Source organism: Phocoena phocoena, chromosome 19 (assembly GCF_963924675.1).
Source record: "Phocoena phocoena chromosome 19, mPhoPho1.1, whole genome shotgun sequence".
NCBI classification, from domain to species: domain Eukaryota; kingdom Metazoa; phylum Chordata; class Mammalia; order Artiodactyla; family Phocoenidae; genus Phocoena; species Phocoena phocoena.
In genome coordinates this window covers 6913406-7016852 of record NC_089237.1, presented here as the reverse complement: position 1 = coordinate 7016852, position 103447 = coordinate 6913406, and the positions used below count along the sequence as shown (strand labels likewise).

The 103447-nt window shown below is 47.7% G+C and overlaps 6 protein-coding genes across 11 annotated transcripts; 4 read left to right on the top strand and 2 right to left on the bottom strand.

Annotated features, from left to right (window-relative positions):
- The first annotated feature begins 6061 nt into the window (after nucleotides 1-6061).
- Nucleotides 6062-22473, top strand: SLC25A19 (solute carrier family 25 member 19). The gene is made up of 7 exons (XM_065897373.1): nucleotides 6062-6103; nucleotides 10122-10291; nucleotides 10466-10621; nucleotides 12292-12462; nucleotides 17010-17193; nucleotides 18530-18660; nucleotides 22111-22473. The coding sequence occupies exons 2-7, from the start codon at nucleotides 10160-10162 to the stop codon at nucleotides 22291-22293; spliced, it is 957 nt and encodes a 318-aa protein (XP_065753445.1). The 5' UTR covers nucleotides 6062-6103; nucleotides 10122-10159; the 3' UTR covers nucleotides 22294-22473.
- A 2337-nt stretch (nucleotides 22474-24810) lies between these two features.
- MIF4GD (MIF4G domain containing) lies at nucleotides 24811-28772 on the top strand. 3 transcript variants are annotated; one of them, XM_065896620.1, is made up of 6 exons: nucleotides 24811-24876; nucleotides 25763-25894; nucleotides 26774-26883; nucleotides 27085-27240; nucleotides 27332-27424; nucleotides 27989-28772. In XM_065896620.1, the coding sequence occupies exons 2-6, from the start codon at nucleotides 25807-25809 to the stop codon at nucleotides 28214-28216; spliced, it is 675 nt and encodes a 224-aa protein (XP_065752692.1). In that variant the 5' UTR covers nucleotides 24811-24876; nucleotides 25763-25806; the 3' UTR covers nucleotides 28217-28772. The 3 variants fall into 3 exon arrangements, with proteins under 3 accessions (XP_065752692.1, XP_065752691.1, XP_065752693.1); XM_065896619.1 differs by lacking the exon at nucleotides 24811-24876 and adding an exon at nucleotides 26261-26322 and having other exon boundaries at nucleotides 25813-25916; nucleotides 26750-26883; nucleotides 27989-28216; XM_065896621.1 differs by lacking the exons at nucleotides 24811-24876; nucleotides 27085-27240 and having other exon boundaries at nucleotides 25813-25894; nucleotides 27989-28216.
- MRPS7 (mitochondrial ribosomal protein S7) lies at nucleotides 28677-31921 on the bottom strand. Its single transcript, XM_065896622.1, has 5 exons — nucleotides 31618-31921; nucleotides 30872-31063; nucleotides 30693-30756; nucleotides 30157-30324; nucleotides 28677-29292 (listed from the first exon to the last, which is right to left on the bottom strand). Exons 1-5 carry the CDS (start codon nucleotides 31698-31700, stop codon nucleotides 29071-29073), a joined length of 729 nt encoding a protein of 242 aa, XP_065752694.1. The 5' UTR covers nucleotides 31701-31921; the 3' UTR covers nucleotides 28677-29070.
- Nucleotides 31922-32017: 96 nt separating this feature from the next.
- GGA3 (golgi associated, gamma adaptin ear containing, ARF binding protein 3) lies at nucleotides 32018-45576 on the top strand. Of its 2 annotated transcripts, XM_065896631.1 has the most exons (17): nucleotides 32018-32057; nucleotides 37910-37994; nucleotides 38124-38199; nucleotides 39565-39663; nucleotides 40364-40487; nucleotides 40707-40810; nucleotides 40945-41025; nucleotides 41514-41651; nucleotides 42194-42275; nucleotides 42373-42489; nucleotides 42798-43037; nucleotides 43422-43492; nucleotides 43781-44076; nucleotides 44289-44512; nucleotides 44809-44978; nucleotides 45115-45225; nucleotides 45466-45576. In XM_065896631.1, exons 1-17 carry the CDS (start codon nucleotides 32018-32020, stop codon nucleotides 45574-45576), a joined length of 2169 nt encoding a protein of 722 aa, XP_065752703.1. The 2 variants fall into 2 exon arrangements, with proteins under 2 accessions (XP_065752703.1, XP_065752704.1); XM_065896632.1 differs by lacking the exon at nucleotides 39565-39663.
- Nucleotides 45577-47641: 2065 nt separating this feature from the next.
- Nucleotides 47642-75265, bottom strand: NUP85 (nucleoporin 85). Of its 2 annotated transcripts, XM_065896380.1 has the most exons (19): nucleotides 75155-75265; nucleotides 72647-72740; nucleotides 70567-70729; nucleotides 66233-66303; nucleotides 65650-65693; nucleotides 64460-64529; nucleotides 63155-63276; nucleotides 59645-59779; nucleotides 59418-59540; nucleotides 59076-59207; nucleotides 58721-58827; nucleotides 51782-51865; nucleotides 51560-51625; nucleotides 51220-51371; nucleotides 50357-50474; nucleotides 50152-50252; nucleotides 48646-48797; nucleotides 48214-48315; nucleotides 47642-47823 (listed from the first exon to the last, which is right to left on the bottom strand). In XM_065896380.1, the coding sequence occupies exons 1-19, from the start codon at nucleotides 75185-75187 to the stop codon at nucleotides 47722-47724; spliced, it is 1971 nt and encodes a 656-aa protein (XP_065752452.1). In that variant the 5' UTR covers nucleotides 75188-75265; the 3' UTR covers nucleotides 47642-47721. The 2 variants fall into 2 exon arrangements, with proteins under 2 accessions (XP_065752452.1, XP_065752453.1); XM_065896381.1 differs by lacking the exon at nucleotides 59645-59779 and having other exon boundaries at nucleotides 75155-75187.
- An 8586-nt stretch (nucleotides 75266-83851) lies between these two features.
- SUMO2 (small ubiquitin like modifier 2) lies at nucleotides 83852-94854 on the top strand. 2 transcript variants are annotated; one of them, XM_065896591.1, is made up of 4 exons: nucleotides 83852-84038; nucleotides 85664-85795; nucleotides 91295-91366; nucleotides 94193-94854. In XM_065896591.1, exons 1-4 carry the CDS (start codon nucleotides 84018-84020, stop codon nucleotides 94253-94255), a joined length of 288 nt encoding a protein of 95 aa, XP_065752663.1. In that variant the 5' UTR covers nucleotides 83852-84017; the 3' UTR covers nucleotides 94256-94854. The 2 variants fall into 2 exon arrangements, with proteins under 2 accessions (XP_065752663.1, XP_065752664.1); XM_065896592.1 differs by lacking the exon at nucleotides 91295-91366 and having other exon boundaries at nucleotides 84018-84038; nucleotides 94193-94255.
- Nucleotides 94855-103447: the final 8593 nt, after the last annotated feature.

Sequence of the window (103447 nt, the reverse complement as noted above, 5' to 3'; positions counted from 1 at the left end):
GACTTCGCTGGTAGTCCAGTGGGTAAGACTCCATGCTCCCAATGCAGGGTGCCTGGGTTCGATCCCTCGTCGGGGAACTAAATCCTGCATGCATGCCACAACTAAGAAGAAGTCCAGTGTCGCAACTGAAAGTCCGCATGCCGCAACTACAGATCCCGCATGCCGCCACTAAGACCTGGCACAGCCAAAAAAGTAAATCAATATTAAAAATGGGCAAAATATTTGAACAGATACTTCACTGAGAAGATAAATGGATAGCAAGTAAGCACTTGAAAAGACACTCAACGTTAGTCATCAAGGACATGCAAGTTAAAACCATAATGAGATACCACTATGTATTTATTAAAATGGCTAAATTTATTAAAAATTACCTTACCAAGGATGTGGAGGAACTAGAACGGTCATACTGCTGGTGGGGAAGTAAAGTAGTACAACCACTTTGGAAAACAGTTTGGCAGTATCTTAAAAAGTTAAATGTACACTGACTATATGCTCCAGATATTCCACTCCTAGGTCCGTACCCAAGAGAAATGAACACAGGTGTCCGTACAAAGACATATATGAATATTTGTAGTGAAACTGCACTCCTTTGGACGGAACTCAAACCCAGTCAGACCTCAGATTGGGACTGCAATCCACAATCCCTGACTTAGGGGTGGACTTGAACCCACTGTCTTTTTTTTTACTATGAATTTATTTATTTATTTATGGCTGCTTTGGGTCTTCATTGCTGCGTGCAGGCTTTCTCTAGTTGCGGTGAGCGGGGGCTACTCTTCGTTGCGGTGTGCGGGCTTCTCATTTTGGTGGCTTCTCTTGTTGTGGAGCACGGACTCTAGGCACGCGGGCTTCAGTAGTTGCAGCGCGTGGGCTCATCCGCTCCGTGGCATGTGGGATCTTCCCCGACCAGGGCTCGAACCCGTGTCCCCTGCATTGGCAGGCAGATTCTTAACCACTGCGCCACCAGGGAAGTCCCAAACCCACTGTCTTTTAATTGAAACTGCACACCTGGTCTCAGGACTTACTGAAGCTCAGGTTCTTTTGTCTCAGTGCAGAAAGAATCCAGCGAGAGGCCAGAGGTGAAGTGGCAGGCAAAGAGTGAGTTTATTAGCATAGGATGCTTGTGAGAGATACAAGTAGGCAGACCAGGGAGCACAGCCCCCAGAACAAACTGGGCTACATTTTTATAATCAAAGAAAAGGTTGGCGGGGGAGAAGACCAACTTCTTCCTCATTTTGGGTACATCATTAGTTCCTCCTTTAACCCTATATGGTCTAACCAGGACTGTCATGGCTCTATTGAAATCATATGTATATTAGCAAAAGGGTGGTAACCTATACTAAAATATGGTAATTCATCTCAGGTTCTGGTATCATGTCCTCTTTCACCTAGTTTCTTTCCCCTTTCTCCTCTATTCTTGTCTTGACTATATGCAGAAATGCTACTCTTCAAGGACCGTTAATTCCCTGACTTCATGTAACAAGATGTAGACCCCATATCTATTGTCTTGTGTTTTAACTATCAGGACTTGTGGCTTGAGTGTGCCTGGGGCTTGAATGCGCCTGGTCTTCCTTCAAGGTAGAGTAGATTGTTGCTAGGTTGCTGAATTCTTTTCTTGAGTAGTTATTCGCTTACAACAGTCTCCCAAACTCCCTTAAAATTCCCTTTCTGTCTTTAATCCTCTAGTGGGATTTCTAAAATAAGTATTTATTTATCCTCCTCTATCCCTATCAATAGCAGCTTTATTTATAACAGCCAAAAAGTGGAAGCAGCCCGAATGTCCATCAACAGGTGAATAGATTTAAAAATTATTGTATATCTGTACAATAGAATATCACTCAGCAATAAAAAGGGATCGATTAATAATACATACAACGTGGATGAATCTCAAGATAATTATGCTGAGGGAAAGAAGCCAGAGAAAAAGAATGTCATGTTTGATTCCATTCATATAAAATTCTATAAAATGCAAACTAACCCATTATGACAGAAAGCAGATCAGAGACTGCTTGGGGAAGAGGGAGGGAGAAGAGAGGGCAAGAGGGAGGGATAGTAAAGGGGCATGAGGAATCCTTTAAGGTCATGGATATATATGTTCACTATCTTGTTCACACATAAAATTGTTCACTTTGGAAATATGTAGTCAACTGTATGTCAGTTACACCTCAATAAAGCTGTGTGGAAAATTGTGATGAGCCCAGAACACTCTGTCATACCAGAAAACAAGGAAACGAGTCATTTTGTTTAAAGGATTCGGGTGCCAACCTGTTGGGCAACGACGGAAAAATATGAGTATCGAATCGGGATAATAATTACAGTGGATTGAAAAAGAACAAATATAATGTTCATAATGATAGATACAAATCCATGCGTTCATAATGATAGATATAAAATATGTGTTCATAATGGTAATAATAAAAAACCTCATTGATCGATATCCTGTGGAAGATACTAGGGAATCAATTAATTATTTTGAAAACTGCTAAAGGTAAAGAATCAGGTATGTAACCTGACTTTTTTGTACTAAGTGTACCTCATGTAATCAATTAGCCGATGAGGCGCTATTCCTCTTCATCTGTCTTCCAGCTAATAAATGCCGAAATGATATCACCATTTATAACCCCTAAGCAATGCAATGGTCAATGGCTGCAAACATCAAAAAATGAGAGACAAGCAGGAATAATAATTCTCCTCATGGAAATACACAATAATAGACAATCAGTCTTGTAAAAAAAAAAAAAATCAAACCTGATCTGATCAAACCTTTTAGATCTAACTAACCAATATGTAGAGAACACAAGAGGCGGAGGAAGATGTTAAAACACCACGGGGATGCCACCAGCAAGATCCATCCCGACTGGAGAAAACTCGACGGGACAAACCACCTAGTTTCTAAAAAAACAAATAAAGAGAGAAAGAAAGAAAAAGAAACGAAACCAGGGACTTCCTTGGTGGCACAGTGGTTAAGAATCTGCCTGCCAGTGCAGGGGACACGGGTTCGATCCCTAGTCCGAGAAGATTCCCACATGCCACGGAACAACTACGCCTGTGTGCCACAACTACTGAAGCCCGAGCTCCTAGAGCCCGTGGTCCGCAACAAGAGAAGCCCCCACTTCCTGTAACTAGAGAAAGCCCGCACGCAGCAACAAAGACCAAACGCCAAAGATAAAATAAATAAATTTTTAAAAAATGAAACAAAAAGGAAATGAAAGAAATTGCAAGCAAAAAAGAGAGGAAGAGGGAAACCATAGCTTTTTTTTTTTTTTTAAAGACTTAAGAGATATATTAACCAGTTGCAATGTATGGTCTGGATCTCAATTCAGACAAACTGTATTTGAAAAATGACATTTATAGGTCAATCAGGTAAATGTAAACACTAATTTGATGCTTGATAATATTAGGAAATTATTGTTTTGGAGGTGGGTGATAGTCTGGGGGATATGTTTTAAAAGGGGAATGCTTGTCTTTTAAAAATACACTGTGGGGCTTCCCTGGTGGCGCAGTGTTTGGGAGTCCGCCTGCCGATGCAGGGCACACGGGTTCGTGCCCCAGTCTGGGAAGATCCCACATGCCGCGGAGCGGCTGGGCCCGTGAGCCATGGCTGCTGAGCCTGCGTGTCTGGAGCCTGTGCTCCGCAACGGGAGAGGCCACAACAGTGAGAGGCCTGCGTACCGCAAAATAAATAAATAAATAAAAATAAAAATACACTGTGAAATGCTTACTGGTGAAATCACGTCTGGTATTTATTTCAAAATAATGTTGGGGGGGCGCTGTAATAGGGAAGAACAAATCTGACTCCATATTAGATCTGTTTCTTTCACTTTAACCTTTATATTCTATTGCTTTTGCTACAAGTTAATCACTAAAGAGATGTTGCCTATAAGCTTAAATTATACATAATGGCCCACCTCTGGGAACCCTGCCTCCCAGGTAATAAGCTTTAAGCTAAAATACCTTTGTTTAGCTCACAGGAAACATCCTGACCAGGCCCACCTGTGAATGACTACAGGAAGGAAGAAATCAACACATCCCCTCTGGAGGCTGACTGGAACCAGGAATGTTTGACTTTACCCCCTCCCCTTTTAGTATAAAAGAAGCCTGAATTCTAACTGAGGCAAGATTGTTCTTTGGGACACGAGTCCACCATCTCCTCAGTCTGCTGGCTTTCCTAATAAAGTTGCTATTCTTTGCCCCAACAACTGTTCTCTCAATTTATTGGCCTGTCCTGTGGCAAGCAGGACCAGGATGAGCTTGGACTCAGTAAAAGTGCCACTTAGGTGCGGGTATGGAGAAAAACAAGACTGACCAGGAGTTGGTTAATTGTTGAAGTTGAGTAATGACTATATGGTGGTTCATCAGGCTATTCTCTCTACTTTTGTATAGTATGAAACGTTTTATTTATTTATTTACTTCTTTACTTATTTATGTGCCGCATCACATGGACCTTAGTTCCCCAGCCAGAGACCAAACCCACGTCCCTTGAAGTAGACGTACGGAGTCTTAACCACTGGACTGCCAGAGAAGTCCATGAAACGTTTTTAAAATGTCTAATAAAAATGTCGGGTTTTTTTGCGGTACGCGGGCCTCTCACTGTTGTGGCCTCTCCCGCTGCGGAGCACAGGGTCCGGACGCGCAGGCTCAGTGGCCATGGCTCATGGGCCCAGCCGCTCCGCGGCATGTGGGATCTTCGCGGACCGGGGCACGAATCCGCGTCCCCTGCATCGGCAGGTGGACTCTCAGCCACTGCGCCACCAGGGAAGCCTAATAAAATGTTTTTAAATTGTGCATCAAAATGATTGCAGTAATATGAAAAATGCAGTTTAAAAATCGGGAAGACTGTCCTGCAAAACGCTGATACTACTTGCGTGAGAGCGGTAGGATGAGTCATTTCCCCCTTCATTTCTACATTTTCTGTAATGTGTCTATATATTTTTATATTATCTTATAATGAGAGTTATGCATAGTAAACCCTAGGGGGAAACAAAACCTCTGTATTTTTGCCGTCGTCGTTCTGGTCTTAAAAATTCATCTATTCTTTCCCCCACGCCCTCCAGGATTTTGCTAAACTTCCCGCCATCTTTTCCAAGTTTAGGTGATCCGGGTACTGGAACTATGAAAGTTTTGAGGAAAGAGGGTCACGTTCAGCGCGCCCTAAACTTCCGCCCGCCCGCAATCTGATCCGAGGCACACGCCACTCAGCGCGGCTACTTCCAACGGCGCAGCCTGGCTTCGGGACCCTCCTCCTTTCAACGCGTGGGTAACACGCGCGCATACGCGCGCCGAGGGACTACATCTTCCAGGAGGCCCTGCGCCTCGTAAAGGGGAAGGCCTCGGTAGCGGAGGACTACATTACCCAGCAACCCCTTGCAATAGGCGTTGGTCGGGTGACTACTGTACAACCGTTGGTCCAGCGTCTGTCGGAAGCTGCGCGGTGATTGGCCCACAAGCCCGTCAGTTACTGCCAAGCGCAGTGAAGTTTTGCCGTTAGACTGCGTGAGGAGGGAGGGAGAGAAGAGTTCGGGGAACCGGGCCGCGCCTTTGGAGCCGGGTGAGTGACCTCTTCCTCCGCCCTCCTGGCACTCAGCTCGGGGAGCTGCACTCCCACTGCCCGGGGGCGCCTACACGCGCAGGTACTTACGCGGGGGCGGGGACTGTACCCACACGTGTCGCGTCTGATCTGAGAAGCATCTTCAGGGACGCAGGAAGCAAAACCCTGGACACAGCCGGGGCACCTGTACATGCGGGTGCCCACCTTGTGGGCGTTTTCTCGGACTCGGGGAGAAAAAACACGCCCTGGAGCACACGTGGACACTTGTGTCCACACGCGGAGACATCTGCAGAGACCCTCAGCTGAGCACGTGGGCTCACGGGCACACACGCTCACCGCGGGGCACCGGCATGCCTGAACCCCAGGGACTTACGCAGTAAAAACAGGGGTGGCACGGCAGACTCATATACACACACCCCAGCCGCCCTGCCACTCACACCAGCGGCCCCTGTCTTCTGGGTACTTTATTATATCATGCATATAATCATATTTCATGTTTATTTTGTCTCTTTAGATGGTGTTTTGGTAGAAGAAGGAAATTTTGAACAAGCAGAAAAAGTAAGGCCACTACTGAATTATATTTAACAAGACCTTTCACGTGTATAAGGACTTTTACTTTTTTTTTTTTTTTTTTTTTTTTTGCGGTACGCGGGCCTCTCACTGCTGTGGCCTCTCTCGTTGCGGAGCACAGGCTCCGGACGCGCAGGCTCAGCGGCCATGGCTCACGGGCCTAGCCGCTCCGCGGCATGTGGGATCTTCCCGGACCGGGGCACGAACCCGCGTCCCCTGCATCGGCAGGCGGACTCTCAACCACTGCCCCACCAGGGAAGCCCGGACTTTTACTTTTTTGACAGAGCTTATCACATATAGTAGTATCTCGTGTGATCCTCCCAGGAATCCGGCTAGGCAGGGCCACCATCATTCCCACTTTCCAGAAGAAAAAGCTGCCAAGGTACATGAGAGAGACAGACAGGATTTTTTTTTTTTTGTGGTACGCGGACCTCTCACTGTTGTGGCCTCTCCCGTTGCGGGCCACAGGATCCGGACACGCAGGCTCAGCGGCCATGGCTCACGGGCCTAGGTGCTTGGCGGCATGTGGGATCCTCCCGGACCGGGTCACGAACACGCGTCCCCTGCATTGGCAGGCGGACTCTCAACCACTGCGCCACCTGGGAAGCCCGAGAGAGACAGAATTTTGACTCGGGCTTCTTGATCTGAGGTTTAAGGTTATGTCCAGCTCTGCAGAGCTGCTTATTTGTAGAAATGCCTCCTTCCCTCCCTGACAGTAGGGATCTGACACTGCTCAGTGTGACCTGAGCAGTCTCTGGGCAACCTCCGGAGAGGCTTTGCCTCTCAGTCACCTGCCTCACGTTTAAACTGCTCCTCACAGGTGCCTGGGGAGTAGCAGCTTGAGTTAATGTCACAGAGTAGTTGATGGGAAAGTCGAGATCTCCTCCTTTGAGGGTCTGGGGAGAAGTTACTGGGGAGAAGTCTGGGGAGAATGGGCAAATTCCTGGCGGGAGTCGGGAGATTTCGTACCATTAGACTTTTTTCTCTCTCTTTTTTATGGCTGTGCTGTGTGGTTTGCGGGATCTTAGTTCCCTGACCAGTGATCGAACCTAGGCCCCAGCAGTGAAAGTGCCGAGTCTAACCACTGGACCGCCAGGGAATTCCCCCATTAGACGTTCAATAAATGTTATTTTACAATACTTTGCTGATCGAGCCCCATGGAAATGTTAATTTTAAGGATGGATTGGAGTGCTATTTTGGTAGTTTCAGAAAAGTGAGGGCTTGGGGCTGAGGGATTGGTGTGGACAGAGTTCCAGGGAAGGTGAGAGGAGAAAAAGAAACAATGGGGTGAAGGTGTCACTGTGTGGGCCCTGATTTCCCTGTTACTAAAGGTATTCAAGAACTAGGTTAATTCTGAGGTCTCTTCTAAAATCATTTTATGTTTACTTTTAATTGGGGTTTGGGGGGGCCATAATGAATTCAAGCAACGTAGAATTGTGTAAAGAAAAAGGGAGGGAATTTCCTGGTGGTCTGGTGGTTAGGACGCGGTGCTTCCACTGCAGGGGGCCCGGGTTCTATCCCTGGTTGGGGAGCTAAGATCCCACATGCCACGAGGCGTGGAAAAAAAATAAATAAAGTAGCGGGGAGGAGATCTGCCTTCCCTCTTCCCTTGCCAGCCCTACCCCCAAAGGTAACCTTACCAACCTGTTGATGTGTGTGTCCTTATAGACTTCCCTGCTATGCTTTATACGACTGTTGAGGGTGTATGTAGGTCTTGCTGTTTTTCTTTTGCAGAAGTTGGGTTACACTAGACATACAGTTCTGAAACCTGCTTTTTTCATGTTTTAGTCAATTGTGGACGTCTTTTCCAGTGTGTGTTTAGCTCTGGCTCATTCTTTTTTTTTTTAATCTTTTTTTATTTTTGACTGTGTTGGGTCTTCGTTGCTGCACGCGGGCTTTCTCTGTTGTGGCAAGTGGGGGCTACTCTTCGTCACGGTGCGCAGGCTTCTCATTGCTGTGTCTTTTCTTGTTGTGGAGCACGGGCTTTAGGTGCGCAGGCTTCAGTAGTCGCAGCATGTGGGCTCAGTAGTTATGGCACGTGGGCTCTAGGGCACACAGGCTTCAGTAGTTGTGGCTTGAGGACTCTAGAGCTCAGGCTCAGTAGTTGTGGCGCATGGGCTCCGCATCATGTGAGATCTTCCCCACCCAGGGGTCAAACCTGTGTCCCCTGCATTGGCAGGTGGATTCTTAACCACTGCGCCACCAGGGAAGTCCGCTCATTCTTTTAATGGCTGCATGGTGTCCTATTGCACGGAGGTGACTTAGTGTCTATCCCTCTATTTATAATCATTTGCATTATATCCAGTTTTATAAATAGTGATGCAATGCATGACATTTTACACACACATTCTAGTATTTCTCTAGAACAGTGGTTCTCCATCAGGGGCAGTTTTGAACCCCAGGAGGCATTTGTCAATGTCTGGAGACATTTTTGATTGTCACAAGGGGAGCGTGGGGATACTGGCATCTGGTGGGTAGAGACCAGGGGTACTGCTAAACATCCTACAGTGCTCAGGACAGCCCCCAACTACAAAGAATTCTTCATTCTAAAATGTCATTAGTGGGCTTCCCTGGTGGCGCAGTGGTTGAGAGTCCGCCTGCCGATGCAGGGGACGCGGTTTCGTGCCCCGGTCCGGGAGGGTCCCACATGACGCGGAGCGGCTGGGCCCGTGAGCCATGGCCGCTGAGCCTGTGCTCCGCAACAGGAGAGGCCACAGCAGTGCGAGGCCCCCGTACCGCAAAAAAAATAAAAATAAAAATAAAAATAAATAAAAATAAAAAATAAAATGTCATTAGTGTTGAGGTCGGCTCTAGATAAAAGTGGAATTAGATTTTTGGGGTTTTTTTGGCCATACTGCATGGCATGCGGGATCTTAGTTCCCCAACCAGGGATCGAACATGCCCCCTGCAGTGGAAGCGTGGAGACTTAACCACTGCACTGCCAGGGAAGTCCCAGTTACTTGGTTTTTAATCATTTATTCAGTCATTGTTTTTAGAGCCTTTGGGGCATGCCAGGCACCGTGCTGGTCTCTGGAGATACCACTGTAACAAGGCTGAGTCCCCTACCTGTATGGAGACTGCCTCCTGTGGGCGGGGAGGACAGCACCTTAACAAGTGCTGTGGATGCTAGAAAGGACATGAGTACATCTTCTGGAGGGGATGCTCTTTAGCTCAGCTCTTTAGCTGAGCCCTGGAAGGTGAGAGGAACCAGTCTAGGGAAGAGTGAGGCTGCATTTCAGACATGGGAACAGTAGGTCCAGGGATGGGCCGGTAGATAGGAACGTAAACAGCATTTTCTAGGAACTGCTCAGAAGCACTGAGCCCACCCTGGCTGAAGAGACTGAACCGTGGTCCAGGGTGAGGTTGAAGAGTTGCGCCTGTATTATTTTGCAGCGTAACTCAGCTCCACTGCTGTGGGCGGGCCTGCGGTGTGTGCAAAGAATGGCGAAGGGTGATGCTGAAGGGCTCAGGGCCCTTTGGATCATGGCGACTTGTTAGAGAATCCCAGGCCCCGTTCCTGGAGTCCTTGTGTCTGAGGTTCCCCCTCTGCGCTCAGCTTGAGGCTCTGCCCTCACGCTAACGCAGCCTGGGATTTCGCCTCAGTCAGGAGCTGGCCATAAAACCAGGTGTCTTGGAAAGCCAGCTGATCTCTGGAAGTGAACTGTTTCCTACCAAGCCTGTTCATTCACTCCATCAGCAAATATTAATGAGCATTTACTGTGGTGGGCTCTCTTCCGGGCACTGGAGTTACAGGGGTGGATGAATGAGACCAACGCCGTGTTTTCATGGGCTCGAATTCTAATGGGGGAGAGAGACAAGAAACAAAAGTATGGAATCAATGTCTGGTATATAAATGCTCTAAAGAAGAATAAAGCAGGATAAGGAGAGAAAAGGGATGTGGGCGCTGCTTTATGGGGCTGGTCCGGGAGGACTGCTCTGAGGAGTGATGTGTGAGCCGGGGCCCTAAGACCTTGCTCTGGTATTTACTCCTGTCTCTTGCATTTAGCCTGAAGCTGATGGACATTGTATGGGCCACAGGCAGGGATGGTGGGCTATGACCCCAGAGCAGACGGCAGGAATGTCTCCAATCTCGAGGTGGCCGTGGCTGGGTCTGTGTCTGGACTTGTCACTCGGGTGCTGATCAGCCCCTTGGATGTCATCAAGATCCGTTTCCAGGTACCCTTTTTCTGTGTAACGGGCCAGAGGACAAGTTCACTCTTTTTTGCCAAAGCAGGTCCTAGAGCTTGCAGTTTTGTCAAGGAGAAGCACTTTGTTGCCTTTGTTACCGTCTCTGAAATTCCTCCTCGCCCCCCCGCCGTCATCCTGACCGTTTCTCATCTTGATTCCTAGCTTCAGATCGAGCGCCTTTCTCGCAGTGACCCCAACGCGAAATACCACGGGATCCTGCAGGCTGGGAGACAGATTTTGCAAGAGGAGGGCCCAACAGCATTCTGGAAAGGACACATCCCAGCCCAGCTTCTCTCCATAGGCTATGGAGCTGTCCAAGTAGGTGGCAGGGGAAGCGGCCAGGCCCCTGGGGTCACACTGCCCAATGGGGGAGCCCAGGGTGGTGAGGCGTGTACCTGGGCTTCCCCGGGGTAGGGCAGCAGGAGGCGGTCACACACTGCTCATTCATGTGGGCTGGGAAACTACCTGACAAATTGAAGACATAGTCAGACTGAGCTGTACTACAGGCATCCCCTTCCCCACGTCCCCCAACCCTGGAGACCTAGCACCCGCTGAATATGAGGTGCTGCACCTAGGATACTGTCTTGACACCCAGCCCAGAGGGGCTTAGCAAATGGCAATACAAATGCTTTTCATTTTTCAAAATAGCATTATTCACGTCTGTGCATCCTTTGAACTTCCTAACAACGCTGTGAGGAAGGTGGAGCAGGTGTCGGTGGGTCGCAGAGAGGTTGAGTGAGCTGCCTGAGGCCACACAGCTTGTAGATGGTGAGGCTAGGATTAGGATCCAGGCTTCTTGACCGTCGCTCATGAGTTTGTTCAGCTGAGCGCCAGTTTACCCCACGGCATCTAGTCTGTAGCTGTACAGTAGTGGTGACGGAAATAGCCAACCCCGTACAGTGCTCATAGGGGGCCAGGCCCCAGGTGAGGCACTTCACATCTGACACCTTACAACAGTCCTGTGGTAGGTTCTGTTGTCATCCTTATTTTACAGATGAGAAGACTGAGGCAGAGAGAGCTTAAGTCATTAGTCCAACCAACGTCACTAGCTAGAAAGTGGCAGAGCAGTCCCTGCCTGCTCTACGTATAACATGATTGCTCAGGTCACACGCACCTGCCTTGCCATCTCTGCGCCCAGCGCACAGATGCTGCATCCTGGTGGGTAAATGCAGCAACATGTGCTCTCAGGACCCCAAGCCATCTTGAGTTGGCTGGAGAAGGATCTGAGCCCAAGGAGGGCTGATACCACGGAATGTGGAATATGTGGAATTCTCCCAACAGAGTTTCAGCTCCAGGGCAGAATGTTTCTCAAACAGGGCCACTGCCAGCTGCATTAAAGGGGTCCCCAGCCTAGAGTCAGATAATGGCCATCTTTTTCCAGTTCTCAGAAAACTAAGTGATGAGTAGAATTTTCTTTTTTATTCTTTTTTTTTTTTTTTTGGCCTCGCCATGCAGCTTGCGGGATTGTAGTTCCCCCACCAGGGATTGAACCCGGGGCCACAGTGAGAACACCAAGTCCTAACCACTGGACTGCCAGGGAATTCCCGAGTAGAATTTTCTTTTTCTTTCTTTCTTTCTTTTTTTTTTATTTTAAATATTTATTTATTTATTTGGTGTGTCGGGGTCTTAGTTGCAGCATGCAGGATCTTTTTTTTTTAGTTGCAGCATGTGGGATCTAGTTCCCTGACTAGGGGTTGAACCTGGGCTCCCTGCACTGGGAGTGCGGAGTCTTAGCCACTGGATCACCAGGGAGGTCCCCCAAGTAGAATTTTCTGATATAAAAATTTTCTCATGTATTCTCTTAACCCTTGGGTATTTGGCTCTGCTCAGAGTATGAAAGGGCATCTGAGCTTTGCACAGTTACGTGTTCATTGTATTCTGACCCTACTCAAGAAGAGTAGTATCTCCTGGTCCCTAGGATAGGCCCCGCCTGGGTCACGGGTGCATTCGGGGGGTGTTTTCCATGACACTGTCACACACTCTTGCAGTTTTTGTCGTTTGAAGTTCTCACCGAGCTGGTGCACAGGGCCAGCGTGCGCGATGCCCGAGACTTCTCCGTGCATTTTGTGTGTGGCGGCCTGTCTGCCTGTGTGGCCACCCTCACCGTACATCCTGTGGACGTGCTACGCACCCGCTTTGCAGCGCAGGGTGAGCCCAGGGTGAGTGGCCAGGCCAGAGAAGGGGCGCCCAAGGGACGAAGGGCGTCCCAGGGTGGGGGCTGTTTTCCTTAGAGGGAACAAAGCCAGGGGGACCTGGGGTTTTCAGGCCATCCTTCAGCCTGTTCCTGAAACCCGTCATGGTTCTTGGCAACAGACAAGGTGCTCACAACCTCACGAGGGACACAGAACCTGCAGGGGAAACAGAGCAAATACCAAATCGGGACGGGGAAGGCATCTGGGAAAGTGAGACTTGAGATTCTATTGCTGTATTATTGGGAGGGAGGTTTTGGTTTCCAGAAAGAATGGATTGGAGGAAATGGGATCATTGAGTCAGACTCAAGGAAGAACTGACTGAGTGAAAGCAAGGGATTAAACCCTCAAATAGATGCCCCATCCCCCCTCCGCCCACCATAATCTCTGTTTCTTGGACATACATAAGAATAGCATAGGATACTGTTGATGGGGAATGATATTTTGCTTAAGAATTTGATCTGGGACCAGCTAAGAATAACTGTGGTTTCAGCTGTGCCAGTTTTTTGTGTTGCCTGGGGTGGAGATCCTGGGTTGGGGATCTGACATTCTGATAAATTTTTTGGTTCAGAAATGCAAAGTGCCCCAGGAACAGTCTAGAAGAAAACGACTGGGGCACGAGAGCTGGGTCACTCTGTGTGACACTGCAGTGGAAAATAGAGGTTTGGGGTGACTGCCCTGGTGGAGAAATGAGATGAGGGGTCCTAGGAACGGAGTAGAGAAATGGAGGGGAAGGATGTTTATAGAGGGGACAGACCTCAGCAACATGGTGGCTGCTGGGATGAAGAGAATGGCTGGTGACAGTCCTTCAGGTTCCCTGTTCTGCGTGTGCTATAATCCTCTTCTGTTACTTTCCAACCTTTAGTACAAGTCTATGAGAAGAAAAAAGGGAAAACATCATTAAGAAAAGAATAGCATATTTCTTCTTAGGCTTAGCCAGTTGAGATGTTGGATTCTAGATTCTGGAATGGCTGGAAAATTGTGTGTGAAAGTGAGGGGAAAAGATTTATTTAAAAATTGCAAAACTCTCCACCTTCTTTAGACTAGTAGCATCCATAGTGTAAATCCTCACATTTCTTAAAAAAATCAATAAACTGGGCTTCCCTGGTGGCGCAGTGGTTAAGAATCCACCTGCCAATGCAGGGGACACGGGTTCGAGCGCTGGTCCGGGAAGATCCCACATGCCATGGAGCAACTGAGCCCGTGTGCCGCAACTACTGAGCCTGCTCTCTAGAGCCCGCGAGCCACAACTACTGAGCCCGTACACCACAACTACTGAAGCCCGCTCGCCTACAGCCCATGCTCCGCAACAAGAGGAGCCCGCAATGAAAAGCCCGCGCATCGCAGTGAAGAGTAGCCCCCGCTCGCCGCAACTAGAGAAAGGCGGCACACAGCAACGAAGACCCAACACAGCCATAAATAAATAAATAACCTATAAAGTGTATAAAGGTTAAAAAGACAGATAGTTCTTCATGAACTATAATGAAAAAACACCAGCCGCCCCCCGATTCTATTCCCCAGAGGCAAGCACTTTTAATATTTGTGTGCTGCTTCCGTAATTTACCTCCTAATTCAAAGTAACATGCTCCTTCTCTTTCTTCCTTTCCTTCTCAGTTTTAAATGATAGACATTAACTACTGACTGCTACTATGGAAGACGAGGATTTAACTCTTTCACCATCACCCTTGGGTGTGCTTGTGCTTCCTCACCTGAGTGCAGTACAACTGATTAACAGATTTTTGGCTAAATCAGTACTCAGTGTTTATGCTATTATGATTATGTAAATGTTACTGCTGAGCCTCAAAATATATTATGATTATGTTTTCTTTTGTATTTTTGTCTTTCCTGAAGTTGGCAATTGCTTTGTATTTTATTTGTTTTGCTTTCTACATGCTTATCACAAATTCACTTTCAAACAATCTCCCAATAGGGTGAGCCTGTGGTCATCAGTCCCATGTTTTTATGGAGCCCCTCATGGAGCCCCGCACCCTTGAACCCTTCACCCTATGGCTTCGATCTAGACTGTTTGCTCCAGGACGATGGCCAGCTATTCTCTTAGGAATTCTCACGTAGGAGCCCATGTCTTCTCTTTCTTGATTAGTCCCTCATTTTGTGGAGCACATCCTGAGGTATAGCTTCCTTACAGAAGCCTGATAGAAAATGCCTTTATTTTCCCCTTGCACTTAACTGATGATCTGGGTGTAGAATTCTAGGTAGCTCTCCGTATTGCTGAAGAGGCGTCCGGAACCATCCTGATGACTAACCGTTTAGATGAAGGCATCCACTTTGCCCTCTTGGGAACTTTCAGGATCTTTTTTTTTTAACTTTTCTGTGGCCCCACCATGCGGCACGTGGGATCTTGGTTCTCCAACCAGGGCTCGAACCCACACCCCCTGCAGTGGTAGCGTGGAGTCTTAACCACTGGACCACCAGGGAAGTCCCTCAGGATCTTTTCTTGATCCCTGGCATTCTAGAAATTTACCAGTGGAGTGCCCCAGGGTGGGTCTCTTTCATTCATTGTGATGGGCACTTCCTGGGCCCTTTAGTCTGGACACATGTTCTTCATGCCTGGAAAATGGTCATGAATTATTTATTCACAATTGCCTGCCCTCTTTTTTTCTTTTTCTTTCTGGAATTCATGTCAGTTGGACACTAGACATCCTGGATTGATCCTCTGATTGACTTATCTTTTATTTACCATTCTGGGAGGTTTCCTTACTTTTATCATTTGGGCCCTCTTGAGTTTAAATAATGTCTGCTAACATATGTTGGTTCCTAAGAACTGTCTTTGGTTTTTTTGTTTCAGTCAGGTTTATTAAAGCATAACTTGCACAGTAAAATCCACGCTTTAGCATACAGTTCTGTGACTTTTGACAAATGCATACAGTCACGTAACCACTAGCACAATCAAGATACAAAACAGAAGTTCCATCACCCCCTGATTTCCTCCTGTCCTTTGTAGTTTGTCCCTCCCCACCTCCAGCCTTCAGTAACCACTGGTCTGTTTTCTGTCTGAAGTTCTGCCTTTTCCAGAATGTTACATAAATGGAATTATGCCCTGTGTAGTTGTTTGAGTAGGCTCCCTTCACTTGGTAGATGCATTGGAGATGTGTCCATGGGGTGCCTGTGAGTAGTTGGCTCCTTTTTTTTTGCGGTTCGCGGGCCTCTCACTGTTGCGGCCTCTCCCATTGCGGAGCACAGGCTCCGGACACGCAGGCTCAGCGGCCATGGCTCACAGGCCCAGCCGCTCTGCGGCATGTGGGACCTTCCTGGACCAGGGCATGAACCCGTGTCCCCTGCATCGGCAGGTGGACTCTCAACCACTACGCCACCAGGGAAGCCCTGACCCTCTGCTTTTATCATGAAGATGATGCCTTCTCTGTGGTCTCAGGATATTAGTTAAAATTTCGTGGGTGGTTTCTTTTTGCTGTAGTTTTCTTCTGCTATATCTATACGGTCTCTTCCTTCCAAATGACTTCTTCTGCCCCTCATCAATCATTTTGGCCTCTGTTTTGGGGGAGGCTTTCCTCAAATGTCTGGTGACTCTTGGCTGCCAGCTTGGTGTTAAGAGGGCACACAGAAAGCAGAGTGGCACTCTGGCACATGGGCAGCTTGATGCCCGATGGCCTTCCTCTGAGGCCCGGCCCTTTCATGCAAGTCCCCAGGGCGAAAGCCTTCGATGTGGCTGCCAGCATCTGGGAGCCAAGTGTGAAGAGGGAGCACCTGGGAGCCAAGTGTGTACTGTCCCTGCTCAGTACAGACTTCCCCTCGGTCACCCTCTTGTCAGTGCAGTGCTTCCCGCATCCACAGCCAGGCAGATTCAGCCCCTCTGGTCCGCTGCAAAGAATATATGCCAAATAGAAGTGTACTGAAAAATCAGTGGCTCTTCGTGCATAAAGATCACCTGTTGATGGTTTCAGAAAGGTTAAGTATATGCATATGGCAAAAAAATCCAGATAGCATAAAATGGTCATAGTGAATCTCCTTCTTCCCCCATCCCTCCCCTGTCCCCCTGTTTCCCGCTGTGGCGGTAATAAGGTTACTGTTCCTCCTTTCTTGTGTGTCCTTGTGGGGCATAGTCTCTGCATCCAGTTTGTTTCCTCCACAGACACTACGCCTGCTTTTCATGTCCTGCTGGGTTCACTTAACTGTATATTTGGGGGAGTCTTCCCTATCGATCGTCTAGACTGCATCTTCCTGTTGTAATTGCTACACTATGTTCTTTTGAACAGGTGTGCCGTAATTTATATAACCGATCACCCAAGGGTGGGCTTCACACCTTTTGCTGTTCCGCATACTTTTGTGCACTCCTTGGCATATCTCAGTCGTGTAAATAGCTAGAAGGGGAGCTGCCAGACAGTCCCACCCTTGGAATTTTTGTCCAGCATTTTCTTTGTCCTTCTGGCAGGAGAAGTAATGCTCCTAGTAGCTGGTTTCTGGACAAGGGGAAATACAGCTGGTGGGCTGGGTTCTCGGGCTGAAACGATTTCACTCATCATTGCATGTGTGGTGTCCAGGTCTATAAAACCCTGCGAAACGCCGTGGTGACCATGTACAGGACCGAAGGCCCCTTGGTCTTCTACAAAGGCTTGAACCCCACCTTGATTGCCATCTTCCCCTACGCTGGGTTCCAGTTCTCCTTCTACAGCTCCTTGAAGCACGCATATGAGTGGGCCATGCCAGCCGAAGGAAAGAAAAACGGTGAGACTGGCCTCATGGGAAAGGGAATCTGGGTCCCACTCCGCCCCACTCCCAAGCCGTAGCATCTCTTTCTGAATCAGGCAGGAAATAAAGTTTTCCTGCAGAAGCTAAGACACCACAGATCTCTGAACCCACAGCTCTGTAATACAGCCAACAAAACAAATCCATTCACTCACAGATGACTTTATTTCTTTCGGCTCTTGCCACTGTAATTTCCAACTACCGGTCATGGTTTTCATTTTTGTCAAAGGTCCAACTTGCAAACAGCCTGGTTTTGCTTATGTGTTTGGTTTGGTTTTCCTTTGGGGACTCTGGGGAGGGGGATGGGCATCCTGTTCCCTCCCAAGCCTTGAAGTGAGTCGCATGGCCGAGCCTGCAGGCCATTACTGCCTCCAGCTGGGGTGATTACTGTTAAAGGCGCACACCCCTTCTGCCACCAGCCTGTCCAATCAGCAGTCCATTGTCGTTCCTTTTTAAAAAATTTTTTATTTATTTATTTTTGGCTGTGTTGGGTCTTCGTTCCTGCGTGCGGGCTTTATCTAGTTGCGGCGAGCGGGGGCTACTCTTTGTTGCGGTGCGCGGGCGTCTCACTGCCGTGGCTTCTCGTTGCAGAGCACGGGCTCTAGGTGCACAGGCTTCAGTAATTGTGGTTCGCGGGCTCTAGAGCACAGGCTCAGTAGTTGTGGTGCATGGGCTTAGGTGCTCCGTGGCATGTGGGATCTTCCCAGACACGGGCTTGAAACTGTGTCCCCTGCATTGGCAGGCAGATTCTTTTTTTTTAACTTTTTGGCTGCGTTGGTTCTTTTTTAAAAATATTTATTTATTTATTTATGGCTGTGTTGTGTCTTCGTTGTTGCGTGCGGGCTTTCTCTAGTTGAGGCGAGCGGGGGCTACCCTTCCTTGCGGTGCGCAGGCTTCTCATTGCAGTGGCTCCTCTTTGTTGTAGAGCACGGGCTCTAGGCACGTGGGCTTCAGTAGTTGTGGCACGTGGGCTCAGTAGTTGTAGCTCGTGGGCTCTAGAGCGCAGGCTCAGTAGTTGTGGCTCATGGGCTTAGTTGCTCTGCGGCACGTGGGATCCTCCCGGACCAGGGCCCGAACCCATGTCCCCTGAATTGGCAGGCAGATTCTTAACCACTGCGCCACCAGGGAAGCCCTGTCTGTTGTCATTCTTCCTGAGGTGGTGTCTGGTTCTCTCGCTCCTGGATTAAATTCTTCCAAGATCGAGGATGCTTGTAGGTTTGGGTTTTCTGGTCGAGGATTAGACTGTATAACCTTGAAATTTACCCTAGATTGCATTTCTCTCATATTTCCCCTCCATCCCACTTCTCTGGTTCAGGGAACTTCAAAAACCTGCTTTGTGGCAGTGGAGCTGGAGTCATCAGCAAGACCCTCACGTATCCCCTGGACCTCTTCAAGAAGCGGCTACAGGTTGGAGGGTTTGAGCAGGCCCGAGCCTCCTTTGGCCAGGTGAGATGTCCCTCTGCAGAGAGCTCTGATTCCAGCCCCTCACTGGGCACATGAAGGAACTGGGTCAGCTCCTGTCCATTGGGCAGCTTTCGCCCCCATAGCCCTCTCAGCCCCTGCATGTCCCCGGTGTCGATGAAAAATTAATCAGTTGATCTAAGAAAGAATCGGAAAATTTTATTCCAGCCAAATTTGAGGATTATAACCCGGGAAGAGCATCTCAGAAAGCTCTGAGAACTATTCCACCTGCTAGAAGTTAAGACACAGTTTATATAAGTTTTTTGAGACAAAGGGCTGTGCATCAAATGACATTTTTGAGGGGTTTTTTTGGCTGTGTTGGGTCTTCCTCTAGTTGCAGTGAGTGGGGGCTACCCTTTGTCGTGGTGCGCGGGCTTCTCATTGCGGTGGCTTCTGTTGTTGTGGAGCACGGGCTCTAGGCATGCTTCACACATGTGGAGCACGTGCTCTAGGCTTCAGTAGTTGTGGCAGGCGGGATCATTAGTTGTGGCTCACGCGCTCTAGAGCTCAGGCTCAGTAGTTGTGGCACACGGACTTAGCTGCTCTGCGGCATGTGGGATCTTTCCAGACCAGGGCTTGAACCCATGTCCCCTGCATTGGCAGGCGGATTCTTAACACTGTGCCACCAAGGAAGCCCCAAATGACATATTATTACTTTTTTTAAGATAAATTTATTTATTTATTTTTGGCTGAGTTGGATCTTCGTTGCTGCACACGGGCCTTCTCTAGTTGGGGCAGGCGGGGGCTACTTTTCGTGGCAGTGCGCGGGCTTCTCATCGTGGTGGCTTCTCTTGTTGCGGAGCATGGGCTCTAGGTGCACAGGCTTCAGTAGTTGTGGCACGTGGGCTCAGTAGTTGTGGCTCGCGGGCTCTAGAGCGCAGGCAGAGGCGCACGGGCTTAGTTGCTCCACGGCACGTGGGATCTTCCCGGACCAGGGCTTGAACCCGTGTCCCCTGCATTGGCAGGCGGACTCTTAACCACTGCCACCAAGGAAGCCCCAAATGACGTATTATTGCCAGTTCACAGAATCCAGTTCTAAGCAACATCGTGGTGGGTCATGTGACCCCTTACAAGATCAAGAAGGAATGTTATCTTTTTAAGGAGTTGTCTTGTTGATGCTGGGAGAATGTTGCTCTCTATGGTTGAGCAGGTATTCCTGGGAGAGGGTTTGGTCAATGCATAATGCACAGTGTGGAGAGAGAGGAGGCCAAAGGGCAGAGAAGAATTTTTATGTTTAAATTTTTCTTGTCTTGCCATAAAATATGAATTTTATTTCACACTGGGGACCCCTGAGCACAAGGGAAGCCACAAGCAAAGCCCTGTGTGTACTGGACACTGTTTAAAGACCCAGGAAAAGGCACACTCATAGTGCCTGCTCTTAAAAAGCATTCAGAGGAATTACCTGGTGGTCCAATGGTTAGGGCACGGTGCTTTCACTGCCATGACCCAGGTTTGATCTGTACCGCAAGGAAGAGTAGTCCCCGCTCGCCACAGCGAGAGAAAACCCGAGCACAGCAACAAAGACCCAATGCAACCAAAAATAAATAAATAAATTTGTTAAAGTAAGTAAATAAATAATTCCATCACCACCCACGCAGAGATAATCACACAGAACCTTTAGCTGTAGTCTTTCTTTTTTTAAAGATTCTTTTTTTTAAACGTTTTTAGTTTTATTTCATTTTTGGCCACGCGGCATGTGGGATCTTAATTCCCCGACCAGGGATCGAACCCGCGCCCCCTGCAGTAGAAGCGCAGAGTCTTAACCACTGGACCACCAGGGAAGTCCCTGTAGTCTTTCTTTCTTCCTTCCTTCCTTCCTTCCTTTCTTTCTTTTATTGAAGTATACTTGATTTATAATATTATGTTAGTTTCAGGTGTACAACATAGTGATTCAATATTTTTATAGATTTTATTCCATTTAAAGTTATTATAAAATAATGGCTATATTTCCCTGTGCTGTACAATATATCCTTGTTGCTTATTTATTTTTTGCATAGTAGTTTGTACCTCTTAATTCCCTACCCTTATCTTGCCCCTGCCCCCTTCCCTATCCCCACTGGTAACCATTAGTTCGTTGTCTATGTCTGTGAGTCTGTTTCTGTTTTGTTATATTCATTCATTTGGTTTTTTTGTTTGTTTTGTTATTTATTTATTTATTTATATTTGTCTGCATTGGGTCTTAGTTGCTGCACGCCAGTTTTCTCCAGTTGCAGTGAGCAGGGGCTACTCTTCATTGTGGTGTGCGGGCTTCTCACTGCGGTGGCTTCTCTTGTGGAGCACGGGCTCTAGGCACACAGGCTTCAGTAGTTGTGGCACATGGGCTCAGTAGTTGTGGCTCGCGGGCTCTAGAGCGCAGGCTCAGTAGTTGTGGCACACAGGCTTAGTTGCTCCGCGGCATGTGGGATCTTCCCGGACCAGGGCTCGAACCCATGTCCCCTGCATTGGCAGGCGGATTCTTAACCACTGCACCACCAGGGAAGCCCCATTCATTTGTTTTATTTTTAAGATTCCACATAAAAGTGATAACATACACTGTCTTTCTCTGACTTATTTCACTAAGCATAACACCACCTAGGTCCATCCGCGTTGTAGTTTTATTCCTTTACATAAATAAACATATGTTTAACAAAAATGGGGTTTACACACAAGGTTTTATAACCTCCTTCTTCCTTTTACCAACTTGTCTTGAAAAGATGGTTTGAATTTGGATAGGGAGAGTTGGTGAGAGCTCAAGACAGAGAAGGGAGGCCCTGCTCCTCACAGAGCTTTAGCGTGAGCAGGTATGGCTGGAGGTGTGCGGGCACTGAGGGTGGACCAGTGGGGAAAGGCAGATCAGGGAGGGAAGTTGAGGCCACATGGTGAAACACCCTGAACACCACGCCGTGGGGCTTGGACTTGATTCTTTGTAATATCATTGTCATCACCAGCGTCGGGAGTTACTGGAGCTCTGGGAGGGGAGCGAGGCTTGAGTAGAGCTGTGCCTTGGGGACACGGGTCTAGCATCAGTTCGTGGTCAACTGGAGGTGGCCAGGCTGGCGCCGCTGGTCAGGCTCAGAGCTAACAAGGGGCCGGTTCAGATCTACTGCCCAAGGGGAACCAGGAGGGATGGGCGCACAGTCAGAGGCACCCCTGGGAAGAGGGTCCAGAGCTCTCTCTGGGTCCTCAAAAGCCACTGTCAGTGGAGCCTCCAGGGCAGGAAGGAGCTCTGTCCGGTGCTGATTTCCAGGCACTTCATCTGTTAAGTCTGAATTAGCCCAGTTGGAAGAGAAAGAATGAGGTTAACTTATTCTGTCTTTTTTGCATTCATTCCTTTGTCCAGCAAGTATTTATTGGGTGCTTGAACGTGCCAGGCTCTGTGTTGACAAAAGAACAGAGCTCACACCCATGTTGCCATCACCTCCTCTCTCCTCAACTGGAGAACCTTCCTCTCCCCAGGTGCGAAGCTACAAGGGCCTCCTGGATTGTGCCAGGCAGGTGCTGCGAGAGGAGGGTGCACAAGGCTGCTTCAAAGGCCTGGCCCCCAGCCTGCTGAAGGCTGCCCTCTCCACCGGCTTTGTGTTCTTCTGGTACGAGCTCTTCTGTAACCTCTTCCACCACATGAAGAAGGCAGACAGCTAGCCTCGAGGGCAGGAAGGGTGGCCTGAGGTCCTTCCCTGGAGGGGCCCTCGTGAAGAACGCTTGATCTACCATCCCGTGTTGCACTGAGAGGTGTTGCCCGGCCCCTCCCTCCAGGCCAGCTGTCCTGGGCACGAAGAGCCGTCGGCAGCAGCCTGGATTCCACCAGAAGGGCAAAGGGGGTTCTCCACGGGAGAGCACGGGGCGAACGCAGGACTTGGTCTGCGGGGACCCAGCCCCGCCAGTCAGAAGGGGCTGGACGTTTCTCCTCTGTGTGGTGCACACTCAGGACAACAGCTGCCCTCCTGCACGCCTTCGCTCCGGCTGCCCAGAGAACTCTCCTGCGTCTGGGTGGGCCGTAGCTTGAGTGTGAGGCTGGGGTCAGGCCTTTACAGGGGTCTGGTCCCCACACCTGGGTTCTTACTCCCACCAATTATTTAATAGACATTAAAACTAAAAACACATTCCTTATCTGACTCCTCCGTCTTCCCTTCCAAATCACATCCCTTCTCCCCAAGTCTGAGGGAAGGGATCCCTGCCTTCCCTAAACTCTACTTTTCCCAGCAGTTGCATTCCTCAGGCAGCTTTGCTTCTAGCTCTGGGGGAAGAATCCCAGCTCAATCAGTCACTTTATAAACTCCACCCTGCTCAGATCTTCGTGTCTATAAAGGCACCACTCGGGCTGTTCTCTCCCTGGACAGGCTGGTCGCAGCCCGTGGGCCTCGAGGGAAAGCAGACCCCAGCAGCCCCACAGGCAGTGGGGGGATGTGCTGATGGGGAGGGGCGCCGGTAAAGGCAGCAGCCCTTTTCCCGTCTACTGGGATCACTCCTCTTTCCCTGTGGGCTGGGTTAGCCCTCCTGGGTGGGTGGGAGCTTACAGCTGGGCCAGTGAGCATCTGCTGCCCGCTCAGGGTGCTCCTGCTGGGTCTGGCGTGGTGCTGTGTGCATCCTCTGTAGTCCCGGAAAGAGGGGGTTGTGCAGGCAGCCGGCTGCATGCACAGTTGGTGCTCCGGGAGTTGTCAGGGCACAGGAACCCACGACAGACACCCATCGAGGCACGGTTAGGGGTATGAGAGGAGGAAAACCTACAGAACACACCCACCACTTTCCACCCCAGCGGAGCCTGGCCTGAGAGGTTGGCTGTGCAGGGGGAGCCCTGTGCAGGACTTAGAGCCTGACCTCGCCTCAGCCCCGGCTCCAGCCTTTGAGCAGGTCTTGAGTGGGTGTCATGGCTCTCGGTCCCCATGGATCCTGGGCCCTTTCTCACCATTACTGTTTCGTCCCCGGTCTGGGGCTTTGTGATGTGTCTGGTCCCCATAATCCTGAAGCCTCCCTGCTCTTGGTTGCTGATTAAGAAGGTTCACCTGTGACTGGAGGGCTCCCACACCCACAGGTTTTTTGGCAGGCAAGGCTTGCAGCTGCCTGGATGTATTTTTTGTGAAATTCCACTGAAGTAAACTTCGTTCTCTCCAGCTCTCCCACTCATTGGTTTCTTTTGCTGCAGCTGGGATTGTCTTCCTCGCTCATTTTCTGGTGGCCGCTTTGGCAGCTCTTTGAACAGGAGGAGCGAGCTTTGGATACAGGAAACTGCCATCAGCACTTCCTTCTCGTCTAAGCGATGGGACGAGACGGTTCTTTTCCAGCCTCTTCTGTATGCTCTCCTGCAACCCAGGGCTGACCTCAGAGGTGGCCCTGTCTGGGCTGCTGGGCCCGCGCCTCACCCCCTTGTCCCTCCAGGGACAAGACACTTCCCTGGAGTGTCTTGTCCCGACCAAGACGGACTGAGCCAGGGGCTTGCTCAACCTCAGGGTCACTCCCAACACCTTGGGCGCCGCAAGTTGGCAACTGGGATCCTTTCTCTCGGGCTGGCCCATTGATTTTCAACTTATTTTACCAATATCGTTTGTACTTGGAGTAGGAGAGCGGCTTAGTGGGACTTGATCCTCAAAGCCCTTACGACCTCCCTGCCTTCTTCGCTTTGGGGGGAGGGGGTGGGAGTGGGGAGCACACGGCCACCACCTGTTAAGTCCTTCCCCTCCAGCCCTCTTCTCTGCCCTCCCACCTTTCTCCCTCCCGCTGCCCGGCTGCGGACCACGCCCTCCGCAGGCCCCTCCCACGCCGCGCGGCCGGGCCAGTCCCCTGACCCCGTTGTAACCTGAGCTCTAGCGTGGGGCGGGGAGAGGGAGAGTGTTAGCGCTCAAGACCCAGGGCTTAATGCGGGCTGAGGAGCAGGTCCACCCCAATACCGAGGAGCCGGTGTGGTCCCGGATAGCCCGTGGGAGAGCGGGTGAGGAGAGGACAGGGGCGGTGGAAGCAGTGTCGCGGGCGTTCTGCGCGGCCCTTCTGCGCGGCCCCATGCCAGGAACCTTCGGGCAGGCCTGGCCGGGCGGCGAGGGCAGCGACCTCGGGGCTCCGGCAGGTGGCGCTGGCGAGGCGGCCCCAGGCCCCGCCCCGCCGCCCCGCCGCCCCGCCGCCCCGGGTCCCGCCGCGCCACCGCGCTAGGAAATGACCTAAGCGGCGGCGAGGCGCGCACAGCATGCCCCTCGAGCGGCCTTCGGGCACGCGGGCGTGGCGCCGGCGCGGCAGGTGGGTCCCGGCGCTCCCGCCAACTCTCCAGCCCACGGGAAGGGCGTTCGGGAAGCTGCCCAGGTCTGGAGACCCCTAAGGTCCTCTCCTTTGGCCATGGGGGAGGCACCGAGTGCGGAGAGGGGACTCCAAAGGGGACCACCTCTGGGGGACACGTCACCTCGCTCCCCTCCTTAAGGAAGGATCCAGAATGGAGCTCAGGACTCTCAGGGAGTCCTGAGCGGGCAGGGCCGAGTTTCTGCCACTCGAGAGGCCAGTTTAACTAGTCTGTCCCGGGGAGAAGCTGGCCAGGACGAGGGGAGTCAGGGCAGCAGAGACGCTTCTGCACCCAGCCCTCTGGCCGGCCCCACCCCGAGGGCAGGAGGAGTGGGCTTTCTGGGCCGAGGACTCTGACTAAAGGGAGGGAGAGGGTTGCGGAGAGGGGCTTGGACCCCTGCTGGGACAGAGCTGTCCGAAGCGTGGAGTCCCTAGCCCTCTCACTAGCCAGGAGCCATGCTGGACCAGCAGCTTCCAGGTCGGCATATATATAGGCAGAGGAAGTGTTTAATATCCACATATCCACCCTCACCCCACCCCTTGGTGTCGGCTGAGAAAAACCCTGCCTGCTGCTGGGACTGGAGGGTAGACGCATTCACCCTTCATCTCTTTACTCTTGTGTAATCCCAGAAGCTACAGGGGTTCTTTAATTGAGCAGCAGGTGCCTGGCTGGTGCCCAGTCTCCACCAGAAGCCAAGCTTGGCGGGCACCCAGCCAACCACTGAATGCCATGGACTGCCCAGGAGCACCTGTCTCAAGCACTGGCCAGTCCTGCCGCGGGCCGGGAGAGCTGGGAGCCCTGGCCCCGTGCGCCACACCTGAGTCCTCTCCTGCTGTCTCTCCTCTCCAGGTGCTGTCATTAGTCCCAACCTCGGAAAGAGCTGCTGCAGCTGGATGGTCATGGGGGAGCCCAGGAGAGAGGAGTATAAAATCCAGTCTTTTGACGCAGTGACACAGCAGCTGCTGAAGACAGCCCTCAAAGGTGAGCATGCGGAGCCCCCTGAGCCTGGGCCCAGAGCCACAGAGGAGGGGCCGAGGGGCCAGGCCTGGAGTACTGAGCCTTCGCCCGGCTTTGCCCAGCCCTCTCCCTTCACTTTCTCAGAATAGGAGTCAGCAACGTAATTCTGGAACTGGAAGACAAGCTACATTTAGGCCAGTATTTGGCAGTATGAATCAGAGTCACCCCCTCAGATTGTAAAGCCTTTTTTTAAAGTTTAGGTGCCCATGAGAGGAGAGTGAGGCACAGAGAACACAGTTCCTGCCCCTTAAGTCCTTACGCTGGACCTGGTTTGTGCGTTGCTGCAGCCAGCTCTCTTGAATGTGCAGAGCTGCCTGACGTGGGACAGAGGATGGAGTGTTCTGCTTGGCAGGGGAGCTACAGTAATTGTCCTGGACCAGTGCCTTCTTGCAGCACTTTCAGGACAGAAGTTTGACTCAGCTAACGATTAGCAGTGCCCATCACGTGCCAAGCTGAGCCTGTGGGGAGGCCCTGCCTGGCCGGCTCTTGTCAGGGGTTCACATGTGTGTATTATAAGAACACTTTCTTCCGTGAAATGGCTGTCAAAGGCATTGGCATTCAGTGTTCCATCCTCAGCCTAGGGCTAGGAAAAGATGTGTCCTAAAAAAACGAGCGTTCTTTGATTCTCTAACAGCCACATAACCCTCCCTGTCTCTTCTGATTGGGCCATCAGGAGGCTCACGGCCGCAGCTGCTCCTTGTGTAGTTTCCTGTTTCCTGGTCTCTTTAAATGGAAGCGTATAATGGGACTGCTCTTCTGTGAATATCTTGAATCCTTTAGAAGCAGGTGGAGGCAAACGTGATAATTAAGCAGCTCTAGACTCCCCACCTGTCTTTACCCTAGATCCAGGTGCCGTGGACTTGGAGAAAGTGGCCAATGTGATTGTGGACCATTCTCTGCAGGACTGTGTATTCAGCAAGGAAGCAGGACGCATGTGCTACGCCATCATTCAGGTTGGGTGGGGCTGGTAGAGAAGGGGACGCTTTGAGGAAGGTGCTTCAGGAGTGGGCAGAGGCCTGGCCAGCAGGGCAGAGATGCAAAGGGCTGGCCTCAGAGGCGAGAGAGGAGGACAGCAGGATCCTCGGCCTTGGAAGCTTGGGTGGAGTTGCGACGGCCCGGTGACCGCCCTTCACCACCCTTTCCCTGGCTCACAGGCAGAGAGCAAGCAAGCAGGCCAGAGTGTCTTCCGCCGCGGACTCCTCAACCGGCTGCAGCAGGAGTACCAGGCTCGGGAGCAGCTTCGAGCCCGCTCCCTGCAGGGCTGGGTCTGCTACGTCACCTTTATCTGCAACATCTTTGACTACCTGAGGGTGAGGCCCTGCCAGCCACATCCTGTGCGGTACAGACGGCCTGTCTCCTGTGCCACTAAGCCGGGCTCTGGCCCCCGCTCTCCCCCCGTAGGTGAACAACATGCCCATGATGGCCCTGGTGAACCCCGTCTACGACTGCCTCTTCCGGCTGGCCCAGCCCGACAGTCTGAGCAAGGAGGAGGAGGTGGGTGGCCCTAGCACAGAAGGCTGTGGAGGTGGGCTGCCTCTGGCTTAACTCAGAGTGCCTGCCCACTGTTCGTGGAGACTTTCGAGGGCATCACTTGCTGGGGAGGAGCCTGGTGGGGGCATTTAAGGCCTGTCACAGTTACAGGGCAAGCTGCTAGGCCTGGAGTCTATCCAGGACAGAGCGCAGCCCAAACCTCCCGGCTCAGAGGTTTTGAGTAGGAAAGCCAACCTATGGTAGGACTGGGGAGAGCGTCAGCCAGCTGTGGATACAGATGACCCCAAAACCACACCAGGGTTGGGGGGAGGAAAGTGGGGTTCAGAAGCAGTTTGGAAACAGGGCCTGAGTCCAGCCTGGCCCAGGTGAGAGACCTTAAGCAAGTCTCTGAACTTGCTTCTTTTCACGTAAGACGTGGACAGCGCCCACTGGGTGGGGTGAGGATGAAGCGGGCACACACGTGTACAGGGCCAAGCCCGGGGCCTGGCACTCCGCGAGCGCTCAGTAAATAGCTGCTCTGTGTGATGGAGAGCCCTGCCCGGGGTCACCGCCTGCTGCCCCCTGCAGGTGGACTGCCTGGTGCTGCAGCTGCACCGGGTCGGAGAGCAGCTGGAGAAGATGAATGGGCAGCGCATGGATGAGCTCTTTGTCCTGATCCGGGATGGCTTCCTGCTCCCAACCGGCCTCAGCTCCCTGGCCCAGCTGCTGCTGCTGGAGATCATCGAGTTCCGGGCAGCTGGCTGGAAGACGACCCCGGCCGCGCACAAGTATTACTATAGCGAGGTCTCTGACTAGGCCTCCAAATCAGGCCTCCTACTCAGCAGCACCGGCCTTTCTTCTACCCACCTCCCAACCTGGCAGTGGAGTCTTTGCCTCTCCCAGACTTTTTCCCTTCCAGACTTTCAAAAGCACCCGAGATGTTTCCCACTTAGGCGGTGGTCCTGCCCTGAGCACCTTCGCTCCGATTCCAGGATTGGGGAAGACACCAAGCACACCTGCCCCACGGTCCCATCAGCGTTTCTCTCCCCTCACCTTCCACCTAGGCCAGGCAAAGAAGGGCAACTCCTGACAAGCACTGCACTATGTAACCTTTGGTACAATAGCTATCTTGGTGCCTCAGTTTCCCCATCTGTAAAATGAGTACCCAGAGCCATTGGTGGTGGGGTGCTTTGGGATATCAAAGGGGAGAAGTAGAGTCACACCAGAAACTGCTTTTTATACATTTTGTACAAGGACCACTTTGGAACCGAGCACGTTTCCTCCGGTTGGTTTTAATGAATGGCAATACCACATCACATGCTACACCAGCTCAGGATGAGAATTTTCTAATAAACATTTTCTGATACTAAAACCGCTTCCTTTCGTATCACCCAAAGGTCCACCCCAAGCTGAAGGAAGAGAAGGGCTGGATGAGCCCTAAGTTTCTTGGGGAAAATCTAAGTTGATATGACCCCTCTTTGCAAGGAGATGGGGCAGGGAGAGTGAGTTCTAGCCCCCAGAAAAAGGACTAACAAGCAATCAACATGCTGCTCCATCCTTCTTATGAGGCCCGCCTGCCTCTGAAAGGCAAGTATACGCTTAACCCACAGGTATTTTGCAACACGGCGGTGGCTCATGCCGCTTCTCCTCCCGGCTCCTCCGCCCGCCCGTCACCACCAGCGGTAGTGGGCCAGCGCGCGGTTGGCCTCGGCCATCTTGTGCGTGTCGTGCTTTCTCTTGATCACAGGGCCCCGGTTGTGAAAAGCCTCCAGCAGCTCCTGGGACAGCTTCTCCGGCATCAGCATCCGCCGGTGCTTCTTCTCCCGACACTCAGTAATCATCCACTTCATGGCCAGGAAGCGGCGACGCCGGTCGGCTAGCGGCACAGGGACCTGGGCAAGATTGGACACGGGCAAGTTAGTCTGAGAACTTGCCAGGACTGCAGCCTCCCTCCTCCTAGAGCTCTTAAGAAGCAGCCACAGGTCTGCTCTGGGCCAGCCCTGGCAAGGCTGCTGAGGAGGGGGCCTGTCTTTTCCCCTCTGAGCCCCTCTCCCCCCTGGCTGACCTCGGTGTAGCACACATCAGGCATTCATCGAGCAAACATTCCTTGAGTACTGGCCTCTTTCACCTCTAAAGGGAGCTCAGCCAAGTTGATAACAGGCACCACTGGGAAAAGCCCTGTCAGCTGGGCATGACTTAGCCAACACAGATCACACGTGCCTAGAAAGAAGACCCTCTTGTCCAAGAATCATTTGCCAGGCCCCCACTATGTGCCAGGTACCATGCCGACCCTAGGGACACAGACGTTAATGAAAAAGTCTCTACCTTTATGAAGTTTACAAAGAAAAAGGAAAGACACGAACACCGGATTATGACGATGCAATATTAAATGGCATGAGAGAGACACCCAGTTCAGTTCAACAAACGGTGATGGAGCCATCACTCAAGCACTACACCAGACACTGGTGTATAAACACGAGATACAAACGTAGTCCCTCACCATGAGAAGCTTATAGTTTAGAACACAGAATGCTGAACAGAATGGGGGGTAGGGTGGGTCTTCAAAAGAGGTCACTTGGATACGTTTTTTTTGCTCTCTTCCATCTTCTGCCTGTAATCTTTACACTGTGGGACTCATGAGCTGACCCTGACTCTCCCCAGTCCTTAGAAAGCTATCAACCTCGGCCCAACTCTGCCCACCCCCACCATCTTGTTTCACACGTGAGCAGCCCTGCTTTCCCACCCTGACCACTCACCTGATAGAAATGGCCACCCTTGAGGATGGACACCAGCCCAATCACAGGCTCGCAGTTTTTCAGTGCTTGGTGGAAGATGGTGTAAGGGTTGCGTTCAATGGTTGCCTGTTCCTCAGGAGAAGCAGCGTGGTACTTCTCAAACTGTTTCCTTTTCACAGCTTCCAGAGTCTGCAAAGGGATACAGGGGAAGAGGCTGCCCCAGGCTCCCTAAACGTTTAACCCAGCTGAGCTAGGACCTTGCCCCTTACTCCCATCATCCTCGTCTTCTGTAGCTGTGCAGCTACTCCCTCAGCACTTCTGAAACAAAGATCCTGGACTAGGACAGAAAAAGCAGGCTAAGATTTGTCACATGGGGGTAGGGAATGGCACTGGTTGACTCCTGCAGGACTTCCTTAAAGCCCCCATTCCATACATAAATACATGGAAGTTAATTTTAATGAAAGTATAGAATGAATTCTTTTTTATGTTGTTAAAATTAAAGAGCCAAGTACAAAGCTATGGGGAAAACAAAGATGAGAAAGAGAGGTACTGGTTACCTGTGTCATGAGGGATCTGGCCAGTATTTTGTTTCCTCCTTTCATCATCATGTTGGTGAATTTACTTCAAGGAGAACAGCGACATGTTTAGCTCGCCGGGGCTGTGTCAGGGAACCCCTACTGTGGGCCCTCCCTGGTACAGTCCCACTCCGCAGAACAAAAATTTGTTTCCTTCTAACCTGATCACTGGGTCTTCAAACACAGAGCTTGTTCTCGTCGCTGGGGCAGCTTTGATAACCTGAGTCTTCCTGAGCTCCCTCTCATACTTTTCCTCCTCAGTCAGCGCGGCCAAGGGCTTGCGGTAATATCCCTTGTCAATCTGGGGATCCTGGTATTCAGGACCATAGCGGCTCCACCTCACCTGGGTTAGCCTGGGAGGCGGGGGAGGGGGTGGGGGGGAGGAAGGGAAGGGCAAAAGCTGACTCCACAAGTGAAAAGGCTTGACTTAACGACAGGCATGTGTGCCAATCCGCCGACGAGTGAGAGCAGCGTGGAGACCGCCAGCCAAAGCTGAACCGCAAAACTTCTGGCTCTTGTCCCAAGAGGTAGGAGGACCTCCCCCAAACAGGCCAAGAAAGTCGGCTCTTGAAGTGCCAACGGTAAGGACAGGCTCCTGAACCTGAGGATAGGCAACCCGCCTATGCATCTCTCCCCTCAACTCCCAGCAAAGAAAATCCCACCTCTGAGTTCTTTACCAAGATCGCACTTGCCGTTCCAAGAGAGAAGCCCTCGGGCTGGGAGCAGTCACTAAGCCTTCAGGTTGACTCAAAGTCACGCGGCTGGTTCAAGAGGCTTAGACTCAGATATCCCGGCCCCCAGGCTCTCTCCTGGAACCCGCGAGGCCTGCCTGTGGCTCCCCCTTCCTTCCCCGCAGGTCCCTCCGTGAAGACACAAGCGGCCTCCCAGCTGCCCGCCGCCCTCTCACCCTGGAAGCCTCAGGACAACACTCCGCACGCCCAGCAGCAAGCCCGACCACCCTCGCACAGCCGTCACCGCGGAGGCAGCCATCTTGGCTGGCCACGAGGACCCTAGAGAGGCTGCCCTCGGCGTGCCTGGGCGAGTGACGGAAGACGGGGAAAAGGCTCTAAAGGGTCCTAACTCTGTGCATCACCCTATTAATCTGAGCCTTAAGAGTCTCTCACTCCGAGGTCTAAAGCGAAGAGTCAAAAGGAAACATTCGCTCTCCCATTATCCGTCGCAGCCCGGCGCCACCCTCGGTGGCGGCGCTCGGTAATCTCAGGCCCCTGTGCAGGCCCCGCCCCGGCTTTTCTCTTTCAGATTCTCGCGAGGTTTGAGGCCGCTGGGCCGGCCCTGGCGGCTGCAATATGGCGGAGGCGGAAGGGGAGAGTCTGGAGTCCTGGCTGAGTGAGTAGTCGCGGCGGATTCTGTTTGCTCTCGAGCCGCGGAGCCGCACCGCCCCACCCGCACCTCTCTGCCGCGTCCCCGGGCCCCGCGGTGGCGCCGCCAGGCAGCCCGCGCCTGGCCTCGTCCGCGCCGCGAGCGTCCCGCGATCACGCCCCTTCCCCAGCAGGACGTCCCGGCCCCTGCTCCCCGTGCTACTGCGCCTTCTCCCGCTCCCGCGAACAGCGGCGTGAGCTCGGGTCCTGTCCCGTCCCCGCGGGCTCCGGGAAAGCGACAGCCAAGTGCTTCGGGCTGGCATGCATCGGCGCTTGGGGGAGACTGTAGTGGCGCCGCGCGCGGCTGATTCCGGGCCCCCTGCGCCTCCCTGACGAAGGGAAAAGCTCCGGATTTGGGCTGAAACTCCGGGAGCGGTGGGTGTCGCTGAGCATACGCACATAGCTTCAGAATTGTGACCATGTATTCGAGAAGTGACCGCTTCGTGCAGGCTGAATGTTTGAAGTGAGAGTAATCCAAAGTGAGACAGAGAGAACAGAGCTCTACCTTCTTCCTGCAGTGACCAAAGCGTGGTGAAAGCTATGTTGGGGGGTGGGGGCGGCTGCTCCCCTCCCCCACCACCGCACGTCTTCGCGAGTCATTCGCTGGTAACCTACTCAGAGCAAAGCTGAGGGGCACAGCATTGATGGTTTAGTTATAGCGGCCTATTGCTATGACTGCTAATTCATACTGCTCTTAAGGAGATACGGGTTAATCTTAGCAGGTAGTATTTGGCTGAAGAGTTAATACGTTGATTTAACTGTGGACTAGAGGAGACCCCTAGAGGCCTCTTTAAGTGAAGACAAATTGGACAGGGTGATAAGACGGGCAAGATGCCTAGATACTGCCTTGTGCGGTATCTGTTATTTACTAGAGCCTGCAGGCTCTTGGAGGTGATGCCTGTTTCCTCCAATTGCCTGACTTTTCTTAATAAGAAACCCTGTTCAGGTGGTTGAACTTAGGTTACGTTTGCAAAACCTGCAGTTGCAGGCAGGTCACAAAGCCTTCTGTATATATGGAACTGTCCTCCAAGGAGCTCAGTGCTCCAAAGACGTTCATTTAATTCATTTATCAAGTATCCTCGCAAAGTAGGTACTACTGTCACAATTTCACGAAAAGAGGGCACCGTCTCATCAGTTCACTTGCCCAGAGCCACCCAACTGGATATGAGCACACTGGAATTGGTTCCATTCATAGATATTAATGGGGACATTGGAGTAATTTAAATGACCTAAGCAGAGTTTAATAGGCTAGGTTTAGCGTTAGTTTGAAAGAGCAGACTGGCCTGTTTCTGAGAGAGAGTGGAGATGGTGATGGGGTGAGGGATGGTATCTGTAGAGACTAGAGCTGAGACTGGCCTTTGACCCCTACCTGTTACTTAGAGTGACCCTTGGGGCAGTGGTAAGGTTCCTTCCATTCTTACCCTCTGTGCACTTTCCTGGTTCTTACGACTTACTGGTGTGAACTGTACCAGTTGAGCAAACCAGTGCCTGGAGCTCAGCAGCATCTTAGTCCATGTCCTCGTCACTCCGTGGTTTGCTGGAATCTTTTTTTTTAAATTTATTAATTAGTTTATTTTTGGCTGTGTTGGGTCTTAGTTGCGGCACGCGGGCTCTAGTTGAGGCACGTAAGCTCAGTAGTTGTGGCGTGTGGGCTTGGCTGCCCCGCCGCATGTGGGATCTTAGTTCCTTGACCAGCAATCTAAACTGCGTCCCCTGCATTGTAAGGCAGATTCTTTACCACTGGACCACCAGGAAAGTCCCAGTTTGCTGGAATTATTACAGAAGCCTCTGCTGGGCCCACTGTCTCAGGCCTCTCCCCTCCCCATATCAGTCCATTCTGCATTCTGCTCCCAGAGAGCACTTCCGTTTAGTTAAGTCATTCTGCTGCTGCCTCTTCGTGGCTTCCTGATATTCTTCCTTACTTTGGTCAGTTGGATGTTCTTGTCCCACCAACACACATTCCTCTCCTTATCTGAAAGCCCTGTTCCCCTTTGCTCCACTACCTGCTGTAAAATGCACCCCAGAATCTCCTTCCCCGTAAACCACCTCTTGATTTCAGCCTTCTCCAAAGTCCTGCGTTACAGCAGTTGATCAGCGTCTAGTGACTACCTGCTATGTGTGTGAGGTGTGATGAAAATTAAGAAGTTCAAACAATCTTTGCCTTCAGTTTGAAGGAAGTGATGCTGGAGTGGATACAGCATTTTTAAGTAAAAAGATAAAAGCAACAGCCATAAATGCTAAAATTCAGACAATTTCTTTGGGAAATTGGGAAAAAGTGGAATGGAAGATGGTTCTCCCAGTGGGGAGATTGCACTCGAGCTAGGCCCTAAGGAATGGGAAAATTGGCGAAGAAAACACCAGACAGTGATGTGGAGGGAGCAGACCACATCTGGGGTGTGCAGTAACAGCTGTTTGGCTGGTTCAAGCAGGGGGTTCCTGTGGGAGTGTGGTGGGAGAGAAAGCTGGGAAGTTAGAAGTTAGAACCAGATTCCGGACCAGCTTGAATTCCAGCCCAAGAAGTTTACGTGTCTACAGTTAGGAGGTCCCCATTCCTACTGTACTTGGTAAAATTAGTGTTTTGTGAAGGTTCATGTTGGTGTTTTTACAAAGGATGGGTTGGAGCAGAAGTTCTGGAAGCAGGTGAGAAGTAAGGAGGTCGGGGAAGGAATAAGAAAAGAAGAAGTGAGAGTTTTAAAAAGACATTGAGGGGACTTCCCTGGCGGTCCAGTGGTTAGGATTTGGTACTCTCACTGCTGAGGGCCCGGGTTCGATCCCTGGTGAGAGAACTATTGTAAGATCCCACAAGCTGTGCGACATGCGCCCCCCACCCCCAGAAAAAAATCGAGAAGGAAGGGATTGTGACTGACGGATGAAAATGGGTGAGGAGAGGGAAGAAGGAGTGTTCAAACCTGGGTGCCTGGGGGTGGGGCAAAAGGAGCTTTTGAATGGTGGCACCATTTATAGAAACAGGGAAGTCAGGAAGAAGAAGTGATGAGTTTGTTTTTAGACTTGTTTCTGCACCAAATTAGCACCTAAAATTACACCCTGTCTTGTTTTTTGCTCTGGTGATTTCTCACGTGTTGCACCAGAAGAGCGTGACGCCCTCAAGGGTAGGATCCGAATCTTGTACTTTTCCTGTAGTCCCTCCAGGGCCTACCACGCTGTGTACTTAGTTTCCTACGGCCGCTTAACAAAGACTTGGCGATTGACGAAGTCTCCCTGGATTCCAGACCACAGCACTGCAGGCTGACTCTTGACTCCCTTTCCATCTGTGTCCTTGCCTCTGCTTATTTCTACGTCATTTGCTACATAGAACTTGTCATCACTGGACTATCTGAGCCGTGTTGGGAAGGCGTAGCCAATGCTGCTGTTTCCATCCCTACTTGACCAACGGTCCCACGACAGTCAAGGCTAGAGATGGAACTAAGTTGAAAATGAGAGCAGGAAACATAGAGGCAAAGACACAGACTAGAATAAGGCTTTCAACGGAGCCTCAAAAATAGAAACCTTGAATCAGAGTAGAGCCCAGAGGGGCAGTTCTAGAAGGCAGGACCTGAGAGGAGGCTCTGGTGTCACCCCCGTGCCAGGTGAAGGAGAATGTTGTGGGGGTGACAGTTGTGAGTCTGCTGGCGAGGCAGTGGGCAGGTGGCGCGATTGAGTTGCCCAGAATCATCCCCTCAGGTTCTTCCAATTCCCATGGGTGACTGAGGTCTGCTGTCTGAGCTGGCTGGAGAGTCAGAGTATATACTCAGAAGCGGGACCAGCCATGGCTGAAACCAGGGCTTTTTGTGCTCATGTGTAGGCAGAGAGCTCCCTGCGGGTTTGCAGTAAAAAGATCTGTCAAGGGGAAAGGGAGTGGGATTCTAGAGGTGTTGAACATAAGTGAAAAGTGGGAGCGTTCTTGGGAGGAGAAATGCTACGGGAGTTACGGCAGCCCCGGGCAGAGTACATTGTTTGGTGAATGCCCGTGTGTGGGGAGGGGCTGTCCACATTGTACACTGTATCCGTAAGATGCTTTTCTAGTTGCAAACAGTGGAAGCGAGTGGGCTTCTTTTTCTTATATCACGAGGCATGCGACTGTCCCCAAAATGATGAGAGTGACAGGTGCAGGTATGGCTCCTCAGACCACCTTTTAGTATCCTACAGCCTCTTAACGTCATGAGAACTTCAAGCATCTCAAATGATAGGGATTAGTAACAAAGCCGTGCCGATACCTGAGAAAATTTCAGACACCTGGTGGGAGAGACGCAGGGCTTTTCTGGAGGGTAACAGCTAGTAGGTCACTGTGGCAATAAATAGCCACTCTTGATAGAATTAATCTCCCTTCCCTTCAAGCATGCCATTTTGAAGGGCCTGCTAATTCTCTTCTCAAGATTGAGGACTGACATCTCTTTTTTCCTCCAAAATGATCCTAAACCCTCAGAATTTTCTTGCAACCAGAGCAGAAACGCTGCCATGCACGCGCAGCGCTGGGCGCTGCAGGTGTTCCCTCTGCTGCCAGCTGGCGTCTGCTGATCCTTGTGACTCCTGTTGGAGGGGTAGGGGGTGGCTAGGAGTCCCTGTTAGGACTTGGTCGTGGAGCTAGTGACTTCTAATGTTAGGGGAAAAGGAAGTTAAGAAAACAGTCACGAAAAATCAGAATTTAGGAACATCTAACAACACCCCTTGTTGGGAAGGGCTTTTTACAGGCTCTCACTCTGCTTTTGGCCCTTGTGGAAATCTGCAGGAGGAGCCTGGTACTTAAAAAAGGATCCACGCCTTCAGTCTTCCTTTTGTCTTCCGAACCTGAAGCCCTAAATTTAGCAAACAGCTTGAGAGTGCTTTCTAGAAGAGGCCAACTCCAAGATCTGAATCAGAGATGGGAACACATTTAACCACCCTCAGCTGGGGCCATCCTCTATAAGCACAGGTTCTGGGGATAACAGAGAAGAGAGGACCCACACCACGTATTAGGAGACTTGGCATTTAGCTCCTGGAATTTAAACCCTCAGTGACCCTCTGAGAACTCTTCAACGCTTGTCTTTGTCCTTGATCATGGAAGACCCTTTAAACTTAAGGGTGGGGACTTCCCTGGTGGCGCAGTGGTTAAGAATCCGCCGGCCAATGCAGGGGACAAGGGTTCGAGCCCTGGTCTGGGAAGATCCCACGTGTCGCAGAGCAACTAAGCCTGCATGCCACAGCTACTGAGCCTGTGCTCTAGAGCTCTCGTGCCACAACTACTGAAGCCCGCACATCTAGAGCCCGTGCTCCGCAATAAGAGAAGCCACCGCAGTGAGAAGCCCGCGCACTGCAACGAAGAGTAGGCCCCGCTCGCCGCAACTAGAGAAAGCCCACGCGCAGCAACGAAGACCCAACGCGGCCGAAAATAAATAAGCAAATAATAATAAACTTAAGGGTGCTGGGACTTCCGTGGTGGTCCAGTGGTCGGGGGAATTAAGATCCCACATGCTGCATAGTGCAGCCAAAAACAAAAACAACAAAACAAAACTTAAGGGTGCAGATTACTCAAGCTCAGATTCTGTTTCTGCAACCCCAGGGACAGATAGCACAGTCATTGGTGCTTAGAGGGGTTCAGTAAATGTTGCTAGCTTGCCTTAAAATGAGAGGCTTAGGATTTGTTTTCTCTTTCGTTTGTGACTTTCAAAATATTGGACAGAAAGTGGTATTTGTATTTGACTTGCTTTCTGACTGAACTATTGAGTCTTTTCTCCTAGAGAAGAAATTTCTTCACATCGGTGCCTAAAAAGCACTGAGGAAAACCTTCCATACTGTCCTCCTTATTCTTTATAACAACCGTACTCTTCTTTGTTCTGTCCCAAGATAAAGCCACGAATCCTTCCAACCGCCAGGAGGACTGGGAATACATAATTGGCTTTTGTGATCAGATCAACAAAGAGCTTGAAGGGTGAGTCTCAAAGCTGTTAGGGGGCAGGTAAGAGGTAGTTGACTGGAAAAGTAAAAAACTGTGGCCAAGGAGGGCTAGCCCGATGGCCTCGGGTCAGTGTCCTGAAAGTGTGGTCTGCTTGTCTCCCAGGCCACAGATCGCCGTCCGACTGCTGGCCCATAAGATCCAGTCTCCGCAGGAGTGGGAGGCAGTCCAGGCCCTGACGGTAGGTTCTTCGTGCTGACGGTGGATCTTCACGAGCCCAGGCCTTTCCGCATGAGCCCGCTGGGATCTCTCAGGGGGTCAGGGCTCACACCCTAAGCCAGCTGAACACCGTCTATACAAACCAGACATACCTGGACCCTGCTCAGTCAGCTGTTCCACCAATGTGTGTGCCCCTGTGCCAGGCACTGAGCTTCACGGATGGCTGAAGCGTGGGCACAAGGTCTAGTGGGAAAAGCAGAGTGGCTGAGGGAGGGAACGAGGGGCAGGGGCCCTGGGCTGTGGGTGAGGCTCAGAGAAGGCTTCTTGAAGAGAGGCTGACAGAGCTGTCTTGCCAGGTTAAGAGTTGGCCAAGTGTGATTCATCCTGTAGCTAAAAATAATGCCGGTTACTAGTGAAGGCATCCACCAACAGGCAGATCCTAGCGTTTATTCAGACTAAGGGGGGTCAGGACGTGGAGCCGTGTGTGGCACGCGGGCGCCTCCCAGGCTCCCCCCTAAGCCAGGGGGCCCAGCTTCTCTCCTGACTTGGTTCAGCTCCTGGAAAACCGGGAGAGGGGGACACGGTCGTGGAAAAGGCACTTAGCCCACACACATGGCTCTGCTGTGTCCTCCGGAGAGCAATGGCCTTAGAACAGTGGTTCTTGACTGGGGGCAGTTTTGTCCCCCAGGTACACTGGGCAATGTCTGGAGACACTTTTGGTTGTCACAGGTCAGGAGGTGCTACTGGCATCTAGTGGGTAGAGGCCAGGGGTGCTGCTGAGGACAGGCTTCTACAACAAGTGACCGGCCCAAAATGTCAGCAGTGGTGCAGTTGAAAAACCGCTTTACAAAGACAGAAGCCAGGGAAGGGGGCAGCACTGGGGTGGTCTGCTCCTTGGAGGAAAACTCAAGGCAGGTCGTATGGGCCCCAGGAGGAAAATAGATGGGGGCGGGGGGAGGGGAAGTAGTGTGCCATCCACAATGAAGAAAACAGAATTTAACAGAATTCTCTCCCACCTCCCCAAAACGTTGATCAGCTTATGGAAAGAACCCTGGACCCTGAGAGAAGCGTGTGCTCTCTGGGTCTCCGTCTCCTCACCTGTAAAACACAAGGGCAGAATCTGCAGGCAGGCACCTTCCAGGACTGACACTCGATCTGTCTTGGTATCTGGGTCTCAGGGTTTTTTACTTTGGTTCCTGTTGAGCTTCCCCAGGAGAGGTTTACAGTTTGAGGGACTCTTTCGTTGCGCTGATGTCCCCTGGGGCAGTGCAGGCCTCTTTTCCTGGTTAGCTCCTTCCTTGGGTGAGTTTATTCAGTGCTCCCTCTGTGTGGGGTCTGGCCGAGTGCCAGGTCCCAGGCCTGAGCGCCGCGCCTTTGTGTGGTCCAGGTGCTGGAGGCCTGCATGAAGAACTGTGGGAGGAGATTTCATAACGAAGTGGGAAAGTTCCGGTTTTTGAATGAGTTGATCAAAGTCGTCTCTCCAAAGGTAAGTCAGTGGCAGTTTCCTCGTTTCTAGGGACTTCTTTCGTACCCCGCCCCATCTTACTGGCTTTCACTGCACAGACCAGCACCTCCATGGATCTGAGACTCCCTGGGTCCTGTCCTCAGAGAGCTAGGCTCTGACAGTAGCAGGATGTCCAGACAGGGCTCCCAGTCTAAACGTGACAGGTGACGTGGCAGCAGCTGCGCGCATGTCAGGGGAGGGCCTGTGTAGTGTTGGACCCTGGGCTTCTAGTGACAGCAGCTACTCTTCCTCGCCTGCCTCATGTGGACACGAGCAGCTGGCCTCCCTCATCACCGGGCTTCCATTGCACACTAGTGTTGCCTAAGCTCTGGGCACCCACTTACGGCAGAGGGAACAATTCTTCATAGCAAAGAGGTTCTCATTAACTCCTCTGAGAGACAGTGCAGTTCTGTTTCTGGCAGGCTGTGTGTGGAAACGCCGTGAGGAGCTCCCAGCCCCCGGCCTGACTACCGTCTGTACGCCGGATGGATACGGCCGTGTGCAGGCCGTCTCCTGCCCTCCCCTCCCAGTACTGTCGCACTCACGCCTCACACCTGCGGGTTTGGAGGAAGCTTGAGGACTGTATCTAACTAGCGACCATTACATTGCTGTGAAGAGGGCGCTCCCTCTTGTCTCTGCCTCCAGACTGCGCTAAGTTTTCCCATTTCCGTTTGCCTCTTAGTACCTGGGGGACAGGGTGTCTGAGAAAGTGAAGACCAAGGTTATTGAGCTGCTTTATAGCTGGACGTTGGCGCTGCCGGAAGAATCCAAGATCAAGGATGCCTACCACATGTTGAAGAGACAGGGTATGCGCCTGCCTTCCCTCAGCCTCAAAGCAGCCCTGAAGGCTGGCCAAGGCCAGGAAGAATGAGGGGTGTCCGCCTAAGACAGCGGGAGGGGCTGGGCTGTGAGGGAATGAGGGGGCTGCGGCCCGCAGGCCTGGTCCCAGGGAGCGCCCCCTTGCTGCATGAGGAGGGGAAAGAGCGCGGCCCAGCCTGCGCGAACGCTGCCCTGTCCCATTTCAGGCATTGTGCAGTCGGACCCGCTGATCCCTGTGGACAGGACACTGATCCCCTCTCCACCACCTCGTCCCAAAAACCCTGTTTTTGACGATGAGGAGAAGTCCAAGGTAAAGTGCATTCCAGCCTGCAGTGTCCTCAGATGAGGTGCGGGCTTGCTCAGTGCTGTGGGGAGCTCCGGTCCTGTGTTCTTCCCAGGTGGGGAGTTGCCTGTTCCTCTACCTCTAATACCCTCCTCTTCCAGCTTTTAGCCAAGTTGTTGAAAAGCAAAAACCCAGATGACCTGCAGGAGGCCAACAAGCTCATCAAGTCCATGGTGAAGGAAGTGAGTGGGTCCCGAGCCTTGGGGTGGAGGATCCCGTGGCCACAGAGCAGAGGTCCCTTCCCCCGGTGCTGCGCCTGTTGTTTGCCCTGTCCCCAGCCCTCACCTGGAAGGAGGAGCATGGGAGCTTCTGGGGAGAATGGGATAGAGGAGCACGAGTAGCTGGGGCCAAGTTTGGGGGTAGGGAGGACTGTTGCTTTAAAAGAAAAACTGTAGATTGGGTCTGAGGCCAGTGGTTCCCAAGAATCATGCGTTGAGGGCAGAAATAGAGACACAGATGTAGAGAACAAACGTATGGACACCAAGGGGGAAAAGTGGCCCGGGGGTGGGGGGGGGATGAAAAAAACAAAGAATCATGCACTGAAACGAGCTTCCGTGGGACTGGCCTCTGCTCTCGTGTTCTCTGGGAAGGTGTGATCCTTGTCTGGGGGATCTGGGGGGCAGTGGGGCGGGTCCAGTTGAGCTCTTTCTCCTGGATCCTCTTTACGCAGGACGAGGCGCGGATCCAGAAGGTGACCAAGCGTCTGCACACTTTAGAGGAGGTTAGCAACAACGTGAAGCTGCTCGGTGAGATGCTGCTGCATTACAGCAAGGAGGACTCTTCAGAGGCAGACAGAGAGCTCATGAAGGTAGGCCCCGCTCGGGGAGGTCCAGGCTCCGGGGAAGGGAGCCAGCCTTCGCCGAGTCCCAGCCCTAACACAGCAGCCAGGTGGAGGGGAGTGGCGCCCCCATTTTGCACACGAGCCACGGCCGACTTGCGCAGGGTGCGCGCGCTCCACGTACCCCCACGTCTACGCGACTCTGCAGACCTGCTCCGGGGTGCGCCCCTGCTCCGCCTCGCTTTCTGCCTCGGGCACATCTGGGCAGAGAGGCCAGCCCTGTGCCCCTGATGCTCACCTCAGCCCTCGGTCACATAGATACTCTGAATTCTGAGACATGTGCCAGCCTGGGAGGCAGGGAGGGACATACTGTCCTGGTGACTTCTCCGCCTGAACAGGCGTCTTGGGTGACACAGAGTGGTGGAGGCAGGTGGCAAGATGTGTGCTCCGAGCCCAGCTCCGCCGGTAACTGACCGTGGTACCAGGGGAGCCCACGGCTGGGTGTGAACGCTGAGTTAGATGCTCTCCAAGAACCCTGCCAGCTCCAGTTTTTCTGCCTGGGTCTCTTCTAGGAGCTGTTTGATCGGTGTGAGAGCAAGAGGCGGACGTTATTCAAACTAGCCAGCGAGACAGAGGACAACGACAGCAGTTTAGGTTAGTGAAGAGGGATTGACAAAGACGAGCTGGGAGTCGGGATGTGTGTGGTGGGGCGCCGTCACGGCCAGGAGTGAGAAGTCTCTCTCCATTCTAGGGGACATCCTGCAGGCCAGTGACAACCTCTCCCGGGTCATCAGCTCTTATAAAACAGTCGTTGAAGGGCAGGTCATCAATGGTGAGGTGGTCACCTCAGCCATTCCTGACCCTGAAGGTAAAGTGTTCTGGTTCCCCACTCCCGACCTCTCTGGACCAGCCCCAGTCCCCACCACCAGGCCACGGTGCAGGTTGACCAGTGTGTCATCCCACAGGGCCCGAGGGGGTTCTGAGCCACTCCGCGTGGTCCCCCTGGGAGGTCTGCACAGGGTCTCCCCTGCTTGCCTTCTCCGCTGGCTTTTCAGCCTTCACCTGGCACAGGTGCTGTGGGATTAGGCCAGAGGCTGTGTCAGGGTTCCCCCTCCCTCTCTGCAGCCACTCGAGTGGCCCCTGATTATTCCTGTCCCCTTCCATTCGTCCATCCAGGAAACCACCGCTCCAGTAACCAAGGCACTCTCATTGACCTTGCCGAGTTGGATGCGCCGAGCAGCTTGTCCCCAGTGCTGGCCCCCGTACCCCGCCCCTCGGACATCCCTATCCTCCCTCCGCCCCCCCAGGCCTTGGGACCCGGGCGCAGCCACTCGTCCAGCCAGGCTGAGGCCCCCCCGGGACCCAGCAGCACAAGCCACACCCTCAGCCTGCTGGACGAGGAGCTGCTCTGCTTGGGTGCGTCCTGGGGGCTGGAAAGGGCTTCTGGTGGGGCCGGTAGGGAAGCTAGGCACGTGGGAGCGGGAGGTCTGAGGGGCCCGTGTGCTTAGCGAGGGTGGCGGAGGAGGCTTCCGCTGTAGGCAGAGAGCCAAGTGCAGTGTCCCTCAGGGGGAGCAGAGCGGACCCAGTGTCTTGCTCTGCTCCCCTCTGCCCGGGAGGTGCCCCCTCAACGCAAGGACTGAAGCGGATCCGCTCCCCTCTGGAGGCTGCCTGGGGGACACCTCTCCACCCTGTCACCCACGGACGCCCAGCTGGTCACGTGACCCTACCTCGGTTGAGGTGGGGCTGGGACTGCCTAAGCCCAGAGCCTCTTCTCACCGCAGTCGTCTTCTCTGTTCTCAGGTCTCACCGACCCAGCCCCCTGTGCTCCTCCCAGAGAGTCAGCTGGAAACAGCCAGTGGCCCCTGTTCCAGGTAGGGGCACAGGTGACATGACTGCAGGGCTGACAGCCTTCACTTCCTACTGTCCTCCCCCTCCCCGACTAGTCCTCAGCTGCAGTTGTCTGCTGTCTTGACCCCTTAGGGCACCACGCCGGATACGGCGCTTTATCCCTGCCCTGTCCTTGGAGGACAGGGGCTGCTCGTCCAGAAGGGCTGCAGTAGGGCCCCCAGTAAAGGGGTGGGGGGTGGAGAGCCCAGATCCCCCGCCGCTCGCAGGGCCCTTCGCGCCCTCTGCTCACTCACGCTTTCCGTTCCCCACAGAACGAACAGTCGAACCTGGACTTCTTCAGCCCCAAACCTGGAACTGGTGCCTGTAGCCTCTCAGATGGGCCTCTCCTGCAGCCCTCAGCGGCCCCCGCAGGCAACTCCCAGGCCCCCGTGGTCCCAGCCAGCGTTCCAGCCCCCCTGGCCGGCTCCTTCTCATTTTCCACTGGCCTGGCCCCAGCTTCGGCCCCCAAGGCTGAGCCTGCGGCCCCCGGGCACCATGGTTCAGCTTTGGGCGACAGCACCGTGCGCCAGCTGGACGCCCTTGATCAGCTTCTAGAAGAGGCCAAAGCGTAATGAGTGGGAGAGGGACTGGTGGGGAGGGCAGGCCCGGGCGTAGCAGAGCCAGAGGCAGCTCCAGAGGGGTCATGAGTGTTCCCTCTCAGTCTGGAATCTGGAAGCTAGGGAGGGGAAGAACCGGCTCTAGCCTGGCGGCCTCAGCGAGGGGCAGCCCAGCAGCTCTGCCTGGTCTCTGACGTGCCCTATTCTCCTTCCTGCCTCCCAGGACCTCAGGCCTGGTGAAACCCGTCTCCTCCGGCTTCTTCGCTGGCGCTGCCACCTCCCCTCTGCTCCCCACCAGCACCTCAGCTAGACCTCTCCTCCCCTTCTCCACGGGGCCCGGCAGCCCTCTCTTCCAGCCACCTGCCTTCCAGTCCCAGGGCAGCCCCGTGCAGGGGCCCGAGCTCTCCCTGACCAGTGTCCACGTCCCTCTGGAGTCTATCAAGCCTAGTAGGTGTTGGAGGCTTGGGGTGAGAGGGGAGGTGGGGCTCACAACTTGCAGTGTGGTGGGGGACACGACAGGGGTGGCAGGGTACAGGCTCTCCAGGCCGGAGTCCCTTAGAGCCGCACGTGGCCCACCTGACCGCTGTCTCAGCCTGTGCTTGTTCCCACCGTGCACTCTCGGGAGGTCCTGCAGAAGTGGAGCCTCTGTCACAGGGCCGCCGCGCCCTCCCGCTTGGCTGTGGCGTCTGCTGGCTGTCTTCAGCCTTCCTCTCCTTCCACACTCACGCGCCCCCTTCTTACAGGCAGCGCCCTTCCTGTGACAGCCTATGATAAAGATGGCTTCCGCATCCTCTTCCACTTTGCCAAGGAGTGTCCTCCGGGGCGGCCTGACGTGCTGGTGGTGGTGGTGTCCATGCTGAATACGGCTCCCTTGCCTATCAGGGGCATCGTGCTGCAGGCTGCAGTGCCCAAGGTACCCCCGGCGCCCCGGAGCCTCAAGAGGCAGAATTCACCTGGATCTTGCACCCACTGCGTCCAATCCCAGTTCCGTCTCAGGGGCACCTGCAGTCTCTCTTCAAAGGAGCTTCTCTCTCTCTCTCTCTCTCTAGTCAATGAAAGTGAAGTTGCAGCCGCCCTCTGGGACGGAACTCTCTCCGTTCAGCCCCATCCAGCCACCTGCAGCCATCACCCAGGTCATGCTGCTGGCCAATCCACTGAAGGTGAGCTAGAACTGGGGATCCCAGCCCAAAGCCCTGGCTGCCCCAGGTTAGGGCTCGGGAATATCACCTCCCAACCTGGAGTGTCGTGATACCACAGCCATTAACATGCGTCCCTTCTCTACCCTGGTTCAGTGGCTGAGTGAGGACGAGGTGGTAGGAGCAGGGCCTGTCCCGCAGCACAGACAGGGTCCCAAGGGTATCACAGAAGAGAGCGTCTCACACGCTGCCCCTCTGCCGCAGGAGAAGGCGAGGCTTCGGTACAGGCTGACCTTCGCCTTGGGGGAGCAGCTGAGCACGGAGGTGGGGGAGGTGGACCAGTTCCCCCCTGTGGAGCAGTGGGGGAGCCTGTGACCCCAGAGGACACTGTCATCTGCACTTTGGAGCCCAGGCAGGCTGCCCTGAGACGGGAGGCTCTCCAGGTCCAGTCCTTCTTCACGTCCTGACTGCAGTGCTTAAGAGCTTTGATGTGGAACAGGGGGCCTGGGTATTGCTGCCAGGAGCCGAGCTGCTGCAGTGATGATCTCTCCTTCTCTGGCCCCCTAAAAGGACCTGTTTTTATCTACCTGTGTGACTTGAAGTGGCCACGTGCATCAGGGGTGGGGAGTGGTCCCAGACTCTGCACCCCCGCCCTGGGAACATGGACCCAGGGCTGGAGTAGGTTTTTCCCCTGTGTTGGCGTCCGTCCTTTGATGCCACAGAGGGGGAGGTCTCCAAAGACAGACTCAGGGCCCTCCCTCAAGGACCACGTCCTCACAGCCCCAGAGGTCTCAGCTCCCCGTTGCTGCTCTGTGCTTCCCCTTGCCAGGCTCCTGCTCCCATCTCCAGGGAGGTGGGCAAAGCCCAATGGTCCTGAACGGCCCTGGGCCCAGAGTAAGGAGTTGGTATGCTGCCAGATCTCCAACCCTACCCTCTATGGGCAGCGTCATCCTGGAGTGGCCACTGGATAATGAGTTGTGTGCTTGCCCCTGGTGGTGGCAGGCTGTGTCCTGTGGACATCGCAGCAGGATGAGGAACTCAACTCAAGCTATTAGAAACAGTAGAACTTGGCCTCGTGGCAGCCTAAACTGCAGATAGGAAGGAAAGAAGATGGAAGAGAACCAGTGTTTTCCTCCGGAAGCAGGTCTTCTGCACTTTCTGGGAAAAGTGTGCCTCCTGCTACGGGAGCAGGCCATCCTACTCACTCACTACCTCTTGCTCCGCATGAAATAAACTGCTGTCCTGCCCTTCACGCCTCTGAAGGGGAGGACGACGCCCAGCGCCCTGTGTCCTCCTGCTTCAGCCTCCCCTGCCTCCCACCAGATGGCCTGTGGTGTGGCACGTGATTGATTGATTGGGAACAGGAGGCCTCAGGGTCAGGCACGTTGCACTAGTTCTGTGTCCATACCTGCTGCCCAGAAACCCTGTCCCCAGCCGCCCAGGGGCACTGTCGGCAAGATGTTGGGTCTGGAGGTGGTGAGATTAGGGGCCTTGCTTGAATCGAGTCACCAGACCCTATTGCTTCAACAGTGCTCAGCCCAAGCTGCTCCACCCACTAGGTGGAACTGGGCCGGGGACGCTAGGCCTCACGGGGCAACAGGAGAGTGAGAACCACCAGCTGGGGAAAGAGCGCACAGCTCACCTGAGCTCAGCTGGATAGGCTCAGAGCCGTCTCTGGGGAAAGGTGGCACAAACCATGTTCCCTGACCCCTCCCTGCTCCTTGCCAGGCTTCCTCACTCCATCAATACAGAGGTCATCTCCCCTTCCCTCCCACTGTTGGCAAGCAGGTTTCACTGCTTCACTAGGACAGTCAAAAGTGAATCAGTCAATTTCACTACTTGAGGAATAAATCCAAGAGCTTTCCAGAGACGGGCTGCTGCAGCCCTGGGAAGGTCTGTGGGACTACAGTACGGAAAGGAACCTTTATAAGCTTTAGACTTTAAAATTATTTATGAGTGTTACTTGTTACTCTTGAGGTCACTGCTTCGTGACAAAACCCTACTGGATATGTCAACCGCTGCCTTGTTTCACTGCACGTTAAATAAAACCATTTTCGCCCCATTTGGGATCCTCCTAATGCAGACGCCAGCCGCCCCAACGTGGGGGCAGGTGCCACTGACAAATTCCAAATGTACACAGGTGGGTATGCTGGCATCGCCTGAGGGCTGCTGCTGAAAGGTAAGGTGCCTAGACCGTTTTCTTTTTTAAAGAAGATAAGTGGAAAGTTAACAGATGATTGTGAGGTGAAGCCAAATTTCAGAAGCACCAAGTAAACCACTGAATGCTCTTGTTCAAATTTCTACTTTCAAGCAGGAGGGCACTGCACTCACCGTAACTTCTGGGGGTGGCTTTTTCTCGAAGACAGCTACCTCAGGTTTACGGTGGTGGTAGATAAAAACTCCCTAGATGTAAGAACTGTAAGTTCTATAAGAACTTGCCTTATATTTGCAAAAGAAAACATTTATTCTTTTAAAAATGTATATACATTGCCTTACAAAGATAACATGTTGGAGCCGGCCTCAGGAACCTTCCAATGAGCCTTCTTTTATAATTGACCGGGCGAGATTCCGTGCAAGAGCAAGTCTCAGCATTTCCACCTTGGTGGTCTCTACGTCATCATCCTAAAAGCAAAGAGCCTGCATGAGGCACAGCAGGAAGTTTACCTTCTTTATAGTTCCCAAGACTCTCTAATCCAAAGGTAGATAAAAGGCATATAACATTCAGTAGTATCTTCCAGCAAGTTCTTAATATTAAGAGATGGAGCTGCATGCAAAGGACCACTGTGACTGACTGACTGACTGACAGGAAAGAAAAAACAGACGAGAACACTAGAATCACCCCATTTTCTCCTAAAATAAGTTGGCGTGTCACAGTTACAGGTTAAGAGGTATCTTAAGAGGCATGTGAGTTTGTAAGGGGCCAACATCTCGGGGTGGGGGGTACACCTGAGCTAGAAGGAGCCTTTTCTCATCTCCACTGTGGTACCAACAAACTGGAAAAGCTCAGCTGACCTGGAGTTGCTGGGCATCAGGCTCTCCACGCACTGGTCTTCCTGAGGTCAAGTCCTCCAGGCATCTCATCAGCTCGTATGTTTGCTCTGCTGAAAAAATCACCTAGGGGAGAGACGCTGCTTCGCTTAGCTGCTCCCCAGCCAAAGCCTGCAGTGGTTTGGGCACGGGCTCAAGCCGAGACAGCCTTTCTTGTATCTCACTTGGAGAAGTGTGCTTTCTGTATGCAACCCTGGGAGGGTAGACCAGCCCCCCATCCTCACTCCCAGCTCTTGTCAGGGTCCTGGGCTGAGCACTGTCAGTAGACAGATGCCACATTTCAAATTAAGTAGCTTTTCTTGTGTCGATATGGATATCCAGAGTGGGCGCGATAGGGGAGTACACGCATGCACGCGCACACGCACAGAAGACGATCACTGTGGACTCAACCTGCACCTGTTTCTGTTCCAAAAGGGGCAAGGCATCTGTTAGGAGTGTCATCCAGAAAGTACGGGGGGCAATCTGGGACGTCATCAACGACAGGAGAAGAGAAGCAGCATCAACGAAACGCTTCTCCCCATATAACCGGTGGAACTCGCGGTACTTTCCTGTTGAGAGCAGAGCACACTAAGTCACCTCTGACCCTAAACAAAAGAGACCCCAGGCCAGCCTTTCCACAGAGCAAGGAAATTCTTCCAGAGTGGCCTCCAAGCTCACGGGCCAACAAGACCAAAAGGATTCAAAATACACACTTAAAAGGGGTTCCAGGGCTTCCCTGGTGGCGCAGTGGTTGGGAGTCCACCCGCCGACGCAGGGGATACGGGTTCATGCCCCGGTCTGGGAAGATCTCACGTGCCGCGGAGCGGCTGGGCCCGTGAGCCGTGGCCTCTGAGCCTGCGCGTCTGGAGCCTGTGCTCCGCAATGGGAGAGGCCACAAGAGTGAGGCCCGCGTACTGCAAAAAAAAAAAAGGGGGTTCCAGAGAGCCAAACCTGGGAGAATATAAGCATCAATATAAACAAGAGTCATGAATTATATAACAGATTGAATAAAATAACCCATAAGGCCATTACTGATGTAAATCAAAGAATAAACGGGGACGAAGAGGAAGCCTGCCATACAGTGGAATGCCAACTATGAAACACAAGGACTGGCAGTGAGAAAATCACCAGTAGTTAACTAAAACTAGTGGGTCAAAGTTTGATGAGAAACAAGACATTTAAATAATCCCAAAGTATCCCTCCACAAATTGTTAAAGGGAAAATCTTTACACGTGACCAAGGTGAACGCCACCAATAAGGGGACGACACTGAGGAGGACACATCACCTCAGTGGAATTCCTGCCCAAATATATAATCTGAGGCTGCTCGTGGATAATCCCCAAGTGAGACCATTCTACAAGAGAGCTGCACTGACTCTTCAAAAATGTCAAGATTAAGGAAGCACCAAGAAAGGCAGAGGCACTAACGAGACATGAAAACTAAATGCATGAACCGAGACAAAGTAAAGGACAACTGATGGGATCAGAATACGGGTTAGATGAGAGTATTATATCAACGTTGAGCCTCCTGATTTTCATAACTGGTTATATAAGAGAATGTTCTTATTCTTAACAAACACATGCTCAGATATTTATGGAGAAAGTCTCCATATAAATCTCCAACTTATTTTCTGACTGTTCCCCAAAAACCTGATTGAGAGAATAAAACAAATGAGGCAAAGTATACGTAACTGGTGAATCTGGATAAAGTGTGTATGGGAGTTCCTTATTCTCTACGCTACTTTCACAACTTCTAAGCTTGAAATTACCAGAAAATAAAACGTTACCAAAAAATATCCTTTGCAGAGACTGGTACACAGGGTTCTATGTGTTTTAGACTGGAGAAGCCTAGAACAGTCCCTCCAATCTCCATAACTGTCCACCTGTGCTGAAGGTCCAGGGGACAGAGCCCAGAGAGACTCACCCAGGAACGTCAGTCGATCACTGAGCATCATGGCTGGCCCCAGGTTGTCAATGAGATCCAAATCAGAAAAGCAGCCTCGCTCACAGTAATCCCTGAGGAACCTACAAGGCCCGGCCCAGAGGTCAGAGCAGCAGTCCCAGGCCCACCTCCTCAGCCTCCCAACTGCCCAGGCAGTACCCAGGAAGCACACACAGATTGAGCCCACCTGTCTGAGACGAGCGTGGCGAAGGCGGCATCTTTGGCTCGAATGCTCCAAGAGAGGGCGGAGCCCAGGCGATTGTTGCGGACAGCTTTCATGGCCAAGATCTTACAAATGCTGCGAACTTTGCAGGGAAAACAGTAAAGAAACTTTCACCCTACAGATCACTCCATTCCTGAGCCCTGCTGGGATAGGAGCAGCTTCCCACCTCCTCTGAGCTTTACACGGCTTCTCTGTGGGCTGTAAATACAGTTTGGCCTGCAGAACTAGGAACTTTGAGGTTTATAAATTGTCTCCTGGCAGGACTGGCTTTGTGAGTGGGTTTCATTTCAGGGGTGGTAAAAATCTTTGTATTGCTCCCCACAGATCAGCACCTCCATTATCTGTCCACATGCTGAAAATGCTACCATCCTTTGGGTCTTGAATGCTGTATGCTTTCAGAGACGGTCATAAACATGCAATGCCTCTGGGAAGAACAACAACTGAGGTTTTTATCATTCGACGGCGAGGGGGAGGAGAAGGGGCCACCATCAGCATCGCTCCCTCCCTGTGCTCTCCCCGAGCCACCTCCGGTCCTGCTTCCCCACCCAGCCAGCCTTAGCCAGCAACAGCAACCCACCTGGGACAAGTCACCTCGCACCTGCCCCAGCCTGACCTCTGGCGAACCCGTGAAAGAGTGGGTCAGGACCTTTATAACCAGGCAATGGGCTCGACTGCTTCTAGGTGCCAATGGATCCCTAGTTCTTTGTCCCTCCGCAATGACTTCCCTGTGTTTTGGTTTACCTCCTGGCACCCAGTGCCCAGACGCTCTCCAGGCTGGCTCACACGGCATGAGGATAGAAGGTACGCTGGGAGGACAGCCAACTCACCTTGCTCGGTCATCTGCCGCTGCTCGCAAACCCGCAGCACCTTGAGGGCTTTCTGCTCTGTGCTCAGAGGGATCCGCTCAATATGCAGCTCCAAGGAAACTCGGCCCAGCTCAGGGCAGTAGTCAAAGTAATCCACCCCCAGCTGCCACAGGCTGCACAGGTCCGAGGAGGACAGACGTGAGGGCCTGGGGCTTGGGAGTTAGCACCCAAGGCGGCTCCTCCCCCGACCTCGTAGCCTTCAGGGAACCAGACGGGAGAGAACACAGTCCAAGCCCCACTGGCAGCAGCCGCCTGCTGAAGAGCACCCCGCTGCCACCCCACCCCTTCGGGGCCGTCCTACCTGTGATGAGCAAAGAGTCCTGAGGCGTATTCCAGCAAGAGGAACTCTCTCATGTTGGATCCAAAGCTGGAATAAAGCATAACATGGGACCAGGACTCTGGGCCTGCTCTATTCAGGGCCCCCTTCGGCAGCCCAACCTCCCTTCTAGGCACTCGGTTCAACCCACCCTCAAGAGCCTGGATGGCGGCAAGAAGAGGGTTGGCATCGCCATGGCGTACTTACTAGAGGTTGTGCGACTGGAGGAGTTTGCAGTGATCCAGCAGGTCTGTCAGATGGGCCACAAACCACCAGTTGCTCAGGGCGATGCTACAGGTTCAGACACAAGGCCAGACTCAAAGTCAGGATGAGAGGGCATGGCCCACACGAGTGGAGCATAAGCAGGAACCCCACATGTCTTTTGCTTAAAAAGGATGGCAGGGGCAGAGGCAAGCTGGGATCTGTCTGGAAGCACAGATGAGAAGTTTCTGCCCACTAGGTGGGGACTAGTAACAGACACTGAGAAGGACACTCAACCCCCAAAGCAGCAGCTGATGATACATTTCAATGGAGAATGTCACACAGGAAATGAAAAAAAATCCAGGAACCCAATTAGATATAGAAATTGCGGACACAGAATAACATATAAGAAAAGGACTGAAAGGGACTTCCCTGGCGGTCCAGTGGTTAAGACCCCGCACTTCCAAAGCAGGGGGCACGGGTTCAATCCCTGGTCAGGGAACTAAGATCCGCATGCCACACGCGGCCGGTGGTGGGGGAAAGAATAAAAAAATAGAAAAGGACTGAAAGATTGGTGGGTTTTGATTCTTAATGAAACATGGAATTCAAAAGAACATTTTCTTTTGCATTGGAATTTGCTGTTAATTTTTCTGTTTCATAGTTTTGATTAGCGTACTTTATGAACACAACTATATATATTAGGATGTCACTTAAAAAACCATCTTGTGTTATCTATTAACTTTGTTATCTATTACTACTTTGTATAAAGAAATTATTTTTTGTTCAGTTACATGATTTGTAATTTGATTTTATTGGATATATAATCTGACACATAATGGAAAGTCAGAAGTCCTTCCCCAAACCACATTTTAATCGAAATCTAGAATCATCTGTGGCCCTTGTTAGAAATGACATTTCCTAAGGCCCTCTGAAGGTCTGATTAAATTTTTTTTTTTTTTGCAGTACACGGGCCTCTCACTGTTGTGGCCTCTCCCGCTGCGGAGCACAGGCTCCGGACGCGCAGGCTCAGCGGCCATGGCTCACGGGCCCAGCCGCTCCACGGCACGTGGGATCCTCCCGGACCGGGGCACGAACCCGCGTCCCCTGCATCGGCAGGCGGACTCTCAACCACTGTGCCACCAGGGAAGCCCTGACTAAATTTTTTACATCAGCAACTTTTGTAAACTCTCTAGCATCATTCTGTATAGAGTAGACTGTGCACTTACTGTCAGTGTGCGTACATCATTTTGAGTTATATCTTTCATTTGTTACTTGGTGTAGGCCTTCCTGTATCTGTATATAATGCCTGACTATTTTTTAAATCTTGGGAGAGGGAAAAGAAGCTTTAATGGTTCCTTTCTGTAAGGCAAGATCAACCCCAAGTAAAGTGGAGGGAGCAGACTAAGGCAATACACTGTCCCAGGCGTAATCATTCACTAAGGTAAACAATTCTGCTTTCAGGATATCAAAAGAATGGGGGTTGGTTTACACTGAATTACTGGATAAATGTTTAAAACGTTTGCCTGATCTTAGGGATACGGATACTATACTTCTTCTGCTCCAGAGTTCCATCATTATGGAATGTTGTCTGGCCTCCCTAAATTTCATATGTTAGATACATTCCAGCTTTACTAACAGCTATGCATATGTATCTGACATTCAAAAAACTATGCCAATTTTCAAAAACGCTTGTATTTCTACTACCACCTTCAAACACTAAGCTCTGTAAGTGCACTACATGCTATACAAAGCATCACGCTCCAGTGCGTTTTTGTTGTTGCTGCTGGCTGTGCCTCTCCGCTCGAGGGATCTCAGTTCCCCGACCAGGGAGTGAACCCAGTGAAAGCCCCAGAACCCTGACCACTAGGCCGACAGGGAACCCCCTTTGCTCAAATTCTTATAGGGTGCTTCCTCGGTCCAGGATTGCCTTTAACGATGACTTTCATAATTTTGTAATTCTGCTGTGTTCCTTCTTGATTTTGTCCTTTTTAGACAAGAGTCCCAATAAATCCGGTATCTCTTTATGACAGCCCCCTAAACAAACCCTGACTCGCTGGATGTTTGTTCTCTTAACTGTTCTAATTTCATCATAGGTCCTTTATGTATCAAGTTTTTTTTTTACTTGGTTGCGCCAGGTCTCAGTTGCGGCATCCATGTAGGATCTAGTTCCCTGACCAGGAATCGAACCTGGGCCCCCAGCACTGGCAGCGTGGAGTCTTAACCACTGCGCCACCAGGGAAGTCCCAATAAGTTAAAAGTTTAAAATACTGTTATTTCATTAACTAGAGAGCAATTTAACGAAGTGTGACAACTGGACCTCACGGCTGCCCCTCAGTCGGTCGCTTGCCTCTCTGTAGCCCTTTCATCTGTAAAATGGGAGTCATTGTACCTCTTGCCTACCTGGACTGTTTCAAGAAAAAAGTGGCAAAACAGACATAAACTGCTTTAAAGAGATTACTTTTGAACAGTACTCTATATAAATAAAACAACAGTAAGCCTGAGCGTGCGGCTGACACTAACTTGTCCTCTGCTTACCAACAGCTACACAGCTGTGTCCACAGGAAAGCACTGCCAACTGGTTCAAATCCAGTCCTGCCACTCGACGGCTGACCCCTTCACTTCTAACTCCCGCCTCATTGTCAAAGTGAAGAAATTATAATGGTCAGTACAGTGCTTTGAGATTCTGAAGCTATCTTCAGAGTTATGAAAAATTCAAATATAATAGATGAAATCAGAAATGACCAGTCCTAAGAATAAAAGATCATATAAGGTGAGAAAGTGTAAACTGAGAAGATGTAAAAACAAGCTGCCTCCTCACATATAAAACCACGCACATCCCCCACCCCTCCCAGAGTAAGTTCTACATAGAAAATTAGTCATGAGCGTTGTCTGAGCAGAGCGCTGAAGGATGAGAAGGAACCTGCCAGAGGAAGACAAGGGAAAGGAGCATTCCTGAAACAGAGGAAACAGCCAGTGTGAAGGCTCAGCGGTGCAAAGTAAGCTTGTCTCGTTCCCACTTCAGAACGAAGCCCGTGTGACTCAAACTTCAAGGCAGGTGGAGGCCAGCTCACTTAGGGCCTTGTGATGAGAAACCACTGGGACAGTAAACAGGAGAATGACATGGTTTAAGTTTTTTTTTTTTTTTTTTTTTTGCGGTACGCAGGCCTCTCACTGTTGTGGCCTCTCCCGTTGTGGAGCACAGGCTCCGGACGCGCAGGCTCAGCGGCCATGGCTCACGGGCCCAGCCGCTCCGCAGCACGTGGGATCTTCCCAGACCGGGGCACGAACCCGTGTCCCCTGCATCGGCAGGCGGATTCTCAACCACTGCGCCACCAGGGAAGCCCATGGTTTAAGTTTTAAAAGATTACTTAGGCTCTTCTGTGATAATGGACAATACAGAGACAGGTGATAGTGGGAAGCCAGTAAGGGGCCACCTGTTAACAGTTCAGGGAAGGGCTTCCCCAGTGGCACAGTGGTTAGGAATCCATCTGCCAATGCAGGCTACACGGGTTCAATCCCTGGCCTGGGAAGATCCCACATGCTGCAGAACAACTAGGCCTGTGCGCTGCAACGAGTGAGCCTGTGCTCTAGAACCCACGATCCACAACTACTGAGCCCCCGAGCCACAACTACTGAGCCCGTGTGCCACAACTACTGAAGCCCGTGCTCTACAACAAGAGAAGCCACTGCACCACAACCAAGAGTAGCCCCCGCTCGCCACATCTAGAGGAAGCCCGCGCACAGCAACGAAGACCCAATGCAGCCAAAAATACATAAATTTATTTAAAAAAAAAACAGTTCAGGCTAACAGTGATGGGGCTGGGCCATGGCAGTGGCTGGGGAGGGAGCAAGAAGTAGCTGGTTGTGAGATATATGGTTGTTTTTCTAAAAAATAAATGTATTTACTTATTTATTTATTTTTGGCTGCATTGGGTGTTCGTTGCTGCGCGCGGGCTTTCTCTAGTTGTGGCGAGCATGGGCTACTCTTCGTTGCGGTGCCAGCTTCTCATTGTGGTGGCTTCTCTTGTTGCAGAGCACAGACTCTAGGTGCGCGGGCTTCAGTAGTCGTGGCACGTGGGCTCAGTAGTTGTGGCTCGCGGGCTCTAGAGCGCAGGCAGAGGCGCACGGGCTTAGTTGCTCCACGGCACGTGGGATCTTCCCGGACCAGGGCTTGAACCCGTGTCCCCTGCATTGGCAGGCGGATTCTTAACCACTGTGCCACCAGGGGAGCCCCAAGATATGTTTTCAAGTTAAGCTAATGGGACTTACCAATAGACTGGTTAGTGCTTAAGAACTCAGTAAACAGTATGGACTTTGGTAAACAACCACTGAGGCCAAGAACTAATGAAAAGGCTTGAGTGACTGAGACTGGAAGAAGTGCTAAATGAAAACGGACACCAGGGTCTTGTGCAAGTCTGAACAACACAGGTTTTGGATGTTCACACACATATAAAATGGAGAATTCTGAATGCAGGCTCTAAATGGAACAAGTGAACAACCTCACTGTTCAAAGATGTTCAGGGAAGACTTAAATTAGCTGCTAAGGGGTGGCTTCTGCTGGAAAAGGGAGAACTCTGGAGCCGGGAAGACCCGCGAAGGCCTATAGTGAAGACCCTACCCTGGGTTAACAACTGTAACCCTCCAATGGACTGTTTGCCCTGCACTGGGGCTGCTGTCACCCCCTCATGCCAACCCCATGTCCTGCTTTTCTGGTGGCTCTGCAGCAACCACTGCCTCTGACCAGCCAAGATCTGGTGGCTGTGGACCTTCTTCTATGAATAGAGCGTAAGGGTCTGTACACACTGCTCTACCCTGAAGCCAAGGTAATGGGCTGGGCCAAAGGTCTGACAAGAAGATTCTAGATTAGGCAAACATAAACTGGATCTCTTCTTAGTTTTTGAAGGAAGACCTATTTCCTTTTAGTTCGATACTTCTGGAGGACTTTAAGAGCACCAGGAAGATGCCATCTTGCCTAGCTCCCTGTGGAGTGTGTACCAGTTCCTGTTTTCCTTTTGCTGGACAGCAAGAACTAGCAGCTGCGAACCAGAGGGGAGGGACGAACCCTTGGAGGAGTCCCAACTTCTCCTTCCAGCTGTGGGGATAACAGGCAAACACGTGGCCCTTCAGCAGGGGCTGATGAACTGTGGCCTCCAAGGGCCTCTATGCTCTGCTTCAGGATCCCTCTCTGCCCCTTAGGGCCTGGCATAGTTGACATGGGGGTAATCAGGTGCCCCTATAGAAAGCTCCCTTCTAGCGCCTTGAGAAAGGATTCCCCTCATTCCCCTTTCACAGGGTAGTCATGAACCCAGCTAACATCACACCCAAAGCAGCAAGGCTTTCCTATACCACCAGCCCACTGGCCCAACCCCAGATAGACACACCCCTCTTCCCTGGGAATCGAGCTTGGGCCTGAATGGTACAACACGTGAGAAAGCAGGTGTTCACGAGACCCCAGATCCAATCCTTCCCCATCCAAGAGGGCATTATGTCTAAAACTGTGCTACTCTCTCTGAAGGTACTTCAGCCCTTCTTCCAATTCGTGGATGAGGTCCCGGGATTTGCTTTTCGGTGCCTCTTTCAGAATAGGGTAGGAAGTAGCTTCCCGATCAGAAAAACCCAAACTCCTAGATTCACAGCTAACAGAAATACCTCAGATCCTTTCCTGCTTGCCAGAGCAAGAGACACCCAGACTGAGGGGCTGCAAGCCTTACCCTTCCTCAACTGGCATGAGAGTGATGCCGTTTTCTGTGGCGTTCATAAAAGCCACTCCTCTTCATTGGCATGTCCTTATCTTTTCCTTCTACTGCCACTGAAAAGAACAAGGTACTTTCCCTTTTTATTGTCCTTCCTCCTTGCTCTGTTCAAATCTGTTTTGATCTTAAAAATCCAGATGTGGCTTATGAAGGAAGCCCTGGAAGAAATAACCCACTGCTGTTTAGACAACATATTCAGGAATGCCTATTACTTCAAATTATAGGCAGAGTCCCTGACAAAGCCAAATAACGATGCGCGAGCGCCTCTGCGAGTTACTCTCACTAACCCTCCATGCAGATGCCTCGCTGGCCGCCAGCCACCATCAGCTGAGTTCTGTAAGTCATCTTCCAGCTCCACTAAAGTCCCTATTTCACAGGTTTGTGCAAAAACTACTGACACAAAGCCCCTTTTCCTTTCTCCAAATCTAACATCATTTTCCTGAAGCCCTGGCTTGCTTTCGGCCAAACAGCAAGAGTAAGGTAGGGAGTAAGACCTTCCCACCGCCCAGATCTACTAACAAAGATCCAGTCGAAGTCAGTGAATCTGATACGCGAGCAAGGCCATCTGCTCCAGTTCCCAACCTTCTCCCTTCTCCAAGTCTTTGGTGCAACACCTACTTTTCCGGGCTGGACAAGAAGAGAGGGTAAATTCTTTCTGACTTACTACACATGGGAATTTCTGGAAAGCTTTACCTTGGATTCAGTTTCACATTCCCTTTCCTGCCTTGCTGAAGGTTCAGGGAGAGGTCTGGGGAGAGGGCTGATACAGAATCCCTGCTCTGAACAGACCCAGCCGGGAGCCCAATGGTGTGGTGGCTCTTGGCTCACCGGCGTGAGACTGTTGAGAAGTCCCTTAAGGTGGCTGCATGTCCATCAGGTTCCAAGAAATAAGTTTGCTGGCTGTTTCTGGATTTTAAATATTAAAGTAATTTCCTGCAACCTTATTTTAAGTAAACATCCCTGAAATGCAAACTGTTATAGACACATTAGCCCTCCAGCCTCAGGAAGGCCCCCAAGCTTGTCCAGAGAGAAGCCACTGTCTACCTAATGTGGCAAGAAGGTTAAGACACCAACAAGAAGGAACAGGACATCCTAGCAAAGGATGGCAGTGCTGGCCGTACAACACTGTGGGCGCCCTCACCTGAACGCACACCTAAGAGGGCTAGAATGGCGATGGTGTAGCAGGTCCTACCTGCACTCCTTGATCACCTGGTGGATGTCAAACTCGAAGGCTGCCATCAAAATGTTGTCCAGGGGTTCTGGGCTGCTCTCACCTCCCAGAAACAGGTCAAGGCTGGACTGTGGAAAGGTGGTGACCCATTCAGTCGCCAGATGGAAGCAGAGACCCAGGGGGGCAGGCAGCGCTGCTGCATAGGGAACACTGGAGCAGGGTGATGGGGTCCTTCAAGAAGGGGCCAGAGGAACGCTCCTGCCTGTTCTCCAGGGAGTTCAACTCAATGAGGCCACACGGTGAAAAACGACCCAGCAGGGAGCAGAGCCCCCAGGATCCCTACTGCCCACCCCCACCCCAAGGAGCTCAGACTCACCTGGGCATAGAAGTGCAGGTCCATGGGTTTTACTGTGGGGTGAGAGTACAGGAGCCGGGTCACTAGGAAATGATACCAGTTACTCAGAAGCTCCTTCTGCTCCAACAGCGCAGCTTCATCTCCCAGCATGATCTGAGAAGAGAGATGCTTTCCCTCAGGTCTGGGGGTGACTTCCCGATAATGTCCCTGACCTCGACTGGAGCGTCTGGTTTGAAAGCTCTCTCCTTCCCTCAGAGCCAGTAAACAGCCCTGTCTCAGGAGGACGTGTCGTTGCTGCACCGGATGCCACAGCCCCCAGGGGAAGCCAACTTGGACCCTGGCCTGGACTTGCTTCCCACAGACCTTGCAGAGAGACTCGAGATGAGGACTGGAGGCGAACGTGCCATCCTGGAGGTGCCGCTCACATCCCTCGTGCCAGTGCTGCCACTTCAGCTCCAGCTCCGTTAGTGTCTGAGTGTTACCAGGCTACGGGAAGAGACGCAGAGAGAGGCCATCACCGCACAAACCCCTTACACTCATTGAATGAACCCACCTCCACGACCCAGAAGAGCAGGGCTACTCGCACATACGCTGAGAACAGGCATGGTCCGCATCAGGTCCCCAAGGATTCGGCACATGCCTGCAGAGGTGGGGTTGGTGTTGGCTTCCTTGGAGAGCATCTGTCGGGCCTCATCCAGCCGGCCCTGCAGCACCAAGACGGTCACCTGGGAAGGTACCCAAGAACACAAGCATTCACGGAGGCTCGGAAGCCACTCCCCTCAGCCCACACTGGCTTCCTAGCCTTGGAGAAACGTGATGGTTCCCTCCCTCCAGAGGTAATCCAATTCATCCAATCTCCCAGTTTTAACCTATACCATGCTTTTCAAACTGCACGTTGTAACCCACTGCAGGTTATGACCAACTTTTAAAAAATAAATAAAATAGAAAATAAAAAATACCAGAGTGCATCAAATAAAGTACTGGCTCATAAACGTTTCAGTTCAAATACATATACGTATATATACAGACGCTCAGTATAAATACAGTTGATCCTTTCTATTCAGATTCCGTATTTGTGAATATGCCTACCTGCTAAAACGTATTTGTAACCCCAAAGTCAATATCCGAGGTGCTTTCACCATCATCTGTGGACATGTGCAGAGGGGCAAAAAATTTGAGTCACCTGATGTGCACATTCGCAGCTGAGGCTGAACGAGGCGGCACGCTACATTCTGGTACCAGCTCTCACACTAAATTAGTGTCTTTCTGGCGATCTATTTAGCGCCACAATTTTTGCATTTTTGTGCTTTCTGTTGGGCCCCCAAGCGTTGTGCTGAAGTGCTGCCCGATTCCTAACTGCAGAGAAGGCTATGGCATGCCATACAGAGAATGTACGTGTTAGACAAGGTAAGAGAACACACGCGCTAGATGTGTGTGATCATTCAGGCAAGGGCAATAGTGCTGCTGGCCGTGAGTTCAATTTTAATACACCAACAATACATATTAAATAAGGTGTCCCGAAACACAAACACACACAAGATTATAAATTGATCAGCGGACAAAAATGTTGTGACCAGAGGCTCGAAAGAACCCTGTAATTCCCCTACAAAGAGCGATGGTTCAGTAATCGAGAGCTCAGGGTTCCAGGCAACTTTATAGACCATAACTATCATGAATAATGAGAATCAACATTATATACATACAAGTATATACGTAAAACATACACAGTGAAAGTTCTTCCATTAAGCCACGCTCAAAAAAGCCAAGGATATAAAACCTGACAAGTCCCCAATTCCTCTCTCTAGCCTGGACTTCCTTCTCTGAATTCCAGACATGTATATCCTACTGCCAGTCAATGTCTCCACTTGGCTCTCCTAGGCATCTTGTTTAACATGCCTGAAAGTAAACACCCGGGCACCTCCAACTCACCAACCCACTTTCTTCTATTTCTTACACATCCAATCCATTAGCAAATCCTACCACTGCATCTTCAAATTGCACCCAGAATCAAGTCACTTCTCACCATCTCCTGCGCTCAGCTCCTACCCTTGTCCAAGTTGCCACCTCTGCCTGGTTTAGGACCTCAGCCTCCAAACTGGTCTCTCTGCTCTGCCTGTGCTCTGCTCTCAGCAGTGTGGCCAGAGGACCCTTTGAAAACCTACGTTAGATCACAATGCTCCTTCGCCTGGCTCTCCAAGGTCCCCGTCACCCCATCTGACTCAGGAGTGAAATGGGAGCTCTAACCTTGCCCCTCAACTAGCTCATACATTTATGCCCTTCAACGAATTTAATCATAGCAGCCATGTGGGGTAGGTGTTGTTATTATCTCCAAGGTACAGAGGCGGGAACTAAAGGCTGTTAGGTAGCTCATTCAAGAGCTCACAGCTGGCAAGAGGCAGAGCTGGGATGCTAACCCGGGCAGTTTGGCACCACAGGCCATGTTCTTACCACTCAGCTACGCTGCCTCTCTAAAAGCTAAAGCCCTCACCCCTCCTCGCCTTCTTCAGGTCTCTGCTCACATGTCACCCCACAAGGGAGGCCTTTCTTGACACCCCTACTCTAGCACTCCCAATTCCCCTCCCTTGCTTTATTTCTCTCCACAGCACTTCACTTTTACACATGCTACATATTCGACTTGTTTCTGTATTTATCTCCTGCCTCCTCACCCAGGATGTAAGCTCCATAAGGGCAGGAATCATTGCCCTCTTTGCTCATGGTTGTTTCTGCAGTGCCTGCAAACAGTAGCACTCAATAAATACTCAGTGAATGAATCAGAGACTCAAAATCTAGGCCCAATAATTTCTGAGCAAACTCTCTCCCCGTTACCTGCACAGATCTCCTGGCACCAAAAGGCCCAGGAACAGCCTCGAAGGTGACAACTCCTTACTTGAATTTCAGATTTTATAAGTCTCCATTATTCAAGTCAACCAGCAACCTCCTCCCTGCTCCCTCCCAACTGCGTCACAGGTCGGTAGAGGTGACTGGGAAAGTACTGCTCTCACAGAAAGAGAATACATACACACAGGCTGACTTTCAAAGTGATAATCCAAAGTGACTCTGGGATCATCAATGTCTTTGTTTTGTTTTTGTTTTTTAAATGCTTATTTATTTATTTAGGCTGTGCCAGGTCTGAGTTGCAGCACGCAGGATCTTCGTTATGGCATACAGGCTCTTTAGTTGTGGCATTTGGAATCTTTAGTTGCGGCACGCGTGTGGGACCTAGTTCCCTGACCAGGGATCAAACCCAGGCCCCTTGCGTTGGTAGCACGGAGTCTTAGCCACTGCGCCACCAGGGAAGTCCCAAGGTCTTTGTTTTTAATAGCTTTACTGAGTTACAATTTATACATTATAAATATTCACCTGTTGAAGTGTATAATTCGATGAATTTTAGTGAGTTCCCAAAGTTGTGCACCATCACCATAATCCAGTTATTAGAACATTTCTATCACCTCAAAACAATTCTCATGCTCATTTATATCAAACCCCTACCCCAGCAGCTATCCATTGGTTTTGTATTATCTTCATGCTTTCTAACCCTTAGATCCACAAAGAAATCAAAATTCCCTTCTCACTGCAAAGTCTACAAAGCATTATTTTTCTTACATGATAACTTAGTTCAAAACTCTCCCACAGGGCTTCCCTGGTGCTGCAGTGGTTAAGAATCCGCCTGCCAATGCAGGGGACATGGGTTCGAGCCCTGGTCCGGGAAGATCCCACATGCCGCGGAGCAACTAAGCCCACGCATCTAGAGCCCGTGCTCCGCAACAAGAGAAGCCACCGCAATGAGAAGCCCACACACCGCAACGAAGAGTAGCCCCTGCTCACTGCAACTAGAGAAAGCCCGGGCACAGCAACAAAGACCCAACACAGCCAAAAATAAATAAATTAAATAAATAAATTTATTAAAAAAGAAAAAAAAACAAAACCTCTCCCACGGAGCAGGGAAGAAAAAAAGACCTAAGCACGTCTCCGTAATTGCAGACTCAAAGAACCAAGTGCACACAGGCTCAACAGGCAAACCCTCAAGCCTGCCTGTGAGCACAGGGAAAAGAGAATATAAGGTGGAAGGCAGGGAGGCCCAGCCTGCATGAGGGTCTTACCAAGTTCCAGAATCTCTCATGTTTGCTTGGATTCTCACTGCCCAGAACATCTGCCGACAAACTGTCCACTTCACACACATGCAGTTGGACCCAGTCAAGGAGGTGAAGGAGAAGAGGGCCGGCTGGAAGGAAAAACTCTTGTCACACACAAAAGCAGTAAATTCCACTTTCCCAAAGTACAGACAACGTAGGACACACGAGCTGACTATGTAGGAAGTGTTTTATCCCTCTTAAGTGAGCACACATGTGGTCCTGAATAAAGGGCTGAGCTAGCAAATGGACTTTTATGGAATGCTTCCTCTGGCCAGGCAGCTCCACCTTTCACTGACTCCTGGGAAGGGTTGGACATGAGACCCAGACCTCACCACCCAACCACCCCTCAGATTCTTCAGAACTATGCAATACTCACTGGCTATGTAAGTCATGGCCATATAGGGACTGGTACTGACTAGGTGCCAGGTATGCAACAATGATAAAAACATAGTGACAGCCCTCAAAATCTACTGGAGGAGGCGGGCACATAAACAACTAATTTTAATTTCAAGTTGCTCCGTGCTTTAGCAGGAGTATGAATAAAAAGCTATAATTACAAGGAGACTATTAATACACATTTATGAATAACAGTAAACATAAACCATTAAAAGAATGCAAAAAAGCCTGTAGCACCTCCACAGAGAGCCCACTCAAGCCAGGATACTGTACTGACCACAATTTAATTCAAGATCAACAGAATAATTTGGAGTGGACCATTAACTTGTAGGGTTGCCCCTGCCCCAATCACTAGTGAAAGAATTGTTAAAGTGGCTTTGCCGCCTACCACCTAATTCCTCTTCATATCCGTAAAGCCTTTTTCCTTTTTAAAATTTTAAACAACAGAAATGTATTGTCTCACATTTCAGGAGGCTAAAAGTCTGAGACTAGTGTGTTGGAAGGGTTGGTTCCTTCGGAGGCTAAGGAGGAACCTGTGCCACGCCCCTCCCCTAGCTTCTCCTGAAACTTTCTTAAGCTTGACCAGTCCATGATATAAATATCGACCACCCCTTTCGCATGCTAGTTTAATATCTGTTTTCTTGGTATTTTTCAGGGGTCACCTGCCTAAGAGTTTAGATTTTCAGAAGACTGTCTGATTCTTTTGGCAGTATCTGACGAAAGAGCAGGCTTCTTTGGGTATCATGTAATACTTTCTGATGGTCACGCTGATGAAAAGCAATGAAAAGAGCATTCCAGGCAACAAAACACTCCTCACAACATAGAAAAGGGCAGGGGGACACCTTTGATGCTGTGACAAGATGATTCTGTGCTCACCTGGGGCTACTTCAATAAAAAGAATCTCACAAAGGTTCCAAATGAGCTCCATTGCTGACAGACTGGAGACCTAAGGAAGAAATGGAGACAAAGTTTTGACTGAAAACATTCCTGAGGCTTTTTCTTAAAGCAAAGAAACAAAGGATAGCTTGAAACACCTCATGGTCATTCATTAACTCAACATCTACTGACTATTCCTACGGCAGGGTTTCCCACAAGGCAGCCAGTGAGAGAATTTTAGGGTGGGACACAGACTAATATTTTCTATTTTAATGGTTGTGGTTTTAGTTTAATGTGCATTAGAAAAATATAACTAGCTCATTACACCCATGATCTTGATGAATATTAGCAAGAGGCTTTGAGTGTAAAGGGAGAGACGATTTTTAGAAAAATATTCACTAAATAATATTACAATATATAGATACAGCAAAAATTGTCAAGTTGGTATTCAAGGGACTGACACTTAGGAAACAGTCTACTAAAAAGCAAACCCGGGACTTCCCTGGAGGTCCAGTGGTTACGACTGTGCACTTCCAAGGCAGGGGGCGCAGGTCTGGGAACCAAGATCCCATGTGCCGTGGCCAAAAAAACCCCACAAACCCAATATAAGACACCAAAATAAATCGGGTCTGGACCCTGCCCTTAGGAATATGCAGTATTCCCTCCCCCACCATTCTTCTGTGCAAAATCACAAAATACCTTAACCATAAGGAAAAATAAATGTTTTGATGACAGAGATAATGCACCAGTCCCTATTCACTACTGAGTTTGAACAATATCAAAATTCTAACCAAAGAAAGAGAATTCTTTAAGTCATCTTCCAACTAAAGTTAAACAACCGGCCGCTTAAAAATGTTGGGTTCATTAGCTGAGTTCAGTTTATGAGACTAACCAGTGATTCCAAAAGCTTAGCTCACTATCTCAGGTGACACAATGTGGTTAGGATTTATATTTCCCATAAGAGTTGAAAACTAATACAAGTATTTACCAAGCACATCCTTGTGTTCCAATGTGCGAGGCCTTGAAGGGGGCACTGGCAAGTTCAAGATGATTCTTACCACCCCAAGGAGTTGCCTATCTACCTGGAAAGAGAGACTTCTGCAAAACCAGTGATTGCAATGCCACTGCAGGTGGGTGCTGAGGATGTAGCTGGACATAAAGGAGGTACCAGTACAACAAAAACCCCTTACCTGGATGCTAAACTGGCGGTCACTGGCTGGATCTTTACCAGCAACTAACAAAACACAAGACATTTTAAGTGAGCAATAAAACTTTAGTCTTACTGTTATAGCTTCACATATAAGTACTGTGGCTTGTGCCTTCTAAGACCATTCATTTTCACTATAGATTTTTTGAAAAAGGCTTCATAGCTCTGTTGTAGATGAATGATCTTAAACCAAGGCCTTCAAATTACAAATGGCTCTTTCAACGACAATACAGCAAATGTAGAGACCACCATGTTATATAAGACTCTACCCAGCATCTAGGAGTCACATGGCTCTCGTGGTTATTATGACTTTAAATCACCAAGGTCAAAGAACTGGGAATGTGATTATCAAAGATCTTGAATTTGGCCCTTCAGCCTCATATGTGTCAACATAATATGTTCTAATTTGAAAAACGTACTCAAGACAATTGCCAAAAAATTAAGGATTATGTAAGATGGGAAAGTAGGAGTCTTGAACTGGAATGTCAATCAGATTTTAACTTGTCGTATTTATAGCCAGATAAATCCTTCAACTATTATCACATACAAACAGACAAAGTCCTTACTTGCAAGCTGGTGCATTTCCTCCAGGCATGCTCTTATGACTGATCGGTAGTTTTTACTCACTCGAACCAACCTAAAAACAATGAAATGACATAAAAGACGAACCTGGAACAGTTTGTGGTGATAGAAAGTAAGGAACATCTTGTGAAGATAGAAAGTATTAAAAAAAAAAAAAAAGGTAAGAAGTTGCTGAAAGACAGGAGCCAACTTGAAGGAGCTCTTAATGACCAAAGCTGAAACAACTTGAGCGACAAAATAAGTCAAACACCACACGGCCCACTGACTAAAATAAATACCCTTGAGTCCACACTGATACTAATTGTTGCAAATGAGACCCACTGACGGACCCTAAATTAGTGGCTGAAATTTGAGGAGAAATGGGATTTGCATAGTCGCAAGGTTTCTCCCCCAAATACTTATTAGTTACACAGGGAAAGATGGTAACTTTACAGTACAGAAACCACATGAACCACGCAATCAAGGTCAACAACAACATAAGAAGGCCTCAGCGTCATGAACCTCGTGATACGATGTACTGAGAAGGACATATCACACCACTTCTGTGGTATTCTTGCTAAAAACGCATAACCTCTGTCCAATCAAGAGAAAGCACCAGACAAACCCGGGACAGTTTGAGGGACGGTCTCCAAGACAATTGGTCAATATTTTTCAAAAGTGTCAAGGTCATGAAAGAGATGAGGGAGAAAAAAACTAAATGCAATCTCATTTGGCTGCAGAAGAGAAAAAAGGACATTAGTGGAAAACTTAGTGAAATTCAAATAAGGTCTTCACTTAATCATACTGCATCAATTTTTTTAAAAATTAATTAATTTTATTTTTGGCTGTGTTGGGTCTTCATTGCTGTGCACGGGCTTTCTCTAATTGTGGCGAGCGGGGGCTACTCTTTGTTGCGGTGCGAGGGCTTCTCATTGTCGGGGCTTCTCTTGTTGTGGAGCACAGGCTCTAGGCGTGCAGGCTTCAGTAGTTGTGGCACGTGGGCTCAGTAGTTGTGGTGCACAGGCCTAGCTGCTCCGCGGCATGTGGGATCCTCCTGGACCAGGGCTCGAACCCGTGTCCCTTGCATTGGCAGGCAGATTCTTAACCACTGCGCCACCAGCGAAGCCCCATACTGCATCAATGTTTAAGTTTCCTGGTTTAAATACCAGTAATGTGGCTATGTAAGACATTAACATTAGAGAAGCTTAGTAAGGGATGTACAGAAATCTACTATTTTTGTACCTTTTCTATAAGTTTAAAATTAGTTCAAAACAGAGTTCTTCAAAAAGGAAATAGCAGATTGTAAAGCAACTATACTCCAATAAAAATTAATTTAAAAAAAATTTGGTAGAAAGGGTTCTACAACTAAGCAGGTGGCAACAAGGTCATCTCTCCATCATCACCATAGGCTGTTTGAGATAGGAGAGACCTCACAGGTCTATCAGTCTGGGTCTTTGTTTTGGAAATGATACAAAAGAAGCCTAAATCATGGGGTTTCCCTGGTGGCAAAGTGGTTAAGAATCCGCCTGCCAATGCAGGGGACACGGGTTCGAGCCCTGGTCCGGGAAGATCCCACATGCCACGGAGCTCCTAAGCCTGTGCGCCACAACTACTAAGCCTGCACTCTGGAGCCCGCGAGCCACAACTACTGAGCCCACACGCCACAACTACTGAAGCCCACACGCCTAGAGTCCATGGTCCACAACAAGAGAAGCCACTGCAATGAGAAGCCCTCACACCACAACGAAGAGTAGCCCCTGCTCGCCACAACTAGAGAAAGCCTGCGCGTAGCAACAAAGACCCAACGCAGCCAAAAATAAATAATGAATTAATTAATTAAAAATTTTTAAAAAAGAAGCCTAAATCATGCTCTAAACACACACGCACACACAAAGGAAATAGAACAAAACAAACAGAAAGCAATTGGCTATTAGTTACCAATATGCACATCCTTAGCAAGAAACATTAGTTCTAAATGAAGAACCCTAAAGGCCACCTACTGGCTCCATTTATTTTCATTCTTTTTTTTTTTTTTTTTTTTCTGGCTCCATTTAAAGATGAACAGAAGGGCTTCCCTGGTGGCGCAGCGGTTGAGAGTCCGCCTGCCGATGCAGAGGACATGGGTTCGTGCCCCGGTCTGGGAAGATCCCACATGCCGCAGAGCGGCTGGGCCCGTGAGCCATGGCCGCTGAGCCTGCGCGTCCGGAGCCTGTGCTCCGCGACAGGAGAGGCCACAAGAGTGAGAGGCCCGCGTACCACAAAAAATAAAAATAAAGATGAGCAGAAGCTACAATGGGGGCAGCAGGAGGTGAAGCAACTTGCACACACTGTCTCACCTAATCCTCACTACTCCTTACCCCCTTTCACAGTCAAGATTCAGGCCCAAATAAATAACTCACCCAGCCAAAAAGCAAGGTAATATGCTGACCCTCATGCACAAAACAGGAGCTACCATCCCACCATTAGTAGGATATTTACTAATTTATTAATTCAGCAAACATTTTAGAGCACCTACCGTATAGATGCACGAGGAGATCTGGGAACAGAGGGCCCACAGAAATAAGACGGGGTCCCTGCCTTCCAGCAATTACAGGACTTTTGACATATTTTTTCCTTGGAGTCATAATAGATTTCTCTGAGTTATCAATATTCTGTACCAGAGCCTCTTGTCATCAGTGATCTCTCATACACAGACACATACATAGACATAGACAGACACACACACACACACACACACACGCATGCGCGCGCTGACCAGGGTACCCTCCAGGGTGATTTATTTGTAAAATGCTTATCAAGGAAGTAAAATACTGTGACACTGTGGTTAATAATAAGACACATAAAACTGGTCTCCGGGACCTCCTGCAGGGGTGAGGGCTCAATCCCTGGTTGGGGAACTAAGATCCCCCATGCTGCAGTGCAGCCAGAAAGTAAAAAAAAAAAAAAATTAAAACTGGTCTTCATCCCCAGTCCCTGACCCACAGCTCCTAAAATCTTTGAAAATTCCTAAGTGATAAGAGTGCTAGAAGCATCTTTTGTTCCAACTCTGGGTGGCTCCTGGATGAGGGCTGGTCACAAGAAAGACCAAGTCATAATTAGAAACTTGAAATTTTCAGCCCTGTCCCTGACTTCTCTAGAGAGGGGAGAGGGCTGGAAATGGAGATAATAATTGATCATGCCTACATGAGGAAGATTCCATAAAATCTCAATAGCATGGGCTTTGGAGAGCTTCCAGGTAGGTTAACACATCCATGTACCAGGATGGTGACACAACCCAGCTCCAGAGAGACAGAGGTTCCTGCACTTGGGACCCTTCCAGACCATGCCCCACATACATCATCCAGCTGTTTTTCTGTGTCCTTTCTCATATCCTTTAACGAACTGGTAAATGTGTTTCCTTGAGTTCTGTGAGCTGCTCTAGCAAATTAATCAAACCTAAAGGGGTCATGGGAACCTCTGATTTATAGCCAAGTTGGCCAGAAGCTGTGGGTAACCTGGGGACCCACTATTTGTGACTGGCGTCCGAATGGGGGACAGTTTTGTGGGACTGAGCCCTTAATTTATGGAATCTGATGTTATCTCCAAGTAGACAGTGTTAGAATTGAGTTGAATTGTAGGATACCCAGCTTGTTTCAGAGAATTGCTTAGTGGGGGAAAAATCCCAGACATCTGGTGTCAGAAGTGTTGTGAGGAAAACACAGGAGGGAAAAAACTGTTTTTTTGTCGTTGTTTTTTTCAATACAGATACCAACACTGTCCACTCCCTAACCATAAGAATGGACTCTAAGAAAAACCTAACACAGGAGTTCTCAAAATCCACTGTGTTTAAGACTCACCTAGAGATTTTAGGATCCACCCCTAGAAACTGTGCTGATATGAGGTGGGGCCTAAACAAGTACCTGACACTGATGCAGTTAACTCATGAACCACACGCCAAACAATTCTAGTCTTCAAATAATACAAGTTTTCTGGTCTCTTCACAAAAAAAATGCTTCAAAAATAATTCTTTAAAGACAAAACAAAACTCCCAAGAGTGGAACCTCATTCAATGACTCTCAGGTGCTTATTTGGCTTAAATTTTATTCTTTGGAGGGTAAGTCAAGTAGGAATATAAAAAAGAAGCAGCCAGTAAGTCAATCAGCAGCCACTCGCACATTCTCTGTAAGACATTTCCATCCATGACCATTTATACTGCCCACTAAAGAGGGCACAAAATAGAACCAGGAGTCCCTTATTTCTCCAGGAGAGCCATCCATCACGCAAAAGGATAAGGATGCATTTCATGCGGTTTCCCCACAATTCAGCTCTGGGCTGCAGCACCTATCAGCAGCCTACTTACTGAGTTTTTCTAGATTTTCCAGTCAACTCTTCTTCAATTCTCTGGAGGCCCACAAAGATCCCATGGGATTCATTGAAGAGTTTTCTCAGGATTTGAGAGTAAACATCCTCATTCTTTCGGATTATATGGATAAAGGGGCAACCTGGCATCATGTCTGATTTTTCTGAAACAAAACAGAAAAAAAATTTAACACCTATCACCATCATCCTCATGAAAGAACCCACTCTAAAAACTCTGAGTATCTAATTACAACAGCTTCTTTGCTACTGATTTCATTTATTAAAAATGATATGAATTATCATTTATCCACACGTGAATTTTTACTTTTTTTTTGGTCGCGCCACGCGGCATATGAGGTCTTAGTTCCCCGACTAGGGCTCGAACCTGCACCCCCTGCAGTGGGAGCATGGGATCCTAACCACTAGAATTCCCCACACATGAATTTTTAAACACAAATGTTTACTCTCAGACTTTACTCCTCAATTCACTGGCATATTTTGTAATGACCTTTCACCTCCATCAACTGAAATATACTAGAAAAAAAGAGTAAACTCACTTAATATTAGCCTATGTAATATTCAGTAAATAAGACAAACCTACAGCTGAAGTTTTATATAACATCAAAGTAAATATTATTTTTATATTACTTTTTTACTGCCACTACTCCTAAAACAAAGAATCAAGAACTGACTAAACTATTTTGCAACGGTGATGAAAAGGCTCTATAATGATAAATGGTTAGCCACCAACTTGTGGAAATTTCTTATAAACAACTTCTCAAATAAGTTATGATAATGTTCAATGGCTTGTCTTGAAAGTGATTTCAATAGATATAAACAAAAACAGAAAGAAAACCTTGAGTTTCCAACAATCGAGGACAAGCCAGAAATGTTGATAAGCTCTCCTATTAAGTAGGAAAAGGGCCATCCAGACCTAGTCACCGAAGTTTCTCTTCTGAGCAACTTCCACAGCTCTGCCAAACTTGAGATCTTCAATACCAACATATCCCATAAATATTTAACAACATTAGGGATAATTTTTTATTTATTTATTTACTTATTTGGCTGTGTCAGGTCTTAGCTGCAGCTTAGTTATGGCATGGGCTCTAGAGCGCGGGCTCAGTAGTTGCAGTGTGCGGGCTCTCTACTTGCGGTGCGTGGGCTCTAGAGCGCAAAGGCTTAGTTGCCCTGCAGCATGTGGGATCTTAGTCCCCTGACCAGGGATTGGACCCGTGTCCCCTGCATTGGAAGGCGGATTCTTAACCACTGGACCACCAGGGAAGTCCACGTTAGGGATAATTTTTAACTATAAAATCAAGAAAAACTACATTGCTCAAAAATTACATGAACTTCATACCATGTAATCTGCCAAAATTATATGACCTTCATTAGCTCAATCTGCTCCTTGTAAGAGGAGAACCTCCACACTTGGATAAAGAATGTTGCAAATATTACAAGAAAATCTCTTCAGCATTTTCTGAGATTTCTCTCTTGAAAAGGAGAAAGGCAAATCAAATATCAAGATTTCAGTTTTACCTTGCTACTAGAGGGAATCAGTATTGGAAAGGTAAGATCCATGTCTGATACCTACTGGAGCTTAGAGAACAAAGCCAAGGACAAATCATTTTGCTCTCCAGCTCATTTGTGCTATTTATTAACAGCCTACGAGATTCAATCAAGTTCACAATACTAACATAAAGGTAAGGGCTATGACATTTGCAAAAATTCACAATGAGGGGACTATTATAAAGAGAATTAGTAAAAAAAATTAATTAATTAAATTAAAAAAAAAGAGAATTAGTTACTCTGGACAAAAAGGAAAAAAAGCTTCACATATTCAAATATAAAGAAAACCTTTCTTTAACACTGGAAGACCACTGTTAACCTTTTTTCCTGGACTCAAAATCTGCCAGGTCTCATAAATCAATGAAAATCTTAAATAGCTACATAGTTTCAAAAATGAACATGGTACAAAATAAGTGCAACTGTTTCATATTTCAGCTAGTCATACCTGAGAGAAGAAAAAAAAAACAAATGTGCCAAGAAGATAATCTAAAAGAAAAGAAAAAAAAAAAAACTACCTTTTTTGTTGAAAGAGGTTTCACACACCAGCATCTCCCCTGGACCCCAGTCAAAACACATTTGCTTCTTCTGGGAATTCACTCCCGGAATCAACTAGTAAAAAAAAATAAGGCACAGAAATTGTTATTCTTCCTAAAGGCTTTGCTTTCAAATTACTTGCAGGTATAATCCTAGAAGCCAGTAGTCGTGAAAGTTATTAAGTGCTAATCTATGAACACAGCTGAGTGTGACTGAGCAGCCCTGTCTGTTAGACCCTAAATGAACAAGTGAATTTTGCTAGGCACATCAACCCAGCCTGTCACTTCTGAAGTGCTGATAAAAAGGAAAGCTACACCCCAATCAATTACTATATGGTAATTCAGTGATCTGTAGTTCAGAAAAAGGGAAGTTAAAAAAATTAAAAAGGAATTGAACTGGTTGTTCCTCACTAAAAAGACAGAGACCTCCAATCCCATGGCTTCTGTGTCACATCTTTTATGACTTGATTTTTTTACTCCAACTCAGACCAATCCCTCTAAGTCTCGGCTTCATAAATCCAACTGCCTAATCCACACCTTTATGAGCTGTCTAACCTCTAGAGCTATATCCATAACGTCAAGAACCAAAAAAGGAACTCTCGATGCTCATTCCCAAACCTCATTCCTCTCCCCCAGTGGGACCAAGCCTTTCCCAACTGTTAGGAACAATCCTTGTAATACCCCGCTTTCCCTCATCACCCACTGAGTTTATTTTAGCTAAATATGTATCTGTCCTATACCCCGGCAATTCCATTTCTAGGTATTTATCTGCAAAGAAACAACCAAAGAAAGACAACAAGAACTGTAACTTATATTTTTAAGCACCCTTGACCTAAAAAGATAAGACCACTGGCCTAGAAAAACTGCTCAAGATTATTCTCTCTCTGAATCTACACTTAAACATCCCTGAATCTGCTAATTACTAACTGGCCTTCATGTGCCTTGATAAGAGGAAGCAGCTGCGTGAAGAGCAGGCCCAACAACTGCTACACGGGTGACAGTGGTTTTCAGGGTTATTCATCAGCCTCCTGAGGGTGTGTTCAGCGTAAGCCCAAAGAGCAGACTAACTCTCAAACACCCACGTGACTGAGTTCGAACTTGCAGAGCTGAGGTTCAGATTCTAGACTATGCAGTTCTGCCAAGATTATGCCCCCCTGAGAGGCTTTGTCCACAAGGCCAACCAGTTTCCTACCTGGTCTCCCCAACACCAATGTAAAGCTGGGTTATCACAGGTCAACCATCACTACTGCGGGCAAAATTAAGCTTAGATCATTTTCCTTCCATTTGTAAATGCATGACTCATTGTCATGGTTCAATAACAAAGTGGCTCTCCTGGGAGGCACAGGGTACTGGGAAGATTTCCCCATCCAAAGATTCGGACATAAGTGAAGGAGGGAAAAGCAAGATAACACGTAGTCTGTAAAAGTTCCAGTGATTCCGATAGCCTAATTTTTCACCCCGGAAACACCGACATAGTCCTTGATAGACATTTAATATTTAAGATACTTTATATATGCATTAAAAGTTAACAATCTACAGCATATAGGAGTAAGCTTTATAGAGAGTAACAACCCACGTTAACTGCTATTTGAGATCTCATGTCTCTTTTTGTCCAGTTAGCTTTGAAATGACTTCTATTTTCAGTTTTTGGTTCTGTCAGATACTGCTTTGCAATCTGATGGCTTTAGCTGAAAACTGAAGGCATCTTAACCTTCTAAAAGGCAAAAATACAAGGTCGGGCAACTTGCAGTTTAGTGGGGCTTATAGGTTACCAAGAGCTAAGAGATGCAGAACAAGCCTAAACGGACAGAAATATTTGACCTAGTCAGGAAAGGCTTTCCTGACAAAGAGGCTACTGGAGCTTGCATGTAAGAAATGAACAGGACATAAACCTAAGAGAGAACAGATCCCAGGCAGGGGGAACAGTAGGTGTCCCTTATCTAACAACCATGAATCTCTTTATAAGCATCGTAGATCAATCACACCTGACATACTCTCTTGAGAGTTCAAATACAACTGAAAGGAAACAGAGCAATAAAAGCAAGAATAGTCGCCCGAAAGAATAACTATATTTAGTAAACCTTGGGCCAGCTCAAGCAAAGCCAAGCTCACGGCGTTGCGATGTGAAGCTTAGCTCGGCTGGGAGAAAAAAGCCCCAATTCCTGTGCTTGGTTCAAGCCCGCTCATTAAAGCATGAGCCCAAAAGGAAAAGCCAGAGAAGTAGGAAGGTCGGGAAGACAAGGGACGGAAAGGGATGGAGTGGGGCCTCCAGGGCCAGGTATTCTGAGTATACAAAGGGGCAGAAACCCAGCGACCATTGCGACCCAAACACGGGCACCTAGTTAATGTGACTTAGGGATGATGGTAATTGTACTGAGAGAAGGGGACGAGCACCTCGCAGGCGGCAGAGAGATAGACAAGCCTGCAGGGACGAAGCGGACCCAATCCTCGGACCTAGAAGGCAAACAGTACTGTTCGAGGCACCCTTACAGTGACTGTCGGCTCGCCATCTAGCTCCTCCATAGCGCAGCACCTCACCGCCCGGAACTCGCAGGGTAGCCAACGCTCCCAGCTCGGGCCTCCCGCTCCGAGCCGGCTGCGAGAGAGGACCCCGTCCGAGCACCTCCCGAACTGCCTGCAGGGCCGAACCTCCAACGCCGCAGGGGTCTCTCCTCTTGGCCACGACCACCCCTCTGCGGCACTCCACACGTGTCTCTCCTTCCTGGCCTCGACAATACGACAGGGAAAACAGCGCCAGCGGCAGCCTATCCACACAGTACCGCTCTCGCCAGATCCGGCGCCGCCACGGACAACCCCGAGCCAGGCAGAGAGAAGGTCCCGGAGACGGCGGGAGCGGCGGTGATGCGGCTGCGCGTGCGCGGGCCGGGGCGAGCGCTGGGCTTGGTAGGGGTGTGAGTGAGCGCACTACCTTTCCCGATCCTGGCTTTGCACTCCGCTTCTTGGTCTATAGGTTAGCGTCGTCGCCGCTGCTTCTCTGAACAGTGTCCGTGGCGAGAGAGCCCTGTTGGTTCTTCGGGCTTGTGTACGAAGGTGTTCGCCGCCACTCCCACCCCAAAAGGCTCAAAAGTCATGAGGACAAAATTGATGCAACTGAAACAGCTGTGAAATTGAGACCCCTGGGTTCAATTGAAAACAAATACCGGTTGTTATCTCACAAAAGAAAAGCAGGAAAAGACACTCAAATTAGGGAATCCCAGGTCTTATTATGGGAAACCTCAACAAAAGTGCTCCAATAGGGGCTTCCCTGGTGGCGCAGTGGTTGAGAATCTGCCTGCTAATGCGGGGACACGGGTTCGAGCCCTGGTCTGGAAGGATCCCATATGCCGGAGCGACTAGGGCTAGGTCCGTGAGCCACAGCTACCGAGCGTGCGCGTCTGGAGACTGTGCTCCGCAGCGGGGGGCCGCGACTGTGAGAGGCCCGCGCACCGCGATGAAGAATGGCCCCCGCTCTCCGCAACAGGAGAAAGCCCTCGCACAGAAACGAAGACCCGACACAGCCAAAAATAAATAAATAAATTTAAATTAAAAAAAAAAAAAGTGCTCCAATAGCCTAAAGGAGTTATTTATTTTGTAAATGCCGTATTTACAAATATATAAACATAACAAGGAATAGAATAGTACTGGTTCTAAATTTCCAGATAAGCGAGTTTTTTCCTTTTTTTTTAACGAACGGAAGGTAATTCGAAATCTTAAAATAAACCTTAAGAAACAGTGCCTGAAAATGTAGCAGCTTTTATTAGTTAGGAAAGAAATTTGATCTGAAAACAAGACAAAATTTCAATAATTTTCTTGGGGAAGGCTGCTTTCCCTGAGATGATTCTGAACGACCTATTTGAATGGTGAAAATAAGATGACTTGGAGTGGTTAGGAAAATCCTATCACCCCAATAGTTTGTTCTTTAGAGTTACACACTGTTTAGTAAAGGAAGAAAAATCCTGTGGCTATCACAATTTCATCCAAATTACTATCTCTGAAGACAGCCATCTATAGGATAAAATTTAGTTTTGCGCAAAATTCCACACTGTTCAACCATCTGTGTCTGGCTGCATATTCCAAATGTTTCACAGAGTTTTACTGATCTGAGTGTTTCTGACACCAGTGGTGTGGCTACGAGAAATTATGCATTCGTGTCCATTTTCTAGTGGGTAAAAGGAGTCCTAATATTTTTCAGAATGTAAAATAAACATTCATTAGCAGATAAATCAGTTTTTAAAAACTGGTTATTATATCTGCTCTATTAAAAATTCTTCAAGTGGCAGAAGTTAAAGCCAAACTTAGTAAGACATTGATAGAAATCATGCCTAATTTCCTTCAGAAAAATTATTCTGGGGAACAGGATGCAAGACCAGCAAGGAAAACCATTTTTCTCAAAAGAAGACCTGAGAAAAGAATAAATTTAACTGCAAAAGAGAGCTCTCCTGTTCACTGTAGGGTGTTGAGCAGAACATGGCCCCTGGCCTCCATCCAGTAGATGCCAATAATATACCCCTCAACAATTGTGACAGCCAGAAAAGTCTCTAGAAGGTAGGGGTGTGAGGATTTGATGAAGGCAGTCAAAAGATACAAATTTCCAGTTTGGGGACTTCCCTGGTGGTCCAGTGGCTAAGACTCCGCACTCCCAATGCAGGGGGCCCAGGTTCGATCCCTGGTCAGGGAACTACAACCCACATGCTGCAACTGACAGTTCATATGCCACAACTAAAGATTCTGCATGCTGCAACTAGAAAAAGATCCCACAGGCAGCAACGAAGATCCCATGTGCCTCGACGAAGACCCAGCACAGCCAAATAAATATTTTTTAAAAGACTAGATTAAAATTAATTAGGTAAATAAATTTAAAAAAAGATGACGGATGTTCAGTAAACCTACTGTGGCCATTACTTCATGATATAGGTAAGTCAAATCATTATTCTGTATACTTTAAATTTATGTAGTGGTGTTGTGTCAATTATATCTCTAAGACTGGAAGAAAAAAAATGTCTCAAGATATTCCCAGTGTACCCTAGGGGACAAAATCACCACTTTTAAGAGCTACTGGCATAGATATTCAACCACAGAGGAAGAGAGGAACAACCAGGTAAATATATTATCAATGAGATATCCACCTATTTAGAAGAATTACAAAGACTGATAAGAAAGTGGAAAAGTTTTTCAAGAAGTTTTAAAGTGTTCACCTTTTGGTCCCCATAATTGTACTTCCCTGTTCAATGATGTAATACTACTACTCAGCTATAAAAAGCAGTGAAATAATGCCATTTCCAGCAACACGGATGGACCTAGAGATGATCATATTAAGTCAGTTAGAGAAAGACAAATATCATGTGATATCACTTACACGTGGAATCTAAAAACAATGATACAGGGAACTCCCTGGTGGTCCAGTGGTTAGGACTCGGCACTTTCACTGCAGGGGCCCGTGTTCTATCCCCGGCCAGAGAACTAAAATTCCAGAAGCTGCACAGTGCAGCCAAAAAATAAAATAAAAGATGAAAAATAAGAACTAAAAAAATGTTTAAATGATACAAATGATAAAAAAAAAAAAAAAAAAAAAAAAAAAAATGATACAAATGAACTTATTTACAAAACAGAAGTAGACTCACAGACATAGAAAATAAACTGATGGTTACCAAAGGGGATAGCAGGAGCGGCCATGGTGGGGGGCGAGGTGCGGGGGCGGGGGCGGTGATGAATTGGAGTTTGGGATTAACATACACACTAAAAATATATATATAAAATAGGTAAACACAAGGACCTACTGTATAGCACAGGGAACTATACTTAATATCTTGTAATAACCTATAATAGAAAATCTAAAAAAGAATATATATATATGTGTAACTGAATCACTTTGCTGTACACTTGAAACTAACACAACATTGTAAATTAACTATACTTCAATAAAAAAAAGTTCAGTGAATGTATTGTGAAATGGAACAGTATTTCCCTATATTTAATACCCCAGCTGATACATTTAAAGTGAAATGTACTATCTTCTTGGCTTTGACTGCTGGTGCAAGTTTGGGTCCCATTTTCTTTGCCATGACCCAAGGATAGAAAGCTGGAAGGCTTCCAGAACATCACAGATTCTGTGATTGTCTCCAGATTTCCTGCAGTATTCAGGAATAGAGTATTCAGTATTCCTGCAGTATTCACAGAGATAGCTCAAGTACTCAACTAACCTCTGTTAGAACTGAAGGAAGTTTGATGGTATAAACTATGCACCGTTTAGTCGTCTGTGTTATAAATTCAGTTATGTGTTTCTCAGTGTTTTTGGCAAGGATTTCAAGCTCTAAACAGACTCTCTCTGTGATTCTTATTTTCCTGCCCTTTTTAGGAATGATGTTTTTTATTTGGCACCTGACCCTGAAGAATACATTCTTGCTGGTTCCCCCATTCTTACCCTCTACTTCTATTGGTATTTAATTATTCAAATACTGATATTTAATTAGGTTTCTAGAGGAAGTAGGCCTTTCTTGTCGTAGTTAACCCCTAATGGCAAAAACAGCTCAATGCACAACTCCTTCTTTCATTCCCATTATGATCCAGAAACTGAGCTAGGTGCTCCGAACAAAACTGTAAACAAGACAAGTCTCTCCTTTAATTGAACTGCCATTCTGCTCAGAGAGACAGCCAAACAAAAATTAAGTCAAAGCAACTTGACTGGTGTTCCCACCACTATTCTAGGATATTTTTTTTTTTGCATGTTTTCTCTCTGAGGACTTCCATAGGAACCTGTATGCAGTCCTACGGTAATTAAGCTCTGTCTGGGCTCTGAGTCAGAAAGTCTCAGGTCTACTGGCTCTACCACTTCAAGCTGGGTGACCAAGTTGCCTGACCTTTCTATGTCTCAATTCCTTCATTTGTAAAATGGGGATAATAATAATAGATGTCTTGTGAGGATTAAAGGCTTAGTACAGAATCCCCACATAATAATAACTCAGTTAATGTTTGCCACTCTTCTTCTTTTCTGTATATACTACTCCTTGCCCATTTTTTCCCAAAGCACCCTTTTCTAGTGCACAGCCACCCCCTTTCCCACTCCTATGAAAATGATAGTGGGAGGAACTTGATGTTGGGAAATTTCTGTTTTTCCACAATTTTTTTCCTGGAAATTGGAGAGACTCTCGGTAGATTCCCTAGGCTCAGCTCACAGAATTACAGTTTGTCCTTGGAACATATATTATTCACACGTTTGAATACACTTAACTACTTTTTTTTTTGTTTTTGTTTTTTTTTTTTGTGGTATGCGGGCCTCTCACTGCCGTGGCCTCTCCCGCCGCAGACGCACAGGCTCCGGACGCACAGGCTCAGCGGCCATGGCTCACGGGCCCAGCCCCTCCGCGGCATGTGGGATCCTCCCAGACCGGGGCACGAACCCACGTCCCCTGCATCGGCAGGCGGACTCTCAACCACTGCGCCACCAGGGAAGCCCACTTAACTACTTTTTATAGAACTCCTCCTTTGCCCGAAGGTGGTTTTGTAGTTTAGCATAACTTTAGAGCAGGGGTACTGTAGGACACACCTGTCACCTAGAAGCTAATAACTAAACAACCGTTTGATTATTGGAGGCCCGCACATTTTACTGATGGTAAATTTAACATGACATATTCCTCTTTGACGGTTCTGTAGTCCTACAAACCTGGGAAGATGTGTGATGTCAACATAAGACCTGGGTTCAGGAGAGCAAGGAGGACATCTCTTTTGCTTTCTCTACAGTACCCGGCACAGCACCCAGTTAGTTCCCTGGCATATAATAGAAGCTCAATCAACACTACTTGGCAGGTGTGTGATAATGGGCAAGGTACTTAACTCTTTGAGCCTCAATAGTAAATAAATACCAATCCACTTGGAAGGGTTTGTATAAGGAGAAAAAGAACTAATTAGTAAAGCCCCACTCAGTGCCTGACACATGGCAGTTGGTTCTCTTCCCCTTTCACTTCTTGTATATTTCCTACCCTTCCTACCCGCCCCCCCACCCCCAAATTTGAGACAGGGGCTTTGTCTGCCCAATGCCTAGCACAGGATCTTTTTTTTTTTGGCTGCATCGGGTCTTCATAGCTTTGTGCGGACTTTCTCTAGTTGTGGCGAGTGGAGCTACTCTTAGTTGCATTGTGCGGGCTTCTCATTGTTGTGGCTTCTCTTGTTGTGCGGGCTTCAGTAGTTGTGGCACGCCAGCTCCGTAGTTGTGGCTCGCAGGCTCTAGAGCACAGGCTCAGTAGTTGTGGTGCACGGGCTTACTTTGCTCCACGGCGTGTGGGATCTTCCCAGACCAGGGCTTGAACCCATGTCCCCTGCGTTGGCTGGCGGATTCTTAACCACTGTTCCACCAGGGAAGTCCTAGCACAGGATCTTATGCATAGTGATAGCCTCAATTTATTCAGTCATTCAGTGAATCTTTACGCATCAAAAGTGCACAAAAGCTTAAAGTTGAGAGAGAGCAGGTACATTCAGGAACCCCAAGTAATTGATTATGACTGAAGCAGAGGCTTCGAGGAGAAAATGAGAAAGAGCTAGAATGGTTAGCCCAGATTAGCTCTCAAGGAGCTTTGTAGGTCTTATATGAATTTTGGACTCTATCCTGTAAGGCAGAGGATTGCCACTAAACCAAGGAGTGGCAGAAAGTTTTTTGTTTTTTTTTTTTTGGCCTTGCCATGCGGCATGTGGGATCTTAGTTCCCTGACCAGGGATCGAACCCGTGCCCCCTGCAGTGGAAGCACACAGTCCTAACCACTAGACCACCAGGGTATTCCCAGAAACTTATTTTATTTTGTTTTTATTTTAGAATGGTTTGTGGTTCTCGGGCTTTCGTGTGTTTAAGAATCACCAGCGGGGGCTTCCCTAGTGGTGCAGTGGTTGAGAGTCCACCTGCCGATGCAGGGGACACGGGTTCGTGCCCCGGTCAGGAGGATCCCACATGCCGCAGAGGGGCTGGGCCCGTGAGCCATGGCCACTGAGCCTGCGCGTCCGGAGCCTGTGCTCCGCAACGGGAGAGGCCACGGCAGTGAGAGGCCCGCGTACCGCAAAAGAAAAAAAAAAAAAAAAAAAAAAGAATCACCAAGGAAGCTTGTTAAAAAAGAGGGATCCCAGAGCCACACTGTCTGAGAATAGAGAATATGCATTTAAACCATCACGTTAGGGACCCCCTTCGGGGGCCAGTGGTGAAGACTCCCTGCTTCCACTGCAGGGGGCACAGGTTCAATCTCTGGTCAGGGAACTAAGATCCCACATGCTGTGTGGCATGGCCAAAAACAAAAACAAACCAAAAACCCGGCACCTTAGATGATTCTGATTCATTTAAATATTCAGACCTTGAAAACAAAAGATCAATAGCTCTGGGGAAACCTGACTTGAAGTTAGGCTTCCACTGCCTCTCCTGATCAATCTGCCTTTCTTGGTCTGTCCTACAATTAGGCCTTAAGCCTCCTCTTCCCCATGGTGGACCAGCTGGAAGCCCAGCAAATGGAGCAGAGCCCAAAGACTGGACAGTGGCTGCAGAGAAGTAGACAGGTTTGACAGGTATTTAAAAGGTGGAATTGAGCAGAGTTGGAGATTGACTGTATGGGGAGTGTGTGAAGGGGTCAAGGATGCTCCCTGGCGTTTTGGCTTGGAGCAATTTGTTGTTGTTGTTGTGTTTGTTTGTTTTTTGAGCTGTGCAACACAGCATGCGGGATCTCAGTCCTACAGTGGAAGCGTGGAGTCTTAACCAATGCACCACCAGGGAAGTCCCTGGAGCAATGTTATAATGGTGTGTCATACAGTGACCGGGCCACTTGAAAGAGAGGGGCAGGTCTGAGAAGTAAATTGAGGAATTTTAGTTGAGATTTGCTGAGTTCGAGGTGCCTCTAGGACATCCAAGTGGAGACGTTCAGAAGTCAGTTGGATTTATAGGCTGGAAATTCAGAGAAAGATCTGGACTAGAAATCTGGACTTGAGAATCATTAGCAAATAGATGGTAATAAAAGTGGGGTGAAGTCATTTCAGGAGAGGGGATACAATGGGAAGAGAAACCGGTCCAGAACAAAACCCAAGGAACATTTAAGGGATGGGCTGAGAAAGAAAGAAATTGCAAAGGGATCAAGGACAGGCCAGAGTCATAGCCCCAAGTCACAGGGAGGGAGTTCAAGAGGAGTGACCAACTGGGAAGCATCCTCGACTCAGCAAAGAAGTCTGCGGTGACCTTGTAGAGAGCAGTTTTAGTGGAACCAGGCACCAGATTGCAGTGCGTTGAGGAGTAAGTGGGAGGTGAGGGAGTGGAGACAGCTGGCGTGCACATTTTTTTCAAGATATTTGGCCAAGAATGGAGAGAGATACGGTGGTAACTTCAGAAGGAAGTAGAATTGAGAGTCTTTTTCTACGGTAACGGCTAATATGCAAGTGGAAGAAAATAAAGGACATAATCAATAAAACCTACCGAGAGGAGTGGGAGACATCCACGGCACAGATGTTAGGACTGTGCTTAAAACAAGAGGGACCTACTTCTATTTCTGAACGGATGTAAGGAGGAAGTGATCGATTGGTTTGGAAGCTTGATATCGGGTGCTTCTCTCTGATGGATTTTGCTTCCTCTAGGAGGTTGGCAGCCAGGCAATGAGTAAGGAGTTTGTAGGATGAACCTTTTTCCTCATCTAGTCAAAGTACAGGGTTTCCAGCAGGACGGAAGTAGTCACGGCACTAAGGCAAGAGCCTGGTGGGAAGCGGGTTGAGGCTGAAGCTTTAAAATCCGAGGGAAGCGAGGCTGACTGAGAGGAAGTGTGATGTTCCTCTGACCCTGAGGAAAGCTGTATTTGGGCCACCGAATGAGAGGTTATTTTCCCAGAACCTCGTGCTGGGGCTTTGATTTAGGCTCTCCCTTCCTCGTCTAGTCAGTCTGCCTTCCCCGGCTTGTGTGTCACGTCTAGGCCTCAAGCCTCCCAGTCCCCAACGAGGACCAGCTGGAAGCCATTTTGATTAAGCTCCACCACAGAAGGAGGACAATACAGCCCCGCCCAGAGCCAGGCGCGCCCCCGCGACGGCCCGGGTGCGCGTGTCCGCGCCTCTTCCCGCCGGCCTGGCGGGCGCCGGGCCCACGCTGGGGCGGTGCGGGGCGGGGGGTGGCGGTGGTTATGTAAGCGTTGCGCGCTCCCGCGAGGCGGCAACCAATGAGGAGCCCCGGCGGCTCGGGCTCGCGCACGCAGGATGGGGGGAGGGAGCGCACGACGTGCGCGCGCCCTCTCCCTCCTCCACCGCTGCCGCCTCCTTCTTCTGCCGCTCCTGGTGCTGCTTGTGTGCTCGTTCGGTGCGGACCTGGTACCTCTTTTGTGAAGCGGCAGCTGAGGAGACTCCGGCGCTCGCCATGGCCGACGAAAAGCCCAAGGTGAGCTCGGCGCCGTCCTCCGCGCCTCGCCGCGCGGCCGGGGTCACGGCGCGGGCCGGGGTCCGGCCCGAGCCCGCCGCGGGCTCCCCGCGCCTTCCCGGGCCCCCCACGGGGCGGCCGCGGCTCAGGCCCCGGCGCTCCGCGCCATTTTCTTCCCTCCCCTCTTCCTCCCTCCCGCGCGGGAGGAGGCCCCACCGCCCTCCCCCGCCCCCGGCCGCCTCGGAGTGCGCGCCGGGCGCGAGTTGGGCGGGCGAATCGCGGACACCCGCTGGCCCACCGGCCGCGAGCTGGGCTTCTTGGGCCCTGCTGGCCGGGCGCGCGTGACGAGGGGCGTTAGGGCGCGCGGTGTCCCCACCCTCGGCGGACCCCGCGCCGGGCCGCGGCGGGTGTTGCCGCCTTGGCGGTGGCGAGGAGTTCCCTCCTCCCCGGGCTTCCCCCCTCCGGGGTGGGGGCCGCGGGCATCTGGGGACCCCTGCCCCGGGCCGCACTGGCCGGTTGAGGGTTCGGGGCGAATCAATGGGCTGCTGATGGGTTGGAAGCCGGATGCCCGTCGGCCGTCGTGAGGGGCCGGGGTTGGGGGATTCCCGGGGAATATTTCCCACATTTTTTGTCGGAATGGGCAGTGGCTTTTCCCTGGGTGCCAAAGAACCCCTAACCTGTCGAGACCATGTGGTTTCGAGAAGTTGGAGGCAGATGTACGAGCAGAGAGACTTCGTAGGGCTTAACTTTTCAACGCGGGTTTTGAGGCTCCAGGAGGCTTTTCCCTGGAGGACTCGGGTACACACTTCTTCCTGGCACACGGGACTTTCTTTTGGTTTGTTTTGTGACACCCCCCCCCCCTTTCCATTCTGAAGTGGTTTAGGGGCTACAGAATTCCTTCTACACTTGATTTTGATGAACTTCAGATTGGGTCAAAATCTACAAGGAATTGTGGAATAAATCTACAAGGAATAAAACTGTGCGTTTGACTCATGACAACAAAGAGGAGGGGAGAATAAGCTCATAACTAAAAATAAACAAAAATGAAGCTGCTCACAGAGGCGAACAATAATAGTGGTTCTGAGTTATTACCGCTGCTTGGGAGAGAATCAAAGGATATTCCTCAGTTAGGTGGTTTCTTGTTGTTTTTTTTTTAATGTAGCTTGAGATTTGTTACTACGCTGAATTTGGTAACTTTTTAATGAGATTTGTAATGAGTTTTGAATTTCAAGCTCTAGATTTTTCTTGCATTCTGTACTCAAAGCATTTTGGAAAGAGAAAGGATGCTTATTTTTAATCTTTTTAGAGGAAAGACATTTTGAGTGGAATACAATATATGTCATTTAAAAAAACTCAGATTCAAGAAGGCATTGCAGTAAATTGAGGGAGATCCATCTTTAAAAACCAATTGTCGACACTGATAGTGTTGGATGTAGGCTGCTTTTCTGTTTCTGTGACATCTATTTAATATTGTTGCTTCAGGGTTTCTTATCTTTCAGATTGATTTCAGCAGCTGCAAACAGCTGTATGCTCTGTTATAAGAATGAGAAACCTGTTGATTTCTGAAGCAGCTTGGGCTGCTGCTGCTTTAAAAGGTGTTTGTCCTTCACATTTTCCAAATTCTACTTTTATTTTTCTCTCAACAGGAAGGAGTCAAGACTGAGAACAACGATCATATTAATTTGAAGGTGGCGGGGCAGGATGGTTCTGTGGTGCAGTTTAAGATTAAGAGGCATACACCACTTAGTAAACTAATGAAAGCCTATTGTGAACGACAGGTGAGGAGCTGACTTGTATACTTCCACGGAATAAAACGTATTTTAAAAAAACAGACCTTTTTTTCTTGAGAAGAGAAACCAGCATAATATATCAATAGATTATCTTTGGTAGAATGAATATGTACTTATATACTTGATATATCACAATTTTATCATACGCTTGGTTTGTTGATTCTTCATAAAATCCCTTAGGGTGGTTAATATCACATATGATTCTAGTTCTATGTCAGAAATGCATCAAATTATTTTCACAACATGTGGTTTGTTCCCAAGGGGATGTAATTTTACTTTTATAAGAAAATAAGAACGAACTTGGTAAAATTTCTTGTCAGGCTCTTTTTTTAACAATTAAAAATTTGTCTTGTGTCAAAACAATTTATTTCGGGTGTTTTAACCAATTTGGAAGTAAATGTGGGTTTAAGGACATTGCAGTTTTCCTGAAGCATGTAAAACTGTAATATTTTCTTTTTACACTAATAGTAGAGGTCAAGAGATTTAACCTCCTGAGCCAAGCATACACATTCCTGTATTATAAGGATATTTGAATTTTACTCAGAAAATAGTAAATTTTTTACCTCAGAAGAGGAAGTAGAAATGAACAGATGCTGGGAGGTAAATGTAAACTTTAAGACAAAGAAGCTTCCTTTTGTGATGTTGAGTCTAACAATACAAAGGTAATTTTAAAGATGACTTTTGCAAGTATAACAGAAACTCTGGTAGATCAGTTAATCCAACAGTAACCTGGCAGAAGTATTTTTCTTGTTCAACCCTGGATGTATGATATATAAAAGTTTGGAAAATTATTTTATTAGACCAAAACAACTTGTCTACATTGCAAATTCACCTCCTAAAAATAGGTTCAAAACAGAGTAAGGTTAAAACCTCTACAAGTTGGGAAATTGAGTTGGAGTTGATACTTGGGCCTTCTCCATGAGACTGAAGGGCTTCTTAAACTGAAGATTTAAACTTCTTTTTGAGTTTGAAGCTTTATATTTTATGCCTAGTTTATTTATAACATAATAAGAGTACTGTGGTTATAATTTTTTATCTTCAAAAACTTTTTCATAGTTCCTTACAAAGATACGCCCTTCAGTGTACTTTCATTTGAAGAATTCTGGTGAAATCCCCTAACAGTTAGTAAATATGTACTTATTAATTGTGCTAAAGAATTTTTGCACTGGTATCTACCATATTTGAATACTAGTACTCCTTCAGGTTCCAGGGGAATTTTAAAAGGTAATCATTTTGTAGAATGTTTATGTAGCAAAACCTTATACAACATAGAAATTCATGCTTAGATTTGGTGACTTTCAACAAAATTCTCTGCATATCCTAACTTTTCTCTAATTACTATTAAATTTTAGCTTTTAAATGGTCGTATTTTTCAACACTGACTATGAAAATTTTCGAACTTAGAGAAAAAAGTTTACATTGAATACCCATGAGTCTACTGCCTAGATTAACTGTGACCAATTTACTGTATACATCTATTGATACTCTCTGTCCATCCTAAAATGGTCATATTTAAGACTTCCCATATTTCCTGTAGGGCCCCCAAAGGAGCTTTTTATCTTTTTTTTTTTTGTTTTGTTTTAACCAGATGCCTATGTGCTGGGGCATTATACTGTGTGCCAGAAAAAGTAAAGCACATCCTGTGTATTCTAGATTATCCTTACAGGGAATTGTCTTATAAGATCTAGTTAGTGGGTCAGTCAAGAATTTTTTAGTTTTCCTGCTATGTTAAAGTAAGTCTACTATATTACCCAGTGTGAATAAAGTTTTCCTGTATTTTTTTCAGTTATTAGGCATAAGATTGGGATTATATTTGACTAAACTTGTTGGGTCCACTCTTAACTTGCACTAGAGGAAAAAGAACGTTGGTAATCCATAAAAAATACAATTGCACTGCATATCTGTTGGAATGCAAATGTGAAAATATTTTCCAGGAAGAATTTGGAAAGATGTTTATTCCCATTTTCCTCTTAAATTGGGGATAACCTCAGAGTTTTGAGTGAAACAAGATCCCTGTTTACTTTTCAAGTGGTTTCTCTGGTTCTGAGGAAGAGGGAGTTGAAGTATCATCTAATTGGGCTGATTCCCTGCTTTCTAAGTGTAGTTACAGGTTATTAAAAACTAAAATATTTATCTGATCTGATTTGCATAGCTAAAGTTTTTTTGGCAAGTGAGACTTCTTGACCAAAGATTTCCTATGAAGATTAATTGAGTGCTCATATTTACTTTCTAATGAACTCATTTGGTATTGGATCTCTGGAGGAGTTCCAGTGAATGCCTAATAGGCATCTAAAACTAAACATGCAAAGCAGGACTCTTGATTCTACTAGAAATCTTTCTCTGTTGTCCCCACTCAGTAAATAGCACCATTCTGCATCTAGTTGTCAAAACCTTAGGGTCCTCCGTGATGATGCCTCATAACAAAATCCATCAGCGAGCTCTGTTCTCTGTTGAAGCTTGGCCAGCACAGTAGCCACAAGCCACGTGTGAGCGTTTACCTCTTGAAGTGTGGCTAGTCCAAATGGAGATGCGCTGTAACGTGTAAAATGAATGGCAGATTTTGAAAACTTGGTGTGAAAGAAGTTAAATATCTCAGTTTTTAAAATGTTGATTATATGTTGAAATGGTAGTATTTTTAAATATGTTGAATTAAAACTTTTATCAGACTTGTACCTTATTTTTAACTTTTTAATGTGGCAACTAGAAAACTACCATATGTGGCTGACATATTTCCATTGCATAGTGCTGAGCCCACAACCATTTTTATTCTATTCCTGATTAACTACTACCTCAGGGACGTCTCTGATTAATTCAGAGTGCCCCTGTTGCCATCACTGAGTCCTCTCACTCTTGTTTGTTTGTTTTGCATTGATTATTGTCTGTATTTATCTCTCTGTGCTAAAGTGTAAGCTTCATGAGCATAGGGCTGTTTTATTATATGACTATTTTTCTAGAGCCTAGACCGGTGCTCAGCATATAGAATGTGTTCAAATGCTTGTAAAAGAATAGAGAACATTCAAACCTAGTATTTCTGTAGGTTGGTTTCTAAGTAAGTTTTTCATTCACATGTAGAGTTAGACTTTGCCCACTTTATATCAGCCACATATCCTTCAGGCAACTGATTGAGAGCATACTCTTCCATTCTAGTGTAAATCTACCCCAACATTGTCTACTAGATTGTCAAGTGGTTTCAGAGAGCACAGAATAATTGGTTTAGTCCAGTTCGTTTTTGTGAAATGAAGAAATGGGGTCCCGAAGAGAGAACCTCATACATCTCTTCTGGAGCACAACTCTAAAGCTCAGGGATGAGATTTATACAGAAGAGGAAACCAAATACTGGTGTAATGCAAATTCATTGTTTGAATTTACATGGTTTATAGAATCTTAAAGGCAAGTTTCCTGAATTCTGGACTTTTGATCTCTAGCAAAATAGCTTTTATTGATAAGGAAAAGCGTAAAAACAGGTGGCAATAAAGGAATACAATTTGCTTGTGTTCTACTGGCCCTGCCTTCCCTTCGTCCTTATTTTGAATGGCCACGCCATTGGATGTAGTGAAGGAAGAACCCCGCATATAGAAGATGCTAAGAGTTTTGTTGAAGCAGAGTCTCCAGTGGAGTGTTTGTAAGTAGATAATATTTAGTATTAATGGCTTGGCGTTGAATTCTTGGTTACTTTGTGTAATTGCAAACTAAATTTGAAAGTCATGAGGAATGAATTAGGTTATGGCTGTCACCTACCTGGTGGGGGATTGCTTGTATTCCTTAAGACAAGGGCTAGTCTGGAAGTGGTATGTGTCAAAGACCAGAGTGTTGTGTTTTGTTTAATATTTATTTATTTACCTATGTATCTATCTATCTGCACCGGGTCTTAGTTGCGGCATGTGGGATTTTTGTTGCAGCGTGTGGGATCTTTTTAGTTATGGCATGCGAGATCTTTAGTTGCAGCATGTGGGATCTAGTTCCCAGACCAGGGATCGAACCTGGGTCCCCAGCATTGGGAGCGTTGGAGTCTTAACCGCTGGATTAGGGAAGTCTCAAAGACTAGAATTTTAAAGGAAAGCAGTGTGATTTTCACGTGACAGGTAGTTTTAAAGACCAATTCAGTGAATCCTTGTTAAATAAGGGAATATAGTTGTTAAACAAGTGTTCATTGAACACTTTATTTCAATATTTTTAGTCCTAGGAACTCAGTTTAATTTTCTCTTAAATATCAATTAAAACAGGGAGTTTTTATAACAAGAATTATAGTTTGTAATTTGAGCATGATACAGGAATGGCTTTGTGTAAGATGCTTCCAAGACAGGTATTTTTCAAGTTAAAATATTCACAGCATACCTCCAAAGAAATCTTGTCCTCATTTGGTTGCAGTTACCAGCAACTTTACTATTTTGCTCTTTTCCCCTTCTCCCCACCCCTGTGTCAGGTAGGTGATTCTTAATAATGGAGGCCCCTTTGCAGAAAGGGGCATATTTAAGCTCATTTATCTCCTTAAATGCACATAAAAATTTCTTGACAGTCCCTTTTTGTAATAAAGCTTCTCCTCAACTTAGCTTTAGGTTTATTTTCAAATAAAAACAGAAAATGAAGCATATTTAGATACTGCTTTTCATCCATTTTATTCCATCAGTATTTAGCACCTACCATGTGCAAGATATACAGTATGTAACTAAGTCTAGATTTCTATCCCTACTGGAGCTTATTTTCTGGTACAAGGTTGACTAATAATTGCAGGCTTAGGTAAGTACTAAGGAGAAAAAAGCAGGTGCTTCTTCAGAGCTGTTCCAGGATTTTCTTGGATGTGGATTGTGGTCTTATAGATGGTTTTAGGGACCAGTTATTGCCTTGTGTTTTGTTGTAAATGTACTCACTGCCCAACGATAAGAGCTTGAATATGCCTGTGGTGTTCCTAGTATTGTGCTGGGCTGGGGCTTAGGTTACTCTTACATAGTGGTAGGAATTGTTTGGATAGACAAGAAGGGAAGGTAGCTTTTAGGCAAAGTTTTATTTTAATCGTTACGCCTTTTTTAGGTGACTTCAGTTTTCATATTATTAATGGGTTTTGTTTTGTTTTTGGAGCGCTTTTTAATGTGCGTTGAGGAATGTTGACATGTGCATCTGTTGCTTCAAATTTCCTTTCAGTATCTAACTCATTTAAATGCACTGTTTGACTCAAGGTATGATCTGTTCAAGCTTGAAGTAGCTATGGTCTCAAAAGTAGCTATGGCTCTCAAAGACAGCCTTTTTTTTTTTTTTTTTTTTTTTTTCAGTCCTTTTTAAGAAAAATCATTTTTCCAATGAAAATCAAACATAGTGTAGTTTAAAGAAAGTGAAAATCACACCAAATCATTTAACCAATATAGAAATGTTAACATATTGATGATCATTTATTTAGGTCTCTCTTTTAAATATATTCATGGCCAAATATGCATGTAGTTTTAGTTCTTACTGTTTCTTTGCATTCTTATTGCTTTTAAACTCTTTGTCCAGGGTTTGTCAATGAGGCAGATCAGATTCCGATTTGACGGGCAGCCAATCAATGAAACAGACACACCTGCACAGGTAAAAATGTCTTTGTGCTAACTAGAAAAACCAATGTTTTTTTATAATTTTCTCAACAGCTTTGTTTATTAATTTGTGAACTTCTAGTCATTGGAATATAGTTTGTTTTTTTTTTTTTTTTTTTCTGTATGCGGGCCTCTCACTGTTGTGGCCTCTCCCGTTGCGGGGCACAGGCTCTGGACGAGCAGGCTCAGTGGCCATGGCTCACGGGCCCAGCCTCTCCGCGGCATGTGGGATCTTCCCGGACCGGGGCACGAACCCATGTCCCCTGCATCGGCAGGCGGACTCTCAACCACTGCGCCACCAGGGAAGCCCTGTAGTTCTTTACCAGAGTTCAAAGCTGTGTAAAATATGGCCAAAAGGGAATACAAAGGAAAATTGATTCAGGAAGTGCCAATGGTTTTTAAATATTCAGTTATCACTTAGTAAAACTAGTAGGTCATTTTACTTTAATCCATATTTTTCTTCTTGCCAGCATTATTTGGAAAAAAATAAATAAAATTCCTGTTTGTTACTTCAGAATGTTGTTTTCCTTTTGTTTTCATTGCTGCAGCTCTAAATCATACCCAGGGTTCCCCATAAGCGATTGGTTGGCTGTTTATCCTAACCATTTTAGCCCCTCATGAATTCTCTTGTACCTATACTTCTGAACTGAAGAGAATCTAGTGGCTCTAACTGCAAGTCTCTTGATAGCTTATGTTTCACAGGGCTGTTGATTATTATTTCACAGGGCTGTTGATTATTATTTGGTGGCTTTCCAAACCCTTACTACAAAAGGTGTTGTCTGATCCCTTAATCTCTTTACTTATTACTTCAGTTGTTCTGTCACTTTGTAGGGGATCGGCTGGGCTATCTTCTTTAGCAGAAACTTTTTGTTTCTTTTTACCTTCTGAAATTCCATTTAAGACATTCTGTTTTGGGGGAAAAAACTTTGATAGCAGAAATTTTAAATTGGAGCCCTTGTCCTTTTGAATTTGTTTTATCACCCCATAAAAACTAGAAAGTGATAAATATGGTATGAGTGAAGCAGAAAATCCAGATTGTGGTTTTGTTGATAATCTTCAAAAACTTGAAATATCTATGAGTTATACTTGAGGGAAGAATATTTTGAAGAAATTTCTGTTGATGAGTCTCTAAGAAGCAATTATAGTATGTAGCCACAAGGAGGAGCTGAATTCTCTTGATGAATGAGAGAGAGAGAGCTCTCTTGTATCCTTCCTTGGAAGGCATTTAAAGTTTCAGTATAAAATTGAAAAACATTCCAGTAGTTTCATTTCAGTGGATAGGCTGAAGACCAGTTTTGATGGATTTAAAAGAATAAAAAGAACCCATTATGCTAAACTCTGATGGTAATGTATTTTCTGTTTTTTGAAGCCCTCACCCACCACCAAAAAAAAGTTCTGGGACTTGTCTATTATGCTAGCTGCAAATAATTAAACCTGAGGAGGATTTGTTCAGTACTGCATTTATAAAATCTTCAAATTGAATTTGGAATTGACCTCATTTTAGTATTTGGAATTGAATTTATTTTAGAGTGAAATTGATTCATTTTAGAATTGTTCTTCCAGTACTTATTAAATAGCAGAATTGTATAAATTAGAACATCTGCTTAGCAGCCAATTTTAATAGCAGTATAATTGTTATATACTCATTCTCTTAAGTACTTCACTTTTTTGACTCATTTAGTTCTCATAACTGAATATTCCATTTTACAAATAGAGAATTGAGACTTAGTCATTAATACTTTAATGCTTTAGTTCTACTTTTACTGTATTTGAACTTCATTAGAAACGTTCCCTTTCTTGTCTTTAGATGCCCACGGTTGTTGTTTTATCTTCAAAATTACCAGTTTTTAGAAAATTTTTCTTGGGTAATTATCAGCATTATAAACTGTTCCAAAGCTTGTTTACCTTACAGTGTTGCCATATGTACCAAGACCTTCCTGCTATCAACATGGTTTTATGTATAATGTGTGGGTAGTAAACCTTGCAAACTTAATAGCATTTTGAATTTTGATTTTTTTTTAACAAGTCTGTTTTTGCTCATGCTCCTCTTCTTTTTTTTTTTTTTAACATCGTTATTGGAGTATAATTGCTTTACAATGGTGTGTTAGTTTCTGCTTTATAACAAAGGGAATCAGTTATACATATACATATATTCCCATATCTCTTCCCTCTTGCGTCTCCCTCCCTCCCACCCTCCCTGTCCCACCTCTGTGCTCCTCTTCTTACTACATAGTGGTAACCACTGTTTTTTGCATAGGCAAAGATATAGCCATATTATACACATACACACAAACTTAAAAATATATATACAAATATAATACTATAAGCTGTTTGCTGCCTAGTTTTAAAATTTTTTTAGCCTAATACCGTATCTAAGGGATATTTCCATTTCTGCATGTGTAAATCTACTTATTCTTTAATAATAGGTACATAGTATTTCATGTATGCATGTACTATATTTTTGGGGGTTTTGATATTTTGGTTATTTTCAGTTTTTTGCTCATCTAAACAACATTGCAGTGAGAGCCTTTATACACATCAGTTTTATTTTCAATAATTAAAGGTGAGATGATTTAACTTATGGACATACTCAGCTTTTTAACTTAAAAACTCAATTTTCTGTAATCTTCATAAAAAAGACCAAGTGAAAAATTATTTAAACCTAAGGCTTATGCTACTTTAAGCTGTGGGACATCTAAAATAATGAACACTGGAACTGGGTGGAACTCGTGCAGATTTTCAGGCTATTTAAGTCTGATAGGTATAAATTTTAAGAGCTAAATAACCAATGGCCGATTGTTTTTTTTCTCATTTATGCTAGTTGGAAATGGAGGATGAAGATACAATTGATGTGTTCCAGCAGCAGACAGGAGGTGTCTACTAAAAAGGGAACCTGCTACTTTACTCCAGAATTCTGTTCCTCCAGACCAAGAAGACATTCTCAATTAGAAAACTGCAATTTGGTTCCACCACATCCTGACTACTACAGTATAGTTTCTCTATTCTTTCATTTTCCCCTTCCCCATTCCTTTATTGTACATAAAGTAACTGGTGTATGTGCACAAGCATATTGCATTTTTTTTTTTTTTAACTAAATGGCCAACGGTATGTTTTGATCGACATCAAATGGAGATGGAATGGGGAAAAATACTGGTTCTGTGAAGATACCCCCTTTTCTCCATTAGTGGCATGCTCATCAGCTCTTATCTTTATATTCCAGTAAGTTATTTTGCTCTCACTGTTTAACAAAAAAAGAACAACATAAAAATTCTTGCATACCTTGTTCGATTGGAGAATTTTAATGTTTTTCATTTATCATTGTAAAACCAAGGACAATTTTATAACTTTTTTGTACGTAGCTGTTACATGTAGGGCAATCTGTCTTTAAGTAGGGATAAATTACTCTAAAAGAAATGAATCCTAGATAGTTTTCCCTTCAAGTCAAGCGTCTTGTTGTTTAAATAAACTTCTTGTTTAAAATGAGCTGTTTTCTTTATTCTGAGGAATATTAAATAGAAAGTTGAAGCTTAGAGGAAAACATGACCTGAATAGGCCTACTAGAAGTTACATTTCAAGGAAGAAATAAAGCTACTTTGCATATCTGACAGACTAATGCAAAACAGGGAATTACAAAGTTATGTAAATGACTAGCAAGGAATGTCCTGAGGCAGAGTGGGTGAGTACAGGCAGCTAAGAAAAAGTTCTAATTTGGCTGACTCTGCTGATAAATCACTTGACCATTCTAGTCCTCATTTTGTCTGATGGTAAATACTCCCTAACCTAAAACAGAGTTTTTGTTCCTTATTTGAGGATGTTGAGGGACAGAAAATATTTACCTACGTATACCCATTCTTACAGCCTTAAATGTGCAGATCAGTACAGTTTTTAAATTCAGTTGTATGGGGAAAGATAACAACTACAGAACCAATAAACAGAATATTGGAGCTGGAAAGATACGTAAAGATTATCTAGTTCTAACCCCTGTTTTAAAAATGACAAGGCTGAGGTCTAGAGGGTTATTCGTCACATAGTTAGATGGCTATGAAACTGGAACTTAGAGGTTAGGTTTTCTGATGCCTGTTAATTGAATTTTCCAGTAATGGTTTTCAAGAGACTGAATTCCCACCCTTACTGCCTAACAATGTGGCCTTTTTGGATCAAGTCCCCATGAACTATCATGCCTTGTCATTCACTGAATTCACTCTACCTCTGTTGCAATATAGTCTTTTTTACATTCCCCATTTCTATAGTGAATAAACTTCCCCAGAGACAGCAGGAATTACGTAGGTTTTTGGCTCTGTGTATATGTGAGTTAATCTTGAATCAACTGAAGTTTTATTTTCCTATATGTGTAGTGCTGCCAACCTGTTTTTACAATTTATATTGTGAAATAGTGTGAGAAGCCTGCCCCCAAGAATTCTTAGATATCGGGTAAGTACATTTCTCTTGCTCTAAGTACTGTTTAAGTACTGGAATTTTGTTGTCCCCAAAATTAAAGTTAGGATTGAAATTCAAGCCAGAGAACTTTATTAAGGAAGGATTCTTCAACTGGGTTCTTGTTAACCAGAGGGAACTAATGTCATGTCTGAGCTTTTGCCATGTTGGGGGAACTTTTAAATTCTTTCATACTAGAAAAACTTTCAGTAGAATTTTAAAAGTCATAGGGAAATGTGTGGAAAAGGCACTGTTTCATAATATAGTATGTTATAGCTTATTGATGTTTGGGTCAGTGTATAATTAAGATTTACCTTATTCTTAAGTGAACTTTTGATTGTTGCCCTTGTCTATTTCACATAAATTACCACCAAAAAGGCAAATATTTTATGGGAAAGCTTACAGAGAACTTTTTAAAAAACCCTTTGAAAATAAGCGGATGGTTGAAAATGCTGAAAGTAATTGTAGCATCTTAATTTTTTTGGCTTGAGAGGGGAGGTTCAAATGATGGGAGTTACACTGCTCTTTTGGTTAACTGTTGGGACAATTTGGCTAAACTCTTTTAAGTTTGTGCTTACATATCCGACATGTTTGTATCTTAAAAGTAGCAAATAGTACCTAAGTGAGCCCAATCTGTATAGGGAGATAAGTTTTATTCTCAAGCACCTCTCATATTCATCCAGGCTACGGAAGGCCAAAACAAAAGGTATTAGCAGCTTCCCAGAAATAGGAGTGTCAGGTTATTTGGCTCATTGCTTTCCTTGTTCTCATAGAAATTAATTGGATGATCAGATTACATTCTGTCTAAAGGGGATGATGTTGAATGGAACAGGGGAAGAAGTAAACATAGTTTGAGGAGAAATTGGAGACTTGAGTCAAAGTGTGTAATTATGTAGGAAATTGATACCAGGAGGTCAGTAAGATAATGGAATCCCAGGATTTGAGGGCAGCCTGTTGGAAAGTTTTTTCCAAGGTCTTCCTGGGAGCCATAGGGTATTGGAGAGGGCCAGCTGTGCCACTGAGGGTTATTTTTGAGTTAGGGTGCTGCTGCTTTTGAGTATGACTAATAGTGATTCTGGATCATGGTTTTGCATTAGAATCCCCCTAGTGAGCTTTTAAAAAATAGCAGTGCCTGGGCCCTACCCCCAGATATGTATTTTCAGAGCAATATTGAATTGAGAAGCAGCTCTGCGAGGCATTCTCACAACTCTTTAAGAGTTAAGTACGTTATGGTGACGATTAAATGAGATAATATATGTTCTAACTACCACATACTGAACTCTTTAAATTAATTTTAAATAAAACTTCTTTTCAGCGTGAAGTAAGGGCTCTGCCGTAGGATGCTGAGGCTTCAACTGAATACCATAATCCCTACCAATTGGCCTGCATTTTCTATTCATTTTAAAAACTGAATACAACCTTCGTCTCATTAGGTTTTTTTAAACTTTTTGGTTTGTTTGTTTTTTATTTTTTTTTTGCCCACACTGCACAGCATGTGGGATCTTAGTTCCCTGACCAAGGGTCAAACCCATGCCCCTTGCATTAGAAGTGCAGAGTCTTAACAACTGGACCACCAGGGAAGTCCCTCATTAGGTTTTTATTAATTAAATTTATTTTTGGCTGTGTTGGGTCTTCGTTGCGGCACATGGGCTTTCTCTAGTTGCGCCGAGCGGGGGCTACTCTTTGTGGTGGTGTGCGGGCTTATTGCGGCGGCTTCTCTTTTTTTTTTTTTTTTTTTTTGCGGCGGCTTCTCTTGTTGTGGAGCACGGGCTCTAGGCGCACGGGCTTCAGTAGTTGTGGCTTGCAGGCTCAGTAGTTGTGGCGCACGGGCTTAGTTGCTCCGTGGCATGTGGGATCTTCCCGGAGCAGGGAATCGAACTCGCGTCCCCTGCATTGGCAGGTGGGTTCTTAACCACTGAGCCTCCAGGGAAGTCCCTAGGTTTTTAAATAAATGCTTAATACTAAATTGTGCTCTAACAAATTTTTTTAAGGAAAAACGAAAAGGAAAGGTCTTTTTTCCTTTTTAAGGAAAAACAATCCTCAGGATTTTAATGATTCTCCAGTCCAATACTTTAAGAAGCAAAGGACCCATCCACAAGATGCTTCAACATTTTGATTATCTAGGTGATGATTTGAGGGTTAGTCCTGGATGTAGTAAGAAATATATGTGTTTTATAATGAGACTTTGGGGCTTCCCTGGTGGCGCAGCGGTTGGGAGTCCGCCTACCGATGCAGGGGACGCAGGTTCATGCCCCGATCCGGGAGGATCCCACATGCCGCAGAGCGGCTGGGCCCCGTGAGCCATGGCCGCTGAGCCTGCGCGTCCGGAGCCTGTGTTCCGCGGCGGGAGAGGCCACGGCAGTGAGAGGCCCGTGTACCGCAAGGAAAAATCCCCAAAAAAACCATATAATGAGACTTTGTTGTGTGTAGTGGTTAACTAAGAAAAGAGTGCCTCACAGTGGAAAACAGGAATTTAATCTATTATTTGGAATGTGGAGTGTTATTTCCCTGTAAGCAGTGACATGTGACTGTGTATGAGATCATTTTAGGATTTCCTACACCCTTAGGGCCTTTGTGAAACAGTTTAGAGTCCAAGAATTTTCATGTAATATTTGTTTTCTTTGCACTTGATACTATAAGACGGATTACGTGGCTAATTTTGCAACAAGTTACAGAATTTGGAATACCAAGAATTTTCCCATTCTTTTCTGGGCATACCCTTTTAAGTTATTTGATGTTTGTAATTTTAAAGATCTTTTTTTTTAAAAATTTTATTTATTTATTTAAGGTCTTAGTTGCAGCACACAGGATCTTCATTGCGGCGTGCAGACTGTTTTTTTTAGTTGTGGCATGCAGACTCCTTAGTTGCGGCATGCATGTGGGATCTAGTTCCCCGACCAGGGATTGAACCCTGGCCCCCTGCATTGGGAGCGCAGAGTGTTACCCACTGGACCACCAGGGAAGTCCCGATGTTTGTAATTTTAGTAACTGTTTTTGCAAAAGAGGCTAAATTCATCTTAGGAGAACAGGACAGATTTGTTAGACTTTTTTTTTTAACTTGTTTATTAGAGAAATAGCTTGGAATTGAAGAAAGAAGACAAATTTAAATCACATAATATCATTCAGCTCTTAGTCTGAGAGGAGGAGGAAATAATGGGGAAACATGAATCATGCTCTCCCTCTCTGCAGTTCAGAGTGACTAGAGGGGCATATCAGACCTTAGCACAGTGTATGTGCCGTTTTGTTTATCTTAACTTTGGGTAAAGAGAAGGCAAGAATATGACAGAACCATTTTCCATATTTGAGGCATCTAGGTTGGTTCATTTGACTTATTTAATGGCAAATGAATTTTTAGAGAAAATGAACTCCTTGGGTTGTTTTTCTCTTGGTGGCATTTTTTTTTTTTTTTTTTTTGTGGTGAGGATGCAGCTAAGAAAAGAATGGACAGATGCATACTAAATTTGGCTGTAGGAGTGATGGATGCAGAATGTATGTGTGAGTGATGTACTTACGGGGCACCCTGCAATACTGGGGTTGAGAAGTGAAACTTGTTAGAAATACTTGGGCCGTTCATTAATTACCCAAGTTCAGAAGCACATGACCAGTATTTTCTTTTAATAATAAGGAATAGAAAACATTAAGAGTCTGTATTAAACTGTGGTTGAACATAAGTAACTGCTATACATGTAGGTCAAAAATAGTCAAATATCTGCCATGTCATATGGGTCAACCTGATATGTGTGTATTGGATCACAGCGAAAGACACTGTTCTAAGAGGTTGGTTCAAACCTGACTGCAGACTCTAGGTAGAGTAAATTCCAATAAGGATGCCATGTAGATTGCCCGTTTCCTCTGGCATTTTGGAATAAATAGGGGCAGGTTGAAATTATGGGGGACTCAGAACACTGCCTAGCGGTGGAAAGCTGGTAACACTCAAGACAAACACATGCTTGAGAATGAAGAGATGATATGTTAGTGCACTTTTTTGTGTTTGGTTAAAATTTATTTATTGTCCTTAGGCACAAATCGTGAGGAACAACTAGCAGATTGTTCTATTTTAAGTTATACATTGAATTCTTGAATAAAACTGTCCACGCGCTCAGCAGCAAATGTAGAAACCAACAGGATTCCTGTCTGTATTAAAGCAGATATTATTAGGGCCTTCATCATTTTCTGACATCTTTTAAATAACGACTTTTTTGCCACCTGCTTCAGAACGATAGATTGTGTTCTAAGGAAATTCTGAGAATATTGGGTTTGCAAAAACCTGTTGGGGGACTTCCCTGGTGGCATAGTGATTAAGAATCCGCCTGCCAATGCAGGGGACATGGGTTCGATCCCTGCCTGGTCTGGGTAGATCCCACATGCTGAGGAGCTACTGAGCCCACACACCACAACTGCTGAAGCCCGCACGCTCTAGGGCTCATGAGCCGCAGCTGCTGAGTCCTCATGCTGCAACTACTGAAGCCTGTGCCCTTAGAGCCCACGCTCCGCAACAAGAGAAGCCACTGCAATGGGAAGCCCACGCACCGCTACGAAGAGTAATCCCCACTGGCCGCAACTAGAGAAAGCCCTGCTCAGCAACAAAGACCCAACACAGCCAAAAAAACCCAATAAACCTATTGGACTTCTCCGGTGGTCCAGTGGTTAAGACTCTGTGCTTCCACTGCAGGGGCCACAGGTTCGATCCCTGGTTGGGGGAGTTCCCCCCACCCCACCCCCCAAAAAAAACCTATTGGGAATGGCGATTACTACTAGGCTTTCTGAATTGAATTACAAATAGAATAGTACTTTGGATATAGTAGGGAGGTGGCAGCGTGGGACTAAGGGAAGTTAAAGAGCACTTAACTGCTTAAAGACAAAGTTAAGGAAGTGGAAGCAACTGCTCATTCTCTTCCTGTTAACTATATTTAAAAAGCAGGTGAAAAGGGACATGCATATAGGGCAGTGGTTTTAAAATTTCACGGAACCCTGAGGTTGTGCAAAAAGAGGAGGACCGAGTGGAGAGTGGCAAAGGACAGGAGGAAGCAGAGAGGGCCAGGATTCAATCACAGCTGCTCTGTTAATCTATTTTATATATTTGGATTCTGCTTTATAAAAGTTTAAAAAACACTGCTGTGGACTTCCCTGGTGGTGCAGTGGTTAAGAGTCTGCCTGCCAATGCAGGGGACACGGGTTCGAGCCCTGGTCTGGGAAGATACCACATGCCATGGAGCAACTAAGCCTGTGCACCACAACTACTGGGCCTGCATGCCACAACTGCTGAAGCCTGCGCACCTAGAGCCCATGCTCCACAACAGGAGAAGCCCGCGCACTGTGTCGAAGAGTAGCCCCGCTCTCCGCAAAACCCGTGAGCAGCAGCGAAGACCCAACACAGCCAAAAATAAATAAATACATACATAAAACCACTGCTGTAGGACATGAAATAGCTGTTAGACCGTTCCTTGTTATAAGATTTCATCTGTCTTTCTGTTTCTTTAGATTTTTAGGTTAACCTGGGAATTTGAAGCAAATTACTTACTGATACAGACCCTAGTGTGTATTTTAAAAATCATAATGATGGGCCTTCATGATTTTATAAGCAGATGTTCACATTGCCCCATCCTTTTGCATCTTTTGATCCTGATCTGTGTTGATCTTTTGGGAAAAATAAAATTTTATTAATATCCCATTTTCAACTTAGTTGGTCTTCTGGAGCAAATGTTATAGCAGAGCTACATATCTTTTACCCCAAATCTCCATGTTGCAGCAGAAAGTGGAGTGCAGTGATTTGGTCAAAACTATTAAGTACACAAACAAGTAAATAGGAGAGCTAGTTATTCTGGAAATTTCTGGCAGTATTTACAAAGAATGTTCCAAACAGGCCTGCCTAAGATGGCCTTAATCAGATGTCTGTTTTATATAAATTTACTGCTCTTCATAAATCAGATTAAATTAAAAAGCGTACTGGAACTGATTCCTTACCTTTGAAGCAAAGGTTCTCAGACCAAGCTATATGTGAGAATTGGCTGTTTAACAACTTATAGACCATGACTGGACCCTATATGCAGAAATTCCAGTTCAGTAGATCTCTGGAGCCTTGCATTCATATGTACTTCTTAAAAGCTCATAGGTTAAAAAAAAAAAAAAAGCTCATAGATTATTCTGGTGTGCAGCCAGGTGGGGTACCTCTAATAGAAAGCTTTCAAAAAAAAAAAAAGCCTTCATTTAAAGAGTAAAACAGTCTTGCAATTATCTCGTTCCCAAGCTAGCAGAATAGGTGCTGTTAGCCCCATTTTACAGATGAAGAAACCGGGCTCAAGGATATAAATGACCTACAAGTGTCTTAAATGGGGAGAGAGCAGAACCAGAACCTAGGCTTTTTGGTTTCCAGAGGAAATAAGGCAAGTCAGTACAAACTCAAAAGTTTAGGCCAAAATGGACCCTAAGAGTCAAGTCTAAACCCGTCATTTAACTTAACAAAAAACAATAGCAGATTGTTAAAAAAAAAAAAAAGTATGTGGCTACTTTCCAAGTAAGTCTGATAATAAAAATGTCACTTTGGTGACTTATGTCAGGACAGGGACTTTACATCCATTACCTCATCCAGTCCTCACAGCTCTATGGAGTCCTTATTTTACAAATGAAACTAGTGCTCAGAAAAAGGCAGGAGTCAAGATTCAAACCTGGATTTCTCCTTTGAGACCCTGAGCTAGCAACCACCATATTCCACTACCTCCTAATTATATGACTTTTCAGGAGGAGATGCGTGCTCACTAGCTGGGTTCGCCTGAACAGTTTTTTGTTTTTGTTTTAAGGTTCTGGAAATTTAAGCTCAGCCTTTAGGAAAGGGAAGATTTTAATCCAAACAAGTAGTGTGCTTCATGCTTCTGTGGTAAGCACATAAAGACACGATCCAGGCCTTCTAGAAGAGAAGAGCTTGTCTCTGGCTTTTCCTGAAAGCCCAGGAGAGTGGTTGACCAACACAAACTGCTTGGAAGGAGGAGGCCACACAAAGAGGAGTGTAGTTCACTTGTTATGGAAATACTGAAAAAGGGGAAACAGCATGACAGGGAAGGCCTTCCCTCTTGTTTGCCCAAGACTTTGCTAGTACGGTCTTCTAAACAGTCATTCCTGAGCCCTCCAAGTGTGTCTGCATTTGTTGCAGGGATAGATTTACCCAGACAGGTGGAAGAGTCATGACTTAATGGTTATAAACAGCTGCAGAGGCCTGGGCTACTCCCATGGTCTTAGTAGCAAGGGATGTGGCCATTCCCCGAGGCCAGGCATTAACCAGCCTTGAGAACAGGCCCTCAAATCGGAACGACTGTAATTTTGGTCCAGTGCACGCACCACACGTTACAGCTAAGTAGTAACATTAAAAGGTAAAGGATTTCCAGTCCTTTTAGAAGGGATCACCTTTGTGTGCTTTCTGTTGCTGATTCATAGTGCTCCTGCTTTGGGACCGTCAGGTTTCCAAACAGGACACATAGGAGATATTCAATAAACGTCAATTTGTAGCAGTTATTTTCATCCCTTGAGCATGCCCTTGCTACCCTCCATGAGTAAGGCAAATAAATTAATGGTAAAGATAAATGTGCCCTCGGCTTGCGGATTCCAACTCGCCCAGAGCGAGCTTTTCCTTCTATCAAGGTAACTTTTT

Bases quoted from the DNA above. Each gene is read 5' to 3' on its own strand.
- SLC25A19 (XM_065897373.1), top strand. From the start codon at position 10,160: ATGGTGGGCTATGACCCCAGAGCAGACGGCAGGAATGTCTCCAATCTC. The intron at 10,622-12,291 runs GTAGGTGGCAGG...ACACTCTTGCAG, and splicing joins TAGGCTATGGAGCTGTCCAA to TTTTTGTCGTTTGAAGTTCT. The intron at 18,661-22,110 runs GTGAGATGTCCC...TCCTCTCCCCAG, and splicing joins CCCGAGCCTCCTTTGGCCAG to GTGCGAAGCTACAAGGGCCT.
- MIF4GD (XM_065896619.1), top strand. From the start codon at position 25,813: ATGGGGGAGCCCAGGAGAGAGGAGTATAAAATCCAGTCTTTTGACGCA. The intron at 25,917-26,260 runs GCCTGGGCCCAG...CGTGGGACAGAG, and splicing joins GAGCATGCGGAGCCCCCTGA to GATGGAGTGTTCTGCTTGGC. The intron at 26,323-26,749 runs GCACTTTCAGGA...AAGCAGCTCTAG, and splicing joins TGGACCAGTGCCTTCTTGCA to ACTCCCCACCTGTCTTTACC.
- MRPS7 (XM_065896622.1), bottom strand. From the start codon at position 31,700: ATGGCTGCCTCCGCGGTGACGGCTGTGCGAGGGTGGTCGGGCTTGCTG. The intron at 31,064-31,617 runs GTGAGAGGGCGG...CCCGCCTCCCAG, and splicing joins GTTGTCCTGAGGCTTCCAGG to GCTAACCCAGGTGAGGTGGA. The intron at 30,757-30,871 runs GTTAGAAGGAAA...TTCTCCTTGAAG, and splicing joins TTTGAAGACCCAGTGATCAG to TAAATTCACCAACATGATGA.
- GGA3 (XM_065896631.1), top strand. From the start codon at position 32,018: ATGGCGGAGGCGGAAGGGGAGAGTCTGGAGTCCTGGCTGA. The intron at 38,200-39,564 runs GTAGGTTCTTCG...TGTGTGGTCCAG, and splicing joins AGGCAGTCCAGGCCCTGACG to GTGCTGGAGGCCTGCATGAA. The intron at 44,979-45,114 runs GTACCCCCGGCG...CTCTCTCTCTAG, and splicing joins TGCAGGCTGCAGTGCCCAAG to TCAATGAAAGTGAAGTTGCA.
- NUP85 (XM_065896380.1), bottom strand. From the start codon at position 75,187: ATGGAGGAGCTAGATGGCGAGCCGACAGTCACT. The intron at 59,541-59,644 runs GTATGTGCGAGT...CTCTTCCCGTAG, and splicing joins GGACCATGCCTGTTCTCAGC to CCTGGTAACACTCAGACACT. The intron at 50,253-50,356 runs GTGGGCTCAATC...CGGGCCTTGTAG, and splicing joins GCCACGCTCGTCTCAGACAG to GTTCCTCAGGGATTACTGTG.
- SUMO2 (XM_065896591.1), top strand. From the start codon at position 84,018: ATGGCCGACGAAAAGCCCAAG. The intron at 84,039-85,663 runs GTGAGCTCGGCG...TTCTCTCAACAG, and splicing joins TGGCCGACGAAAAGCCCAAG to GAAGGAGTCAAGACTGAGAA. The intron at 85,796-91,294 runs GTGAGGAGCTGA...CTCTTTGTCCAG, and splicing joins AAGCCTATTGTGAACGACAG to GGTTTGTCAATGAGGCAGAT.